This window comes from Lolium perenne, chromosome 2 (assembly GCF_019359855.2).
Source record: "Lolium perenne isolate Kyuss_39 chromosome 2, Kyuss_2.0, whole genome shotgun sequence".
NCBI lineage: Eukaryota > Viridiplantae > Streptophyta > Magnoliopsida > Poales > Poaceae > Lolium > Lolium perenne.
The window spans coordinates 325834133-325951434 of NC_067245.2; the positions used below are offsets into that span (position 1 = coordinate 325834133).

The 117302-nt window shown below is 42.4% G+C and overlaps 1 protein-coding gene across 1 annotated transcript; it reads left to right on the forward strand.

The window, feature by feature from the left end:
- The first annotated feature begins 43962 nt into the window (after positions 1-43962).
- LOC127329720 (aspartyl protease family protein At5g10770) lies at positions 43963-94716 on the forward strand. Its single transcript, XM_071825815.1, has 3 exons — positions 43963-44242; positions 93145-93321; positions 93389-94716. The coding sequence occupies exons 1-3, from the start codon at positions 43963-43965 to the stop codon at positions 94624-94626; spliced, it is 1695 nt and encodes a 564-aa protein (XP_071681916.1). The 3' UTR covers positions 94627-94716.
- Positions 94717-117302: the final 22586 nt, after the last annotated feature.

Consider the following 117302-nt stretch of genomic DNA (forward strand, 5'->3'; position numbering starts at 1 on the left):
TTTACTAAAATATTTCTAAATAGAAGTATAAAACAACATGTCCTTACTTTTTGTCGAATGTGCACAATAAGGTTACGAGATCCCGTACGGCTAGGTAAAAGTAGTTTACCGTGGTTTTTCTGATTCTGTTTAGCCAAATTCTGCAAAAAGGAGACTAGTGAGACACTGCCGTAAATAAGAATCCAAGATGTGATCTGGTCTCAGTCTTACAAATCATACCATATTTTTTGGATCAAACCAGTGCTTCACAAATCTCCTCACTGTTTGTCAGTCATTTGCTTAAGAGGAGATCTAGTTGGAACACTCCCAGTAATCTTTCCAGTGAAGTATTCCTTCTTTAACCTGCTGCGATACTGGCGCAGACAGTCTGAGAATAGACTGTTGAGAACACGCTTTACTTCCTCTTGGTCCTCATCGAACTCGAACCTTAACTGTTCACAACAATAGAAACCGTTGGTGCGATATACATAGAGCCAACAACAATCTAGAAGGAATGGGACGTGCCAATGTGGTATACTAGTATGAGTAACATTACCAAGAGAAAGATGACTTACGTGTAACCTGTGCACTAATTTTTCAAAATGCGTAGAGGTGTCTACGTGCTCTTTCCTGATGAAAATTCCTACATCCGATGCTAATTTATAAGATTCTTCTGGGTCCAGTGGCCTTCTGCCACCTATGATAGATGAAAGGCGAAATCTTGATTCCATCCCAGCAAGCTTAGCTACGAACATTTTCCCTACTGTTGGGCCCCTCATTTTTCTTGATCGTGGTGCAACTACAAAGTTAAGCATTACATCAAGCTATCAAGGTAGATATATGTATATATCTATAAATTATATAACTTTATAACGGAGAATGAAACTATAAGCATTGGAAAATGTACCATCTTCGGTGTAGGGCTCATCCTCAGGGGAGTTGTCTCTGGCAGGACTAATAAGGGTCAGTGGGAAATCATCAACAGTTTGTTGATGTTGTGCTAGCAGTATTTGGCCAGTTGTGTCAGCTGGGACTGGTACAGTGTGTCCTTGGACAGTATTTCCTACCACAGCTACTGCTGGTCCCAATTGTGGCTGAGAAGTTGCTATGGAAATTGGTTCTGCTGCCAATTGTGGTTGAGAAGTTGCTGTGGAAACTGGTTCTGCTGCCAATTGTGACTGAGAAGTTGTTGTGGAAACTGGTTCTGCTGCCAATTGTGGCTGAGAAGTTGCTGTGGAAACTGGTTCTGCTGCCGATTGTCGCTGGTTGACTGGATTGGTAACATGTGGCTGATTCAACCGCTTGGGGTGTTTACCACGTTTTTTTATTAAGTACTCTTAGCATTTTCGTCATTTTCTTGAAGTAGTGCCATGAATCGCTGAGACTGTCTAGTAGCAGAAGCAGATTTCTTTTTTGGTTGCAGCTGTTCTATCACCGATTTAGGTGCCTGTTGAATGGTCTTCCTCTCATTGGTGGTTCCTGCAAAATTCTTACTTGAAGATGCAGATTCCTAGCACACATAAACGATATTTCAGTCTACAGAAGTCCCATATATGATGACATGCAAATGGAATAGAACGAAGAACAGTAAAGGATGACGTGCATGCTGAAACATACATATGATGCGTTAAGGAGACCTGGAGGTGGCATGTGAACATGTTTGGTGGGATTCAGGATACAAGTATACAACACATGGAAGTTGCCACAGATATCTCAAAGTAAAAACACAGAAATCACCTGGTGGGGTTGAGGAGAATGGTCAGGCAAGGCATCTTCCTGAGTCAGCTCTCCAAGAGGCTCAGCAGGATCAAATTGTGAATCATAACATTGTTCTTTATCTTTGCGGAGGGGAAAGGGTTCTTCTCCGATTTTGTTCGGGTTTGCACTAGAGGCAATAGCCTTACACATGTTTGTGCCCATACGGCTTGCAAATCTGCTACATATCACCCGTTTCCGTCCCACGTTTAATTCATTCTGTAGTGCAATAATATCTAGCATGCATTACAAAAAAAATTACTAATGAGATGGCAGTGCAAGTAAGCAAAAAAATACTTTTCGAAATCACATGCATAACGAAAGCGGGCATATAAAAGTGTTTATCAACCTTCTTGGGAGTGGGCGCGTGTACACTTTGGTTTCCTGCCGTGGACCATGGAGGCACTTTATGTACCCATCTCTCCGGTCCGGTGGACGGAGGGAGTCGGGGATTAAGGTACGAGAACCCGGCGATGGTGACTATCGCTGACAAGGCTTAGTGGCGGTGGAAGTCGGCTAAGGAGGAGCTCGTATGGTACAGTTGTCGTCGGTGTGAGGGGTGGGTGGGGGAAGCTACTCTAGCTTGCTAAAAAGCAAGGGAGATGGTGGAACGTCGTCGGTCACTATGGTGGCCGATGAGAAGGCAGTAGTGTTGGGGTTGGACAGTAGGCCACCGCCGCCGGCGTGTGAGATGATGCGGTGGGTCCTGTGAGGTGGAAGCGTGAGAGAGAGAGAGATGTAGGGTTCGGTGCCGCCGGTGATAGGTTTGAATTGAGCGTCCGGGGGGATAAGATCGGCACTGTACTTGTTTCACATCGCTTTGAATATTGGACGCTGGAGGAATTTCGGCGGGAGTTTTGGGGCAGAATTGAAATTATTACTGGTTGGTGGAAAACTGTGGAACCCTAGCCTACGAAATCCCAGGTCTGAAGCTGCGTAGGTTCGGGGTCAAGGGGATATGCTTGTTGGTTCTTGGGTGCATATGATCTCTTTATTTAGAAATTCATCTTCTATACATTTTGAAATGTCAAAAAAGAATAAAACGAAAACTGCATGTGTACTTCTTCGCTTGCTATATACGCATAAAGTATTTCAATGGAAAATCGAATAGTAATTTGGGCTATGTAAAAAAGAGTTAAAAAATTGTGCTAACCATAAGGCTTTTTATGAGACATTTTTTCTCTTTTTTTACATCGACCATGAAAAATACTTGTTTTTCGTGTAATTGTATGAATGCACATAGATTGTCGAGATGTACATGTGAAACATTTTGTAGGATTTTTTTGACAATTGTAAATATATTTTTTTGGGTGGTGGGAGCATAAGCACCCGAGAGCCAAATGAAAAGTTTCACGTTTAATTTGGTGTATAATATATAAGGCGGAATATACTTCAGTGTGAAATGGTGTTCTCATCAATAGCAAAGTTGCATGTGGTGACTTCGTCAAACGAAAGACACGCCTGATCAGTTTCTTAGACTCGGTCTCTCGGAGGTCTCATATATAGAGGGGTGCGGTTTGCATTCATAGGGGGGAGTGTATGTGCGTACTTTTAAGTGTCTTCATATGCATTATGTTTCATACCCAAAAAAAGTTTGACTTGGGGTCACATATTAGTTTCTAGGAATTTGCTAAAGTTATATTTTCCATCTTGTACACAATTAAAAATATCTTTAAAACAAACAAATCTCTAATGTCTGGGTGTACCATCTCTACCAGTAGTATATACTAGTAAATTGCACGTGCCTTGCACGTGAGAGCTCTTTTTTTAGTGAAACAATTTCGATGCAATAAGAATTCAATCTTTTTTTTAACAAAGGAGGGGCCCCGAAGGGCTTGGATACCATTAAGTGCAACAGAGGGGTACACATTACAGATGGGGCTGAGAAATTAAAAAATAATAGATAGGTACCAGATTTTGCAGGAAAGTGCTTACAAAGAAATGTAAAAATGCAATCAGGTCCTCAGGTTCTCCTACAAAGAAGAACCTCAGGCCATGGCCATCTTCACCGGCGCCGGGGACAATACCACTTGGCACCGAGTCGACGTTGAGCTTCACGACGAGCTCCGCACATGACCTCCGCATTGAGGTTGAAGAAACGCCGGAGAGCATAGCCACCACATGGCATTCACAGTCGGCCAGCAATCAGAGGCCGCCATGTGTGTACTCCAGATCGAGGAAATCCCCAGTCCAAGGTAGGTCAGTTCCGGCGACGAATCTGACATACTTCCATCTCCTCGCAACGCCTCCACTACGAGCAGAGAAGAATAGCAGGGCCGCGTCCAGCTCCGATGCCCAGCTGGAGACACGACGGAAACTAATTGAAGGAGTTCACACCGTCACTCCATCCATTAAGCTGCAGCACCTCGCCGCCACATGCCCTGGTACTCTTCTCTTTGCCTTCCCATTGCAAAACCATCAACCCCTCTTGGAAAACCCAAACATTGCAGTCAACAGTCACTTGGGTTGAAAGCCAATGCAAGCCCGCCTACATGATAGCAGGATTTTGAGAAGCTTTTTAACTTAATTGGCCAAACATGCGAAGCATGTGCCATTTACTTGTACAACTTTATCGAAAAAATTTACTTGTACAAGATAGTTCCCCTAAGTACTACCAGCACATAAGTAAACAAAAGAACCAGAGTCATCATCATCTGAAACAACAATCTATTCATATGGCGGCTCTTGCATGACCCTTTGAAAATCATCTACCTGCAAAGATGAGTGCAGAGTTTCTGCTCGTGCTTTCACCTGTTCCAAGATCGTCCAGTTGATCTCATGGACATCTGCATCAGCCAAAGTGGTAACCAAGGGTGTGTTCGGTTCTGGAATTTGGTGGAATGGAACGGGACGGTTCCGCACCCAGCCCTCATTCCAGTGTTCGGTTGGAGCAAAAGAACGGAACCAAGGCATTCCTCAGAACCGAGTGCTTCCACCGAATTGGTCGAATCAGGAGGAATTGCTGCGTATCCGTCACCACACCAAGCGAAAAGAAAAAAAAACTCTCTTCTCACCGAACCAACCCTATCCTCTCTGCCTGAGCTCCTCTCTCCCTCTTCAGGCGTCGTCCTCTCCCTCTCCGCAGCCGCTCCTCTCCCTCTCCGCCGCTCCTCTCGCTCGCAAGCGCAGCTGCTAGCTCTCTCTCTCCCGCCCCGCTCTCTCTCTCTCTCTCTCTCTCTCTCTCTCTCTCTCTCTCTCTCTCGGGTGGCGCGAGCCGACAGTGTAGGTGGGCGCGGCGGTGATAAGCGGATCGGCCGGGGGTGAAGCGGGGCACGGCGGCGGTAGGAGGAGCGGCCGGTGGTGTAGGCGGGTGGATCGGCCAGCGGTGAAGGGGGCGCGGCGGCGGTTGGAGCAGTGGCCAGTAAGGAGCATGTTTTCCCTGTACCCCTGTATACTGTCCAATATGGCAAAAATCGAATTTGTGATATGATTTGCCCCTATTTACAATGTCCAACTTGATTGTAAAATGTTGTTGTCCATGTCCATTGCAAATTATGTCCATGTCCATTGGAAATTGTTTCAGTAGTTTCTTGCTATCCATGTCCATTGCAAATTGTGCATTTTGGTTATTCATGGTAAAATAAATGCATTGTAGATGGGCAAGATGATGGATAAACGGAAAAGGATGATTAGGGGAGCTGCTATTTTTGTTGTTTGTGCTGCAATTGTTGTAGTAGTCCGGGCTATAAAAAGGAAGAGAAGACCACGTATAAGCTATGGGCCAATGCATGAACGGGATTGACAACGAATTGAATATCTCAATAGTAAAATTTGACAATGCGATGTCACATGTAGAAATATGTTAAGATTCGAAAGAGCTCCTTTCCTTAACCTTTGTAACATATTGAGGGATCGCAAGTTGCTAGAAGATAGTGTTCATTTGAACGTGGAGCAACAAGTGGTGATGTTTTTGCACACTGTTGGACATAATGTTCGCAACAGGGTTGTGGCAACCAATTTAGGTAGATCATTCTCCACAATCAGCATATATTTTAAGCGTGTCCTCCATGCCATTGGTGAACTACGTAATGAATATATCAGGCCACCATCATCGGAGACTCCAGAAAAAATAGCAGGAAACCCTCGGTTTGACCCATATTTTCAGGTACTAGCTAAAACTATTTCTTAGCTATTTAGGATACACTTCATATCATTTAACATTTGTCACTATATAGGATTGTATTGGAGCAATTGATGGCACACATGTGAGAGCATCTGTTCCAAAAGATATGGAAGATGCTTTTCGTGGTAGGAAAACATATGCCACTCAAAATGTGATGGCAGCGGTAGATTTTGACCTTCGCTTCACATATATGTTGGCTGGTTGGGAGGGTCAGTACATGATGCATGTGTTTTAGCTGATGCATTAGCACGTGAGAGAGGCCTACAAGTACCAGAAGGTAACAAATTGACTTTAGATATAATTGTCCATATGTTGTCCAAACCATTGTCAACATAATGTGTTTTATTTTTAGGCAAATACTATCTAGTTGATACGCCAAGTCAGGGAATGATCCATTCTCTATTGATGTTGAAGATGAAAGTGAGATGCAAACTTCACCAAATGTAGGTGAGTCTTCTGCCAAAGCACCACCAAAAAAGAAGGCTAAGCTTGTGCACATTGAAGATGATCCACTAGTCACCACTCTCAAAGATGGGTTCAAAATGATGGCTGATGCAATTGCAAAATTTGGTGTAGATGATGATGCCGTACCTGATAACTTGTGGGATGCTTTGGCTGCACTCAAGGGATTTGATGAGGACCATGTTGCTCACTACTATGCTCATCTTGTTGACAATCCGAAGACTGCAAAAGCATTCATGACGCTTAAACTTGAAAACAAGTTGGTTTGGTTGGGTAGGTATGTGCACAAGACCTTTGGAGTGCTCTATAATTTGAAGTGATGATATTCACTTCAAGTGTGTCGATGTAATATGGACTGTAATGAACTCTATTCAGTTGCATGGACCATAATATGTAATATGGACTGTAATGAACTCTATGTAGTTGCTTTTGGATCACTACTATGACATTAAACTTGACATGGTTGATTTGGACTGTTTCGATGCCTATTATGGTCGTTTGAATCTAATTGTGTACTATATTTGCTGCTATATATGTGTTATGCTTATATGAATATAATTTTTATTGCAAACTGCTGAAAATACAAACAAAGTGCTGCCAAATTTTTTATTACAATATTGTTACATGGGGGAGGTATGTTCACCATAAGCATGAAAGAGGTGAGCTGAACCAAAATCCTGCCATTCCGTTCCGCGTTTTTCCCCGAACCGAACACGGGCACAGAACCATTCCGTTCCTCGTTTTTCCCCGAACCGAACACGGGTACGGAACCATTCCGTGACATTGGAATGGAACCATTCCGTTCCATGCATCATCATTCTGGAACCGAACACATCCCAAGTTGCCAGCCACTAGCTTCTGCAGATCAGCAACAGCATGTAGGCCATCTTGAATTGTAGAATTCCATCCTCAGTTCATTTCTTTGTTCCGCCAAGTGGCCACATCCAAGTCCTTTTGAAGATGCCTAATCTTAGCTTCCCCCGTGCCACATCCTTCTGTTTTGTTCCTACAAACGTTTGCATCAGTGGAACTCTGGACATCTGTGCTACAATGCTGCTTGGCAGGGACATGAGCAGTCACTTGCTTCTGCGAGTTGCCATGCATAAAATCAATCAGCAGATTAAAAGGAAACATGTTGGTTGATTCATGTCACCACTTTGAGCGACCCATGAGTTTCTAAACCTTAAATGATGGAGTCTAAAACATTGCAATAAAAGGGTGGGTGCATCATTTGGATGCAGAGGCCGGGTGACCCAAGTTTGAAGAAAAAATTAGGAAATCTGAAATCTATATCTATATCTATATCTATACCATCTATACCATTCCACTCCACTATATAGTGTATGAGTAACTTTGAACATCGGCCGTTGGATATAGATTCGCAAATCCCAAAACTGTTGACAGTTTGATCTCTTTCAGTACATTAGATTATGTCATGTTTAAAACACTAGTATAAAATTACCTCCTTAATGTTGAGCTCAGGGGGAACCAGATGTGCTGATCCTAGGCGGCCCCTCAAATGATTGCTTGCTAGAACAATAGGACCAAATTCAGCCTCCTTTCTACCAATGTCTGCATCATTGGCGCGCTCAATGTCTTTGTTAGGAACATGAGCAGTGGCTAGCTGCTGCAAATCGAAGTTCATCAAATCAATCAGCAAACAACACATATGAAATTTGAGCAGTGCGGCTAAATACCTTCTTCAGCAGCAGCCCCACGGGATCGTCCTTTTGGCGGCACATCACACGGGTGAAAAATCTCGGCAATGACTTGGGGTGCGGTGATTTTGTCCCAATCTTAGTTCGCATACTCCCACACGGTATGCCGATCGAGGCTGCAAATATGTTATTCCGTAAGATATTTTGCCTCCGAGTTTTTTCGTAGGTATTCTCGAGTGGAATATCTAGCAGGCATTACAAAAAAACATAGGCTAATAACAAGCAGTGGAAGCAAGCAATAAACTAGTCTCGGAAATCAAATACATAACAAAAGCTGTCGGACAAAGTGTTCAACCTTGGTCGACTGGGGAGGTGGCGCGTTGGCCGTTCGGTTTGGTTCGGTGGATCATGGTGGCGCTTTGTGTACCGATCTCGCCGGCCGGTGCAATGAACCAGTGAGTCGGGGAAGCAGATCCGACGAAGCGGACGGAGTGTGGTTGACAACATCACTGAGCTGGCTCTGGCGTGGTGGATGTTGGCTACGGATGGAGGACTGAGAGGGAGCGAGACAGGAGCGAGGTAAGGAGAGAGGCCCTTGCTTGTCCGTGGGTGGGGCTGGATATAGGGGAAATGAAAGCCCTAGAAGATAGCATCCTGCTAATATCCTAGTACAAAAGAATTGAACTAGAAAATCCTGCCAATATATGGCACCAAAATATGGTGCTGAATTGCGGGCGGCTCATAGCTTGTGCACAAATAAAATGGGAAAATCCAAAAAATGTAGTTCAACAAAAAAAACTCTAGTAGGCAAAGTCGCTAGCTGGCCATGAGAAGATGCACTCCACCAAATTTTTTTGTCATGACAAGCTAGTCTACTATGGATCTTGCATTAACCCTACTCGATAAAATGGTTGGTACAAAAGACAAGCTAAATCAAAAAAAAAATGGTGGTAGAAAGATGTAAACTCTACTAAACGGGGCCAACTCAAAAACATGCCTGATATTATTAGTACTTCCTCCGGTCCATATTACCTGCCACTAAAATGGATGTATCTACAAATACATCCATTTGAGTGGCATCTATATGGATAGGAGTAGTAGATCGAGGAGTTGCGAGACAGTGGAGGAAATGAGGTGGGGAGGAGGAGGGTGATGACCAGACCCCCACCTCCACGGCACCGCATAAAAAGAATCTAAAATATGTGAAACAGTGGAGGAAATGAGGTGGGGAGGAGGAGGGTGACGAACAGACCCGATAACAGTACTTCCCCCAGTCGAACTGCTCCTCATGTCGCGCAAGGTGAAAAAAGGGGTATTTTTTCCTTTGACTTGATGGAGAAAAAAAGGTCTTCTTTTTAGCCCCAGAGTCACCTCGCTACTGCTCGAGAAATGGAGCCCCTCTCCGTTGGGCTCCATAAAAGCTTCACTGCTCGTGTCAGACTGTTGAATACACTGGCAAGTGCATGTCAGGGGGACAGAGAATAAATTGCATCCACGCGTCGGCGCATGCTGTCGCCGATATATATATATATATAGAGAGAGAGAGAGAGGATTCTTCTCCCAAACATTTGTAAACTATGCTCCATGCGCAAGTTTTGCTTCCTTTTTTTTGAGCCCTCACTTGTTTGTTTTCAAATCTAGGGGTGCCACATTGGCAGGGTATCTCTTGGTATTTTCTTAAAAAAAGAAGTTATGAATTATCATGTACGTACATATACAGCTAAATTTTGAATTCCAAACAGATCTACCTCAATAATAAATCCATATATAGTTGCACATCGACATAAATCCTCACGCCTTGGAAGTGGCCATCATTCGAGGCCTACTACAAGTGAGAATTTAATTGGTGTCAATGTGCAACTTATATCACTCTGCGCACGTGCGCGCACACACTCTCGTTCGTTTAATTTGCCAACATTGTGAATAAGTAAAATGGAAAATCCACTATTATTATTTTGCATAGCAGCAAAAAACTGGAGTATGCAAAGTCGATGGCCGTGAGAAGATTCACATATGTGCCAAAAATAGATCTTCATAAGAAAGTTAGCTACAGATCATGCAGGAACCCTTCCCAAGTGGGTACAAACACAAGCAAAACCATGCATGTAGGGTACCAAAGTTTGTGAATGCTCCCCCCCCCAAAAAAACATTTGTATGTGTGGTTTGATATTTTCCTTGGGATCTACATCACATGTTTTGGCTCAATGCCCACGTTTTGCAAAAAAAAAACTCTTTTGCTTGTTTTAAATACTCTAACATTTGTTATATGTGTGAAAACTGACCTCCAACAAGTATTTTCTCCGATTTTTGAATTATAATTTATGTACATAAAGTTCAATTTTGAATTCAATAGGATAAAGCTCAATTATAAATCCAAATGTAGATGTGGATTGAGATAAAACACTGCAACTTGGATTTGGCCATCCTTCAAGGTCTAGCGTACATGTGAAAATTGAAGTGGTTGTAGATTGGTAGACACTTGACAAAAGACCACTCGTTTTGAGCTCCTTGTGCACAGATGAAATGGGAAATCCATTTTTTATTGCAAACACATGACCCAAAAAATCTACTACACCCCCGTTTGAAAATATATAGGTGTCTCACTTATGTCTAGATATAGATGTATCTATATACATGCATTTTAGTTAGAGATACATATGTATCTATATAAATTTGAGACGCATATTTTTACCCTAGGGAGCATATATATGCATGCATGCAAAAGGCATAGCATATGTGGGTCCCATCATAATTCGATCTAAGGTTCACTCTTCATGCATATCATATCATATACATACATAGTGGGATACTTCACAAGCAGATAAGTGGGACCCAACTTATGGCAACATTTGAAACACTGATTTGGCAAATGTGAAATGAAAATATGTGCATCTCTTTAAACCCTAAACCCTATATAAACTCCTAACCCTAACCCTAAACCCTACACCATAAACATGTATATATATATCACTATAAAAAATGAGTCATGATTCAAAGGTTATTTCCCATTGTTAATTTTCTTGTAGTAATACAATGCTCCCACACTTTTGGGAAGCGAGCAGGCGAACGTACTCAAACACATGGTGCCAAAAACTGTGCAAGGTTCATCTAAAAGAATAGAAGTGTATATATGGCATGCATGTAAAAGCACATTGGATTGGTGGCAGACAAGTAAAAGCACATTTATGTGCGATAACCCAAAATGAACAAGTTTTGCAAAGTTTTCATGCGTGCACGAAAAGTTGAAAATTTCTATATAAAATGGGGCCATAATTCAAAAGTTTGACATGGTTATTGTGTAGTAGTACCAAGCTCACATGTGGGAAGAAATTAAGTTGGACAAAGTCCAACATGTTGCCAAACTATTTGAAGGGCTCTTTTCAACCGGGCATAAAAAATCAAAAATAAAATCAAAAAAATGAAAAACCGAAGCACATAGTCTTTGTAACACCCCAAATTTCAATAAAAAGAAAGTTAGAGAATTCCAGAAAGCAAAATTTCAAACCAACAAAAACTTTTCTTTTGCATATAGTACCATGCATGGGACTTGTGCATTTGAGTGATATGCCATGATGATTGTTATTACTTGTATTTAGATGTGCTCTAAAATCCTAGAGTGATCATGTGAAGATCACCAACCAAATAAAATCAAAGAAGGAGAAAATCCATAAAATGCAAAACCCTAAAAACCCTCACATATGCCCTATGGCCTTTTTATAAATTTTGACCCTAGACCTATTTGGTCTTCACCATTAGTTGAATAATGTTGTTAAACACTTATTACAACTTTTGGAATCAAGGGTTCACAATTCAAATGATTTCCAACACTTTTCCCACTCACATGTGATGATGACCAAATCTGCCAATTTTAGTCTGATCACCACTTGGAGCCCCTGCAATTCAATTTTCCCAAACCATTCTTTGCTAACTCTTTGTACCACTTCAAAGTCAACATCAAGGTGAACAACTTTGATGAAGACCACCCTGCCAAATTCATCCTTGATCACTAGCTATGCTCATCCAAAGTAGCAACTTTATAATAAGTTCAACAATCTCCACTTAGCCATTTTGGCCAAATTTTGAAATCTAATTTTTCCACCACCACCTCAATTCATCTCTGGTCAATTACAACTTATCTCAACCTTCACATATCACAAACATTCACCTTTTGAATTATTTCCATTTTGGATATTTTTGTATTTTCCAATTTTGAACCCTATTCATACACTATAGCAAATAGTGATCTACTAAAACTAACCTACCCCAACTTGCACCAAATGGTTCCCCTGCCCCCTCTAACCCTAAATGCAACATAGTGGAGCTAAGGAGGGAGAGAGAGCAAGCATGGCATGGCCATGCCGGCCACATGCCGGCCATGCCGCACCACCCCCTCTCCCCTTGCTTCCCCAACCCTGGCCCCTGCGCCACAGCATGCCACCGCCTCTCCTACGCCACCCTAGCCCAGCCCTGGTCGAGGAGGAGCTCGACAACGCCGAGACCAGCACGCGTCCATGGCGCCCTGGACGCCGCCCACGTCGCGCGTGTGCACGCCGCGGGCACACACTGGCCACGCGCCGCGCCATCACCACGAGCACGCCCTGGCCTCCCTGACTAGCCGTTGAGCACGCACTCGCCACCAGGACGTCGCCAGACACGCGCCCAGACACGACCCGTGCCCGCCGCCGCCGGAGACGACGACGCGATCCCGCGACCAGCACGGCAGACACGGAAGCAATGCCTCGCCCACAGACGCCGCCCGACCGCGCCATCGCCACCTACAGATTCGCCTGGACGAGGAGAACACCGTAGCACCCTTGCCTAGCCCAACACCTCGCCGGAATCGCCGCACCTCGGTCGACTTCATCACGGCCACGCCGCACCCTTGGCCATCTATAAATACCGCGTTCCCTGGACGAAGTTGAGCACACCATCTCGTTCACCATCCTCCACTGCTTCTCCCCCACCCAACCACTCACTCGATTGTCGCCGGAGCTGCTCCAATTTGAAGATCGGAGCCCGCCAGTACCGCACCTCGCCGCCGTCGATTGGAGCCGATCCAGGAGACGCCGCCGGTGCCAGGAGCTTCGCCGTCGTCCACATCGACATCACGCACACTGCCAGCCACCGCGGGAGCCCTGGTTAGCTCTCCCACCCCCTAGCGCCGCCGTGCCCGCAACCCTTTCTCGCCGGAGAAGACGATGGCTACGAGCCGTCGATCTACCCTCTAATCCTACGCTCCACGTCGCCCGTACCGTTTCGGGTTTTAACGGAGGCCGACGGCGGACCCCACCCTGTCAGCAGGCCCGCGCGCACTGGATGCGCTGCTGGGCCGTTTTTCTCTGTTTAAACAGTTTCGGCCCACGTTGGTTTCCCGCCGGCCTGTTTAATTCAAATTCGTTTTAAACATTTTCCAAACAATCCAATACTGCACCAACTTTGAAATTAAATAGTTTCAAATTGGCTAAACCAAATTTAGTGAATTTGATATGGTTAGAAAGCCACTGAAATTCTCTATCCAATGCCACTGGCCTCATGGTCAATTTCTTTGTAGAATTAATTGGACAAAAATAACAAGACAGGGACTTTTCCCTATTCAAATAATTATTAAAAATCAACCAAAATATATATTAGGTTAATTCCAACTCTAATAGCTCACATTTGACTTACACTAATTGTTTATGCAATAAAATGGTGTGGTCACTTTGCATGATCATGCCATGGTTGAATGAATGGATATTTTGACTAGTTTAACTAGTTGATATTGTCCAAAACTATTAAAGTTAAATTGTGTGAAGTCTTATACTTCATTTAAACTTGTCTCACATGAATTCATGGGATGTTTGGACCCCTGGTTCCAAAATCTCCTATATGAATTTCTTGAGATTTAAATCAAATATAGTGTAAATTAAATGGTATGAGGTGTTTCACCTCATTTAAATCATTTTCCCAAATGATGATGATGATGAACATTTGACTTAGGTCAAGATGAGTTCATCCATGATTGTGGGGAAATTAAATCTTAAGAAGATTTCAATGAGAGGAAATTATTTCTCAAGAACCCTATGGAAACTATCATTTACATGTGGAATACAAATCCTATTTAAATCCCACCACCCATGCACCCTAGTTTATTTATGGGTGTGCATAGGGTAGTTTGTGTGTTTACTTGTGATGTGTGGAATAGCCATTGAATTAGTGAGTAATTATACTCGTATTCACATTTAGACGGTAGCACCGGAGAGTACGCCGAAGAAGAAGGTTGCTACCAGGAGGAGGAGGAGGAACAGTTTGAGAACTACCAAGGCAAGCTAAATTACTATGCAAGCTTTTACCCTTGCAAAGTGCAAAGCCTCTTGGGGCAAGGCACCATGTTCTTACCTTTTCTTATATGAACCTATCCCAAGTTTTTGCGTTACAAGTTTTTACTTGTTTTCTAAAAGATTTACTTTTATAGTTAACTTTGGTCAAAATACAAGTTGGTTATTAGAGTAGTGAGTTAGTCCCTTCCAAGCAAAGCAAGATAGCACCCCTCATGAATTAGAGCTAGTGCTAATGAACTAAACTTGACTACTCTAGATGGGAACTTTGTGATTTTGAAAGGATTTTGAAACCTTGGAATGAAGATGCATTCCATTGAATGATTTCTGAAGGTGAATATGACCAAGAGAAGATGGTGATTTTTGATAAAACATGATGTTGGTTTGAATGCGATACCTTTCCAATTCTCAAGTACCCCCACAATACCTGATTATGGGTAGGGCTTAACTGGAAGTTTATGCGTCTTAGTATGGGTTCCATCTAAACAAGCGTCATCGGGGTTATGCCGAAAGCTGCCTCTACCACAAAAGAAACGATACGATATGATGCGAAATGAGGTGAATGTCCGGCCCAAGCCCTGTGCAGTTCCCAGGCTGACTGACTGTCTTCACTGGGAGGCCAAGCTCATGGGGAGAGGTGCTCATACTAGGGTTCGTAAGTGAAAGGTTATGGTTGATGATCCGCGTACTGTGTTACGATTATTCGGGGAAATCCCGACGGATGAAATCAAATGTTGTGGCACAAGTGTGCAACCTCTGCAGAGTGTAAACCTATTCGAATAGCCGCGTCCACGGTTACGGACGGTTGGAAAGGCCATACAGTTTCCGATGTCATATCTTTGAAAATGATGTTGGAAGGTGATGGTGAAATGAATGGTGGTGGATTGAATTGAAATCACCACTTGAATGGTGGGAATGACACTAATGTTCCCACTTGAGCTAGTTAGCACTTGAGTAAGCTTTTCTCAAAACTTTGTGAACCAAAACTAGCTTTATGCAAATAAACTAGAGCTTAGCAAACCCTACTAGAATGTCTAGCACTTACATTAGTTTGAGTTTGCGAGTACTCAACGTACTCACGGCTTTGTCCCTGGCTATTCAAATGGCCAGAGCATGAAGATGAACAAGGAGATGACCAGCAGGACGCCTACGACAACTAAGCGCCTTCCGACGTCAAGCGTTGGCCTGTGGACTCGAGAGTCCTTGTATCTTACGCTTCCGCTATGTTGAACTATGAATTTGTGTTTGTTCGTTGATCAATAGATCAACTATTCGTGTAATATGGATCATGTGAGTCCAATTTGTAAGACTTATGGTTTGTAATGAATGATGACTGTGATACTTAACTATTATGCCTCGCAACAACAATATTCCTGGGATTGCGATGTATGACATAATAGGCATTCGGACTTAAAAATCCGGGTGTTGACAAGTTGGTATCAGAGCCATTGTTTGACCTTAGAAGACCTTAGTTAGAATGGGCGTTCTGAAAAATTTAACTTTGAAATCAAATGAAAGAAGTTATTTGTGAAAATTTACTACACTCTTGTCTTTGAGACTTTGCCAAAATTTGATGAATCATGTTCTATCTTATTTTGAATCAACTTAAAACCTTGCCACACTTTGCACTCTCTAACTTACTCCTCCAATTCTCTTTCAGATGGAGCCGAATGAACCCCTCAACACCAAGTTTTATCAGCTTGGAAACGGAGGGAGCTTGATCTTCGAGCATGACCTCGACTCCCTGTCGGATCACCTTGGCCGCCCACACCCCGAGTTTCACGGGATTCAGGTGGACGACCAGCCGGGAGGGGACCTGCAGTGGATTATCACTGCCGACTTGAGGGGCAAGCTGGAGCCTCCCACCTCGGAGAGGATCCTTTTCTCTTTCAGGGAAAGCAACTGGCTCGACGGGCTTGCACGTGCTCTTCAGGAAGCACTTGCTCGTCTGTGCGGACAGAATACCGAAGCCCTTCGTGAGGAACGCTTTGCGCATCTCGCACGGCGTAACTCTGACGGAAGACCCATGGATGTGCCACTCCACCCCCAGTTGAGGCACCATGTGGATCACTTGGACTTCATGCTCTACCAGACTCAGAGGGACCTCGACGCCTCTCGCGCTTACGCGAACCAGACCCATGCTCACATCATCGAGCAGGGTGAGGCGATCAAGCTACTCAACAACGACCGCAGGAACCTTCGCCAGCAGCGTGCCAAGAAGGACGCTACGATTCGCCGCCTTCGCGACCGGATCGCGTCACTTGAGGCCACTGTCAAGGCCCAGGAGGATCAGATTCTTCAGATGGAGGATGACGATGAAGGCATCGACATTCAGGGAGGAGACGCCTTTCTGAGCGATGACGATGACTTTGAGGAGGACGAGAACACCGAGGAGGAGGACTACGAGTTCCTGGAGGCCGGACAGGATGACTACGTCCCGATTGATATCGATGATGAGGAGTAGTTGCACTAGTTTCACTTATAGTAGGCGTGAGTTGTATCCCGTCCTTTGTATCGTAGCATGAGAATGGTTCTTAAAACCATTGGAGTATGTGTAGTTTGTACTATGTATTGCATGAATGAATGAATGTTATGTTTGTCATGAAAAGTTTACAAGTTGTCAAAGGTTTTTCAAACTTAACCCAAAATGAACCATAGAATGTTCCCTCTTATCTCATGATCTTCTATATCTTCAGATGGCCCCTCCGAATCGCACCAACGACGCGATGATGCAACTTCTGCAAACCTTGCTTGCAGACCGGGAAACCGAGAGAGCCGAGCGCCAAGCCAACATCATCGCCCTGCAGAACATCGCCAACCAAGGCCATGGAAATCATGACCACCCCGGATCCAAGCTCAAGAACTTCCAGAACACCAACCCTCCGGTGTTTAGCAAGACCGAGGAGCCCCTCGACGCCGACGATTGGCTCCAGACTATGGAGAACAATGCGGAAGTAGCCGGAGTGGAAGCCAACGAGAAGGTGTTGTTCGCCACTCACTATCTCGCTGGACCAGCTCGCGCTTGGTGGACAAGTACCCGTGCCATGAACGGAGGTCAATTCATGACTTGGGAGGATTTCAAACTCAAGTTCAGCAAGTACCATGTACCCCCGGGTCTTATCAAGAAGATGAGGGATGAGTTCCGTGAACTGAAACAAGGTCGCATGACGGTGGTTGAGTACCGCGACAAATTTCTCACCTTGTCAAGGTATGCACCTGATGAGACTGACACCGTTGAGAAGAGGAAGGAGAGATTCCTGAACGGACTGCATGATGAGATGCAGACTGTCCTCGTCAACATCCCCTTCGCCGACCTCGAAGCCCTTGTTGACTCCGCCATCCAGATGGAGGGCAAGTTAAACCAAGCCAATGAGAACCGCAAGCGCCGCATGGCAAGTCAGAGTGGATCAAGCCACCCCCAAAAGTTTCGCCCTAGCTCAAGCGGAGGTTTCACTCCGAGACACAACAAACCCCCGATGCAGAACTCTCGCCCCAGTTATCAGAACCGGAGTGGAGGAAACTCCAAGCCAGGAGGCTACAACAACAACTACAACAACAACAACTACAACCGCGCTCCACCCCGAGCCCCTAACACCAACAACACCAACACCAACACCAACCCCAGAACCGGGAGCAATGCCATCCCCGTTGCGAACAAGCAGGACAAGAGCACTATCACTTGTTATGAGTGTGGTGTAGTGGGGCACTACTCCAACGAGTGTCCCAAGCGTCTTGCCAAGCTCGCCGGCAACACCGCTGCCCCTGCTCAGCAGCAACGCCGTGTCTCCACCGGCAAGAAGTTCGTCCCCAACAACCCCAACAACCGCAACGGCCGCCTCTACCACATGAACGCCGAAGAAGCCCAGGAAGCACCAGATGTTGTGCTGGGTATGTTTTCTGTCAACCACACCCTGCTAGAGTGTTGTTTGATTCCGGAGCATCGCATTCCTTTGTCACCGAAGATTTTGCATCAACAAGTAAAATTCAACCCCTCAGTTTGAAGCATGTTATGATAGTTCAAATCCCGGATCAACCACCAAAGCCATAAAATTTTGCAAAAATGTGCCAATCAAAATCCATGATGTAGATTTCTTTGCAAATCTAATCATACTTGGAACCAAAGGTTTGGAAGTTGTCCTAGGAATGGACTGGATGTCCAAGCACAATGGATTGATAGACTGCGCCAAGAAAGCCATAACCATGACTAGCAAGACCGGTATCGTAGTTGAGCACGTCTCGAAAAACTACCCGAGAAAATTTACCCGCAACCAAAGTGTATCCAAGCCAACTCTGGATCAAATCAGGGTCGTTTGTCGCTACCCTGATGTGTTTCCAGATGATCTACCCGTATGCCCCGGACCGGGATATCGAGTTTATCATCGAGTTAATACCGGAATCGACCCATCGCCCGGAGAGCCTACGGCATGAACGCAGCCGAGCTTGTGGAGCTGAAGAAGCAAATAGATGACATGTTAGCCAAAGGTTTGATTAGACCAAGTGCATCCCCCTGGAGATCCCCCGTCTTGTTTGTTGACAAGAAGGATGGTGCAAATCGTTTATGCACAGACTATCGTAAGCTTAACGATGTCACCATCAAAAACAAATACCCCTTACCCAAGATCGAAGACTTGTTTGACCAACTCACCGGATCCCGAGTTTTCTCGAAGATTGATCTTAGAACTGGATACCATCAACTGAAGATCCGAGCCACCGACATTCCAAAAACTGCCTTTACCACCAGATATGGGTTGTATGAGTACAACGTCATGTCGTTTGGATTGACCAATGCCCCCGCTTATTTCATGAATCTCATGAACAAGATCTTCATGAACTTTTTGGACAAGTTTGTCGTTGTTTTCATCGACGACATTCTGGTCTACTCCAAGTCCGAAGAGGAACATGAACAGCATTTGGAGACTGTCCTCGAAACCCTTAGACAGCACCAGTTGTACGCCAAGTTTAGCAAGTGTGAGTTTTGGCTAGAAGAAGTTGGATTCCTCGGACACATCTTGTCTGCAGGAGGAATTGCCGTAGATCCCGCCAAGATCAAAACTGTTATGGAATGGAAAGCCCCAACCACACAAACTGAGGTCCGTGCTTTTCTTGGATTAGCCGGATATTACCGCAGATTTGTCGAAGGTTTCTCGAGCATCGCTCGACCAATGACCCAACTGCTGAAAAAGGACAGAAAGTTTGAGTGGACCGACAAGTGTGAAGAGAGCTTTCAACAGCTCAAGAGTAGACTGACAACCGCCCCAATCCTGATCATGCCAGATATCGCAAAGCCCTTTGACGTATATTGCGACGCCTCCAAGACTGGACTTGGATGTGTGCTTATGCAAGAAGGAAAGGTTGTATCCTACCTTTCTAGGCAACTCAAGCAACATGAGCAGAACTACCCAACCCACGACCTCGAGCTTGCAGCCGTGGTCTTAGCCTTGAAAGTTTGGCGTCATTACCTCATGGGTAATCGATGCGAGATCTACTCCGACCACAAAAGCCTCAAATACATTTTCACCCAGAAAGAGTTGAACATGAGACAACGCCGATGGATCGAATTGATCAAGGATTACGACATGGAGATTCACTACCACCCCGGCAAGGCCAATGTGGTAGCGGATGCTTTGAGTCGACTGCCGTGCCAGTTGAACTCCATGCTCGCAACCGAACAGCCCAGTTTGCACCAAGAGTTTGAACAGTTCAGACTTGAACTCGTTAGTGAAGGATTCCTAGCTAGCATAGAACTGCAACCCACCTTGGTTGGTCAGATCAAGGAAGCCCAGAAAGACAACGCTAGCATTGACGGAATCAAGAAACAGATAGCCGAAGGAAAAGCCCCCGGATTCACCGTAGACGAAGCCGGAGTGCTGTGGTACAAAGAACGTCTCTGCGTACCCTCGGACTCTGACTTGAAACAAGTCATCTTGCAAGAAGCCCATGACACCCTTTACTCAATCCACCCCGGAGGTACCAAGATGTACCAGGACCTAAAGGAACAATTTTGGTGGCACGGAATGAAGAGAGAGATCGGTAGCTATATCGCTAAGTGTGACATCTGTCAGAGAGTCAAGGCAGAACACCAAAGACCCGCGGGACTGTTGCAACCCCTTCAGATTCCAGAATGGAAATGGGACTCCGTAGGAATGGACTTTATCACCGGACTGCCCAAATCTAGCAAAGGCAATGATTCCATATGGGTAGTGGTCGATAGATTGACCAAAGTCGCCCATTTCATCGCCGTCAAAACCACCTATCAAGGCCCCAAGTTAGCTGAACTCTACATCTCCAGAATAGTCGCCTTGCACGGAACCCCCAAATCGATAGTGTCAGATAGAGGATCACAGTTTACCTCAAGGTTCTGGCAGAAGGTGCATGAAGGACTAGGCACTCGCCTAAATTTCAGCACTGCCTATCACCCTCAGACCGACGGACAGACTGAGAGAGTAAACCAGATACTGGAAGACATGCTTAGAGCATGCGTACTGGAATACGGATCCAAATGGGAAGACTGCCTACCTTACGCAGAATTCTCCTACAACAATAGTTACCAAGCCAGCCTGCAGATGGCCCCCTTTGAAGCCTTGTACGGAAGGAAGTGCCGTACCCCCCTGAACTGGTCAGAAGTCGGAGAGAGTCAAGTTTTCGGCCCAGATGTTCTTCGTGAAGCCGAAGAGAAGGTTCACAAGATCCGAGAGTACCTCAAGACTGCTCAATCCAGACAGAAGAGCTACGCCGACAAGAGACGTCGGGAGATGACCTTTGAGATCGGAGATTTCGTATATCTCAAAGTATCCCCCTTGAAAGGGATGCAAAGGTTTCAGCTGAAAGGAAAGCTTGCACCTCGCTATGTGGGACCTTTCCAAGTCCTCAGCCGCCGAGGTGAAGTATCTTATCAACTGGAGTTGCCTGAAGAAATGTCGGCTGTGCACGACGTTTTTCACATCTCACTTCTCCGGAAATGTCTTGAAGTCCCTGAGAAGACCGAAGTGTTCAAGAACATCGATCACCGATCGGTGGATATCAACCAGGATCTGACTTACCGCGAAGTGCCGATTCGCATCCTAGAAGAAGCTTACAGAACCACCCGCACCCGAAGCATCAAGTTTCTGAAGATCCAATGGAGTAATCATACCGAGGATGAAGCCACCTGGGAACGCGAAGACTTCATGAAGAAGGAGTACCCAGATCTCTTTAGTACCTAACTTTCTTTTTGATCTCGGGACGAGATCTTTTGTAAGGGGGAAGGGTTTGTAACACCCCAAATTTCAATAAAAAGAAAGTTAGAGAATTCCAGAAAGCAAAATTTCAAACCAACAAAAACTTTTCTTTTGCATATAGTACCATGCATGGGACTTGTGCATTTGAGTGATATGCCATGATGATTGTTATTACTTGTATTTAGATGTGCTCTAAAATCCTAGAGTGATCATGTGAAGATCACCAACCAAATAAAATCAAAGAAGGAGAAAATCCATAAAATGCAAAACCCTAAAAACCCTCACATATGCCCTATGGCCTTTTTATAAATTTTGACCCTAGACCTATTTGGTCTTCACCATTAGTTGAATAATGTTGTTAAACACTTATTACAACTTTTGGAATCAAGGGTTCACAATTCAAATGATTTCCAACACTTTTCCCACTCACATGTGATGATGACCAAATCTGCCAATTTTAGTCTGATCACCACTTGGAGCCCCTGCAATTCAATTTTCCCAAACCATTCTTTGCTAACTCTTTGTACCACTTCAAAGTCAACATCAAGGTGAACAACTTTGATGAAGACCACCCTGCCAAATTCATCCTTGATCACTAGCTATGCTCATCCAAAGTAGCAACTTTATAATAAGTTCAACAATCTCCACTTAGCCATTTTGGCCAAATTTTGAAATCTAATTTTTCCACCACCACCTCAATTCATCTCTGGTCAATTACAACTTATCTCAACCTTCACATATCACAAACATTCACCTTTTGAATTATTTCCATTTTGGATATTTTTGTATTTTCCAATTTTGAACCCTATTCATACACTATAGCAAATAGTGATCTACTAAAACTAACCTACCCCAACTTGCACCAAATGGTTCCCCTGCCCCCTCTAACCCTAAATGCAACATAGTGGAGCTAAGGAGGGAGAGAGAGCAAGCATGGCATGGCCATGCCGGCCACATGCCGGCCATGCCGCACCACCCCCTCTCCCCTTGCTTCCCCAACCCTGGCCCCTGCGCCACAGCATGCCACCGCCTCTCCTACGCCACCCTAGCCCAGCCCTGGTCGAGGAGGAGCTCGACAACGCCGAGACCAGCACGCGTCCATGGCGCCCTGGACGCCGCCCACGTCGCGCGTGTGCACGCCGCGGGCACACACTGGCCACGCGCCGCGCCATCACCACGAGCACGCCCTGGCCTCCCTGACTAGCCGTTGAGCACGCACTCGCCACCAGGACGTCGCCAGACACGCGCCCGACACGACCCGTGCCCGCCGCCGCCGGAGACGACGACGCGATCCCGCGACCAGCACGGCGGACACGGAAGCAATGCCTCGCCCACGTACGCCGCCCGACCGCGCCATCGCCACCTACAGATTCGCCTGGACGAGGAGAACACCGTAGCACCCTTGCCTAGCCCAACACCTCGCCGGAATCGCCGCACCTCGGTCGACTTCATCACGGCTACGCCGCACCCTTGGCCATCTATAAATACCGCGTTCCCTGGACGAAGTTGAGCACACCATCTCGTTCACCATCCTCCAACCGCTTCTCCCCCACCCAACCACTCACTCGATTGTCGCCGGAGCTGCTCCAATTTGAAGATCGGAGCCCGCCGATCCGCACCTCGCCGCCGTCGATTGGAGCCGATCCAGGAGACGCCGCCGGTGCCAGGAGCTTCGCCGTCGTCCACATCGACATCACGCACACTGCCAGCCACCGCGGGAGCCCTGGTTAGCTCTCCCACCCCCTAGCGCCGCCGTGCCCGCAACCCTTTCTCGCCGGAGAAGACGATGGCTCTGAGCCGTCGATCTACCCTCTAATCCTACGCTCCACGTCGCCCCGTACCGTTTCGGGTTTTAACGGAGGCTGACAGGCGGACCCCACCCTGTCAGCAGGCCCGCGCGCACTGGATGCGCTGCTGGGCCGTTTTTCTCTGTTTAAACAGTTTCGGCCCACGTTGGTTTCCCGCCGGCCTGTTTAATTCAAATTCGTTTTAAACATTTTCCAAACAATCCAATACTGCACCAACTTTGAAATTAAATAGTTTCAAATTGGCTAAACCAAATTTAGTGAATTTGATATGGTTAGAAAGCCACTGAAATTCTCTATCCAATGCCACTGGCCTCATGGTCAATTTCTTTGTAGAATTAATTGGACAAAAATAACAAGACAGGGACTTTTCCCTATTCAAATAATTATTAAAAATCAACCAAAATATATATTAGGTTAATTCCAACTCTAATAGCTCACATTTGACTTACACTAATTGTTTATGCAATAAAATGGTGTGGTCACTTTGCATGATCATGCCATGGTTGAATGAATGGATATTTTGACTAGTTTAACTAGTTGATATTGTCCAAAACTATTAAAGTTAAATTGTGTGAAGTCTTATACTTCATTTAAACTTGTCTCACATGAATTCATGGGATGTTTGGACCCCTGTTTCCAAAATCTCCTATATGAATTTCTTGAGATTTAAATCAAATATAGTGTAAATTAAATGGTATGAGGTGTTTCACCTCATTTAAATCATTTTCCCAAATGATGATGATGATGAACATTTGACTTAGGTCAAGATGAGTTCATCCATGATTGTGGGGAAATTAAATCTTAAGAAGATTTCAATGAGAGGAAATTAGTTCTCAAGAACCCTATGGAAACTATCATTTACATGTGGAATACAAATCCTATTTAAATCCCACCACCCATGCACCCTAGTTTATTTATGGGTGTGCATAGGGTAGTTTGTGTGTTTACTTGTGATGTGTGGAATAGCCATTGAATTAGTGAGTAATTATACTCGTATTCACATTTAGACGGTAGCACCGGAGAGTACGCCGAAGAAGAAGGTTGCTACCAGGAGGAGGAGGAGGAACAGTTTGAGAACTACCAAGGCAAGCTAAATTACTATGCAAGCTTTTACCCTTGCAAAGTGCAAAGCCTCTTGGGGCAAGGCACCATGTTCTTACCTTTTCTTATATGAACCTATCCCAAGTTTTTGCGTTACAAGTTTTTACTTGTTTTCTAAAAGATTTACTTTTATAGTTAACTTTGGTCAAAATACAAGTTGGTTATTAGAGTAGTGAGTTAGTCCCTTCCAAGCAAAGCAAGATAGCACCCCTCATGAATTAGAGCTAGTGCTAATGAACTAAACTTGACTACTCTAGATGGGAACTTTGTGATTTTGAAAGGATTTTGAAACCTTGGAATGAAGATGCATTCCATTGAATGATTTCTGAAGGTGAATATGACCAAGAGAAGATGGTGATTTTTGATAAAACATGATGTTGGTTTAAATGCGATACCTTTCCAATTCTCAAGTACCCCCACAATACCTGATTATGGGTAGGGCTTAACTGGAAGTTTATGCGTCTTAGTATGGGTTCCATCTAAACAAGCGTCATCGGGGTTATGCCGAAAGCTGCCTCTACCACAAAAGAAACGATACGATATGATGCGAAATGAGGTGAATGTCCGGCCCAAGCCCTGTGCAGTTCCTGTGCCGACCGATCGTCTTCTTTGGGAGGCCAAGCTCATGGGGAGAGGTGCTCATACTAGGGTTCGTAAGTGAAAGGTTATGGTTGATGATCCGCGTACTGTGTTACGATTATTCGGGGAAATCCCGACGGATGAAATCAAATGTTGTGGCACAAGTGTGCAACCTCTGCAGAGTGTAAACCTATTCGAATAGCCGCGTCCACGGTTACGGACGGTTGGAAAGGCCATACAGTTTCCGATGTCATATCTTTGAAAATGATGTTGGAAGGTGATGGTGAAATGAATGGTGGTGGATTGAATTGAAATCACCACTTGAATGGTGGGAATGACACTAATGTTCCCACTTGAGCTAGTTAGCACTTGAGTAAGCTTTTCTCAAAACTTTGTGAACCAAAACTAGCTTTATGCAAATAAACTAGAGCTTAGCAAACCCTACTAGAATGTCTAGCACTTACATTAGTTTGAGTTTGCGAGTACTCAACGTACTCACGGCTTTGTCCCTGGCTATTCAAATGGCCAGAGCATGAAGATGAACAAGGAGATGACCAGCAGGACGCCTACGACAACTAAGCGCCTTCCGACGTCAAGCGTTGGCCTGTGGACTCGAGAGTCCTTGTATCTTACGCTTCCGCTATGTTGAACTATGAATTTGTGTTTGTTCGTTGATCAATAAATCAACTATTCGTGTAATATGGATCATGTGAGTCCAATTTGTAAGACTTATGGTTTGTAATGAATGATGACTGTGATACTTAACTATTATGCCTCGCAACAACAATATTCCTGGGATTGCGATGTATGACATAATAGGCATTCGGACTTAAAAATCCGGGTGTTGACAGTCTTCTTGTGTCATATAGTAAGCATTATTCAAGTTGATAAACAAGGTCTAGACATATTCAAACTAAAAAAATCATGTATCTACCCCCTAACGCTAAACTCTGTCTTATGAAGTCAAGCATGAAGAGAAGTGGTTTTTGGTTTCAAACATGGAAATTTCAAAAACCTCCCAAGAGCTTCATTTTGGAGTGACTAAGAAGGATACAGGCTTACTTTTTCATATTCATGTTTTAAACTTGTTTAAATCTTGGTCAAACCTAGGATTTGACCAAGATTCAAATGGGCATAAAAATTCAAAAAAAATCAAAAAAATGAAAAACCAAAGCACATAGTCTTCTTAGTCATATAGTAAGAGCATTCAAGTTGATAAACAAGGTCTAGACATATTCAAACCAGAAAAATCATGTATCTACCCCCTAACCCTAAACTCTGTCTTATGAAGTCATGCATGAAGAGAAGTGGTTTTGGGTTTCAAACATGGAAATTTCAAAGACCTCCCAAAAGCTTCATTTTGGAGTGACTAAGAAGGATCCAGGCTTACATTTTCATATTCATGCTTTAAACTTGCTTAAATCTTCGTCAAACCTAGGATTTGACCAAGATTCAAATGGGCATAAAAATTCAAAAAAAAATCAAATAAATGAAAAACCAAGGCACATAGTCTTCTTATGTCATATAGTAAGCATTCAATCAAGTTGATAAACAAGGTCTAGACATATTCAAACCAGAAAAATCATGTATCTACCCCTAACCCTAAACTCTGTCTTATGAAGTCAAGCATGAAGAGAAGTGGTTTTGGTTTGATACATGGAAATTTCAAAAACCTCCCAAGAGCTTCATTTTCAAGTGACTAAGAAGGATACCGGCTTACTTTTTCATATTCATGTTTTAGACTTGTTTAAATCTTGGTCAAACCTAGGATTTGACCAAGATTCAAATGGGCATAAAAATCAACAAAAAAAATTAACAAAATGAAAAACCAAAGCACATAGTCTTCTTAGTCATATAGTAAGAGCATTCAAGTTGATAAACAAGGTCTAGACATATTCAAACCAGAAAATCATGTATCTACCCCCTAACACTAAACTCTGTCTTATGAAGTCAAGCATGAAGAGAAGTGGTTTTGGGTTTCAAACATGGAAATTTCAAAGACCTCCGAAAAGCTTCATTTTGGAGTGATTAAGAAGGATCCAGGCTTACTTTTTCATATTCATGTTATAAACTTGTTTAAATCCTGGTAAAACCTTGGATTTGACCAAGATTCAAATTGGCATAAAAATTCGAAAGAATCAAAAAAATGAAAAACCAAAGCACATAGTCTTCTTAGTCATATAGTCAGAGCATTCAAGTTGATAAACAAGCTCTAGACTTATTCAAACCAGAAAAATCATGTATCGCTACCGCCTAACCCTAAACTCTGTCTTATGAAGTCAAGCATGAAGAGAAGTGGTTTTGGGTTTCAAACATGGAAATTTCAAAGTCCTCCCAAAAACTTCATTTTGGAGTGACTAAGAAGGATCCAGGCTTACTTTTTCATATTCATGTTTTAAACTTGCTTAATTCTGGTTAAACCTAGGATTTGACCAAGATTCAAATGGGCATGAAAATTCAAAAAAAACAATAAATGAAAAACCAAGGTACTTAGTCTTCTTATGTCATATAGTAAGCATTCAATTAAGTTGATAAACAAGGTCTAGACATATTCAAACCAGAAAAATCATGTATCTACCCCCTAACCCGAAACTCTGTCTTATGAAGTCAAGCATGAAGAGAAGTGGTTTTTGGTTTCAAACATGGAAATTTCAAAAACCTCCCAAAAGCTTCATTTTGGAGTGACTAAGAAGGATCCATAGGAAACTTTGTACTAATACAGTATAATAATCACCTGAGTTATTAGAGGAACAAGTCTGTCACTTACGTGTGGTTCCCATGCGTGAGGTCCCACACTTCAGTGAGCACAAGTCACGTACGCTTGGTAGGCAAACTCCCAGCCATCTTCTTTGTCAAGAGGGAGGCATCAAGACTCTCTCTCTTCCTCTCCAATTATCCACCTCTGTTGGCTGCCGGTTTTGGCAGGGCGTTTCTAGCTCACCTCGGAGGCCATGGTGTGCAGGCTCTGTAGCCATGGCGATTTGGTCGTGCCAAGTGGTTCGTCCCCGGCTGCGACGAGGATCAATCCGGACGGTGGCTGTTAAGGACCCGATCGCATTTCTTGCTTTCAGCCTGGGTTCTACCATGTAAATCTTAGGGATTTAGATGTAATTTCCTGTTTATTTTGTGTCCTGTTGTAAACTGTGCTCTAATGCGTATTGGAAATCTGGGTCCTTCAGGATCGTTTGGTTGTCCCTCTCACAAAAAAAACATCTCTCTCATTCTCGGCCTCGCTTGCTCGCACCTCCTACGCACTGACAAACCCTGCACAACAGTCAACATCACCCGAAAAAGGGGAGACACCATAAATAAAAGGGGCCCCGTGACTGCTCTCCCTTCGTCTCCTCCCGTGTGATCCCTCTTCCTCCGAGTTTCACTGGACGGGCAAACACATGTGCTGCCTAGTAGTAATAATAACAACGTAAAAAAATCGACCTACGAATCTATGATTAAATAAGTTAAACTATGATTTTGCCCAGTACTACGGATCAATTTCAGAAAATCCAACTACGGGGTTCAATTTTGGCCTGCTAATATAAAATTAAATAATCTGAACTAGTATTCCTCAAAAAAATCATTTTGGTATGCGTTGTTTGGTACTTTTCATAGCAAGAGTGCTTACTCCCTCCGTTAGCAAATAGTCTTCTTATGTCATATAGTAAGCATTCATGGTCATAAACAAGGAGTAGACATATTCAAACCTGTAAAATCATGTATCTACCCACTAACCCTAAACTCTGTCTTATGAAGACAAGCATGAAGAGAAGTGGTTTTGGGTTTCAAACATGGAAATTTCAAAAACCTCCCAAAAGCTTCATTTTGGAGTGACTAAGAAGGATCCAGGCATACTTTTTCATACTCATGTTTTAAACTTGTTTAAATCTTGGTCAAACCTAGGATTTGACCAAGATTCAAATGGCCATAAAAATTCAAAAAAAAATCAAATAAAGGAAAAACCAACGCACATAGTCTTCTTATGTCATATAGTAAGCATTCAAGTTGATAAACAAGGTCTAGACATATTCAAACCAGAAAAATTATGTATCTACCCCTAACTCTAAACTCATATTCAAACTAGAAAAATCATATATCTACCCCTAACCCTAAACTCTGTCTTATGAAGTCAAGCATGAAGAGAAGTGGTTTTTGGTTTCAAACATGGAAATTTCAAAAACCTCCCAAGAGCTTCATTTTGGAGTGACTAAGAAGGATACAGGCTTACTTTTTCATATTCATGTTTTAAACTTGTTTAAATCTTGGTCAAACCTAGGATTTGACCAAGATTCAAATGGGCATAAAAATTCAAAAAAAAATCAAAAAAATGAAAAACCAAAGCACATAGTCTTCTTAGTCATATAGTAAGAACATTCAAGTTGATAAACAAGGTCTAGACATATTCAAACCAGAAAAATAATGTATCACTACTCCCTAACCCTAAACTCTGTCTTATGAAGTCAAGCATGAAGAGAAGTGGTTTTGGGTTTAAAACATGGAAATTTCAAAGACCTCCCAAAAGCTTCATTTTGGAGTGACTAAGAAGAAACCAGGCTTACTTTTTCATATTCATGTTTTAAACTTGTTTAAATCTTGGTCAAACCTAGGATTTGACCAAGATTCAAATGGGCATAAAAATTCAAAAAAATTAAAAACCAAAGCACATAGTCTTCTTAGTCATATAGTAAGAGCATTCAAGTTGATAAACAAGGTCTAGACATATTCAAACCAGAAAAATCATGTATCTACCCCCTAACCCTAAACTCTGTCTTATGAAGTCAAGCATGAAGAGAAGTGGTTTTGGGTTTCAAACATGGAAATTTCAAAGACCTCCCAAAAGCTTCATTTTGGAGTGACTAAGAAGGATCTAGGCTTACTTTTTCATATTCATGTTTTAAACTTGTTTAAATCTTGGTTAAACCTAGGATTTGACCAAGATTCAGATGGGCATAAAAATTTAAAAAAAATTAAAAAATCGAAAAACCAAGGCACATAGTCTTCTTATGTCATATAGTAAGCATTCAATTAAGTTGATAAACAAGGTCTAGACATATTCAAACCAGAAAAATCATGTATCTACCCCATAACCCTAAACTCTGTCTTATGAAGTCAAGCATGAAGAGAAGTGGTTTTTGGTTTGAAACATGGAAATTTCAAAAACCTCCCAAGAGCTTCATTTTGGAGTGATTAAGAAGGATACAGGCTTCCTTTTTCATATTCATGTTTTAGACTTGTTTAAATCTTGGTTAAACCTAGTATTTGACCAAGATTCAAATGGGCATAAAAAATAAAAAAAAACCAAAAAAATGAAAAACCAATGCACATAGTCTTCTTAGTCATATAGTAAGAGCATTCAAGTTGATAAACAAGGTCTAGACATATTCAAACCGGAAAAATCATGTATCTACCCCCTAACCCTAAACTATGTCTTATGAAGTCAAGCATGAAGAGAAGTGGTTTTGGGTTTGAAACATGGAAATTTCAGAGACCTCCCAAAAGCTTCATTTTGGAGTGACTAAGAAGGATCCAGGCTTACTTTTTCATATTCATGTTTTAAACTTGTTTAAATCTTGGTTAAACCTAGGATTGACCAAGATTCAAATGGGCATAAAAATTCAAAAAAAATCAAATAAATGAAAAACCAAGGCACATAGTCTTCTTATGTCATATAGTAAGCATTCAATTAAGTTGATAAACAAGGTCTAGACATATTCAAACCAGAAAAATCATGTATCTACCCCCTAACCCTAAACTCTATCTTATGAAGTCAAGCATGAAGAGAAGTGGTTTTTGGTTTGAAACATGGAAATTTCAAAAACCTCCCAAGAGCTTCATTTTGAAGTGACTAAGAAGGATACAGGCTTACTTTTTCATATTCATGTTTTAGACTTGTTTAAATCTTGGTCAAACCAAGGATTTGACCAAGATTCAAATGGGCATATAAAATAAAAAATAAAAAAATGAAAAACCATAGCACATAGTCTTCTTAGTCATATAGTAAGAGCATTCAAGTTGATAAACAAGGTCTAGACATATTCAAACCAGAAAAATCATGTATCTACCCCCTAACCCTAAACTATGGCTTATGAAGTCAAGCATGAAGGGAAGTGGTTTTGGGTTTCAAACACGGAAATTTCAAAGACCCCCCAGAAGCTTCATTTTGGAGTGACTAAGAAGGATCCAGGCTTACTTTTTCATATTCATGTTTTAAACTTGTTTAAATCTTGGTCAAACCTAGGATTTGACCAAGATTCAAATTGGCATAAAAATTCAAAAAAAGTGCAAAAAAGAAAAACCAAAGCACATAGTCTTCTTAGTCATATAGTAAGAGCATTCAAGTTGATAAACAAGGTCTAGACATATTCAAACCAGAAAAATCATGTATCGCTACCCCCTAACCCTAAACTCCGTCTTATGAAGTCAAGCATGAAGAGAAGTGGTTTTGGGTTTCAAACATGGAAATTTCAAAGTCCTCCCAAAAGCTTCATTTTGGAGTGACTAAGAAGGATCCATGCTTACTTTTTCATATTCATGTTTTAAACTTGTTTAAATCTGGGTCAAACCTAGGATTTGACCAAGATTCAAATGGGCATAAAAATTCAAAAAAATCAAAAAAATGAAAAACCAAAGCACATAGTCTTCTTAGTCATATAGTAAGAGCATTCAAGTTGATAAACAAGGTCTAGACATATTCAAACCAGAAAAATCATGTATCTACCCCCTAACCCTAAACTATGTCTTATGAAGTCAAGCATGAAGAGAAGTGGTTTTGGGTTTCAAACATGGAAATTTCAAAGACCTCCCAAAAGCTTCATTTTGGAGTGACTAAGAAGGATCCAGGCTTACTTTTTCATATTCATGTTTTAAACTTGTTTTAATCTTGGTTAAACCTAGGATTTGACCAAGATTCAGATGGGCATAAAAATAAAATAAAAATCAAAAAATCAAAAAACCAAGGCACATAGTCTTCTTATGTCATATAGTAAGCATTCAATTAAGTTGATAAACAAGGTCTAGACATATTCAAACCAGAAAAATCATGTATCTACCCCATAACCCTAAACTCTGTCTTATGAAGTCAAGCATGAAGAGAAGTGGTTTTTGGTTTGAAACATGGAAATTTCAAAAACCTCCCAAGAGCTTCATTTTGGAGTGATTAAGAAGGATACAGGCTTACTTTTTCATATTCATGTTTTAGAATTGTTTAAATCTTGGTTAAACCTAGGATTTGACCAAGATTCAAATGGGCATAAAAAATAAAAAAAAACCAAAAAAATGAAAAACCAAAGCACATAGTCTTCTTAGTCATATAGTAAGAGCATTCAAGTTGATAAACAAGGTCTAGACATATTCAAACCGGAAAAATCATGTATCTACCCCCTAACCCTAAACTATGTCTTATGAAGTCAAGCATGAAGAGAAGTGGTTTTAGGTTTCAAACATGGAAATTTCAAAGACCTCCCAAAAGCTTCATTTTGGAGTGACTAAGAAGGATCCAGGTTTACTTTTTCATATTCATGTTTTAAACTTGTTTAAATCTTGGTCAGACCTAGGATTTGACCAAGATTCAAATTGGCATAAAAATTCAAAAAAGGTGAAAAAATGAAAAACCAAAGCACATAGTCTTCTTAGTCATATATTAAGAGCATTCAAGTTGATAAACAAGGTCTAGACATATTCAAACCAGAAAAATCATGTATCGCTACCCCCTAACCCTAAACTCTATCTTATGAAGTCAAGCATGAAGAGAAGTGGTTTTGGGTTTCAAACATGAAAATTTCAAAGTCCTCCCAAAAGCTTCATTTTGGAGTGACTAAGAAGGCTCCAGGCTTACTTTTTCGTATTCATGTTTTAAACTTGTTTAAATCTGGGTCAAACCTAGGATTTGACCAAGATTCAAATGGGCATGAAAATTCAAAAAAATCAAATAAATGAAAAACCAAGGCACATAGTCTTCTTATGTCATATAGTAAGCATTCAATCAAGTTGATAAACAAGGTCTAGACATATTCAAACCAGAAAAATCATGTATCTACCCCCTAACCCTAAACTCTGTCTTATGAAGTCAAGCATGAAGAGAAGTGGTTTTTGGTTTGAAACATGGGAATTTCAAAAACCTCCCAAGAGCTTCATTTTGGAGTGACTAAGAAGGATACAGGCTTACTTTTTCATATTCATGTTTTAGACTTGTTTAAATCTTGGTCAAACCAAGGATTTGACCAAGATTCAAATGGGCATAAAAAATAAAAAATAAAAAAAATGAAAAACCATAGCACATAGTCTTCTTAGTCATATAGTAAGAGCATTCAAGTTGATAAACAAGGTCTAGACATATTCAAATCAGAAAAATCATGTATCTACCCCCTAACCCTAAACTATGGCTTATGAAGTCAAGCATGAAGAGAAGTGGTTTTGGGTTTCAAACATGGAAATTTCAAAGACCCCCAAGAAGCTTCATTTTGGAGTGACTAAGAAGGATCCAGGCTTACTTTTTCATATTCATGTTTTAAACTTGTTTAAATCTTGGTCAAACCTAGGATTTGACCAAGATTCAAATTGGCATAAAAATTCAAAAAAAGTGCAAAAAAGAAAAACCAAAGCACATAGTTTTCTTAGTCATATAGTATGAGCATTCAAGTTGATAAAAAAGGTCTAGACATATTCAAACCAGAAAAATCATGTATCGCTACCCCCTAACCCTAAACTCTGTCTTATGAAGTCAAGCATGAAGAGAAGTGGTTTTGGGTTTCAAACCTGGCAATTTCAAAGTCCTCCCAAAAGCTTCATTTTGGAGTGACTAAGAAGGATCCAGGCTTACTTTGTCATATTCAGGTTTTAAACTTGTTTAAATCTGGGTCAAACCTAGGATTTGACCAAGATTCAAATGGGCATAAAAATTCAAAAAAATCAAAAAAATGAAAAACCAAAGCACATAGTCTTCTTAGTCATATAGTAAGAGCATTCAAGTTGATAAACAAGGTCTAGACATATTCAAACCAGAAAAATCATGTATCTACCCCCTAACCCTAAACTCTGTCTTATGAAGTCAAGCATGAAGAGAAGTGGTTTTGGGTTTCAAACATGGAAATTTCAAAGACCTCCCAAAAGCTTCATTTTGGAGTGACTAAGAAGGATCCAGGCATACTTTTTCATATTCATGTTTTAAACTTGTTTCAATCTTGGTTAAACCTAGGATTTGACCAAGCACATAGTCTTCTTAGTCATATATTAAGAGCATTCAAGTTGATAAACAAGGTCTAGACATATTCAAACCAGAAAAATCATGTATCGCTACCCCCTAACCCTAAACTCTGTCTTATGAAGTCAAGCATGAAGAGAAGTGGTTTTGGGTTTCAAACATGGAAATTTCAAAGTCCTCCCAAAAGATTCATTTTGGAGTGACTAAGAAGGCTCCAGGCTTACTTTTTCATATTCATGTTTTAAACTTGTTCAAATCTGGGTCAAACCTAGGATTTGACCAAGATTCAACTGGGCATGAAAATTCAAAAAAATCAAATAAATGAAAAACCAAGGTACATAGTCTTCTTATGTCATATAGTAAGCATTCAATTAAGTTGATAAACAAGGTCTAGACATATTCAAACCAAAAAAATCATGTATCTACCCCCTAACCATAAACTCTGTCTTACGAAGTCAAGCACGAAGAGAAGTGGTTTTTTGTTTGAAACATGGAAATTTCAAAAACCTCCCAAGAGCTTCATTTTGGAGTGACTAAGAAGGATACAGGCTTACTTTTTAATATTCATCTTTTAGACTTATTTAAATCTTGGTCAAAACTAGGATTTGACCAAGATTCAAATGGGCATAAAAATCAAAAAAAATCAAAAAATAAAAAACCAAAGCACATAGTCTTCTTAGTCATATAGTAAGAGAATTCAAGTTGATAAACAAGGTCTAGACATATTAAAACCACAAAAATGATGTATCTACCCCCTAACCATAAACTATGTCTTATGAAGTCAAGCATGAAGAGAAGTGGTTTTGGGTTTCAAACATGGAAATTTCAAAGACCTCCCAAAAGTTCATTTTGGAGTGACTAAGAAGGATCCAGGCTTACTTTTTCATATTCATGTTTTAAACTTGTTTAAATCTTGGTTAAACCTAGGATTTGACCAAGATTCAGATGGGCATAAAAATTCAAAAAAATAAAATAAATGAAAAACCAAGGCACATAGTTTTCTTATGTCATATAGTAAGCATTCAATTAAGTTGATAAACAAGGTCTAGACTTATTCAAACCAGAAAAATCATGTATCTACCCCCTAACCCTAAACTCTATCTTATGAAGTCAAGCATGAAGAGAAGTGGTTTTTGGTTTGAAACATGGAAATTTCAAAAACCTCCCAAGAGCTTCATTTTGGAGTGACTAAGAAGGATACAGGCTTACTTTTTCATATTCATGTTTTAGACTTGTTTAAATCTTGGTCAAACCTAGGATTTGACCAAGATTCAAATGGGCATAAAAAATAAAAAATGAAAGACCATAGCACATAGTCTTCTTAGTCATATAGTAAGAGCATTCAAGTTGATAAACAAGGTCTAGACATATTCAAACCAGAAAAATCATGTATCTACCCCCTAACCCTAAACTATGGCTTATGAAGTCAAGCATGAAGAGAAGTGGTTTTGGGTTTCTAACATGGAAATTTCAAAGACCCCCCAAAAGCTTCATTTTGGAGTGACTAAGAAGGATCCAGGCTTACTTTTTCATATTCATGTTTTAAACTTGTTTAAATCTTGGTCAAACCTAGGATTTGACCAAGATTCAAATTGGCATAAAAATTCAAAAAAAGTGCAAAAAAGAAAAACCAAAGCACATAGTCTTCTTAGTCATATAGTAAGAGCATTCAAGTTGATAAACAAGGTCTAGACATATTCAAACCAGAAAAATCATGTATCGCTACCCCCTAACCCTAAACTCTGTCTTATGAAGTCAAGCATGAAGAGAAGTGGTTTTGGGTTTCAAACATGGAAATTTCAAAGTCCTCCCAAAAGCTTCATTTTGGAGTGACTAAGAAGGATCCAGGCTTACTTTTTCATATTCATGTTTTAAACTTGCTTAAATCTGGGTCAAACCTAGGATTTGACCAAGATTCAAATGGGCATAAAAATTCAAAAAAATCAAAAAAATGAAAAACCAAAGCACGTAGTCTTCTTAGTCATATAGTAAGAGCATTCAAGTTGATAAACAAGGTCTAGACATATTCAAACTAGAACAATCATGTATCTACCCCCTAACCCTAAACTCTGTCTTATGAAGTCAAGCATGAAGAGAAGTGGTTTTGGGTTTCAAACATGGAAATTTCAAAGACCTCCCAAAAGCTTCATTTTGGAGTGACTAGGAAGGATCCAGGCATACTTTTTCATATTCATGTTTTAAACTTGTTTCAATCTTTGTTAAACCTAGGATTTGACCAAGCACATAGTCTTCTTAGTCATATATTAAGAGCATTCAAGTTGATAAACAAGGTCTAGACATATTCAAACTAGAAAAATCATGTATCGCTACCCCCTAACCCTAAACTCTGTCTTATGAAGTCAAGAATGAAGAGAAGTGGTTTTGGGTTTCAAACATGGAAATTTCAAAGTCCTCCCAAAAGATTCATTTTGGAGTGACTAAGAAGGCTCCAGGCTTACTTTTTCATATTCATGTTTTAAACTTGTTTAAATCTGGGTCAAACCTAGGATTTGACCAAGATTCAACTGGGGATGAAAATTCAAAAAAATCAAATAAATGAAAAACCAAGGTACATAGTCTTCTTATGTCATATAGTAAGCATTCAATTAAGTTGATAAACAAGGTCTAGACATATTCATACCAAAAAATCATGTATCTACCCCCTAACCATAAACTCTGTCTTATGAAGTCAAGCATGAAGAGAAGTGGTTTTTTGTTTGAAACATGGAAATTTCAAAAACCTCCCAAGAGCTTCATTTTGGAGTGACTAAGAAGGATACAGGCTTACTTTTTAATATTCATCTTTTAGACTTATTTAAATCTTGGTCAAAACTAGGAATTGACCAAGATTCAAATGGGCATAAAAATCAAAAAAAATCAAAAAATGAAAAACCAAAGCACATAGTCTTCTTAGTCATATAGTAAGAGCATTCAAGTTGATAAACAAGGTCTAGACATATTCAAACCAGAAAAATGATGTATCTACCCCCTAACCATAAACTATGTCTTATGAAGTCAAGCATGAAGAGAAGTGGTTTTGGGTTTCAAACATGGAAATTTCAAAGACCTCCCAAAAGCTTCATTTTGGAGTGACTAAGAAGGATCCAGGCTTACTTTTTCATATTCATGTTTTAAACTTGTTTAAATCTTGGTTAAACCTAGGATTTGACCAAGATTCAGATGGGCATAAAAATTCAAAAAAATATAATAAATGAAAAACCAAGGCACATAGTTTTCTTATGTCATATAGTAAGCATTCAATTAAGTTGATAAACAAGGTCTAGACATATTCAAACCAGAAAAATCATGTATCTACCCCCTAGCCCTAAACTCTGTCTTATGAAGTCAAGCATGAAGAGAAGTGGTTTTTGGTTTGAAACATGAAAATTTCAAAAACCTCCAAAGAGCTTCATTTTGGAGTGACTAAGAAGGATACAGGCTTACGTTTTCATATTCATGTTTTAGACTTGTTTAAATCTTGGTCAAACCTAGGATTTGACCAAGTTTCAAATGGGCATAAAAATAAAATAAAAATAAAAATGAAAAACCAAAGCGCATAGTCTTCTTAGTCATATAGTAAGAGCATTCAAGTTGATAAACAAGGTCTAGACATATACAAACTAGAAAAATTATGTATCTACCCCCTAACCCTAAACTATGTCTTATGAAGTCAAGCATGAAGAGAAGTGGTTTTGGGTTTCAAACATGGAAATTTCAAAGACCCCCCAAAAGCTTCATTTTGGAGTGACTAAGAAGGATCCAGGCTTACTTTTTCATATTCATGTTTTAAACTTGTTTAAATCTTGGTCAAACCTAGGATTTGACCAAGATTCAAATTGGCATAAAAATTCAAAAAAAAAGTGAAAAAATGAAAAACCAGAGCACATAGTCTTCTTAGTCATATAGTAAGAGCATTCAAGTTGATAAACAAGGTCTAGACATATTCAAACCAGAAAAATCATGTATCGCTACCCCCTAACCCTAAACTCTGTCTTATGAAGTCAAGCATGAAGAGAAGTGGTTTTGGGTTTCAAACATGGAAATTTCAAAGTCCTCCCAAAAGCTTCATTTTGGAGTGACTAAGAAGGATCCATGCTTACTTTTTCATATTCATGTTTTAAACTTGCTTAAATCTGGGTCAAACCTAGAATTTGACCAAGATTCAAATGGGCATGAAAATGCCAAAAAATCAAATAAATGAAAAACCAAGGTACATAGTCTTCTTATGTCATATAGTAAGCATTCAATTAAGTTGATAAACATGGTCTAGACATATTCAAACCAGAAAAATCATGTATCTACCCCTAACCCTAAACTCTGTCTTATGAAGTCAATCATGAAGAGAAGTGGTTTTGGGTTTCAAACATGGAAATTTCAAAAACCTCCCAAAAGCTTCATTTTGGAGTGACTAAGAAGTATCCAGGCTTACTTTTTCATTTTTATGATTTAAACTTGTTTAAATCTTGGTCAAACCTAGGATTTGACCAAGATTCAAATGGGCATAAAAGTTCAAAAAAATCAAAAAAATGAAAAACCAAGGCACACAGTCTTCTTATGTCAGATAGTAAGGATTCAAGTTGATAAACAAGGTCTAGACATATTCAAACCAGAAAAATCATGTATCTACCCCCTAACCCTAAGCTCTGTCTTACGAAGTCAAGCATGAAGAGAAGTGGTTTTGGGTTTCAAACATCTAAATTTCAAAGACCTCCCAAAATCTTCATTTTGGAGTGACTAAGAAGGATCCATGCTTACTTTTTCATTTTCATGTTTTAAACTTGTTTAAATTTGACCAAGATTCAAATGGGCATAAAAATTCAAAAAAAATCAAAAAATTGAAAAACCAAGGCACATAGTCTTCTTATGTCATATAGTAAGCATTCAAGTTGATAAACAAGGTCTAGACATATTGAAACCAAAGAAATCATGTATCTACCCCCTAACCCTAAACTCTGTCTTATGAAGTTAAGCATGAAGAGAACTAGTTTTGGGTTTCAAACATGGAAATTTCAAAGACCTCCCAAAATCTTCATTTTGGAGTGACTAAGAAGGATCCAGGCTTACTTTTTCATTTTCATGTTTTAAATTTGTTTAAATCTTGCTCAAACCTAGGATTTGACCAAGATTCAAATGGGCATAAAAATTCAAAAAAAATCAAAAAGGTGAGAAACCAAGGCACATAGTCTTCTTATGTCATATAGTAAGCATTCAAGTTGATAAACAAGGTCTAGACATATTCAAAACAGAAAAATCATGTATCTACGCCCTAACCCTGAACTTTGTCTTATGAAATCAAGCATGAAGAGAAGTGGTTTTGGGTTTCAAACATGGAAATTTCAAAAACCTCCCAAGAGCTTCATTTTAGAGTGACTAAGAAGGATCCAGGCTTACCTTTTCTATTCATGTTTTAAACTTGTTTAAATCTTGGTCAAACCTAGGATTTGACCATGATTCAAATGGGCAAAACAATTTTAAAAAATCAAAAAAATGAAAAACCAAAGTCTTCTTATGTCATATAGTAAGCATTGAAGTTGATAAACAAGGTCTAGACATATTCAAACCAGAAAAATCATGTATCTACCCCCTAACCCGAAACTCTGTCTTATGAAGTCAAGAATGAAGAGAAGTGGTTTTGGGTTTCAAACATGGAAATTTCAAAAACCTCCCAAAAGCTTCATTTTGGAGTGACTAAGAAGGATCCATAGGAAACTCTGTACTAATACTGTATAATAATCACCCGAGTTATTAGAGCAACAAGTCTGTCACTTACATGTGGTTCCCATGCGTGAGGTCCCACACTTCAGTGAGCACAAGTCACGTACGCTAGGTAGGCAAACTCTCAGCCATCTTCTTTGTCAAGAGAGAGGCATCAAGACTCTCTCTCTCCCTCTCTCCAATTATCCACCTCCGTTGGCTGCCGGTTTTGGCAGGGCGTTTCTAGCTCAGCTCGGAGGCCATGGTGTGCAGGCTCTGTAGCCATGGCGATTTGGTCGCGCCAAGTGGTTTGTCCCCAGCTGCGACAAGGATCAATCCGGACGGTGGCTATTAAGGACCCGTTCGCATTTCTTGCTTTCAGCCTGGGGTCTACCATGTAAATCTTAGGGATTTAGATGTAATTTCCTGTTTATTTTGTGTCCTGTTGTGAACTGTGCGCTGATGCGTATTGGAAATCTGGGTCCTTCAGGATCGTTCGGTTGTCCCTCTCACAAAAAAAACATCTCTCTCATTCTCGGCCTCGCTCGCTCGCTCGCACCTCCTGCGCACTGACAAATCCTGCACAACAGTCAACATCACCCGAAAAAGGGGAGACACCATAAATAAGAGAGGCCCCGTGACTGCTCTCCCTTCGTCTCCTCCTGTGTGATCCCTCTTCCTCCGTTAGGGATTATAATACCAGCAGGCATCCCTAGATCACCAATTTAATTACGACATAATTTGAATTTGATGGCACAAAAACTATATCCTTACATACTAGACCATTTTAACTTTTTAATCATATCTTTTCTGTAATATATATCGTGTATTATGTTGGTCAATTTTACACAATAGGTATACTTGCCTGCCTTGTAATATCCCTAATGGATCTATAGTACATCACAAATTTATGACTTCATGCTTTGCTTTGCCATTTTATGATTTTTTTCGAACGACCTTTGGCTTGATTTCAAATTTAGGTCAGACTATCGGTGTTTGCTATGTGTTCTACTTGGATGCAGCACATGCACATGTTTGGCCATTAATTGTTTTAGGCTTCCACACATCTTTGGGGCATGTCCATGTATTTACCTTTTTTGAATTGTAATTCATGCACCCTTCCTCCTAATTAAATTTTAAATAAAACTGATTTAGCCCAAAAATAATTCAGTTTATGGTTGCACACAAAGATAACTCATGGATCATTGGAAATTACCATCGTAGCTACCATGTTTCATATGCAGACATGTGAAAATTGGATTGGTGGTAGTGTGCACACTTCACGGCGGCCACTTGATTGAAAACACCCATTTAATTTAATTTTGCTCCTTTGAGCAATAATCAAGAGAACAAAAAAATCTGATTTAGCCCAAAAATAATTCAGTTTATGGTTGCACACAAAGATAATTCATGGATCGTTGGAAATTGCATCGTAGCTACCATGTCTCATATGCAGACCTGTGAAAATTGGATTGGTGGTAGTGTGCACACTTCATAGTGGCCACTTGATTGAAAACACCAATTTAATTTAATTTTGCTCCTTTGAGCAATAACCAAAAGAAAAAAACATATTTATCAGTGGTAAACCCCAAAAAAACTAGTTTGCAAACTTGATGGCAATCAAAATTTGTGTATATGTGCGAAAAACAGGGTCACGATTCAAAAGTTCACCTTGGTTGTTCTTGCGGTAACCAGGTGCATATATGCACGTGGGAAATTGAAGAAGCAAGGCAAATTCTCCAACATATGATCGAATGGTGAGAGAAATCCCATTAAAGGTTCTTCTAACAAAGGTCATGGTTGATATTATTTTATCTATATATCTAGTATATATATTGCAAATATCACAAATGTGAAATGAAAAGATGTGCATCTCTATAAACCCTAAACCCTATATAAACCCATAACCCTAACCCCTAAACCCCCTACACCATAAACCTATATATATCACTACAAAAAATGAGTCATGATTCAAAGGTCGTTTGTCATTGTTTTCTTGCAGCAATACATTGCTCCCAAACTTTTGGGAAGCGAGGCGAACGTACTCAAACACATGGTGCCAATAACTGTGCAGGGTTCTTAAAAGAATAGAAGTACGTGTATATATACCATGTTTATTTGGTATTGTTCATAGAGGTAGTATGTAAACCACAAATGATATATGACTCTCCATGCTTTGAGTATGTGCCACCACACCGTAAATGAAGATGCACATTTTTTGAACTAAAATAATAGGGCCATGGCAAACCAAGTTTGTTAAAGATATTGCATAAATCTTAATAATATAATTACTATGGGTACAAATGACATGGAAACTAACTCATACATAAATATATGGTACGAAAGTTTTTGAATTGTTCTTCTCTGAAAACTTAGTATGTCTATTTTGCCATTTTCCATAGGAATACATGACATGTGTTAGCTACAATTGCAAAAGTTCTTCATTTCTTTGATATTTTTACCTCATTTGATTAGTTGCAAATTTGGCTCAAACTTAAAGTCTCTCACATTTGTACTAGATGGATGCATAACACATGTTTGGTCATGGTGGTATGGGTATACCACACTTGAGGGTACCTCCAAACTATTGTATCCAAGATTTAATTATACAAAACGGCAACCCTATCTACCAGGGACTGGGATTCAGTAAGTGGCCTGCAGCCAGTCACGCCGTAACTGGATCTCCTATCCACCCACCACTCTCCATCCAACGGCTCAAATCAAGTGATTCCAAAAAATTTCCAAATTTATCTTTTTTGCTACGCTCAAAATACAAAGTATTTTTGATTGAAACTTTTTCGTACTTACAACAAGATTCATTGGCAATATGTACATTTTTTATTGACCCTCTACCAGAGTCCCATATCCGATGCTCTATTCCCAGATCCCCTTTCCGAGCATACATGAGTGAGTGGCCAGTGGAAGGAGAAGGCACAATGGAGGGGTGGATTCAAGTTTATCACGAAAGGGCCTTAATCAGGAAGATCTTCAGCTGCAGTGTATGCTCTCAACTCTTACAACGACCTATATACGAGGTTACAAATTTCTTCAGTATTTTTTTCTAGGGCGTGACTATTTCTCAGTCGACTGAGAACTAACTTCGTTCTCAGTCAGATGATGTCATTAAATCTCAGTTGCAGCTCATGTTGCAACTCGTGACTAGCACAAATCATGATACAAATCAAATGGTGCAGGACTTAACTCAGCATGAAGTTAGTTCTCATCTAGCTGAGAACTAGCAAATCCCTTTGTTATATCCGTGTCGCACAATGTGCATGCAAACTATATTATTTTCCGGACAACTCCCGTTTCCTTGTACAAGTAGTGCGTCGTCAAGAACATGGAATCCGGACTCGGCCACCTTGCGTGCGCAGGCTGCATCGCAAAACTCTGCAGTGGACGATGCATGGGATGCGAGTACAGAGGGGGATGAGGTTTATGTGCCACAACAATGGTTGTGGCGCCATGAGAAGCTGCTTCCTCGAGCTCATCGAACACGTAGCGGCATGCCCGCATGGGCCGAACGGACCATAGGTTTTTGCTGGGCGTGGCAGAGAAGAATTCTTATTATTGCATCCAATATTATGTTTGATATGCATTTTTCTTCTGCTGTTGATATTGTACTAGTACTAGTATGTCTAGTACAGTGTGCGTTCTAGCACCGCGTCTAGCGTCGCTGGAGGGAGATTGGAGGTTTTTCTCTGGCGGATCTTGATGGATTTGGTCGGTGTTCCTTGTGATCTACATTTATCTTCATCTGTGGTGGTTGTAGCTCTCGTGCTCAGGCTCTTTGGGGCCTAATTAACCAAATCTTCTAGTAGTACAACAAGCATTACAATGATAAGCTTTGCCCGGCTCAAGTGAGGGAGGGCCGAGGACGGGTGTGCCCCGTTGGCTCGCCATAGCTGTCCCTATGTGGTCCAAGGAGCTGGTTGCAATTTATTGCTTTTCATTTTTCTTGTACTTCTATGGAGTATTATGAATACTCCATCGGAGGACTTTCCAAAAACAAAGTACCACTCGCCATACTGCTGCACGGACGCATCCACCTGAGCGTCCACTTGCACGTCCTTGCCATGGCCGAGCTCCACCTGCGCGCCCTCACCATGGCCGAGCTCCACCTGCGTGTCCTCGTCATGGCGGAGCTCCACCTGCTCTGCCCAGACGACGACCACCGCCTCCTCGCCTTCACACACGAGGCCCTTAGCCGCTTCTTCTTCTTCGCGCTTGACGGCGGGCGTGAGCACTTGGTCCTCCCTGACCGCCGCGGGCACCATCTCGTCGACAGCGGCAACCGCCATGTCCATCGTGGGCGGCACCACAACCTCTACCGCGACATGGCCGTCATCACCCAAGGTTTGGATCCAGGACTCCATGTCTGGATCGAGATCTTTTACCCATGCCCATGAAGCAACTTGATCTTGGAACCCCAAATCGTCATCTCTCTCCCTCCATTCGTTTTGAGTGTTTCTCCGGTGATGGTCCGATGGAACTCTAGTTTGATGCTCCTTTTTATCTCCAGAGTCTAACAGTATTTGGGAAGAATACGAGGATAGAAATTAATCCGGCAAGTTTGTCTTTGCGACGAGGGAAGGAGACGATGGGGTAGAGAAGACTAGCCATAGTGCTATGGTAGTTACTCATGCACGGGAATAAAGGAGAGCTAATACTCGGGACTTGTATTTCTGAAAGGGATAGTACTTTCGTTCATACATAGACAATATCACAATACACATCCTTGTATTGGAGAAAATGGCATATGTGTGGAGGTATTAGAAAGTTAGAGTGGCATGCATATTGCCAAGCCCAGATTTTGTAATGGCATATATGCAACAGGTGGAATTGAGAGTGGCATGAAACCATCTAGTGAACCGCACATGTTTGGCACATAAGTATTTTTATTGTACGCATGACAACATCTTAATTACCTCATTAAGCCATAGTAGTATTATTATTAATATTAATAATACTCGCGCATTTCAGAAGTTGAGTGCTAAACTTCGCCCAGCTTAGAATAAGTATTTCTTTGGTACTATTTAGAAATATCAACATATCTAGTTAGAATAGACATTTGCAATTTTGTTTCTTTTATTTCAAAATTGTAGTGTAGATAGTCGATATACATGTATCTCTCCATGAACAAGTACATGATTTCCCTTCTAAGAATAGTGTATACAATCATATCTCCCTTTCTCTCACTCTTTCTAAAAGATTTCTCTAGTTGGTGTCAATCTAAAGAATCATTTTTCAGGTAGGAGGAATTTAAATGCTTGAAAATGGTTCATGCCAGCGTCTTAGCTCCTAAAAAAATTATACACCAATTGATTTGATGAATTGATGATTTACTCTAGTCTAGTAATCAACTCGATAGGCATAGTGCTGATATGAATGGTAGCAGTAGTCTGCTTCTAGACCATGAAGCTAGTGAGTATTCATATCTACTGCATGGAGCCCCCAACTTTTGACTTTCCATGTCGGAAAAGGCATGTTTAATAATCTGGAGCAGTGAGGTATCCCGAAGTATCTAGAGGGTTCCAGTGTTTCAGGCTTTCAGCATCGCCAGTCCAAGGGAAGGATGGGTGACGAATCCGTGCATTCACAGCCGTTAGATCTGAAGAGTCCTTGTTTGATGAGTGGTAGATAGAACCTCTAAGCTGCAAATCAACGGCTTCAATTACTTCAAATGAGCATTGGCGGGAAGGCTGACAGAGTGAAAAAATTCAAATTCAAAAACTCATGTATAGAATAGAAAAAAAATAAAAAACATATAAATAGACAGAGGTATAGATAGAGGTATAGATAGAGGTATAGATATAGATATAGATAGATATTATAGATAAATAGATTAGCCCAAAAAAGAAGAGGACGGGGAAATTTTCACCAGCAGACACCTCTCTCGCGCGCCTAAACTTTCAAACGCGCGTCCAATATTTCGAACGCTCGCCTTTAACCCAGCACCCAGCCCACCTTGTTCTTCTCTAGACACCTCCTTCGGCGCCCTGTTCTTCTCTAGACACACCCTCGGTGAACCAGGCCGTGCACCAAAACTTCCCCACACTATCTATCAGCCGCGTCAGCCAGCCACTATTGGTGGCGCCGTTCTTCTCCAGCCGGACCGGCAGGCGCGGTCAGCTGGTAGATCCTCATGGTATGCATGCTATCTTCAGGCCTGGGCAAGTAGGACTCACTATAGCTCAATCGAAGTCAGTCGCCCTCGCCTAGCCCTTATAAGTTCGTTAGTTCGCTCGAATCGATCAGTTGATATTGTTTTCCTCTCGATATGTTTGTTTGACATTGTTTTCCGCTTTACCTATTTGCTCGAATTCGTTCGTACTGTACAATGTACTGCTCACCATTGCCCAATGTCTGTAGTCGTCGTTGGTGCCAGTGGTCTATGGACCTGTTTGTAATCTTATTACTTCTGGGTTCTTTGTACAACTAATACATCGGTGGAATTATGGCCAAAAAGAAGAAAGAATTTTTTGGTATTATATTGCTTTTGATTGATCTGTTCGCCCCCAAGCATTTACAGAAGCCGCAAGAGATTCAAGGATGAAATGGCTCTCCTTGTTCATAAGGCAAAGAGGAAATCATATCATGGCTTATCATCATGGGTAGAACTTTTTTGACTAGATTTTGCTGTTTGGGATCTATGATCCTTTTAGTTGCTGCTCTCCAGTAACCTTTTCCCTCTTTTTTATTACATTGAAAAAAATACACAGCGAGGAAACCACTGTTCAGCCTAAAAAAAATAGACCTCAGTTGGTTTGCTAAAATCGGCTCAAATAACATGGCATTTATTTATATAGTTTTATATTTGACATGTTTGCTCAGATATGTTGGTTTACATTCGTACGCAACCTGTTGGGGCAAGTATGGATGCAACTTCAGTGACTTTCAGGTCAAAATTCCAGCGGTTGAGTGATTTTTGGTTGGATCCATTCCAGTGCGTCCGATCGGCTTTTGACGGCTGTTATTGAAACAAAGTCACGACTGGACTTTTGACCTGAACGTCAGTGAAGTTGCATCGCAGCTCCAGTGACATTCAGGTCAAAAGTCCAGCGTTGACTTTGGTTGAATATTAGCCATCCAAAGCCAATCGAACGCACATGAATGGATCCAACCAAAAATCACTCAACACTTAGTCGTTTCCAGACTAAAACAATGTTTATTCACAAACTATTTTTTCGAATCCGACCAATCTTTCCCAGAATGCAGAAGAAATATATAAGATTTACTGGAATTTTGTTCTTTTTTCTAGACAGTTTGAATTTTAAGTTTAAAGTTGGTTGTAAAATTTAAAATGAGGTTTATTGATAAACAATATGGCTGAATCCGACGAAACTCCCCCAGAATGCATAACCCAACATATAAAATTTACTGGATTTTTGTTTCAAAAACTTCTAGGCATTACAAATTTTAAGTTTAAAATTTTCTCGTGAAACTTAAAATGGGTAAATTTTGGATCCATTCTCGTGCGTTCGATCGGCTTTTGATGGCTATTATTGAAACAAAGTCACCGCTTGACTTTTGACCTAAACGTCAGTGAAACTGCGTCCAAGTAGGACTCATTATCGCTCAATCGAAGTCAGTCGCCTAGCCCTTATAATTTCGTTAGTTCACTCAAATCGATCAGTTGATATTGTTTCCTCTCGATGTGTTTGCTTGACATTGTTTTCCGATTCACGTATTTTTTCGAATTCGCTGGTACTGTACACTGTACTGCTTCCCATTGCCAATGTATGTAGTCGTCGCTTGGTGCTTGTGGTCTACAGGGCCGTACCGCAGGCATGTGCAGCCTGTTCGACCGCACAGGGCCTCCCGATTTAGAGGGCCTCCAAATTAATATGTTAAACTAGTACTCTAATGACCGATTTTGTTTAATTGGACCTCAATAAATTCGATGAGAGATGCTACGGAGTACTATACTCCATTAAGGCAGTACTAGTGCTTAGGAAATTTGCAATCACATTAACTCCAAAGGCCCCCAAGCCACCCATGCCTCTTTACCCGTATCTTTTCTTTCTCTTCCATCGCGAGTGCAGCTAATTCAGTTAGTCTTCCAATGAATATTAAGATTTTGTCTCAAGGATTTTTATGAAGAACTAATTGAAGATTCATTTTAGAAAGATGGCACGTTTCGACTAAAAATTGGCACTTTTGAATTCTTAGATTGCTTTTTTCACATGATGCACTTCTTTTAATTTATTTTACCACATACTACCTCCATTCCTATAAATAAGACGCACACACATTTCAATGTGAACCTTGACCAAATAAATAGGACAACAATATCACGATCATATAATACATAAGCAACATTGTTAGAATCGTGTTGGAAAATACTTTCTAATGATACCAGTTTTATATCAAATATTTTTCATATACTTCATCCTGAAAAATATGTTTCAACTTCATCAAAACTTGCATGTATCTACAAACTAAACTCATCTAAATACATGTATGTCTAGATAAAATTAAAACTTCCTTTTTAAATAGAGAGATATAGATTAATATTTTGTCAAAGATAAAATACGAAAAACAAGGGCGCATTGTTTATTGAAATGGAGAGAGTAGTATATATAAAATCATCTTAGTTGCCAATGATCATGTTGAGGGCCTCTATTTCTTGTTTTGCTCAGGGCCTCCGTATTCTCAGGTACGGCCTTGGTGGTCTATGGACCTGTTTGTAATCTTATTACTTTTGGGTTCTTTGCACTTCTAATAGATCGGCGGAATTACGGCAAAAAAGTAGAAAGAATGTGTTGGTATTGTATTGCTTTCGATAGATCTGTTCGCCCCCAAGCATTTACAGATGCCACAAGAGATTCAAGGATGAAATTGCTCTCCTTGTTCATAGGGCAAAGAGGAAATCATATCATGGGTAGAACATTTTATATATTTTTTGTTGTTTGGGATCTATGATCCTTTTAGTTGCTGCTCTCCAGCAACTTTTGTACATATTTTCCCTCTTTTTATAAATAAAAAGAAAAAAATACAAAATGGGGAAACCCACTGGTTAGCCTAAAAAAAGATATGTTCGCTCAAGTAGGTAGCCGTAGTTTTGCTCTTAGTTCGTTTGCTGAAATCGGCTCAAATAATGTAGCATTTATAGTTTTATATTCGACCTGTTTGCTCAGGTATGTTGGCTTACATTCATACGTGAAATGTTTGTTGAAATAGCTTATCGCTTCTCTGACCATCTATCTCCTCAACAGATGGACAGAACTTGGATATTATTTCACTCATTAAACACACCAACATATTGGAGTGGTATTGAAGACTTCATGAAGCACGTTAGTGATTTTACTGACGGTGACATGACAAAGGAAGTGATTTGTCTGTGCCGCGTATGTTTGAATATTGGGTCCAAGCCTCAACATGTAGTCTCAGATCATTTATTCGTTCATGGGATGGACCAGACATATATCACGTGGATTAACCATGGTGAAAACTATGATCAGCTTGACATTATTGATCCTCTTTATTCTGATGGTTATCAGCCTGAAGATCTCGTCCAGGATGAGGCTACTGCTAATTTGTTACGGGATCTGTATCCATATGCAAGCCAATAGCCCCATGGTTATCACAAAAAGCCTCTTTTCCATGACCTGATAGAAGATGCTAAGCGCTTAGTGGCCCCTGATTCTGTTGTGTCAAGATTCGAATTAATTGTGAAATTACTTCATGACAAGTCATACCTGGGGATTACCAATAAAGCCTTCAATGTAGTTGCGAAGACATACAGCGATGCACTCCCTGGGGCTGGACTGCCAAAATCCTTTTATGAGGTGAAGCTGTACATCAAGGTAGTGAGACTTGGATATGAGAAGATTCATTTTTACAAAAATAACTGTGCACTGTTTTGGATGGAGTATAAAGACCTCGATGAATGTCCAGTATGTAAGGAATCAAGATGGAAACATGATGGAGCTGGTGGTAAGAAAAAGATTCCTTGGAAGGTTCTGAGATACTTTCCACTTGTACAAAGATTGCAGAGGTTGTTTGCTTCAGAACAAAAATCTCGGGAATCAAGATGGCACAAAGAGATTCTCATGCCCGACCCTGATTTACTGAGGCATCCTGCTGATGGCGATGAATGGAAGCAATTCGACCTGGATCATCCAGATTTTGCTACAGATCCATGGAACCTGAGACTTGGCCTTGCTACAGATGGATTCAACCCATTTGGCAACATGAGCAACTCGTATAGCATGTGTCCAGTACTAGTTACACCTTACAACCAGGCTCCCTGGACATGCACCGATGAGTCGAACTGTATTCTTACTCATCCCAGGTCCCAAATCTCCTGGGAAGGATTTTGATGTGTTCATGCAGCCTCTTATTAGAGACTTGCAAACATTATGGAAGGGTGTCCCTACACGGGATGTGTGTCAACCTAAAGAACAAAGTTTTCTATTACGTGATGCTGTACTGTATTGCACCCATGATTATCCAGCTTTGGGCACTATGTCAGGCAGAGTAACATCAGGTTATAATGCATGTGTTCACTGTGATACAGATCAGCTAGCAGTGAGGATAATAAACAAGATATGTTATATGGGCCATCGCCGTTTCCTTCCATTAGATCACAGTTTCCCAAAAAATAAAAACAATTTGCAATTTATCTGGGATAAGACTGATATTAAGACTAAACCGCAGCACTTTAAGAGTCACGAGTTGGAGGCGCACCTAGAAGCGGACAGAAATGTTAAACCAGGAAAACCACCAGCTACCACAGCAGGTACAGCAGAGAAGAATACAGAAGATGCAGCAACAGTAGTAGCAGGTAGCAAAAGGAAGAAGAGAGGAGATGAACCGAGTCTAGCAGCTACCAAAAGGAAGAAGGGAGGCGAAATAGCAGCATGTACCAAGAGGAAGGAAATGGAAAATGATAGAGCGAGAATATTTTATAAGCGCAGGGCCACTCTTTGGGACTTGCCGTATTGGGCTGGTAAGAAGCTTCGGCATAATATTGATATCATGCACATGGAGAAAAATATATGTGATAGCATTGTCGGCACATTACTCAACATTCCATCCAAGACAAAAGATAGCTCAAATGCTAGGATTGATTGTGCAACATTGAATGTTAATAGGCACTTGCAACTAGATCGTAATGACAAAGTGAACAAAGGCAAGGAAAAACATTATAAATTTCGAGGCGCGGAATTCACATTGCCGATGCCTAAAAGGAGATTATTTTGTGAGTACCTCCGAGGTGTGATGTTCCCGTTCGGATTTGCTTCCAACATTGCAAATTGTCTCAATGCTGAAGGAAACAAGCTCCAAGGGTTGAAAATTCACGATTGTCACATCCTGCTGCAAAGGCTTTTAGCTATTGGCATTAAAGATTTAGTGAAGCCAAATATGTACAACGTGATTGCAGAGTTGGGAAGGTTCTTTAGGGAAATATGTAGTAAAACTCTAAGCAGAGCTGTTGTAAAACGTCTTAAGGTGGACATAGCAGTAATCCTGTGCAAGCTGGAGCTGATATATCCTCCAGCCTTCTTTGATGTGATGGTGCATTTGGCTGTTCATCTACCTGATGAGGCACTTTTAAGAGGTCCGGTACAGTATGGATGGATGTACCCTATAGAACATCGACTGTGCACTTTCAAGAATACAGTTAGGAACAAAGCTAGACCAGAAGCTTGCATTGCAGTGGCGTATATTGCTGCTGAAGCATATACATTTGCCTCAAGATATATTCCTGATATTGAGACCAGATTCAACCGGGGTCACAGAATTTTGAAAGTTGGAGGATCTATTTTTAATCATGGTGTTGAGCTAATAGGAAAGAGGACCGAAAAAACATTAGAGCAGTCTGGATTTAAACAGTGTTCTTGGTATGTGCTGAATAATGCTACAGAGGCTGATGAATATGTTAAGTGAGTACTATGCACATGAAATCCTCAGTTCCTCGCATATACTATGAACTTGTATCAAAATTAAATATATTTAGCTAACTTGGCTATGTTTTGGAGGTTGTACACGGAAACGAATGGAAAGCCATCGGCATGTGGGAGTGGGTTTCAGAACTGGTTTGAGAAACATGTAAGATGTTCAATTGCACTCTGACTTGTCTATGGGTTTTCACATGAGATGACCTCTTGTCTATTTTGTAATCGTAGATCTCGAAACTCCATGAGGAGAATCCAGGCGCTGTTAATGCTGATCTCCTTGTCCTATCACGTGGTCCAGATAAGAGGGTGTTGGTAGCTACAGCTTGCGATACCAATGGTGTCCATTACAGCTCCTATGAGCGTGAACAACATCTGAAGACACGAAATAGTGGCATCACAACCAGTGGAGATCACTTGACAACCAGAAAGAAGAGATCAGAGTCATTTCACCATTATGGTCACATAGAAGAGGTTATTTAGTTGTTCTATAGTGATAAGGTTACTGTCCGATATGTGGTTCTATTTAAGTGTTATTGGTACAACCAAGATCCAAACAAGGGCAAAGGTGCCAGAAATAATGGGTATTTCATATCAGTCAATACTACTGCTCAGTGGTACAAGGATGATCCTTATATTTTGGTACCTCAAGCGGCCAAGGTACTTTTCTTGGAAGACAGATCTAGAAAAGGATGGCAGTGCAAAATTTTGTGGCAAGGAACATATATGATTTGGATGAGAATGCGGATCCAACAATTGGTGCCCAGCAAGATGATTTTGCTAGTTGTATGCAAACTAAAGTTGCTGACATTGATGAAACCTCGTTGGATACAGGTATCCCTGCACATGATGGAGAAGTAGATTTCACTCTTGAGGTTAGTATAGTTGACAACGAGATGGATAAACTGAAGCTACCTGGTGAATCTCAGGAGGAGAATGGACACGACGAGCAGGATGAGACCATGCACGAATATCAGAATGAAGACGGAGGTGATGATGATGATGATTAGACTCTTGTCTCTGTATCATGCTGTGAGATGAAGAACCATGATTGTTTTTGATTTTTCTATTTGGAAAATGTATGATAGTCCTGAAGACAATTATCTGTTGGATTGTAATCCCATGATGACTAATTATTTATGTTTGATGTTCTACTAAAAGTTGGTCAAACTTAATTGTGTGGAAGTAATCCCAGGCTGTTTGATTCATAGGGTCATATCCCATAGGAAAATAGAATGATAATAGATCAAACTAATGCAAAATATCTTATAACCACAATCAAATAGAATTTCTCTTGACATAGGATTCAAGTTGGCATGGCATCCCTATCATACATGGTTTTTATTCATACTATGCTACAAATCCAAAATAAGATGGGTCAGCACTTTGTCGCGGCAGATAGGGCAGCTGGCGTTCGTTACAAACCAGGAGAAGATGCACTTCCTATGGAACAGGTGTTTGCATCTCCGGAGACGCACCGTTGTGCGCTGCGACAGCCCCAGCATGCATATGCTGCAGTGGCTGTCCTCCGGTGCAACTAGGACCCAACTGTCTTGCAGCGCTGGCAAGTTGACGATGAGCCGGTGGTCCACCCTAAGGGTGAGGTCGAAGTGGAGGACACCGACCCGACGACACGTCTGCTGCCACATCAGGTGCATAACATCGTAAGGCATGATGATGTCCCACTCCTCCTCCGTGAGGTTCGGGTTCTTGAGCAGCCATACACGGCCAAGAATCTCGCGCATAGTTCGCACGACATTGCCCCCACTATGCAGCTCCCTCGGAGGCAAGCCGAGATCCAGCACCACCTCTTCGTAGGGTGTAGTAGTGACATTGTCCTCATCCAGTTGGGCAGGGAGGGGGGCGGCCATCCTCTTGAGCTCGTACATCCTCGAGAAGAAGATCTACACTGTCATAGTGTACGGGGACGCCTCGCCCACGGCCGGCGGCTCGCCGACGGAGAAGTCGGCCGTGCTTGCCGACACACGGCAGGCACGGAAGACATGGGGACGAGACTCGATGATGCGCTCGCGTGAGGAGCGCTCTAGTAGGGGCGTCGCCACCCTTGGGGATTCTTCGGAGGGGTGTAAACTGGCGGCTAGTCGACGGTGAGGTGGTTGGTGTGAGATCTCTGGGATGAGGCCAGGGGAAGTGGGCGATGTGCTCGGGACTAGGGACTGCCCTCAACTTTCCGCAGTAGTAATAATAATTGGTGGATGAGGGAGACTAGTCCAGAGACTACCCAAAGTTGAGTAGTAGTAGTAGATCATGTTCGAGGGAAAATGCCCAAGGTTTATTATCAAAATTCAAGATAATTTCGACTATTTTGTTCTGCCGTTTTTTTTAACACAGTTCTGCCGTTCATATGACATCATCCAACGGCCTGGGTCGCTTGGATTCGCTGTTATAGTGTCATCTACTATTTTCTACCCAATTCCAGAAACATCCATAAAGCTATAGATGGCTTTCCTGCTTGTTGGCCCCACCCCATTTTTTAATCTTTTCTTCCTTATCCCCTTCGCTCATGCTAGCAGCTACTAGCAGCCATTGCTACACCAGCGAGGTGATCTCTATGATAGGCACGGTTTTAGTAAGACAACAAGTTGTAGATAGCTAACCATGAGACACAGGCCTCTCTGGTTGAGATTGAGCTCGCTCTCGTGATTGGGCTGCAATGGTTGAGGTGAGTCACAGCTGCAATGACAGAGGTTTGTGCTGGATGTAGGCACTGGGATAGAATTAATTAGCACAGAGGCGTAACTAGAACTAGATGGAGAAGGCATAGTACAGATATCGGACACGAAGTCGCGTCTGGCGAGCAGCTCGCATTCACTTGTATCAGTGCGGTACAACAAAGATGATGAAGAAGGATTGGAGCTTTGAAGGTAGTCAGAAAAGGTACAAAAAATAATACGTGCAAAACTTAGCCTGTATAAACGCACATGCATGGATAATTTTACATTTCTGCATGAGAAAGACATGTCAATTTTTAGTAAGACATGGTTTGATTTGTCAAATTTGATGCTCATTAATGCATTTTTAAGTGAAAATTACGGGTTTATTCATTATAATTGCCGATTTTTAACGTGCAAAGCACGTGCAGCTGACTAGTAAACTATAAGTGTGTGATTGCTTGCTTCCAAAATAAGGATATGTAATCATTTTATATAAGGTAGTACCAATTAGTCATTATATTGCAGAACTTAAGAGTTTTGAGAGATTCAACTCGTTGCTACTCCATAAGAATGGTCATGTCGACAAATTTGATCCCGTGTTGAACAGAGCCAGAAACATTTCTAAAACTTGAGCATGGAAGAGGCTAGGGGTAATTGCCTCAAGGCCAGCCGAGCCGATCGTAGGTGCCATGCCGAGGCTGATGTGCTCGTCGCCGGTACGTATCTCCGAGTAATAGGTACCTTTATTTGGGGCGCGTCGGTACCCCGAGCTCGAGACGCCACCGTACCGCTAGCTCGACCCGCGACGAGGCATGGTGGCGGCGGAAGCGGAGCGGCGGCGGCGAAAGGTAAAGCTCCTGCTGACAAACATATTAGGCACAAATGGGCAACCTTCAGTAACCCATGTTCCATTTTTTTTTGTCAGGATAACCCCATGTACCACCTTCCCAATAGAAAAAGTATTGTTCAACCGTCCCCTGTTGGGCCCAATATTTCACTTTTGGGTTGCCAACGACCATCTACATGGTAATTGCTAATGGCCTACTTGCTCCGGCTGTCGAAGCCCAATAACTACAAATGGGCCTTTCTGCTCATGCAATTTTGGCCCTTTTCTAATGAAACATAGATCCTATGATTGGCAAACAAAAACACGGAGATTATACATAAAAGTTGTTTTTATTTATTTTGAATTATTGGTTTCCAATTTTTTAAACTGCTCATGCCCAATATGAAAATCCTTGATCGCTCCATACCCACATGGATCACGGTATTTTTAAAAATTCGTAAAGTGGATTTGAAATTTAAAACATATCCTAATAATTCCATGATTTAATCTATCAACTTGCAAGATCTTGGAGCGAAAGAGCTTGTATTAGTCTGCAAAAATAATACAGATAAACCTGTCGTTAACAAGAAATGAAGGTTTATCGTTCAGAGAGGATGCCATGTGGGACCCATGAGCCAGCAGCGTCCTCAACGTTTCAAAGAAAAAGGCAAGTAGCCCAAAAATAGGGGTCAAAAATAAATCCTAGAAAGGAAACATTTATAGTTCAGAGAGGCTAACATGTGGGACCGATCTGCCAGCAGCATCCTCATCATTTCAAAGTCGGCAGGGGATCAAAAGGAAAAGGCAAATAGCTAAAAATTAGGGGTCAAAAATAAATCCAACAAAGGAAACTTTTATTCTTCATAGAGGATGACATGTGGGACCGACCTGCCAGCAGCGTCCTCATCGTTTCAAAGGCCGCAGGGGATCAAAAGAAAAAGGCAAATAGCCAGAAATTAGGGGTAAAAAATAATTCCAACAAAGGAAAGGTTTATAATTCATAGAGGCTGACATGTGGGACCCATGAGCCAGCAGCGTCCTCAATTTAGAAACTTTATTGTACATAGAGGATGACATGCGGGTCCCATGAGCTAGCACCTTACTCAATGTTTCAGAGGCGGCATGAGATCGAAAGAAAAAGGAAAGTGACCAAATATCAGGAGCAAAAAATAATCCAAGAAAAGAAACTTTTATTGTACATAGAGGATGACATATGAGTCCCATTTTGCAGCAGCGGTCTCAACGTTTCAAAGGCGGTATGAGATCAAAAGAAAAAGGCAAGTGACCAAATATCAGGAGCCAAAAATAATCCAAGAAAGAAACTTTATTGTACATAGAGTATGACATGCGGGTCCCATTTTGCAGCAACGGTCTCAACGTTTCCAAGGCGGCACGGGATCAAAAGAAAAGGGAAGTAGCCAGAAATTAGGGGTCAAAAATAACTCCAAGAAAGGAAACTTTTATTCTACATAGAGGATGACTTGCGGGACCCACGAGCCAGCAGCTTCCTCAATGTTTCAGAGGCGGCATGAGATCAAAAGAAAAAGGCATGTGACTAATTATCAGGTGCCAAAAATAATCCAAGAAAAGAAACTTTTATTGTACATAGAGGATGACATGCGGGTCCCATTTTGCAGCAGCGGTCTCAACATTTCAAAGTCGGCATGAGATCGAAAGAAAAAGGCAAGTGACTAATATCATGAGCCAAAAATAATCCAAGAAAAGAAATTTTTATTGTACATAGAGGATGACATGCGGGTCCCATTTTGCAGCAGCGGTCTCAATGTTTCCAAGGCGGCACAGGACCAAAAGAAAAAGGAAGTAGCCAGAAATCAGGGGGTCAAAAAAATCCAAGAAAAGAAAGATTTCAACTGGGGCTGCATCTGGCCATCTGGGCCTTCGAACTATCCTGCTGGACGCCTTTTGACTCGTACAATTTCAGCCCACTCCAAAACAGGAAAGTCCTATGCTTCTCAAAAACAAAAAATAAGGAGATTCAACATATAAGTTTGTTTATGTAAAAATAAAGATTTAATTAATGGGTGTGTCTATGTCTCAGTTGACTAAGATTTTCTTAAGTCTCAGTCAACTCAGAAAAGTGCAACAACAGTTTAAAGAAAAGTGCAACTCGGTCCAGTTGCACATTTCTGGCAGAAAAGTGCAATTGCACTTTTTTAACAGAAAAGTGCAACTCAAGTAATTTTTTGTAAGTGACTTAGACTTAAGAAAAAACTCAGTTGACTGAGACATAGCAAAACCGTTAATTTATCCGTTTGCAATAGCTCAGAGCGAAATACACTGTTTATTGTCTGCAAAATAATCAAGATGTCACATGTTTCTTGTACGGGGAGGCTGACATCGGGGACCCATGAGCTAGCAGCCTCGTCAACGTTTTAAAGGCGGCAGGGGATCGAAAGAAAAAATAAACCAAAAATCAGTTGGTAAAAAATTGTGGGTTATCCCGGAGGTCGGGGCTAGATAAACCCAGATCTCCATCTGGCATAAGCCTAACCTAGATCTCTAGGGCCTACAGGGTGGGAATCGGTAACACAACAGTGACTCTACGACCCAAAGAGTAATACAAGCTCATAACTGAGCAAAAGAACCAAAATATTACAAGCAGAGGTCACTGACCTGACATTTCATCAATCAACGGAAGCAAAGTTATGCTATTCTAAATAGCAAGATAGCAAAAGGCCTAAGAGGCCAGGAGCATAACGGCGATGTCCCAGCCCATAGATTCCAGGCTGCCACCTGGGAATCCCAAGCTACTCATCGATGTCGACCTAGAAACCTTCATTTGTTGGAGCGACTTCGTCTGAAACAAAGCATGCAAAGCTGAGTACAGGGACTCAGCAAGATGATACGTCTCCAACGTATCTATAATTTCTGATGTTCCATGCTAGTTTTATGACAATACCTACATGTTTTGTTCACACTTTATATCGTTTTGATGCATTTTCCGGAACTAACCTATTGACAAGATGCCGAAGTGCCAGTTCCTGTTTTCTGCTGTTTTTGGTTTCAGAAATCCTAGTAAGGAAATATTCTCGGAATTGGACGAAATCAACGCCCAGTATCTTATTTTTCCACGAAGCTTCCAGAACACCGGAGAGAGACCAGAGAGGAGCCAGGGGGGCCCACACGCCAGGGCGGCGTGGCCAAGGCCCTGGGCGCGCCCCCCTATGGTGTGGCCCCACCAGGGCCCCTCCGAGGCTGCCCTTCCGCCTACTTAAGGACTCCGTCGCGAAAACCCTAAAGGAAGAAGCCACGGGACGAGAAAAGTTACGCAGCCGCCGCCATCGCGAAGCTAAGATTCGGGGGACAGAAGTCTCTGTTCCGGCGCGCCGCCGGGACAGGGAAGTGCCCCCGGAAGGCATCTCCATCGACATCACCGCCATCTTCATCGACGCTGCTATCTCCTATGATGAGGAGGGAGTAGTTCTCCATCGAGGCTAAGGGCTGTACCGGTAGCTATGTGGTTCATCTCTCTCTCCCATGTACTTCAATACAATGATCTTATGATTTGCCTAGCACGATTGAGATCCATATGATGAGCTTTGTAATCTAGATGTCGTTATGCTATTCAAGTGGGTTTTACTTATGTGATCTCCGGAGACTCCTTGTCCCACGTGTGTAAAGGTGACAGTGTGTGCACCGTGTGGGTCTCTTAGGCTATATTTCACAGAATACTTATTCACTGAGTTATGATTTGAGTTGGATGTCTCTATGAAATTGTGGTGTGTTAGTACCTCCTATGAATGCTCACAGTGACAGCGTGGGGTGTTTATTAGTACTTGGGAATACATCTTTAAGGTTTGCTTTTGCAACCCTACACGGTGAATTAGTGTTCGTTATCCCGCCAGAGAGTAGTTCAGAATAGCATAGTGAAGTGCTTATTTATATTCAATTATGATTGCAATGTTGAGAGTGTCCACTAGTGAAAGTATGATCCCTAGGCCTTGTTTCCAAATACTGCAAACACCGTTTATTTACTGTTCTACTGCATCTTTACTTCCTGCAATATTACCACCATCTATACCACAAAGATTTCTAACTCCCACGTCAACTGCATGCCAGCAAGCTATTTTCTGGCGCCGTTATTACCACTCATATTCATCCATATCACTTGCATTTTACTATCTCTTCGCCGAACTAGTGCACCTATACATCTGACAAATGTATTAGGTGTGTTGGGGACACAAGAGACTTCTTGTATCTTAATTGCAGGGTTGCTTGAGAGGGATATCGTTGACCTCTACCTCCCTGAGTTCGATAAACCTTGGGTGATTCACTTAAGGGAAACTTGCTGCTGTTCTACAAACCTCTGCTCTTGGAGGCCCAACACTGTCTACAGGAATAGAAGCGTGCGTAGACATCAAGCTATTTTCTGGCGTCGTTGCCGGGGAGGTAAGGTAAACGGCACTCACACTCCGGTCCCCGGCAACCAAGCTATTTTCTGGCGTCGTTGGCGGGGAGGTAAGGTAAAAGGTATTCACATCCTCCAACTACTAAGCTATTTCCTAGCACTGTTGCCGGTGTGTGAGTGCTCGAAGCTATTTCCTTTAGATCCTGCAATTGCATCTTTTTGTTTCTTGTTTACACTAGTTAGGCATAATGGAAAACAACTGTGAGCTTTTTAATCTATTTCCTGAGTTAAGACATGGATTGTTTGATGCGAAAATTAAAAAACCTATGGAACCTTATTTGCATGCTAGTAGCAATGATATTAGTATGAACGCTTTGAACACCATTGTTGCTAATACTATGGAAAATTCTAAGCTTGGGGAAGCTAGTTTTGATGAGCATGATATTTTTAGTCCCCCAAGCATGGAGGAGAAAATTTACTTTGATGATACTTTGCCTCCCATTTATGATGATTATAATGATAGTGGTATTTTGGTGCCACCTACTATGGAGGATAAAGTTTATTATGATTATACTATGCCTCCTATATTTGATGATGAGAATAATAATGATAGCTACTTTGTTGAATTTGCTCCCACTATTACTAATAAAATTGATTATGCTTATGTGGAGAGTAATAATAATTTTATGCATATGAATAAGAATGCTTTATGTGATAGTTATATTGTTGAGTTTGTTCATGATGCCACTGAAAGTTATTATGAGAAAGGGAAACATGGTTATATGCATCTTAATAATATTAAGTTTCCTTTCTTTATGTTGAGAATCTTGAAGTTGCACTTGTGTTGCCTTCCTATGCTTGCCACTTTGTTCTTCATGAATTTGTTTATTTACAAGATTCCTATGCATAGGAAGCGGGTTAGACTTAAAAGTGTTCCTTATTTGCTTTTGATGCTCTCTTTTTGCTTCAACTCTTATTTCTTACGAGTGCATCATTAAAATTACTGAGCCCATCTTAATGGCCATAAAGAAAGCACTTCTTGGGAGATAACCCATGTTTTTATTTTACTACAGCAATTTTGTTTTATATTTGAGTCTTGAAAGTTGTTATTACTGTAGCAACCTCTCCTTATCTTTATTTTATTGCATTGTTGTGCCAAGTAAAGTCATTGATAGTAAGGTTGATACTATATTTGGATTACTGCGCAGAAACAGATTTCTTGCTGTCACGAAATTGAGCAGCTCCGTCTGTAGGTAACTCAGAAAAATCTGCCAATTTACGTGAGTGATCCTCAGATATGTACGCAACTTTCATTCAATTTGAGCTTTTTCATCTGAGCAAGTTAAGTGCCCCTGAAAAATTCGTCTTTACGGACTGTTCTGTTTTGACAGATTCTGCCTTTTATTTCGCATTGCTTCTTTTGCTATATTGGATGGATTTCTTTGTTCCATTAACTTTCAGTAGCTTTGTGCAATGTCCAGAAGTGTTAGGAATGATTATGTCACCTCTGAACATGTGAATTTTTGATTATGCACTAACCCTCTAATGAGATTGTTTTGAGTTTGGTGTGGAGGAAGTTTTCAAGGATCAAGAGAGGAGGATGATACATTATGATCAAGGAGAGTGAAAACTCTAAGCTTGGGGATGCCCCCGTGGTTCATCCCTGCATATTTCAAGAAGACTCAAGCATCTAAGCTTGGGGATGCCCAAGGCATCCCCTTCTTCATCGGCAACTTATCAGGTCACCTCTAGTGAAACTATATTTTTATTCCGTCACATCTTATGTGCTTTACTTAGAGCGTCTGTGTGCTTTTATTTTCGTTTTGTTATTTTCATTCTCTGAATAAATTCATGCTTGTGTGGGAGAGAGACACGCTCCACTTGTTCATATGAACACTGGTGTTCTTAGCTTTACTTTTAATGTTCATGGCGAAGGTTGAAACTGCTTCGTTCATTGTTATATGATTGGAAACAGAAAATGCTTCATGTGGTAATTGGTATAATGTCTTGAATAATTTGATACTTGGCAATTGTTGTGCTCAAATAGATCATGTTTAAGCTCTTGCATCATGTACTTTGTACCCATTAATGAAGAACTAACATAGAGCTTGTTGAAATTTGGTTTGCATGATTGGTCTCTCTAAAGTCTAGATATTTTCTGGTGAGGTGTTTGAACAACAAGGAAGACAGTGTAGAGTCTTATAATGCTTGCAATATGTTCTTATGTAAGTTTTGCTGTACCGGTTCATACTTGTGTTTGCTTCAAACAACCTTGCTAGCCCAAGCCTTGTACTGAGAGGGAATGCTTCTCGTGCATCCAAAACCTTGAGCCAAAAACTATGCCACTTGTGTCCACCATAACTACCTACTATGTGGTATTTCTCTGCCATTCCAAAGTAAATTGCTTGAGTGCTACCTTTAAAATTCCATTCTATGTCTTTGCAATATATAGCTCATGGGAAAGTAGCTTAAAAACTATTGTGGTAAAGAATATGTTTGCTATGTATCTTATTTCTTATAAGTTGCTTGTTGAGCGGTAACCATGTTTCTGGGGACGCCATCCACTTTTGTTGAATATCATGTGAGTTGCTATGCATGTTCGTCTTGTCTGAAGTAAGGGTGATTTGCCATGAGTTGTATGGTTTGAGTATGCATATTGTTAGAGAAGAACATTGGGCCGCCAACCAAAGCCATGTATCATGGTGGAAGTTTCAGTTTGGACATTAATCCTCAATCTCATATGAGAATATTATCTGTTGTTGAATGCTTAAGCATTAAAGAGGCGTCCATTATCTGTTGTCTATGTTGTCCCGGTATGGATGTCTAAGTTGAGAATAATCAAAAGTGAGAAATCCAATGCGAACTTTCTCCTTAGACCTTTGTACAGGCGGCATAGAGGTACCCCTTTGTGACACTTGGTTGAAACATATGTTATGCAATGAGAATCCATGGAAATCCATGCTAATTAGGACAAGGTGCGAGCACTATTGGTGTACTATGCAAGAGGCTTGCAACTTATAAGATGTCTTATGCATAACACATATGATTTATTACTACCGTTGACAAAATTGTTTCTATGTTTTCAAAATGAAAAGCTCTAGCACAAAAATAGTAATCCATGCTTCCCTCTGCGAAGGGCCATTCTTTTACCTTTATGTTGAGTCAGTTTACCTACTTCCTTCCATCTTAGAAGCAAACACTTGTGTTAACTGTGCATTGATTCTTACATACTTGCTTATTTGCATTCATCATATTACTTTGTGTTGACAATTATCCATGAGATAAACATGTTGAAGTTGAAAGCAACTGCTGAAACTTATATCTTTCTTTGTATTGCTTCAAAACTTTCTACTAAGAATCTATTGCTTTATGAGTTAACTTCTATGCAAGACTTATTGATACCTGTCTTGAAAGTACTATTCATGAAAAGTCTTTGCTATATGATTCAGTTGTTTAATCATTGCCTTTACCATTGCTTTGAATCGCTGCATTCATCCCATATGCTTTACAATAGTATGATCAAGATTATGTAAGTAGCATGTCACTTCAGAAATTATTCTTGTTATCGTTTACCTACTCGAGGGCGAGTAGGAACTAAGCTTGGGGATGCTGATACGTCTCCAACGTATCTATAATTTCCGATCTTCCATGCTAGTTTTATGACAATACCTACATGTTTTGTTCACACTTTATATCGTTTTGATGCATTTTCCGGAACTAACCTATTGACAAGATGCCGAAGTGCCAGTTCCTGTTTTCTGCTGTTTTTGGTTTCAGAAATCCTAGTAAGGAAATATTCTCGGAATTGGACGAAATCAACGCCCAGTATCTTATTTTTCCACGAAGCTTCCAAGTGGGTTTTACTTATGTGATCTCCGGAGACTCCTTGTCCCACGTGTGTAAAGGTGACAGTGTGTGCACCGTGTGGGTCTCTTAGGCTATATTTCACAGAATACTTATTCACTGAGTTATGATTTGAGTTGGATGTCTCTATGAAATTGTGGTGTGTTAGTACCTCCTATGAATGCTCACAGTGACAGCGTGGGGTGTTTATTAGTACTTGGGAATACATCTTTAAGGTTTGCTTTTGCAACCCTACACGGTGAATTAGTGTTCGTTATCCCGCCAGAGAGTAGTTCAGAATAGCATAGTGAAGTGCTTATTTATATTCAATTATGATTGCAATGTTGAGAGTGTCCACTAGTGAAAGTATGATCCCTAGGCCTTGTTTCCAAATACTGCAAACACCGTTTATTTACTGTTCTACTGCATCTTTACTTCCTACAATATTACCACCATCTATACCACAAAGATTTCTAACTCCCACGTCAACTGCACGCCAGCAAGCTATTTTCTGGCGCCGTTATTACCACTCATATTCATCCATATCACTTGCATTTTACTATCTCTTCACCGAACTAGTGCACCTATACATCTGACAAGTGTATTAGGTGTGTTGGGGACACAAGAGACTTCTTGTATCTTAATTGCAGGGTTGCTTGAGAGGGATATCTTTGACCTCTACCTCCCTGAGTTCGATAAACCTTGGGTGATTCACTTAAGGGAAACTTGCTGCTGTTCTACAAACCTCCGCTCTTGGAGGCCCAACACTGTCTACAGGAATAGAAGCGTGCGTAGACATCACAAGACTTAGTACAACCTTTTAGCAAAGCGGGTATGCGAGGCTTTATGTGGAGCTTATTTTGCGGAAAGCCAGTTTTCCTTTGTAAAACAAGAGGGGGCAGAAGCTCGTCTACTCAAATCATTTTAAAAGGGGATAAGAGAGTGATATTTCTAGCTCTATTGATAATCATATTGAATCCACCGAGATCTTCATCATATGCTGAACCTAAAAACTAGGATCACCCCCTCGATACCCTGAGAAGGGATCCTTATCACACACTGATTCCAAGTTTTATGATTAGGTTCATGTTGTCTATGATCACAGAATCCATCACCACGTCGTCCGTAACCGTGGACACGGCTTTTCGAAAAGATTTACCCTGCAGGGGTGTAAAACTTTACCCACACGCGCCGACCGACTCTTAGCGCCGCCATGTACACGCTTCCTTGGCGTGCCGGTAGAGGGTGGTCGACCAAAACCTTTCCCTTACTTTGCCTATTCCATGAGTCAAACTAATTGGGGAACTCCGTCATCGTAGGTAGCCATTCTCCGAGGCGGTCCCGGTCATTGTGTGCAGGGGATCCAGTTCAATGCCTGCATCATCCTTCACCCCGGCCACGCCCTGTATGATGCACTTTGAAAACCTTTTCCACCTTTTCCCCATGCGTATGGCAAATGGAACTCGCAAACTAATTGACTCATGGGTAAGCTAGGCAAGTTCGGGCCAAGGGGTTCCCATGGGCCCCGTGTGGCTGTACGCTCAGTCTTGGTTCCGAAGGCGAGAACTCAGGTCCTAGTATCGGCGATAACGAGTCAAATCACCACATCCCCATGTGGCAGCCCATCCAAGCCTTTAAACATGTTTAATTATCATCACTGACCTTAGCACGTCAACCTGCCATACTATGTTCAATCGCAGATTTGATTCATCAACCGGATGGACCAGAATTCGTCAACTAACATGGCTAACCATATTCGATATAACGGCTCTAACGATGCACACATAGCTCAAACCTATTCTTGCTGGGAGCAGTGGATCAGAGTATTTAGGCTACAAGGATGGTAAATGCAACACACATAGGATAACTATACCTGCCGATAAAACAAATTGGAATCGTATGCAATATGTAGGAACCAGAAGTAAAAGCATTTTGAAACCATAATATGAACCAGGTTAGGGCTTGCCTTTGTCCCTGACAAACCAATATGGATCTTCGGAGATCCCATGCTTGACTTGTTCGTCAATGGACAAGTATTGAGTTGCATCGTTGTCGATCTTCATCGTCTCGGCACTTGCTCTATCGATCGCGAAGAAGCAAACACCGGAAAGGTAAAGGAACAATCAACACATGGCATTGATGCAATGCGCATACAAGAATGATGATATGACATGTTAATTAGGTACTGAAATAACCCTAAGACATCATCAATTTAACTGGGGTTCGACGGGACTAGGGTTAGTAGTTCCGGAGCCTTAGAGGGGTTGATTAAGTTCTTCTAAAACAACTAGGGTTCAAAGTTGTTTAACAATGCATGATTTTGTAACCAAATTGTAGATCTCATTTTTCTGAAAATTTTGATATAATATACATATTTTTCTGATTTAAAATGAATAAGTTATGAATTTTACAAGTTTTATTCATTTTAAATCATTTCTAGAAAATCCTGGAAAATAATAAAAACCTGACAGACTAGACCCACATGTCAGGGTTTTAATCATTTAGGAAAATATTAAATATCTGACAAGGGGACCCACCTGTCCATATATTTATTAAACTAGAAAATCATTTACAGAAATAGAAAAGGGGAATAATGACGTCATGTTGACGTCATGCTGACGTCAGCGCGGCCATTGCCCACAGGTCGAGCTCGGGCTCGACGCTAGGGACCGCGAGAGGGCGCGTGCGGGGGAGGAAATGGCACGGCGTGACGCGGGCGACCGATTGGTAGCGGCGCCGCCCGCTATTGGTCGCCGGAGCGCGGCCACCGGCGAGATGCGGCGGCGGCCGGGGGCAGTAGCCCGTGGCGGCACCGCTAGAGGGGGTTAGGAAGGGAGCTGAGGGCACAGGGAGAGAGATAAGCTCACCGTGGTCGCGATGGTGAGGTCAGCGACGCCGGAGAGGGTTCGCCGGCGGCGAATCGACGGGTCCAGCCCGCATTAGGTTAGGCTAGGGTTAGGTTCCTGGGGGCACCGGAGACCGTGGGAAAGGGGAGCAAGCGGGGCTAGGGTTCGGGGCTGCGGTGGAGCTCTATTTAAGGCCGCCGGGGGCGGCGGCGGGGATCTTTGCGCGATGGCGCATCGGGCGGCCGGGCTGCTGCCACCGAGCAGCATCGGGGGAAGGAAGACGATGGCAATTTTGCCAATACCCCCCTGGGGATTTTCTGGGCTGAGGTGGGTTGAGGGTTGGGCTGCTGCTGGGCTGTGTTGGGCCACTTTGGGCTGCGCAGAGAGAGGAGGGAAGAGAGGGGAGTTGGGCTGCAGCCTAAACAGAGAAGATGCTTTCTTCTCTCTTTTTTCCAAAAATCTGTTTATTTTGTTTCCAAATTCTTTTGTCTATTTCAAAACTCATTTGAAGTTTCAACTTCCTGATATTTTGCAAATACCACATGGACTTCTTAAAAGAGAAGTGTCATGTAGGTTGACTTTGGAATTTTGAAATATTTTGAGCATTTAAAAGAGAGGGAGATTTGCATAACATTAGGGTTTTCCAAAATTATTTCCTTATGCAATTTTCTTAGGAAAATAATGCTCATGCCATGATGCACAAACAAACCCTAATCTAGGTTTAGCAAAACAGGGATGTTACAAATCTATCCCCCTTAAAAGAATCTTGTCCCGAGATTCCAAGGTAGGAATAGAGAAGGTAACAAGGATTACACCGGTCTTCAACGATATTGTCGATCCCACGACAATCTTCTCTTGAAGAGGTTGATCCAAGAAGTTGATCCACAACACCATGAAGAAGTTGATCCACCACACCATGGAGAGCTCTTCATTTTGCTTCCTTCGAGGTTGTTGCTCAGCTGCACCTAAAGGAAAGAGGGAATAACACTGGATGGTGGATCTTCACAAAGATCGAGTATCTCATGGTCAACTCATGGAAGGAGTGCTTTGAAAAAACTCTTGAGCTGACAAACATGAGACACATCAAGGTAACGGAGGAGACTGAAGAAGTTTCAAATTTTTGGTAGACAATTTTTCCACGCTTGACAAGAATATGAAGGACAAGGTAGCGAGGAGTTGAACTTTCTTTGATACTATAACGAGGCACTCTTAGAGAGGGTGACTAGTAGAAGCACAAATGATTATCCAACGAGAACAACTTTGGATTTCAAAATCATAGTCACTCTTCGGGCAAGGATACCTGAAACAATTGAAGTGTATTCAAAAAGCTGGGGCCTTGGATGGCCGACGAATTCACACAACGTATGCGTTGATTAGAATTTCATGTACAAACCAAAGGAAGGGAAGAGCACTGGCTACTGAAGGGTCAAGGTTTATGATATTACTTCATGCTACTTGAACGAATAGACAACGGATATTTGGCACCCTAAGAAAAGATACTTCTTTGAGGCTTTGAACTTTGAATATGACAAGAGGATTGCCATTCGGTTAAAGCTTACCCAAAAGTACTGAGATCACATATGACTGACGAATTCACACAACGTGTGAATTAAACAGAAATTCAAGTAAAACCCAAAGGAAGGGGAAAAGCACTATCGAACGACGTAGTAGTATCACCGGGGAGTGAATTTTCTCCTAACGGAGTTGTTGTCACCGGATAAATGGTTTCAAGGTGTTGACCGAGAGACATTTAGCAACTCTGCTTCTAATGTTCTCCTTGATGTTTGTAACACCCGGGCCACCCCCCGGTCGGGCCTGTTACCCCTGGCAGCTCACTAGGATCTCTAGACTAGCCCCACAGACCAACACATGTCTTTCCTGCGCACTTTGTCCTCACTCGTGCGCACCCGGGAACTACTTCCCGATCGGTCACCCATCCTCAAATTACTCCGGGCCAAGCACACTTAACCTCGGAGTTCTTTGCTGATGAGCTTCCAGAAAAGAAGTTGCAACTTGTTGGTATGAGTATCCTATCAATCCTATTAAGCCCTAGGCCAGGATGTCACAATGTTCTAGACACTAATATCAGGCGATTGAAAAGCCTTCAATAAGTCATCAAGTGAAGGTTGGACTTCGGAATTGAAAAGACATCATAAGTGCAACTCCTAGAATAAGTCGCGCATGATCCTTATGGAGAGTGGTTATTCTTGATGAGTCAAGAGATTGTGGCATTGGCCTTCCGACTAATTGTGTTAACCACGACATCAATCTTGCCGGATTTACAAATAGACCTATGTCATTAATCCTTGAGAAACACCAACCATTTTTGTTGCTTGAGATTCAGCTTAGGTTGGGTGTAACAATATTTCAGACTCAGAATGTTCGAATAGAAAATTGCAACAGTTACCGCTGAGGTAAAGTCGCTAGATTCTCAAGATATAGACTACAATGTCAAGCTCCAAAAGATTGAGCTAGATTGCGTAAAACCATGTGGTTACGACTGACAAAGGAAATTGCGTGCACATGAATTTCTTGCAATGTAACACAATTAAGTCCTGGTGGGGGCATCGTGGAAGATATTGAAGCTCTTAAGCTTCTTCTCTTTCTTGAACAACCCAGTCAGTGGCTTAGTGTGCATAGAGGAACGTTCCATGAAATGGAGGTAACAACCTACCATCTCAAGAATATTCCGCACATGCATGACCGACTTGCGACGATTCCCGAGGAAAGAAAAGGGAACTCTACTCGGATCCACGGCGACATCTTTCAGCAATGCACGTGAAACAAAGAAGGTCACTTCCAGCATCCAGAACACATACTTTGTGATAACACAAAGATGGTTCATAAAAGTTTCCAACATTAGTGCCAATTGTTCAATATGAACCTCTTTAGACATGGAGAAAATAAGAATGTCATCGATGGGCTCAACAACAAACTTATCAAGATACTCCAATAAGATGGTCTCATATGTTGTCTGAACGAGGCAATAGTATTGGTCAGACCAAAGGAAATGAAGATGTACTCAGGTGAAACACCATTAGTAAAAACACCATCAAGCTAGTCCTTAGAACTGCGTTTGATTTGACGATAGCCCAAGCTGAAATCAAAGATTTGGGAAGATAGCATATCCATAACGGATATACTTCCTGACTTCAACACGAACAAAACTAGACATCCCTTTAAGAAGACCAAGTCGGTTAGAGCTCTTGTCTTTCAACTCTCCAAGTTATTGTTTAAGCTCAACCAACTAGTCCTGGGAATCCAGTATGATTTCTTGGAGAAGTAGCGATTCAGAGAACCAACTTACTCACAAACTTGACAACACGGTCATGTGGAAACATGGCGATACTTCTAGAAAGACATCCAGAATATCACGTACCACCGATATATCACTGAGTTCGAGAGCGGAATTTGCTTTACAAGGAAAATGATGTGGTCTTGAGAGCTTCGGCACGGACCTAACTCTTTGACCAAAGAAGATGCACATGAACAATGGACTTGGGAGCACAATCAAACTTTGCTTAGTGATTGGTTAACAATCATGCTAAGAATGACACAAATGTCCTTGGATTTCAAAGCAATGAGAATTGCTAAGAATCTCGGAGGGCCACATCAATACAAACACCCCAACATTCCCAAGCACGGACAGCTCGGAGGAAGGGCGAGTAAAAGATATGTAAGAGCATCACTTCATCAATAAGGCCATGAGACTTAGCATGACCTATAGATATAAAAGAGTGTGATACTCTAAGGTAGAACAGAACATAAAGTGCATAAACCTCACATTTTGCGGATTACAACACTTTGACCAAGTCCTAGAAATTGACGAGGTACTGGAGTTTGTTTCTCCTGACATCTCGAAGTGAAAGGTCTTGGAAGACCACAGGTGTAACATGCACTAGAAGATTCCAATGCACAATTACCACTTGGCTGCTAACTAGCAGACAAAGGTCAGAAAGTAATAAAGAGAAGGAACATGTTCAGGATCAGAAATCCTGAGATGTAGATGTACAAGATAGAACTCTTGTAAAACTCATGCTGAAAAGGGAGATGTGGCAGAGTCACAACCATAGATATGAGACTCACAAAGAGCACTCTTGTCGTGATCCATTTGGGTCCATGAAAGAACCTCTGCCATAGCTAATGGTAGGAAAGATCTTTTGTTGCCGCGATTCAATCACGACTACAACCAAAGACTTGAGGGCTAGGTGGATTTGAAGTTAGCCATCCTGATGTATGGTTTGACCATGGACAACAGGGGTCAACGGAATGGATCTTGGGTTAAAGGTTAGCATCGTGTACTAAGTTCACACTAAGAGAACCCAGCACAATCCGGGACCTTCAGTTCAAGTCCAAGGGTTAAAATATGGAGAAAGGAGTAACTACTATCTGAGTGACACAAAGGACACTAAGAGATAGTAATCATGGTGTAACTTTCAAGAAGCCATTGCTAGCTTCAGAAGTATCCAAGAAAAAGGAAAGGAGGAGTCCAAGGTGAAAGAAAACCTTGAAGCCTAGAACAGAATGATGTGGAACCCACAAAAATAGAGAGATCATGATGGAAGGAAATCTCTCGATTGAAACAAAATAAAGGAGATAACAAAGAACACATAAGACTTTAAAGAACTCGACACAAGGTCAACTGGTAAAGAAACGACCTGCCTTTGAGGCACCTAAGTTTTGAAAGACCATAAGAGCTGGTAAAACTTTTTCAAATCAACACAAGGTAAGGTGTGACTCTGAATTAGAGCGATACTAGATAAGGAGTAAAAAGAATCCTAATCAGATTTTCGCAAATATTTTTAGCTTTCAAATAGTTTTCACAAACACTAGATTCAACAACGACCAATAGAAAGGTTTTGCTATAGGCAGCCCTGCTCTGATACCAAAACCTGTCGCGACCCCCGGAGGTCGGGGCTAGACAAACCCAGATCTCCATCTGGCATAAGCCTAACCTAGACCTCGAGGGCCTTGCAGGGTGGGAATCGGTAACACAACAGTGACTCTATGACCCAAAGAGTAATACAAGCTCATAACTGAGCAAAAGAACCAAAATATTACAAGCAGAGGTCACTGACCTGACATTTCATCAATCAATGGAAGCAAAGTTATGCTATTCTGAATAGCAAGATAGCAAAAGGCCTAAGAGGCCAGGAGCATAACGGCGACGTCCCAGCCCATAGATTCCAGGCTGCCACCTGGGAATCCCAAGCTACTCGTCGATGTCGACCCAGAAACCTTCATTTGTTGGAGCAACTTCGTCTGAAACAAAGCATGCAAAGCTAAGTACAGGGACTCAGCAAGACTTAGTACAACCTTTTAGCAAAGCGGGTATGCGAGGCTTTATGTGGAGCTTATTTTGCGGAAAGCCAGTTTTCCTTTGTAAAACAAGAGGGGGCAGAAGCTCGTCTACTCAGATCATTTTAAAAGGGGATAAGAGAGTGATATTTCTAGCTCTACTAATCATCATATTGAATCCACCGAGATCTTCATCATATGCTGAACCTATCAACTAGGATCACCCCCTCGATACCCTGAGAAGGGATCCTTATCACACATTGATTCCAAGTTTTACGATTAGGTTCATGTTGTCTATGATCACAGAATCCATCACCAAGTCGTCCGTAACCGTGGACACGGCTTTTCGAAAAGATTTACCCTGCAGGGGTGTACAAATTTACCCACACGTGCCGACCGACTCTTAGCGCCATCATGTACACGCTTCCTTGGCGTGCCGGCAGAGGGTGGTCGACCAAAACCTTTCCCTTACTTCGCCTATTCCATGAGTCAAACTAACTGGGGAACTCCGTCATCGTAGGTAGCCATTCTCCGAGGCGGTCCCGGTCATTGTGTGCAGGGGATCCAGTTCAATGCCTGCAGCATCCTTCACCCCGGCCACGCCCTGTATGATGCACTTTGAAAACCTTTTCCACCTTTTCCCCATGTGTATGGCAAATGGAACTCGCAAACTAATTGACTCATGGGAAAGCTAGGCAAGTTCGGGCCAAGGGGTTCCCATGGGCCCCGTGTGGCTGTACGCTCAATCTTGGTTCCGAAGGCGAGAACTCAGGTCCTAGTATCGGCGAGAACGAGTCAAATCACCACATCCCCATGTGGCGGCCCATCCAAGCCTTAAAACATGTTTAATTATCATCACTGATCTTACCACGTCAACCTGCCATACTAGGTTCAATCGCAGCTCTGATTCATCAACCGGATGGATCAGAATTCGTCAACTAAGCATGGCTAAGCATATTCGATATAACGGCTCTATCGATGCACACATAGCTCAAACCTATTCTTGCTGGGAGCAGTGAATCAGAGTATTTAGGCTACAAGGATGGTAAATGCAACACACATAGGATAACTATACCTGCCGATAAAACAAATTGGAATCGTATGCAATATGTAGGAACCAGAAGTAAAAGCATTTCGAAACCATAATATGAACCAGGTTAGGGCTTGCCTTTGTCCCTGACAAACCAATATGGATCTTCGGAGATCCCATGCTTGACTTGTTCGTCAATGGACAAGTATTGAGTTGCATCGTTGTCGATCTTCATCGTCTCGGCACTTGCTCTATCGATCGCGAAGAAGCAAACACCGGAAAGGTAAAGGAACAATCAACACATGGCATTGATGCAATGCGCATACAAGAATGATGATATGACATGTTAATTAGGTACTGAAATAACCCTAAGACATCATCAATTTAACTGGGGTTCGACGGGATTAGGGTTAGTAGTTCCGGAGCCTCAGAGGGGTTGATTAAGTTCTTCTAAAACAACTAGGGTTCAAAGTTGTTTAACAATGCATGATTTTGTAACCAAATTGTAGATCTCATTTTTCTGAAAATTTTGATATAATATACATATTTTTCTGATTTAAAATGAATAAGTTATGAATTTTACAAGTTTTATTCATTTTAAATCATTTCTAGAAAATCCTGCAAAATAATAAAAACCTGACAGACTGGACCCACATGTCAGGGTTTTAATCATTTAGGAAAATATTAAATATCTGACAAGGGGACCCACCTGTCCATATATTTATTAAACTAGAAAATCATTTACAGAAATAGAAAAGGGGAATAATGACATCATGTTGACGTCATGCTGACATCAGCGCGGCCATTGCCCATAGGTCGAGCTCGGGCTCGACGCTAGGGACCGCGAGAGGGCGCATGCGAGGGGGGAAACGGCACGGCGTGACGCGGGCGACCGATTGGTAGCGGCGCCGCCCGCTATTGGTCGCCGGAGCGCGGCCACCGGCGAGATGCGGCGGCGGCCGGGGCCAGTAGCCCGTGGCGGCACCGCTAGAGGGGGTTAGGAAGGGAGCTGAGGGCACAGGGAGAGAGATAAGCTCACTGTGGTCGCGATGGTGAGGTCGGCGAGGCCGGAGAGGGTTTGCCGGCGACGAATCGACGGGTCCAGCCCGCATTAGGTTAGGCTAGGGTTAGGTTCCTGGGGGCGCCGGAGACCGTGGGAAAGGGGAGCAAGCGGGGCTAGGGTTCGGGGCTGCGGTGGAGCTCTATTTAAGGCCGCCGGGGTGGCGGCGGGGATCTTTGCGCGATGGCGCATCGGGCGGCCGGGCTGCTGCCACCGAGCAGCATCGGGGGAAGGAAGACGATGGCAATTTTGCCAATACCCCCTGGGGATTTCCTGGGCTGAGGTGGGTTGAGGGTTGGGCTGCTGCTGGGCTGTGTTGGGCCACTTTGGGCTGCGCAGAGAGAGGAGGGAAGAGAGGGGAGTTGGGCTGCAGCCTAAACAGAGAAGATGCTTTCTTCTCTCTTTTTTCCAAAAATCTGTTTATTTTGTTTCCAAATTCTTTTGTCTATTTCAAAACTCATTTGAAGTTTCAACTTCCTGATATTTTGCAAATACCACATGGACTTCTTAAAAGAGAAGTGTCATGTAGGTTGACTTTGGAATTTTGAAATATTTTGAGCATTTAAAAGAGAGGGAGATTTGCATAACATTAGGGTTTTCCAAAATTATTTCCTTATGCAATTTTCTTAGGAAAATAATGCTCATGCCATGATGCACAAACAAACCCTAATCTAGGTTTAGCAAAACAGGGATGTTACAAATCTATCCCCCTTAAAAGAATCTCGTCCCGAGATTCCAAGGTAGGAATAGAGAAGGTAACAAGGACTACACCGGTCTTCAACGATATTGTCGATCCCACGACAATCTTCTCTTGAAGAGGTTGATCCAAGAAGTTGATCCACAACACCATGAAGAAGTTGATCCACCACACCATGGAGAGCTCTTCATTTTGCTTCCTTCGAGGTTGTTGCTCAGCTGCACCTAAAGGAAAGAGGGAATAACACTGGACGGTGGATCTTCACAAAGATCGAGTATCTCATGGTCAACTCATGGAAGGAGTGCTTAGAAAAAACTCTTGAGCTGACAAACATGAGACACATCAAGGTAACGGAGGAGACTGAAGAAGTTTCAAATTTTTGGTAGACATTTTTTCCACGCTTGACAAGAATATGAAGGACAAGGTAGCGAGGAGTTGAACTTTCTTTGATACTATAACGAGGCACTCTTAGAGAGGGTGACTAGTAGAAGCACAAATGATTATCCAACGAGAACAACTTTGGATTTCAAAATCATAGTCACTCTTCGGGCAAGGATACCTGAAACGATTGAAGTGTATTCAAAAGGCTGGGGCCTTGGATGGCCGACGAATTCACACAACGTATGCGTTGATTAGAATTTCATGTACAAACCAAAGGAAGGGAAGAGCACTGGCTACTGAAGGGTCCAGGTTTATGATATTACTTCATGCTACTTGAACGAATAGACAACGGATATTTGGCACCCTAAGAAAAGATACTTCTTTGAGGCTTTGAACTTTGAATATGACAAGAGGATTGCCATTCGGTTAAAGCTTACCCAAAAGTACTGAGATCACATATGACTGACGAATTCACACAACGTGTGAATTAAAGAGAAATTCAAGTAAAACCCAAAGGAAGGGGAAAAGCACTGTCGAACGACGTAGTAGTATCACCGGGGAGTGAATTTTCTCCTAACGGAGTTGTTGTCACCGGATAAATGGGTTCAAGGTGTTCACCGAGAGACATTTAGCAACTCTGCTTCTAATGTTCCCCTTGATGTTTGTAACACCCGGGCCACCCCCCGGTCGGGCCTGTTACCCCTGGCAGCTCACTAGGATCTCTAGACTAGCCCCACAGACCAACACATGTCTTTCCTGCGCACTTTGTCCTCACTCGTGCGCACCCGGGAACTACTTCCCGGCCGGTCACCCATCCTCAAATTACTCCGAGCCAAGCACACTTAACCTTGGAGTTCTTTGCTGATGAGCTTCCGGAAAAAAAGTTGCAACTTGTTGGTATGAGTATCCTATCAATCCTATTAAGCCCTAGGCCAGGATGTCACAATGTTCTAGACACTAATATCAGGCGATTGAAAAGCCTTCAATAAGTCATCAAGTGAAGGTTGGACTTCGGAATTGAAAAGACATCATAAGTGCAACTCCTAGAATAAGTCGCGCATGATCCTTATGGAGAGTGGTTATTCTTGATGAGTCAAGAGATTGTGGCATTGGCCTTCTGACTAACTGTGTTAACCACGACATCAATCTTGCCGGATTTACAAATAGACCTATGTCATTAATCCTTGAGAAACACCAACCATTTTTGTTGCTTGAGATTCAGCTTAGGTTGGGTGTAACAATATTTCAGACTCAGAATGTTCGAATAGAAAATTGCAACAGTTACCGCTGAGGTAAAGTCGCTAGATTCTCAAGATATAGACTACAATGTCAAGCTCCAAAAGATTGAGCTAGATTGCGTAAAACCATGTGGTTACGACTGACAAAGGAAATTGCGTGCACATGAATTTCTTGCAATGTAACACAATTAAGTCATGGTGGGGGCATCGTGGAAGATATTGAAGCTCTTAAGCTTCTTCTCTTTCTTGAACAACCCAGTCAGTGGCTTAGTGTGCATAGAGGAATGTTCCAAGAAATGGAGGTAACAACCTACCATCTCAAGAATATTCCGCACATGCATGACCGACTTGCGACGATTCCCGAGGAAAGAAAAGGGAACTCTACTCGGATCCACGGCGACATCTTTCAGCAATGCACGTGAAACAAAGAAGGTCACTTCCAGCATCTAGAACACATACTTTGTGATAACACAAAGATGGTTCATAAAAGTTTCCAACATTAGTGCCAATTGTTCAATATGAACCTCTTTAGACATGGAGAAAATAAGAATGTCATCGATGGGCTCAACAACAAACTTATCAAGATACTCCAATAAGATGGTCTCATATGTTGTCTGAACGAGGCAATAGTATTGGTCAGACCAAAGGAAATGAAGATGTACTCAGGTGAAACACCATTAGTAAAAACACCATCAAGCTAGTCCTTAGAACTGCGTTTGATTTGACGATAGCCCAAGCTGAAATCAAAGATTTGGGAAGATAGCATATCCATAACGGATATACTTCCTGACTTCAACACGAACAAAACTAGACATCCCTTTAAGAAGACCAAGTCGGTTAGAGCTCTTGTCTTTCAACTCTCCAAGTTATTGTTTAAGCTCAACCAACTAGTCCAGGGAATCCAGTATGATTTCTTGGAGAAGTAGCGATTCAGAGAACCAACTTACTCACAAACTTGACAACACGGTCATGTGGAAACATGGCGATACTTCTAGAAAGACATCCAGAATATCACGTACCACCGATATATCACTGAGTTCGAGAGCGGAATTTGCTTTACAAGGAAAACAATGTGGTCTTGAGAGCTTCGGCATGGACCTAACTCTTTGACCAAAGAAGATGCACATGAACAATGGACTTGGGAGCACAATCAAACTTTGCTTAGTGATTGGTTAACAATCATGCTAAGAATGACACAAATGTCCTTGGATTTCAAAGCAATGAGAATTGCTAAGAATCTCGGAGGGCCACATCAATACAAACACCCCAACATTCCCAAGCAAGGACAGCTCGGAGGAAGGGCGAGTAAAAGATATGTAAGAGCATCACTTCATCAATAAGGCCATGAGACTTAGCATGACCTATAGATATAAAAGAGTGTGATACTCTAAGGTAGAACAGAACATAAAGTGCATAAACCTCACATTTTGCGGATTACAACACTTTGACCAAGTCCTAGAAATTGACGAGGTACTGGAGTTTGTTTCTCCTGACATCTCGAAGTGAAAGGTCTTGGAAGACCACAGGTGTAACATGCACTAGAAGATTCCAATGCACAATTACCACTTGGCTGCTAACTAGCAGACAAAGGTCAGAAAGTAACAAAGAGAAGGAACATGTTCAGGATCAGAAATCCTGAGATGTAGATGTACAAGATAGAACTCTTGTAAAACTCATGCTGAAAAGGGAGATGTGGCAGAGTCACAACCATAGATATGAGACTCACAAAGAGCACTCTTGTCGTGATCCATTTGGGTCCATGAAAGAACCTCTGCCATAGCTAATGGTAGGAAAGATCTTTTGTTGCCGCGATTCAATCACGACTACAACCAAAGACTTGAGGGCTAGGTGGATTTGAAGTTAGCCATCCTGATGTATGGTTTGACCATGGACAACAGGGGGTCAACGGAATGGATCTTGGGTTAAAGGTCAGCATCGTGTACTAAGTGTTGGAGATATGCCCGAGAGGCAATAATAAAATAGTTATTGTTATATCTTAATGTTCATGATAAATGTTTACACTCCATGCTATAATTGTATTAACCGGAAACTTTAATACATGTGTGTTGTGTAAACAACCAGAGTCCCTAGTAAGCCTCTCATTTAACTAAGCTTGTTGATTAATAGATGATCATGGTTTCCTGATCATGAACATCGGATGTTATTAATAACAAGATCATATCATTAGGTGAATGATGTGATGGACACACCCATAGTAAGCATAGCATAAGATCAAGTCATTAAGTTCAATTTGCTATAAGCTTTCGATACATAGTTACCTAGTCCTTCGACCATGAGATCATGTAAATCACTTATACCGGAAGGGTACTTTGATTACATCAAACACCACTGCGTAAATGGGTGGTTATAAAGGTGGGATTAAGTATTCGGAAAGTATGAGTTGAGGCATATGGATCAAGAGTGGGATATTGTCCATCCCGATGACAGATAGATATACTCTGGGCCCTCTCGGTGGAATGTCATCTGATTAGCTTGCAAGCATGTGAATAGTTCACAAGAGATGATATACCACGGTACGAGAAAAGAGTACTTGTCGGTGACGAGGTTGAACAAGGTATGGAGATACCGATGATCAAACCTCGGACAAGTAAAATATCGCATGACAAAGGGAATCGGTATCGTATGTAAATGGTTCAATCGATCACTAAGTTATCGTTGAATGTGTGGGAGCCATTATGGATCTCCAGATCCCGCTATTGGTTATTGGTCGGAGAAGAGTCTCGACCATGTCTGCATAGTTCACGAACCGTAGGGTGACACACTTAAGGTTTGATGTCGTTTAAGTAGATATGGAATATGGAATGGAGTTCGAATGTTTGTTCGGAGTCTCGGATGGGATCCAGGACATCACGAGGAGGTCCGGAATAGTCCGGAGAATAAGATTCATATATAGGAAGTCATTTTCTAGGTTTGAAAATGATCCGGTATTTTTCTGGAAGGTTCTAGAAGGTTCTAGAAGAGTCCGGAAGAAATCACCATGGAAGGTGGAGTCCCAGGGACTCCACCCACCTTGGCCGGCCAGCCTAAGGGAGGAGGAGTCCTAGGTGGACTCCTCCCCAAGGTGGCCAGCCAGCCCCACCAAAGGAAGGGGGGAGTCCCACTCCCCCTAGGTTTGGCAATATGGAAGGTTTTGTGTTGGGGTCTTATTCGGAGACTTTTGACCTAACCCTTGGGGATCCACCTTTATAATGAGGGAGAGAGGGAGGGGGGCAGTACATGATTGGCCGCACCACCCCTGCCCCCTTTGAGGCCGGCCCCACAAGCTCCCCCTCTCCCAAACCCTAGCCGCCCCCTCTTCCACCGGCAACTCCAGCAGCGCTTAAGCGAAGCCCAGCCGGAGATCTCCACCACCACCGCCACCACGCCGTCGTGCTGCCGGGATTCCGAGGAGGATCTACTACTTCCGCTGCCCGCTGGAACGGGGAGGAGGACGTCATCATCAACACCGAACGTGTGACCGAGTACGGAGGTGCTGCCTGTTCGTGGCACCGTCAGGATCTTCTACGCGCTTTTGCAAGCGGCAAGCGATCGTCTACATCCACCACGAGATCAGAGCCATGTCTATGCATAGATTGGTTGCACGAGTAGAACACAATGGTTTTGTGGGCATTGATGCTTTTGTTGTCTTTAGTTCGTGTACTTTGCATCTTGCGGGATGGTGGGATGAAGCGGCTCGGGCTAACTTTACATGACCGCGTTCATGAGATTTGCTCCACGCTCGACATGCAACTTGTATTGCATAAGTGGCTTTGCGGGTGTCTGTCTCTCTCACCATAGTGAAGATTCAATCTACTCTTTCTATTGACAACATTAGTATCACCGTTGTGGTTCATGTTCGTAGGTAGATTGGATCTTACTCGAAATCCCTAAACCACGTAAAATATGCAAACCAAATTAGAGGCGTCTAACTTGTTTTTGCAGGGTTTGGTGATGTGATATGGCCATGATGTGATGATGAATATGTATGAGATGGTCATTATTGTATTGTGGCAACCGGCAGGAGCCTTATGGTTGTCTTTAAATTTCATGTTGAAGTATTATTTCAAAGTAGTTGTAATAGTTACTACATGGGAGCACAACCATGAAGACGGCGCCATGGACCTTGACGCTGCGCCGAAGATGATGGAGATCATGCCCGTTGATGATGGAGATCATGTCTGTGCTTTGGAGATGAAGATCAAATGCGCAAAGACAAAAGGGCCATATCATATCACATTATGAATTGCATGTGATGTTAATCCTTTATGCATCTTATCTTGCTTAGATCGCGGCGGTAGCATTATAAGATGATCCCTCACATTAATATCAAGATAATAAAGTGTTCTCCTCTCGTATGCACCGTTGCTACAGTTCGTCGTTTTGAAGCATCTCGTGATGATCGGATGTGATAGATTCTACGTTCACATACAACGGGGTGTAAGCCATGTTGCACACGCGGAAATACTTGGGTTTGCTTGACGAGCCTAGCATGTACAGACATGGCCTCGGAACACAGGAAACCGAAAGGTTGAACACGAGTCATATGGATGATATGATCAACATGTTGATGTTCACCATTGAAGCTACATCATCTCGCGTGGTGATCGGTTTTGGTGTAGTGGATATGGATCGTGTGCCACTAAACAACTATGAGGGATGTTGTATTAAGTGGGAGTTCATTAGTAATTAGATTAAAACATGAACTAATTATCATGAACATAGTCTGAATAGTATTTTGAATTGAATTTGTAGAATTGGCATCCGTTATCTACCATGCGCTAGTCTTGTAATTGAGATAGAAATACTGTTAAGTATGACAAGAAACTTTACGGACTGGTACCGTATTGTTAAAGAATCAAGAAATGATTAAGTCTTATTGCAAACTTTTAGTAAACCTCACATTGTTGATTCAAAGAGCAATGATTTCAATTAGTACCTAAATTCATCTTGTCTCCATGAAACTTGAAGTTCAAATCCGTTTGAAAAGTAAGGAGCTGGAAATTTTGTTTTCAGAAATAAGCAAGGTATGAGATATATGTGATATCTAAGACCTTATTGCAAGATGATAGAATATAATCTAGTGAGACTACATAAACTCATAAGTTTTATGGGAATGTACGAAGGTTAAAGACGCCAGGCGTCCCAATCCTCCAACTAAGTTGGGCACTAACAATATTCGCATATCCATGAAGTGATCGTCCTTAGTATGCACCGTTGCTAAGACTCGTCGTTTCGAAGCATCACGTGATGATCGGGTGTTATAGATTCTACGTGTGCATACAACGGGTGCAAGTCAGATTTGCACATGCGAATACTGAGGTTAAACTTTACGAGCCTAGCATGTACAGACATGGTCTCGGAAAGTCGTCATGACTTGATGTATAAAATTATGAGTGAAATTGTTCATCACATTACAAAGTTACTAATAGTGAAATTTAGAACACTTGTCATATGATGATCAACTTCAAAGTCAGAACCTCAAGGTTATTGGTATTTGACCAATGGGCCTAGAAGTTATTGAAGGTGAAGTGTTTTCTGAGAATGAGGAAAGCTAAAAGAGAAACTACAAAAGATTTTTGGCAGAAAGAAAGTAAAGACTAGAAAGTCTAGCTCAGGTGTATATAGATGATATACATGTTATGAATGTATTCTTTGGTTGGTCACACAATGAAGTTCTTGGGTATTTGTACCAGATTGGTTGGTATGAGATGTCATACAACACAACTACAAGAATACAATGGCCTAAGTGACTGATAAGGAATGTGGTAGAAATGCACGTCTGGAACAAAATAAAGTGTTATTGTGTTCGTCGTTGGCATTCTACCTAGCTCTTGAGATTTATAATAAAGAACTTCATAATTGTTATTTAGCTCTGGTCAAATAAAAACAATGAGTTGTTCAAATTATGACTTTACTCCATGTACGATGGATAAGTTATTATAAATCTTAATGGTGAAACACACATTCATAACACTGACGCTAAAATGCCGTAAGGCAAATGATTTGAATTCCACTTATTTGTGGAACCGCCATTTAGGTCATGTTAGAAAGGATCGCATGAAGGAAGTCCATGCAAATGGATTTTTGGAGTCATTTGATTTTTTGAATCATTTGGCGCTTGCAAATCTCTTCTAAATAGAATGACTGAAATACCGTTCATAGGCCAAGAGTTGAACGGGCAACTAACTTAGTGGAAACATACATGATGATGTATATGGTTCACTGGGCATAGTTGTGTGCGGGAGATTCTTCTACTTCATGAAAACTTCCAACAATGAATTGAGTATATGTGGATATATTCGATAAGGAAGAAGTTTGAAACATTTGAATGGATTCAAATAAATTTCAGCATGAAGTGGAAATCATCGTAATAGAAAAGTCAAATATCTATGATTGGATCATGGTGGAAATATTTGAATTACGAGTTTTAGCGAACATCTAAGAGAGTTATGAAATTGTTCTACAACTCACGTTTCTTGGAGTATCATAATGATGATAAAGTATCCGAGAGACGTATCCAAACCTTGTTGGATTAATGATGAGATAATATAAATTGATGCCATTATATTTTGTAGATTATGCTTTAGAGACTACCGCTTTTACACTAAATAGAGCATCATCATAATCCGTTGAAATGACACCATATGAGTTATGGCATGGGTATAAACCCTAATAGTCCTTTCTTAAATTTTGGTATGCATAGCATAAGTAAATAAGTTTACAACCAAAATCGGATGAATGTCTTTGTTGGTTATCCCAGAGAATTGATTGGGAATTCTTTCCACTGTGAAGACAAAGACAAAAGTTTTTGTCAATGTTTCTTATTTCCAAGAAATTGTTTCTAGCGAAGTTTTTGAGTGGAAGGACAATAGAACTTGATAAGGTTGATGAACCTGAGCATGATGATCAGAGTAGCGCAACATCAGAAATGGTTCTGGAAGCGGCCACGATGATTATAGCTCCCATGTCTACAAAGTGTTATAGTCATGGAGATCGAAGCACCTATTGAACCTTGTAGGTATGGTTTACTTTGTGATCAAATAAATGATTTGTGAACAAAGGATTGATTTTGAACAATGATAAACCAACTACATACAAAGAAGTTATGATGGGCCCTGACTCCGTTAAAATGGCTAAGCGCCATGGAATCCAAGATAGATGAACACTTTTTGAAAGTAAATAGATCTATAAAATTGATGGACTTGGATAGGAATATCCTTGAAGAAGCTCGACTTGTCAAAAAAATTGTTTACGACAAAGTTCAAAGAGTTGATTACGATAAGATTAGATCTTCCGTAGCGATGCTTATAGTCTATACGGATTGTTCTAGTAATCGCTACATATTTCTTTTATGAGATGTGATAGTAGGATGGCAAAATACATTACTTAACAGAAGTGTGTATTAAAGGTGTATACAAGATACAACCAAGAGTTTTGCTGGTCCGTGGAATACTAGATAGGTATACAAACTTCAATTGGATGAAGTGAGTATCACGGAGTTGGAATCTTCACCGGATGAAATGATCAAAGAGTTATGATTTCATCAGAGACGATGAAGAGACTTGCATTTGCAAGAAATTAAGTGGGAGCGCTGAGACATATTTGTAATACTTTATGTAGATGACATATCGTTGATTATAAATAATGTAATTATGTAATTGATTAAAAAGGTTTCATTGAGAATTAACTTCAATGAAAGGATATGAACTGAAACACATTTAGTGTCAAGATCTATGAAGATAGATTGAAACACATAATAAGTTTAAGTTAAAAGTACATAAAATGAATATTGAAGTAGTTCAATATAATAAATTAAGAAGGTGTACTTTTCATGTGAAGGTTTAACAAGACTTGAGTGTATCTGACACTCAATGAGTAAAAACATATGAGTGATTTTAGATCACGAATAATATGTACACAATCAGATGTTCTGTGCTCTAAAGAGTTAGGAGCATATACCAGAATGATTCATGTGATGATCATTGGACAACAGTAAGAATATCCCTGAGTGCTTTAGAAGAACCAAGGATATTTATATAGTTTTGTATGGGTAATGACAAATAAATCGCTGTAAGGTGTTGCACCGATATTAGTTTGGTCACATTTAAAAATAAAATTTCAATCTCAATTAGGCTAAGTGTGGTTTAAAAGGTAGCACAATGAGCTAGAAGAAGTCTATGCTAGATTTAGATGAGTTCTAAATATTGTGACGGATTCTAAAAACGAAGGCAGAGTATGTCATTGTTTTGACAATGACTGAGGATGTTAAAGTCGAGAAGTTCTTTGAGAACTTGGTGTAGTTCCGATAGTGTCAGAAATTTGAAGCTATATTGTGTGTGACAATATTAGTGACATATTTCAGACCGCAGAATTAAGGTTCCACCAGAAGACTGAACATATATGATAAATGCCGACTCATTTGGAAAATGAGTGATGCGTTGAGACGCAAATGAATTGCAAAATACATACGTTTTCTGAGAGTGTCAGATCCGTTGACTGAAACCTCTCCCGTGAGCAAAACATGATAAGCACCAGAAGGCCAAGGTGTTATATCTTTACATATGTAAACTAGATTATTGACTCTAGTGCAAGTGGGAGACTGTTGGAGATATGCCCGAGAGGCAATAATAAAATAGTTATTACTATATCTTAATGTTCATGATAAATGTTTACACTCCATGCTATAATTGTATTAACCGGAAACTTTAATACATGTGTGTTGTGTAAACAACCAGAGTCCCTAGTAAGCCTCTCATTTAACTAAGCTTGTTGATTAATAGATGATCATGGTTTCCTGATCATGAACATCGGATGTTATTAATAACAAGATCATATCATTAGGTGAATGATGTGATGGACACACCCATAGTAAGCATAGCATAAGATCAAGTCATTAAGTTCAATTTGCTATAAGCTTTCGATACATAGTTACCTAGTCCTTCGACCATGAGATCATGTAAATCACTTATACCGGAAGGGTACTTTGATTACATCAAACACCACTGCGTAAATGGGTGGTTATAAAGGTGGGATTAAGTATTCGGAAAGTATGAGTTGAGGCATATGGATCAAGAGTGGGATATTGTCCATCCCGATGACAGATAGATATACTCTGGGCCCTCTCGGTGGAATGTCGTCTGATTAGCTTGCAAGCATGTGAATAGTTCACAAGAGATGATATACCACGGTACGAGAAAAGAGTACTTGTCGGTGACGAGGTTGAACAAGGTATGGAGATACCGATGATCAAACCTCGGACAAGTAAAATATCGCGTGACAAAGGGAATCGGTATCGTATGTAAATGGTTCAATCGATCACTAAGTTATCGTTGAATGTGTGGGAGCCATTATGGATCTCCAGATCCCGCTATTGGTTATTGGTCGGAGAAGAGTCTCGACCATGTCTGCATAGTTCACGAACCGTAGGGTGACACACTTAAGGTTTGATGTCGTTTAAGTAGATATGGAATATGGAATGGAGTTCGAATGTTTGTTCGGAGTCTCGGATGGGATCCAGGACATCACGAGGAGGTCCGGAATAGTCCGGAGAATAAGATTCATATATAGGAAGTCATTTTCTAGGTTTGAAAATGATCCGGTATTTTTCTGGAAGGTTCTAGAAGGTTCTAGAAGAGTCCGGAAGAAATCACCATGGAAGGTGGAGTCCCAGGGACTCCACCCACCTTGGCCGGCCAGCCTAAGGGAGGAGGAGTCCCAGGTGGACTCCTCCCCAAGGTGGCCGGCCAGCCCCACCAAAGGAAGGGGGGAGTCCCACTCCCCCTAGGTTTGGCAATATGGAAGGTTTTGTGTTGGGGTCTTATTCGGAGACTTTTGACCTAACCCTTGGGGATCCACCTATATAATGAGGGAGAGAGGGAGGGGGGCAGTACATGATTGGCCGCACCACCCCTGCCCCTTTTGAGGCCGGCGCCACAAGCTCCCCCTCTCCCAAACCCTAGCCGCCCCCTCTTCCACCGGCAACTCCAGCAGCGCTTAAGCGAAGCCCTGCCGGGGATCTCCACCACCACCGCCACCACGCCGTCGTGCTGCCGGGATTCCGAGGAGGATCTACTACTTCCGCTGCCCGCTGGAACGGGGAGGAGGACGTCGTCATCAACACCAAACATGTGACCGAGTACGGAGGTGCTGCCCGTTCGTGGCACCGTCAGGATCTTCTACGCGCTTTTGCAAGCGGCAAGCGATCGTCTACACCCACCACGAGATCTGATCTCGTTAACGCTTTGTGATCTTCAAGGGTATGTTGATCTTCACCTCGTTGCTACCATCTTCTTGATTGGATCTTGGCTTGTTCTTCGTTCTTGCGATAGGAAATTTTTTGTTTTCAATGCTACGAATCCCAACACTAAGTTCACACTAAGAGAACCCAGCACAATCCGGGACCTTCAGTTCAAGTCCAAGGGTTAAAATATGGAGAAAGGAGTAACTACTATCTGAGTGACACAAAGGACACTAAGAGATAGTAATCATGGTGTAACTTTCAAGAAGCCATTGCTAGCTTCAGAAGTATCCAAGAAAAAGGAAAGGAGGAGTCCAAGGTGAAAGAAAACCTTGAAGCCTAGAACAGAATGATGTGGAACCCACAAAAATAGAGAGATCATGATGGAAGGAAATCTCTCGATTGAAACAAAATAAAGGAGATAACAAAGAACACATAAGACTTTAGAGAACTCGACACTAGGTCAACTGGTAAAGAAACGACCTGCCTTTGAGGCACCTAAGTTTTGAAAGACCATAAGAGGTGGTAAAACTTTTTCAAATCAACACAAGGTAAGGTGTGACTCTGAATTAGAGCGATACTAGATAAGGAGTAAAAAGAATCCTAATCAGATTTTCGCAAATATTTTTAGCTTTCAAATAGTTTTCACAAACACTAGACTCAACAACGACCAATAGAAAGGTTTTGCTATAGGCAGCCCTGCTCTGATACCAAAACCTGTCGCGACCCCCGGAGGTCGGGGCTAGACAAACCCAGATCTCCATCTGGCATAAGCCTAACCTAGACCTCGAGGGCCTTGCAGGGTGGGAATCGGTAACACAACAGTGACTCTATGACCCAAAGAGTAATACAAGCTCATAACTGAGCAAAAGAACCAAAATATTACAAGCAGAGGTCACTGACCTGACATTTCATCAATCAACGGAAGCAAAGTTATGCTATTCTGAATAGCAAGATAGCAAAAGGCCTAAGAGGCCAGGAGCATAACGGCGACGTCCCAGCCCATAGATTCCAGGCTGCCACCTGGGAATCCCAAGCTACTCGTCGATGTCGACCTAGAAACCTTCATTTGTTGGAGCAACTTCGTCTGAAACAAAGCATGCAAAGCTGAGTACAGGGACTCAGCAAGACTTAGTACAACCTTTTAGCAAAGCGGGTATGCGAGGCTTTATGTGGAGCTTATTTTGCGGAAAGCCAGTTCTCCTTTGTAAAACAAGAGGGGGCAAAAGCTCGTCTACTCAGATCATTTTAAAAGGGGATAAGAGAGTGATATTTCTAGCTCTACTGATCATCATATTGAATCCACCGAGATCTTCATCATATGCTGAACCTATCAACTAGGATCACCCCCTCGATACCCTGAGAAGGGATCCTTATCACACATTGATTCCAAGTTTTACGATTAGGTTCATGTTGTCTATGATCACAGAATCCATCACCAAGTCGTCCGTAACTGTGGACACGGCTTTTCGAAAAGATTTACCCTGCAGGGGTGTACAAATTTACCCACACGTGCCGACCGACTCTTAGCGCCGTCATGTACACGCTTCCTTAGCGTGCCGGCAGAGGGTGGTCAACCAAAACCTTTCCCTTACTTCGCCTATTCCATGAGTCAAACTAACTGGGGAACTCCGTCATCGTAGGTAGCCATTCTCCGAGGCGGTCCCGGTCATTGTGTGCAGGGGATCCAGTTCAATGCCTGCAGCATCCTTCACCCCGGCCACGCCCTGTATGATGCACTTTGAAAACATTTTCCACCTTTTCCCCATGTGTATGGCAAATGGAACTCGCAAACTAATTGACTCATGGGAAAGCAAGGCAAGTTCGGGCCAAGGGGTTCCCATGGGCCCCGTGTGGCTGTACGCTCAATCTTGGTTCCGAAGGCGAGAACTCAGGTCCTAGTATCGGCGAGAACGAGTCAAATCACCACATCCCCATGTGGCGGCCCATCCAAGCCTTAAAACATGTTTAATTATCATCACTGATCTTACCACGTCAACCTGCCATACTAGGTTCAATCGCAGCTCTGATTCATCAACCGGATGGATCAGAATTCGTCAACTAAGCATGGCTAAGCATATTCGATATAACGGCTCTATCGATGCACACATAGCTCAAACCTAGTCTTGCTGGGAGCAGTGAATCAGAGTATTTAGGCTACAAGGATGGTAAATGCAACACAAATAGGATAACTATACCTGCCGATAAAACATATTGGAATCGTATGCAATATGTAGGAACCAGAAGTAAAAGCATTTTGAAACCATAATATGAACCAGGTTAGGGCTTGCCTTTGTCCCTGACAAACCAATATGGATCTTCGGAGATCCCATGCTTGACTTGTTCATCAATGGACAAGTATTGAGTTGCGTCGTTGTCGATCTTCATCGTCTCGGCACTTGCTCTATCGATCACGAAGAAGCAAACACCGGAAAGGTAAAGGAACAATCAACACATGGCATCGATGCAATGCGCATACAAGAATGATGATATGACATGTTAATTAGGTACTAAAATAACCCTAAGACATCATCAATTTAACTGGGGTTCGACAGGACTAGGGTTAGTAGTTCCGGAGCCTCAGAGGGGTTGATTAAGTTCTTCTAAAACAACTAGGGTTCAAAGTTGTTTAACAATCCATGATTTTGTAACCAAATTGTAGATCTCATTTTTCTGAAAATTTTGATATAATATACATATTTTCCTGATTTACAATGAATAAGTTATGAATTTTACAAGTTTTATTCATTTTAAATCATTTCTAGAAAATCCTGGAAAATAATAAAAACCTGACAGACTGGACCCACATGTCAAGGTTTTAATCATTTAGGAAAATAATAAATATCTGACAAGGGGACCCACCTGTCAATATATTTATTAAACTAGAAAATCATTTACAGAAATAGAAAAGGGGAATAATGATGTCATGCTGACGTCATGCTGACATCAGCGTGGCCATTGCCCACAGGTCGAGCTCGGGCTCGACGCTAGGGACCGCGAGAGGGCGCGTGCGAGGGGGCAAACGGCGCGGCGTGACGCGGGCAACCGATTGGTAGCGGCGCCGCCCGCTATTGGTCGCCGGAGCGCGGCCACCGGCGAGATGCGGCGGCGGCCGGGGGCAGTTGCCCATGGCGGCGGCGCTAGAGGGGGTTAGGAAGGGAGCTGAGGGCACAGGGAGAGAGATAAGCTCACCGTGGTCGCGATGGTGAGGTCAGCGACGCCGGAGAGGGTTCACCGGTGGCGAATCGATGGGTCCGGCCCGCAGTAGGTTAGGCTAGGGTTAGGTTCCCGGGGGCGCCGGAGACCGTGGGGAAGGGGAGAAAGCGGGGCTAGGGTTCGGGGCGGCGGCGGAGCTCTATTTAAGGCTGCCGGGAGCGGCGGCGGGGATCTTGGCGCGGAGGCGCATCGGGCGGCCGGGCTGCTGCCACCGAGCAGCATCGGGGGGAAGGAAGACGATGGCAATTTTGCCAATACCCCCCTGGGGATTTTCTGGGCTGAGGTGGGTTGAGGGTTGGGCTGCTGCTGGGCTGTGTTGGGCCACTTTGGGCTGCGCAGAGAGAGGAGGGAAGAGAGGGGAGTTGAGTTGCGGCCTAAACAGAGAAGATGCTTTCTTCTCTCTTTTTTTCCAAAAATCTGTTTATTTTGTTTCCAAATTCTTTTTTCTATTTCAAAACTCATTTGAAGTTTCAACTTCCTGACATTTTGCAAATACCACATGGACTTCTTAAAAGAGAAGTGTCATGTAGGTTGACTTTGGAATTTTGAAATATTTTGAGCATTTAAAAGAGAGGGGGATTTGCATAACATTAGGGTTTTCCAAAATTATTTCCTTATGCAATTTTCTTAGGAAAATAATGCTCATGCCATGATGCACAAACAAACCCTAATCTAGGTTTAGCAAAACAGGGATGTTACAAAAATCCAAGAAAAGAAACATTTATCGTTCTGAGAGGATGACATGCGGGACCCATGAGGCAGCAGCATCCTCAACGTTTCCAAGGCGGCACGGGATCCAAAAAAGGAAAAATAGCCAGAAATTAGGGGTCAAAATAACTCCAAGAAAGGAAATGTTTATTGTTCATAGAGGCTAACATGTGGGACCCATGAGCTAGCAGAGTCCTCAACATTTCAAAGACGGCAGGGGATCAAAAGAAAAAGGAAGTAGCCGGAAATTAGGGGTCAAAAATAACTCCAAGAAAAAAACTTTTATTGTTAATAGAGGATGACATGCGGGACCCATGAGTCAGCAGCTTACTCAACGTTTCAAAGGCGGCATGAGATCGAAAGAAAAAGGCAAGTGACCAAATATCAGGAGTCAAAAATAATCCAAGAAAAGAAACTTTATTGTACATAGAGGATGGCATGCGGGTCCCATTTTGCAGCAGCGGTCTCAACGTTTCAAATGCGGCTTGAGATCAAAAGAAAAAGAAAGTAGCCAGAAATTAGGGGGTCAAAAAAAACTCCAAGAAAAGAAAGTTGATTGTACATAGAGGAGGACATGCGGGTCCCATGAGTTAGCAGCTTACTCAACGTTTCCAAGGCGGCAGGGGATCAAAAGAAAAAGTAAATAGCCAAAAATCAGAGCGTGAAAAAAAATCCAAGAAAAAAAAATTTTATAGTACATAGAGGATGACATGCGGGTCCCATGAGCCAGCAGGTTCCTCAACGTTTCAAAGGAGGCATGAGATCGAAAGAAAAAAGACAAGTGACCAAATATCAGGAACCAAAAATAATCCAAGAAAAAAAACTTTTATTGTTCATAGAGGATGACATGCGGGACCCATGAGGCACCAGCATCCTCAACGTTTCCAAGGCAGCAGGGGATCGAAAGAAAAAAGGAAATAGCCAAAAATCAGAGGGTGAAAAATAATCCAAGAAAATAAACTTTTACTGTACATAGAGGATGACATGCGGGTCCCATGAGCCAGCAACTTCCTCAATGTTTCAGAGGCGGCATGCGATCGAAAGAAAAAGGCAAGTGATCAAATATCAGGTGCCAAAAATAATCCAAGAAAAGAAACTTTTATTGTACATAGAAGATGATATGCGGGTCCCATTTTGCAGCAGCTTACTCAACGTTTGAGAGGCGGCATGAAATCGAAAGAAAAAGGCAACTGACCAAATATCAGGAGTCAAAAATAATCAGAGAAAAGAAACTTTTATTGTACATAGAGGATGACATGCGGGTCCCATTTTGCAGCAGCGGTCTCAACGTTTCAGAGGCGGCACGGGATCAAAAGAAAAGGGCAAGTGACCAAATATCAGGTGCCAAAAATAACTCGAAGAAAAGAAACTTGATTGTACATAGAGGATGACATGCGGGTCCCATTTAGCAGCAGCGGTATCAACGTTTCAGAGACGGCATGGGATCGAAAGAAAAGGCAAGTGACCAAATATCAGGTGCCAAAAATAACTCCAAGAAAAGAAATTTGATTGCACATAGAGGATGACATGCGGGTCCCATTTTGCAGCAGCGGTCTCAACGTTTCCAAGGCGGCACGGGATCAAAAGAAAAAGGAAGTAGCCAGAAATCAGGGGGTCAAAAAAATCCAAGAAAAGAAAGAATTTTTGTTCATAGAGGATGACATGCGGGACCCATGATCCTGCATCGTAAACGGCTCGATCGGAGAGCGTTGAACGAGATAGCGCGATCGAGAAGAAAACAATGCTAGAGAGGCTGCCATCTGGGCCCTACATCCCTGGGCGGTGCGGATTTGCGTTGACTCGGCCGGCGCACCCAAGAATTCATCATGCACCACGTCCCGGGCCACCATACGTGACGTTTTCCACGTTTTCGTCGGGCTAGGTGGCCTAAAAAACGAGAAAAAAAAGTTTTGACATGCACCACGGAGAGAGAGCAAAAATTGTCGGCCATGGTGCATCAGCAACCACGGCGCGACTTTAACTTCATCGGCTATGGAAACTTTTCTTGTAGTGTATCATAGGAGATGGCCCACAAGAGAAGTTGTAGTACCCTAGTATTTCCCTCCTTCCAGGTTTCACAACACACAAGAATAACAGCCCTTGTTAGCATTTTAGACAACACGCTCGGATGTTTATTCATTTGTCATACTGAGTGGCCACGGTGTCAGAAGTGTCGGTCGCAGTAGTTCCTACATGCCCGAGACATATGTGGCTGCCGGTTATAGTATACCTGTTGAAATGATCATGCAGGCAAACAAGGACATATATGCAAAGAAGGATGCGAGACATCTAATTTTAAAAAGTAGGAAGATTGGTATTGATCCAAAGGTGATGGAAAAGCTGCCCCATACATTTTTTGTAAGCCCCAAGTTTATTTGTGGGGCAAAAAAAAAGCCAGCCATCAAAGCAACAAAAGCAACGAGATCCAAGGCGTAGTGGTCCTTCTGTCATATGTGACCAAAGTATCCCATAACAAAAGGAGGAAATGGAAAATAAGAAAATAGAAGATGGTGACTATAAGGATATGTTTGCGGGTTTCCATTCAGCATGTTGTATGCTTTCAGTACTGACTTCTTTTTGACGTGACGATTTCTTTGAGATGCGATATTTTTTTTGGTCCCACCAAATCAACAGCTCAGATTTCAAGATTTTCTCCGACTAACAAGATTTCTTCTGGAGATTAGTATGCGTAATTATATACATTTAGGTAGATCGACAGATTTGTCTCTCTCGCGAAAACCTATTGAAGTGCTTTCAGTGTGTTATACTATATGAATTAACTTGGTAATAATTAAAGTGACGTCAAATCTTGTTCTTGTGCTAACTGCTAACATAATACTACTATCATGAGCTTGCCCAAGTGGTACGTAACACATCCGGTGCCGGCCAATGGCCAGCGACATATAAATTCCTGTGTGAGTTGTAATTAAGCACGAAACACCTACTCAAGTGACCATGTTTTTGCGGGTTTTACTTCTCTTCTTCTCGGCCTACAGGCCGCTAGCGCTAGTTTCTCTCCAACTGCTCATGCAAAAGGAAATGGTCACGGCTATCGGGTAGTAGCAGCTACCAAGTTTGAGGCAAAAGCAATCTGCTTCGCGCTCCGGGGTAAGCTAGCGTACATACTGCATTTGCATGCATGCATGCCTAGTAGTCTAACTCCACAGCTTCGCAGTGATTCCGGCCTCCAACCGCACCTGGCTGCCGTTGTACCACCGCCATGGCCCGTGCTCGCCGCCCCCCTCCGGCCAGAGGGCACCTTATTCCACGGCTTCCATTCTCCGCCGGGACCAAGTCCGTGCCGACGCCATCCAACGGAGGCTCTCCAGGAAGGGTCCATCCGGCGTCTCAACCGCACTAGGCACTGCTTTGGGGTTGGGGACGTTGGAGTACGTGATCGCCGTGGGGCTAGGCACGCCGTCGGTCAGGCAGACAGTCCTCATCGACACCGGGAGCGACCTCTCGTGGGTGCAGTGCCGTCCATGCTCGCAGCCGCCGTGCCACCGCCAGAAGGACGCCGTGTTCGACCCCAGCAAGTCGTCTACCTACTCCCCGTTCCGCTGTGGTTCTCCTGCCTGCGCGCGGCTCGCTGCTGACAACACCACCAATGGCTGCTCTGGCTCCAACACCAACAGGTGCGGCTACGTTGTCAAGTACGGCGATGGCTCCAACACTACGGGGACGTACAGCTCCGACACGCTCATGCTCACCCCCTCCGACCTTGTAGTCAACTTCCGGTTTGGCTGCAGCCACGATATAACGGGCTTCGCCGACACCGATCTAACTGACGGCCTACTCGGGCTCGGCGGCGATGCTCAGTCGCTCGTGTCGCAGGCCGGCAAAAGGGCCTTCTCCTACTGCCTCCCGCCGACGGCAAGCCACACCGGGTTCTTCACGCTCGGCGTGCCGCGCGTCTCCGCCTCCAGGTTCGCGGTCACACCCCTGTACAGGGCCGCCCAGTCCGCCACATTCTACCTCGTGAAGCTCCAGGCCATCACCGTGGCCGGGAGGCGCCTCGACGTGCCCCCCTCGGTCTTCTCCGCGGGCGCGATCATGGACTCCGGCACGATCATCACCCGGCTACCGCCTGCGGCCTACCGCGAGCTGCGGGCGGCGTTCAGGGCCGAGATGATCAATATGTACCCACCCGCACCCCCAGAAGGTATCCTGGACACATGCTTCAACCTCACAGGTGTCCGCGATCTCAGGGTGCCCCGCGTTGCTCTCGTCTTCGACCGAGGCGTTGCCGTCGAGCTCCACCCCACGGGGATTATTCAGGATGGCTGCCTTGCGTTCGCCTCCAACCATGCGCGCCGCTCCCCTGGGATCATTGGCAACGTGCAGCAGAGGACACTCGAGGTGCTCTACGATGTAGCCGGCGGGGCAGTCGGATTCCGGCGTGGCGCCTGCTAATCCAAAAACTACTACACTGCCGCGCTTGTCTTTTGCTTCTTTTGCAGCTCACTCATTTGCGTGTGGTTTGCTCAATAATTTCGGATGTAAGAGTATCTCCACCGGCAGCCTCAGGGGCTACCACGAGCGTATGGGAGACCACTCGCCCGTCCTCCCGAACTATAGGGACGGACATCCCACATCGGCATCTTCCATACCCGCGTCCTCTAATTTTTTCTTTCTTTTTACACCATTTATATAATATTTTCAAACAATAGTTTAAACAGTTTTGAAACATATAAATTTATTCATACAATAATTCAACATAGTTTAACACAAATACAAATGGAATTATTCATATAATAATTTAAATTTTAAATCATGCGTTGGCGGCTTCTCTTCTCCCCTATAAATGCGCAACCAGATCCGCTTGAAGTTGAGCATGAACACCTGCATCTTGAATTTTTTGATGCATATGAAGGAAAGATGCGAACTCTTGGGATACATGTTCAATTTCAGCAAGAGGCACATGATAATCAAATGGGTGATCATCATCCACAGGTGTGTCACGCTCGCTCTCAATGATCATGTGCATGATCACACAAGCGTTCATCACCTCCCACATCTCAGACTCCGACCAAGTGAGAGCATGGTACCTGACAACGACGAAACACTGTTGGACCACACCAAAAGCCCGCTCAACATCCTTGCAAGCTGCTTCCTGGCATGTCACAAAATAAGTGTCCATCTCCGAACCTGGAGCAGGGATTGTCTTCACAAATGTAGCATACGCTGGATAGATATCATCGGCTAGACAGTACCCCCTATTCTATGCATCGCCATTAACCTCAAAGTTCACGGTAGGAGTTTGTCCCTCAGCTAGCCTGGCAAACACCGGAGAGCGCTGCAGCACGTTGATATCATTGTTGGTTCCTACCATGCTAAATAAAGCATACCAAATCCAGAGGTCATACTCTGCCACCGCCTCAAGAATGACACTGCACTCACCGGTATGCCCCTTGTAGATCCCTTACCAGGCAAAAGGGCAATTGTTCCAACTCTAATGCATGCAGTCGATGCTTCCGAGCATCCAGGAAACCCTCAGGCGGCATTTTGTGTCAGGATCCGAGTTGTATCATCTGCCGTCGGTGCTCTCAAATAATCTCCACCAAACACCGCTATGACGGCTCGGCAAAACATGTAGATAGTCTTGGAGCATGTCGACTCCGCCATGCGTAGGTAGTCATCGGCTGCACCTGAGGGGGGAGGCTCCGTATGCAAGACAGCGCATTGTAGCAGTGCACTTTTGGTTTCAGGAGAAGGCCCACAAACCGGTACAATCTTGCTTGCACATGAAGTAATAGTCGTACTCACTGACACCAAAGACAATCTTCATGAACAGATCATTTTTCATCCGAAACCGGCGTCGAAAATCCTTCGTCATGTGTGTTGTGTCGTCAGCGAAGCAGTCGGAGTCAAGAAGCAAGGCGCCGGCTTGGTGATGCCGCTCCTTGTTCCTACTCTTGCCAACCCTTGAACTGCCTCGTCGAGGCACGGCCAAGGCCAGAATGGGCTGGCGGAGGTGGAGGAGGCTCACCAGCATCAGCCGCTGCTGCCGCCATTGGATGGCTACAGTGTTCTCCTCCTCCATGAACATCTGTACCAACATCTCATTGTCGCTGTCCATCGCGGCAATCCGCCGAACACCTTGTGGGCGGGATGGACGGACGACCGTGGTGGCAGCCTCCTACTGCCGTCGAGTCGGCCAGTCGTTGAGATCAGACGCTAGCGGTTTCGATGGCCGGTGGCTTCTGGACAGGCAGCGTGGAAGGCGAGGACGTGGGAAGCGACGGCGGCGATGGCGATCCAGAAGGGTTTGGAGTCGGATCGGGCGGGGGGTGGGAGGTGCGGGAAACATGCGCGTGTGGCTAGCAGAAGGGTCCCGCATGCGTTTTGCTACATGGACGAGGCTGCCGGCACCCTGATTCGCACCCTTCACGTAGGGGGCGGCACAGGGTTATGGGCGACTCTATTGGACTCGAAACCGCGTCGGCACTTTATTGGACGCGCCGGTGTAAACCCCCAAATGGTTGTGGGGCCTTCTATTGGACTCGCCGTGGAGATTCTCTAACAGTTTTTTAAATGATAATGTGCGGGCTTACCATTTAGGCGCAAATGTAGAAATGTTGCAGTTACACTGGATGGGCAAAAATAAGGTTGTAATTCTTGCATTCCGCTAGCAAGACAAGCTCACAGTACTGGGCCATGGGGTGCCAGTTTGAATGCTGCATTTCCGCCATGCACAGCACACTATACTTACCTTGTTTGTTTAGATGTTTATTTGGTGCTCCAAGATTCATTCTAAAATATTTTACTCCATCCGATTCATATTACTTGATGCTAAAATGGATGTATAGTATCAAACTTCGTCGCGTTTAAATATTGTGCAGGAAAGTTTCACCAAATAGCCGCGTAATGAAACATGGTGAAACCTTGTGCGGTACATTTCTCGGGGTAGGTCCCTAAAAAGGGGCTAGTATTTCTTGGCACAAACTCACATTTTTTTCGATAAAGAGTGTTTTTATTATTTAAAAGGTTTCAATATTATATCCGGCATCTACATAGCTAAGATACACACAATCTCAGTCCAATCGACATAAGTAAAATCAATACAAAGAGATAAACAGGATGCAACCTGGACAACTAAGGATGCGGAGATCCAATCCTAAGATTATGCTACCACCCATGTTGGATAATAAAATCCTTCGCCGTATCCTTCAACCGTGTAGAGACCTATGTAAAGAGGTTGCGATTCGCTAAAGCGACGACCATGACCAGAGCAAACTGGTGCACCGGTAGACAACCTACATGAGAGAAGCATTTTTGTTATTAACAACCTTGTTGTTTCTACATAGCTAGAGCGACCAAATTGAAGGAGATATGCCCTAGAGGCAATAATAAAGTGGTTATTATTTATATCTTTATGTTTATGATAAATGTTTATATATCATGCTATAATTGTATTAACCGAAACATTAGTACATGTGTGATATGTAGACAACAAGAAGTCCCTAGTATGCCTCTTAAACTAGCTTGTTGATTAATGGATGATTAGTTTCATAATCATGAACATTGGATGTTATTAATAACAAGGTTATATCATTATATGAATGATGTAATGGACACACCCAATTAAGCGTAGCATAAGATCTCGTCATTAAGTTATTTGCTATAAGCTTTCGATACGTAGTTACCTAGTCCTTATGACCATGAGATCATGTAAATCACTTATACCGGAAAGGTACTTTGATTACACCAAACACCACTGCGTAAATGGGTGGCTATAAAGGTGGGATTAAGTATCCGGAAAGTATGAGTTGAGGCATATGGATCAACAGTGGGATTTGTCCATCCTGATGACGGATAGATATACTCTAGGCCCTCTCGGTGGAATGTCGTCTAATGTCTTGCAAGCATATGAATGAGTTCATAAGAGACCACATACCACGGTACGAGTAAAGAGTACTTGTCAGGAGACGAGGTTGAACAAGGTATAGAGTGATACCGAAGATCAAACCTCGGACAAGTAAAATATCGCGTGACCAAGGGAATTGGTATTGTATGTGAATGGTTCATTCGATCACTAAAGTCATCGTTGAATATGTGGGAGCCATTATGGATCTCCAGATCCCGCTATTGGTTATTGGTCGGAGTGAGTACTCAACCATGTCCGCATAGTTCACGAACCGTAGGGTGACACACTTAAAGTTGGATGTTGAAATGGTAGTACTTGAATATGGAATGGAGTTCGAATATTTGTTCGGAGTCCCGGATGAGATCCCGGACATCACGAGGAGTTCCGGAATGGTCCGGATAATCAGATTCATATATAGGATGTCATTTTATGTGAATTAAAATGTCGCGGAAGGTTCTATGGAAGGTTCTAGAAGGTTCTAGAAAAGTCCGGAAGAAACCACCAAGGAAGGTGGAGTCCACATGGGACTCCACCTCCATGGCCGGCCAACCCTAGTGGGGGAGGAGTCCCAAGTGGACTCCCCCTTAGGGGCCGGCCACCCCCCACATGGGAGGTGGAACTCCCACCTCTAGTGGGAGTCCTAGCTTGGCTAGGTTTCCCCTCCATATGGAAGGTTTTTGGTTCGGGTCTTATTCGAAGACTTGGGGACTAACTCTTGGGGTTCCACCTATATAATGAGGGGCATAGGGGAGGGGGCCGGCCACTACAAAGCCACAAGTTGGCCACCCCCTCCCAAACCCTAGCCGCCCCCCTCTCCTCCATAACTCCCGCGTAGCTTTAGCGAAGCTCCGCCGGACTTCTCCACCACCACCGACACCACGCCGTCGTGCTGTCGGATTCAAGAGGAGCTACTACTTCCGCTGCCCGCTGGAACGGGGAGGTGGACGTCGTCTTCATCAACAACCGAACGTGTGACCGAGTACGGAGGTGCTGCCCGTTCGTGGCGCCGGAACCGATCGTGATCAAGATCTTCTACGCGCTTTTGCAAACGGCAAGTGAACGTCTACCGCAGCAACAAGAGCCTCCTCTTGTAGGCTTTGGAATCTCTTCAAGGGTGAGACTCGATACCCCCTCGTTGCTACCGTCTTCTAGATTGCATCTTGGCTTGGATTGCGTGTTCGCGGTAGGAAATTTTTTGTTTTCTATGCAACGTTATCCTACAGTGGTATCAGAGCCGTGTCTATGCATAGATGGTTGCACGAGTAGTACACAATGGTTTTGTGGGCGTTGATGCTCTTGTTATCTTTAGTTTGAGTACTTTGCATCTTTGTGGCATAGTGGGATGAAGCGGCTCGGACTAACTTTACATGACCGCGTTCATGAGACTTGTTCCTCGTTCGACATGCAACTTGTATTGCATAAGAGGCGTTGCGGGTGTCTGTCTCTCCTACTATAGTGAAGATTCAATTTACTCTTCTATTGAAAACATTAGTATCAACGTTGTGGTTCATGTTCGTAGGTAGATTAGATCTCTCTCGAAAACCCTAAACCACGTAAAATATGCAAACCAAATTAGAGACGTCTAACTTGTTTTTGCAGGGTTTGGTGATGTGATATGGCCATAATGTGATGATGAATATGTATGAGATGATCATTATTGTATTGTGGCAACCGGCAGGAGCCTTATGGTTGTCTTTAAAATTCATGTTGAGTAGTTTTTCAAAGTAGTTGTAATAGTTACTACATGAAGGACAATCATGAAGACGGCGCCATTGACCTTGACGCTACGCCGACGATGATGGAGATCATGCCCGAAGAAGATGGAGATCATGTCCGTGCTTTGGAGATGAAGATCAAAGGCGCAAAGACAAAAGTGCCATATCATATCACATATGAACTGCATGTGATGTTAATCCTTTTATGCATCTTATTTTGCTTAGATCGCGACGGTAGCATTATAAGATGATCCCTCACTAAAATCTCAAGATAATAAAGTGTTCATCCTTAGTAGCACCGTTACCAAGTCTTGTCGTTTCGAAGCATCTCGTGATGATCGGGTGTGATAGATTCAATAAGTACATACAACGGGTGCAAGACAGTTTTGCACATGCGGATACTAAGGTGGCCTTGACGAGCCTAGCATGTACAGACATGGTCTCGGAACACGTGATACCGAAAGGTAGAGCATGAATCATATGGTTGATATGATGAACACTTTGAGTGTTCGCCATTGAAATCACACCTTTTCTCGTGATGATCGGGTTTAGGTGCGGTTGATTTGGTTCGTGTGATCACTAAGACAATGCGAGGGATATTGTTTTGAGTGGGAGTTCACTTAGATTTTTTAATTATATTGAATTAAAATTTGAACTCAATTTGTCATAAACTTAGTCTAAACTTTTGCAAATATATGTTGTAGAGATGGCGTCCCCAATCAATTTTAATCAGTTCCTAGAGAAAGAGAAACTTAAGAGCAACGGTAGCAACTTCACCGACTGGTTCCGTCATGTGAGGATCTTCCTCTCTCGGCGGAAATCGCAATATGTGCTTGATGCACCGCTAGGTGACCCTCCCGCAGAAACAGAAACCGATGAAGTAAAAGCTGTTTACGAGACTCGGAAAATACGGTACTCTCAAGTTCGGTGTGCCATCCTATGCGATCCGGAATCCGATCTTCAAAAACGTTTTGAGCACCACGATCCTCATGAGTTGATGAAAGAGCTGAAAGCTATTTTTGAGACTCATGCGGCCGTGGAATGCTATGAAGCATCGAAACATTTCTTCAGCTGCATGATGGAAGAAGGCAGCTCCGTTAGTGAGCACATGCTCGCCATGACCGGGCATGCGAAGAAACTCAGTGACTTGGGAATAGTGATTCCTAACAGATCGGGGATTAATCGTGTCCTTCAATCATCGCCACCAAGTTACAAGAACTTCGTGATGAACTACAATATGCAGAACATGAACAAGGAGTTACCTGAACTCTTTGGCATGCTAAAAGCTGCTGAGATTGAGATCAAGAAAGAGCACCAAGTGTTGATGGTCAACAAGACCACCAGTTTCAAGAAACAGGGCAAGTCTAAGGGAAAATTCAAGAAGGGTGGCAAGAAAGCTGCCACGCCTCTGTGAAACCTAAGAACGGCCCTAAGCCCGATGCTGAGTGCTATTATCGCAAGGAGAAGGGACACCGGAAGCGTAATTGCTCCAAGTATCCGGCTGATCCGAAGAGCGGCCTTGTCAAGAAGAAGAAAGAAGGTATATCTGATATACATGTTATAGATGTTCATTTCATCGGTTCTCGTTCTAGTACACGGGTATTTGATCTTGGTTCGGTTGCTCATATTTGTAACTCGAAACAGAACTAAAGAATAAACGACAACCGTTGAAAGATGAAGTGACGATGCGCGTTGGAAACGGATCCAAGGTCAATGTGATCGCAGTCGGCACACTTCCTCTACATCTACCTTCGGGATTAGTTTTAAGCCTAAATAATTGCTATTATGTACCTGCGTTGAGCATGAACATTATATCTAGATCTTGTTTAATGCAAGACGGTTATTCATTCAAGTCTGAGAATAATGGTTGTTCTATTTTTATGAATAATATCTTTTATGGTCGAGCACCACAAAAGAATGGCTTATTTCGTTAGATCTCGATAGTAGTGATACGCATATACATAACATTGATGCTAAGCGAATTAAATTGAATGATAATTCTACTTATATGTGGCACTTGTCGTCTTGGTCATATTGGAGTGAAACGCATGAAGAAACTCCATGCGATGGATTACTTGAATCACTTGACTTTGAGTCACTTGATAGATGCGAAGCATGTCTAATGGGAAAAATGACAAAGACTCCATTTTCGGGTATGATGGAGCGAGCTACTGACTTATTGGAAATCATACATACCGATGTATGTGGACCAATGAGCGTAGCATCGCGCGGTGGTTATCGTTATGTTCTAACCTTCACAGATGATCTGAGTAGATATGGGTATATCTATTTCATGAAACATAAATCCGAAACTTTCGAGAAGTTTAAGGAATTCCAAAGTGAAGTAGAAAATCAACGTAACAAGAAGATCAAATTTCTACGATCTGATCGTGGAGGTGAATATCTGAGTTATGAGTTTGGCATGCATTTAAATAAATGCGGAATACTTTCACAATTGACACCGCCGGGAACACCTCAACGAAACGGTGTGTCAGAACGTCGTAATCGAACTCTCTTAGATATGGTTCGTTCTATGATGTCTCTATCGATTTGCCGTTATCTTTTTGGAGTTATGCATTAGAGACAGCCGCATTCACTTTAAATAGAGCACCATCAAAATCCGTAGAAACGACACCGTATGAATTATGGTTTAATAAGAAACCTAAGTCGTCGTTCTGAAAGTTTGGGGTTGCGAAGCCTATGTAAAGAAGTTACAACCGGACAAGCTAGAACCCAAAGCGGAGAAATGCGTCTTCATAGGATACCCTAAGGAAACTATAGGGTATACTTTCTATCACAAATCCGAAGGCAAAATCTTTGTTGCTAAGAACGGAACCTTTCTTGAGAAAGAATTTCTCACTAAAGAAGTGACTGGAAGAAAAGTAGAACTTCGATGAGATTGATGAATCTATACTCGTTGATCGAGTAGCGCAGCACGGAAGTTGTACCGCATCGCCTACACCGGCAACAGAGGAAGCTAATGATAATGATCATGAAACTTCGAACGAGGAAACTGCGAACCTCGCAGATCGACAAGGGAACGTACCACTCCTGATTGGTATGATCCTTGTCTAAATGTCATGATTGTGGATAACAATGATGAGGACCCTGCGACGTATGAAGAAGCGATGATGAGCCCAGATTCCAACAAATGGCAAGAAGCCATGAAATCCGAAATGGGATCCATGTATGATAACAAAGTATGGACTTTGGTAGACTTACCTGATAGCCGAAAGGCTGTCGAGAATAAATTGATCTTCAAGAGAAAAACAGATGCTGATGGTAATATTACTGTCTATAAAGCTCGACTTGTCGCAAAGGGTTTCCGACAAATTCAAGGAGTTGACTACGATGAGACTTTCTCACCTGTAGCGAAGCTAAAATCTGTGAGGATTTTGTTAGCAATAGCTGCATTTTTCGATTATGAGATTTGGCATATGGATGTCAAAACGGCGTTCCTTAATGGAGACATTGAGGAAGAGTTGTATATGGTACAACCCAAAGGTTTTGTCGATCCTAAAAATGCTGACAAAGCATGCAAACTTCAGCGTTCAATCTATGGACTGAAGCAAGCATCAAGAAGTTGGAACCGACGCTTTGATAAGGTGATCAAAGACTTCGGGTTTATACTGTCATGGAGAGGCCTGTATTTACAAGAAAGTGAGTGGGAGCTTCAGAGCATTCCTGATATTATATGTAGATGACATATTATTGATCGGGAATGATATAGAACTATTAAGCAGTGTTAAAGGTTATTTGAATAATAGTTTTTCAATAAAAGACCTTGGTGAAACATCATATATATTAGGTATCAAGATCTATAGAGATAGATCAAGACGCCTAATAGGGCTATCACAGAGTACATATCTGGACAAGATTCTAAAGAAGTTTAGAATGGACGAAAGTAAGAAAGGGTTCTTACCTATGTTACCAGGCAAAGTCTTGAGTAAGACTCAAGGACCGGCTACGGCAGAAGAAAGAGAAAGGATGAGTAAAATCCCCTATGCCTCGGCAGTAGGATCTATCATGTATGCCATGCTATGTACTAGACCGGATATAGCACATGTTGTTAGTTTGACTAGCAGATATCAAAGTGATCCAGGAATGGAACACTGGACAGCGGTCAAGAATATCCTGAAGTACTTGAAAAGAACTAAGGATATGTTTCTTTGTTATGGAGGTGACCAAGAGCTCGTTGTAAATGGTTACACCGATGCAAGTTGGAACACTGATCCTGATGACTCTAAGTCACAATCTGGGTACGTGTTTATATTGAATGGTGCTGCAAGAGCTGGGCAAGCTCGAAGCTGCACGGTGGCGAAGTCTTCAATAGAATCGAGTACATAGCGGCTCGTGAGGCTTCATCAGAAGCGGTATGGATGAAGAGGTTCATTGTAGAGCTCGGTGTGGTTCCTAGTGCATTGGACCCATTAATCATTTACTGTGATAACATGGGTGCCATCGCCAATGCACAAGAGCCAAGGTCACACAAGAGGCTGAAGCATATCAAGCTGCGTTACCACTCGATTCGCGAGTACATCGAAGATGGAGAAGTAAAGATTTGCAAAGTACACACTGATCTGAATGTAGCAGATCCGTTGACTAAAGCTCTCCCTAGGGCAAAGCATGACTAACACCAGAATGCCATGGGTGTTAGGTATATTACAATGTAATCTAGATTATTGACTCTAGTGCAAGTGGGAGACTGAAGGAGATATGCCCTAGAGGCAATAATAAAGTGGTTATTATTTATATCTTTATGTTTATGATAAATGTTTATATATCATGCTATAATTGTATTAACCGAAACATTAGTACATGTGTGATATGTAGACAACAAGAAGTCCCTAGTATGCCTCTTAAACTAGCTTGTTGATTAATGGATGATTAGTTTCATAATCATGAACATTGGATGTTATTAATAACAAGGTTATATCATTATATGAATGATGTAATGGACACACCCAATTAAGCGTAGCATAAGATCTCGTCATTAAGTTATTTGCTATAAGCTTTCGATACATAGTTACCTAGTCCTTATGACCATGAGATCATGTAAATCACTTATACCGGAAAGGTACTTTGATTACACCAAACACCACTGCGTAAATGGGTGGCTATAAAGGTGGGATTAAGTATCCGGACAGTATGAGTTGAGGCATATGGATCAACGGTGGGATTTGTCCATCCCGATGACGGATAGATATACTCACGGGGGCCCTCTCGGTGGAATGTCGTCTAATGTCTTGCAAGCATATGAATGAGTTCATAAGAGACCACATACCACGGTACGAGTAAAGAGTACTTGTCAGAGACGAGGTTGAACAAGGTATAGAGTGATACCGAAGATCAAACCTCGGACAAGTAAAATATCGCGTGACAAAGGGAATTGGTATTGTATGTGAATGGTTCATTCGATCACTAAAGTCATCGTTGAATATGTGGGAGCCATTATGGATCTCGAGATCCCGCTATTGGTTATTGGTCGGAGTGAGTACTCAACCATGTCCGCATAGTTCACGAACCGTAGGGTGACACACTTAAAGTTGGATGTTGAAATGGTAGTACTTGAATATGGAATGGAGTTCGAATATTTGTTCGGAGTCCCGGATGAGATCCCGGACATCACGAGGAGTTCCGGAATGGTCCGGATAATCAGATTCATATATAGGATGTCATTTTATGTGAATTAAAATGTCGCGGAAGGTTCTATGGAAGGTTCTAGAAGGTTCTAGAAAAGTTCGGAAGAAACCACCAAGGAAGGTGGAGTCCACATGGGACTCCACCTCCATGGCCGGCCAACCCTAGTGGGGGAGGAGTCCCAAGTGGACTCCCCCTTAGGGGGCCGGCCACCCCCCCATATGGGAGGTGGAACTCCCACCTCTAGTGGGAGTCCTAGCTTGGCTAGGTTTCCCCTCCATATGGAAGGTTTTTGGTTCGGGTCTTATTCGAAGACTTGGGGACTAACTCTTGGGGTTCCACCTATATAATGAGGGGCATAGGGGAGGGGGCCGGCCACTACAAAGCCACAAGTTGGCCACCCCCTCCCAAACCCTAGCCGCCCCCCTCTCCTCCATAACTCCCGCGTAGCTTTAGCGAAGCTCCGCCGGACTTCTCCACCACCACCGACACCACGCCGTCGTGCTGTCGGATTCAAGAGGAGCTACTACTTCCGCTGCCCGCTGGAACGGGGAGGTGGACGTCGTCTTCATCAACAACCGAACGTGTGACCGAGTACGGAGGTGCTGCCCGTTCGTGGCGCCGGAACCGATCGTGATCAAGATCTTCTACGCGCTTTTGCAAGCGGCAAGTGAACGTCTACCGCAGCAACAAGAGCCTCCTCTTGTAGGCTTTGGAATCTCTTCAAGGGTGAGACTCGATACCCCCTCGTTGCTACCGTCTTCTAGATTGCATCTTGGCTTGGATTGCGTGTTCGCGGTAGGAAAATTTTTGTTTTCTATGCAACGTTATCCTACACAAATAACTGCAATCGCTCCCACCCTAATAAGTATTTTAAACCTATGATCCACCCGATTTAGCCGGTTATCAAAAATATTGGCGACGTAACATGGCGGATATAAGGTAGAACCTATTTGTGTGATTGACCATATAGATTCGCGAACCAGCATTGGAAGAATACGTGTTTAATTGTCTCCTCCTGATGAAAAAAGTGTAGGGATTCGTAGCATAGAAAACAAAAAATTTCGTACCGCAAGAACAAATAACAAGCCAAGATCTAATCTAGTAGATGGTAGCAACGAGGTGAAGATCATACTACTCTTGAAGATCGCTAAGCGTTAACGAGATTAGATCTCGTGGTTGATGTAGTCGATCACTTGCCGCTTGCAAAAGCGCGCAGAAGATCTTGACGGTGCCACAATCGGGCAGCACCTCCGCACTCGGTCACACGTTCGGTGTTGATGACGACGTCCTTCTCCCTGTTCCAGCGGGCAGCGGATCTAGTAGATCCTCCTCGGAATCTCGCCAGCACGACGGCATGGTGACGATGGTGGTGGAGATCTCCGGCAGCGCTTCGCCTAAGCACCACGGGAGAATAGGGAGGAGGGGAGTGGCTAGGGTTTGGGGAGAGGGGGCACTTGGGGCGCCGGCCTTGGGTGCCCTTGGGTGGTGCGGCTAGTGTGGTGGCCGGCCCCCTCCCTCTCCCCGTCTTTATATAGGTGGAACCCCCTAGGGTTTGCCCAAAATCCGAATAAGAGTCCAACTCAAAACCTTCCATATGGGTGAAACCTAGGGGAAGTGGGATTGCTCCCTTTCCTTTCCCTATGGCCGGCCAAGGTGGTGGAGTCCACCATGGACTCAACCTTCCCCTTTGGTCAGCCGGCTAGGGTTGGTGGAGTCCATCTGGGACTCCACCTTCCATGGTGATTTCTTCCGGAAGGTTCTAGAACATTCTAGCGCCTTCCATAAATGCACCGGATCATTTCCAAACTTGGAAAGTGACTTCCTATATATGAATCTTATTCTCCGGACCATTCCGGAACTCCTTGTGATGTCCTGGATCCCATCCGAGACTCCGAAGAACATTCGAACTGCATTCCATATTCCATATCTACTTATAACGACATCAAACCTTAAGTGTGTCACCCTACGGTTCGAGAACTATGCGGATATGATCGAGACTCCTCTCCGATCAATAACTAATAGCGGGACCTGGAGATCCATAATAGCTTCCACATATTCAATGATGACTTCGTGATCGAAAGAACCATTCACATAAAATAACAATTCCCTTTATCTCGCAATATTTTACATATCCGAAGTTTGATCATCGGTATCTCCATACCTAGTTCAACCTCGTTACCGATAAGTACTCTTTACTCATACCGTGATATGATATCCCTTGTGAACCAGTCACATGCTTGCAAGCTAATTGGATATCATTCCACCGAGAGGGTCCAGATTATATCTATCCGTTATTAGGATGGAAAAATCCCACTACTGATACAAGTTCCTCAACCCTATACTTTCTGAACACTTAATACCACCTTTATAACAACCCATTTACGCAGTAGTGTTTGGTGTCATCAAAGCATCCATCCGGTGTAGTTGATTAACATGATCTCATGATCGAAGGATTAAGTTACTATGCATATTAAAGCTTGAAGCACAAAGAACTAAATGACTTGATCGTATGCTACGCTTACTATGGGTGTATGTCCATCACATCATTCACCTAATGATATGACCTTGTTATTAATAACATCCAATGTTCATGATCATGAAACTATGATCATCTATTAATCAACAAGCTAGTTTAACAAGAGGCTTACTAGGGACTCTTTTATGTTTACATAACACACATGTATTAATGTTTCCGGTTAATACAATTATAGCATGAGATGCAAACTATTATTATAAACACAAAGATATAATAATAACCACATTATTATTGCCTCTTGGGCATATCTCCAACAGTCTCCCACTTGCACTAGAGTCAATAATCTAAATTACATTGTAAGGTACCTAACACCCATGGCGTTCTGGTGTAGGTCAAGTTTCGCTCTAGGGAGAGCTTTAGTCAACGGATCTGCCACATTCAGATCAGTGTGTACTTTGCAAATCTTTAAGTCTCCGTCTTCGATATACTCGCGAATTGAATGAAAATGTAGCTTTATATGCTTCAGCTTCTTGTGTGACCTTGGCTCCTGTGCATTGGCTATGGCACCCATGTTGTCACAACAGATGGTCATCGGGTCCAACGCACTAGGAACCACACCAAGCTCAGTAATGAAACACACTTCATCCATATCGCCTTTAATGAAGCCTCCGAAGCAGCTATGTATTCCGATTCAGTTGAGGATTTCGCCACAACGCTTTGCTTAGCACTCCTCCAGCTTACTGATGCACCATTCAAAATAAATACGTATCCAGATTGAGACTTAGAGTCATCCGGATCAGTGTTCCAACTAGCATCGGTGTAACTGGTTACAGCAAGCTCTTGGTCACCTCCATAACAAAGAAACATATCCTTAGTTCTTTTCAAGTACTTCAGGATATTCTTGACCGCTGTCCAGTGTTTCATTCCTGGATCACTTTGATATCTGCTGGTCAAACTAACATCATGTGCGATATCCGGTCTTGTACACAGCATGGCATACATGATAGAGCCTATGGCCGAGGCATAGGGGATTTTGTTCATCTTTTCTCTTTCTTCTGCCGTAGCTGGACTTTGAGTTTTACTCAAGGTCTTACCTGGTAACATGGGCAAGAACCTTTCTTGCTCTCATCCATTCTAAACTTCTTTAGAATCTTATCCATGTATGTACTCTGTGAAAGCCCTATTAGCCGTCTTGATCTATCTTTATAAATCTTGATGCCTAAAATGTATGCTGTTTCTCCAAGGTCCTTCATTGAAAAACACTTATTCAAATAGCTTTTGACACTACTTAGAAGTTCTACATCATTTCCAATCAATAATATGTCATCTACATATAATATCAGGAATGCTATAGAGCTCCCACTCACTTTCTTGTAAATACAAGCCTCTCCATGGGTTTGTATAAATCCAAAGTCTTTGATCACCTTATCAAAGCGTCGGTTCCAACTCCGGGATGCTTGATTCGGTCCATAAATTGAACGCTGAAGTTTGCAAACCTTGTCAGCATTTTTATGATAGACAAAACCTTTGGGTTGTACCATATACAACTCTTCCTCAATGTCACCATAAGGAACGCCGTTTTGGTATCCATCTGCCAAATTTCATAATCAAAAAATGCAGCTATTGCTAACAATATCCTCACTGACTTTAGCTTCGCTACAGGTGAGAAAGTCTCATCGTAGTCAACTCCTTGAATTTGTCGGAACCCTTTCACGACAAGTCGAGCTTTATAGAGAGTAGTATTACCATCAGCATCTGTTTTTCTTTTGAAGATCCATTTATTCTCGATAGCCTTGCGGCTATCAGGTAATTCTACCAAAGTTCATACTTGGTTATCATACATGGATCCCATTTCGGATTTCATGGCCTCTTGCTATTTGTTGGAATCTGGGCTCATCATTGCTTCCTCATACGTCGCAGGGTCTTCATCATTGTTGTCCACAATCATGACATTTAACGCGTGATCGTACCAATCAGGAGTGGCACGTACCCTCGTCGACCTGCGAGGTTCAGTAGTAACTTCGTCCGAAGTTTCATGATCATTATCATTAGCTTCCTCACTAATCGGTGTAGGCCGCACAAGAACATCTTCCGGTGTTGCGCTACTCTGATTTTCAAGAGAAGGTTCAGTAACCTCATCGATTTCTACTTTTCTTCCAGTCACTTCTTTCGAGAGAAACTCCTTCTCAAGAAAGGATCCGTTCTTGGCAACAAAGATTTTACCTTCGGATCTGTGGTAGAAGGTATACCCAATTGTTTCTTTAGGGTATCCTATGAAGACGCATTTCTCCGCTTTGGGTTCGAGCTTGTCAGATTGTAACTTCTTTACATAAACTTCGCAGTCCCAAACTTTAAGGAATGACAACTTAGGTTTGTTTCCAAACCACAATTCATACGGTGTCGTTTCAACGGATTTAGTTGGTGCCCTATTTAAAGTGAATGTTGCTGTCTCTAATGCATAACTCCAAAAAGATAATGGTAAATCTGTAAGAGATATCATAGATCGAACCATATCCAATAGAGTTCGATTACGACGTTCGGACACACCATTGCGTTGTGGTGTTCCCGGCGGTGTCAACTGTGAAAGTATTCCATATTTTTTTAAATGCATGCCAAACTCATAAATCAGATATTCACCTCCACAATCAGAACGTAGAAATTTAATCTTCTTGTTACGTTGATTTTCTACTTCACTTTGGAATTCCTTAAACTTCTCGAAAGTTTCGGATTTATGTTTCATTAAGTAGATATACTCATATCTACTCAAATCATCTGTGAAAGTAAGAACATAACGATAACCACCGCGCGATGCTACACTCATTGGTCCACATACATCAGTATGTATGATTTCCAACAAGTCTGTAGCTCGCTCCATAATACCAGAGAATGGAGTCTTAGTCATTTTTTCCATCAGACATGCTTTGCATCTATCAAGTGATTCAAAATCAAGTGATTCAAGTAATCCATCTGAATGGAGTTTCTTCATGCGCTTCACTCCAATATGACCAAGACGACAGTGCCACATATATGTAGAATTATCATTTAATTTCTTTCGTTTAGCATCAATGTTATGTATATGTGTATCACTACTATCGAGATTTAACAAGAATAAACCATTCATCTCAGGTGCATGACCATAAAAGATATTATTCATATAAATCGAACAATCATTATTCTCAGACTTGAATGAATAACCGTTTTGCAATAAACAAGATCCAGATATAATGTCCAAGCTTAACGCAGGCACCAAATAACAATTATTCATACTTAAAACTAATCCCAGTGGTAGATGTAGAGGGAGCGTGCCGACGGCGATCACATCGACCTTGTATCCATTTCCAACGCGCATCGTCACCTCGTCCCTCGCTAGTCTTCGTTTATTCTGTAGCTCCTGTTTCGAGTTACAAATATGAGCAACCGAACCAGTATCAAATACCCAGGCACTACTACGATTACTAGTAAGATAGACATCAATGACATGTATACCAGATATACCTTTCTTTTTTATGTTGCCGCTCTTCAGATCTGCCAGGTACTTTGAGCAGTTGCGCTTCCAGTGTCCCTCTTCTTTGCAGTAATAGCACACAGTATCAGATTTGGGGCCAGCCTTGGGTTTCTTAGGAGGCGCGTCAGCTTTCTTGCCGCCCTTCTTGAAATTATCCTTTTCCTTAGGCTTGTCCTGCTTCTTGAACTTGGTGGTATTATTGACCATCAACACTTGGTGCTCTTTCTTTATCTCCACTTCAGCAGTTTTCAGCATTGAGAAGAGTTCAGGTAACGTCTTGTCCATGCACTGCATGTTGTAGTTCATCACGAAGTTCTTGTAACTAGATGGCAGTGATTGAAGAACACGATGAATCCCCAAGGCGTTAGAAACCGTTATTCCCAAGTCTTGGAGTTTCTTCGCGTGCCTAGACATCTTGAGCACGTGCTCGCTAACGGAGCTGCCCTCCTCCATCTTACAGTTAAAGAACTTTTCAGAAGCATCATAGCTTTCCACGGCCGCATGAGTTTCAAATATCATTTTGAGCTCACCGATTAATTATATCATGAGGGTCGTGGTTCTCAAAGCGTTTCTGAAGCTCCGATTTTAAACCGTAGAGGATGGCACACTGAACTGTGGAGTAATGTGTCTTCCGAGTGAGGTAAACATTTTTAGCCTCATCGGTAGCTATTTCTGCAGGTGGGTCACCCAGCGGTGCATCGAGCACATAGAGCAGTTGTCCAGCAGTGAGGACAATTCTCAAGTTACGGAACCAATCCGTAAAGTTGCTTCCATTGTTTTTCAGCTTTTCTTTTTCTAGAAACGAATTAAAGTTGATGGTAGGGGTCGTCATAATCTACAACATATCTGCAAAGAGTTTAGACTAAGTTTATGATAAATTGAGTTTACTATTAATTTAAAATTAACTAGGTGAACTCCCACTCAAAACAATATCCCTCGAATTGTCTTAGTGATTACACGAACCAAATCAACTAAACCAAGTCCGATCATCACGTGAAATGATGTAGTTTCAATGGCGAACATCAACATGTTCATCATATCATCTATATGATTCATGCTTAACCTTTCGGTCTTTCGTGTTTCGAGGCCATGTCTGTACATGCTAGGCTCGTCAAGTCAAACCCTAGTTTCCGCATGTGCAAATCTGGCTTGCACCCGTTGTATGCACACGTTGAGTCTATCACACCCGATCATCACGTGATGTTCGAAACAACGAGTCTTATCAACGGTTCTAACTAAGGACGAACACTTTATTATCTTGATTTTTAGTGAGAGGGATCATCTGATAATGCTACCGTCGCGATCTAAGCAATATAAGATGCATAAAAGGATTAACATCACTTGCAATTCATAATGTGATATGATATGGCCCTTTTGTCTTTGCGCCTTTGATCTTCATCTCCAAAGTACGGACATGATATCCATCATCAACGGGCATGATCTCCATCATCGTCGGCGTAGCATCAAGGTCAATGGCGCCGTCTTCATGGTTGTTCACCACGTGTAGCAACTATTACAACTACTTTGAAATAATACTACAACATGAAATATAAAGACAACCATAAGGCTCCTGCCAGTTGCCACAATACAATAATGATCATCTCATATATATTCATCATCACATCATGGCCATATCACATCACCAAACCCTGCAAAAACAAGTTAGACGCCTCTAATTTGGTTTGCATATTTTACGTGGTTTAGGGTTTTCGAGTAAGATCCAATCTACCTACGAACATGAACCACAGTGCTGATACTAGCGTTGTCAATTGAAATAGTAAATTCAATCTTAACTATGGTGAGAGAGACAAACACCCGCAAAGCCACTTATGCAATACAAGTTGCATGTCGAGCGTGGAGCAGGTCTCATGAACGCGGTCATGTAAAGTTAGCCCGGGCCGCTTCATCCCACCATCCCGCAAGATGCAAAGTACACATAGCAAAAGACAACAAAAGCATCAACACCCACAAAACCATTGTGTTCTACTCGTGCAACCAATCTATGCATAGACCTGGCTCTGATACCACTTTAGGGATTCATAGCATAGAAAACAAAAAAATTCCTACCGCAAGAACGAATAACAAGACAAGATCTAATCTAGTAGATGGTAGCAACGAGGTGAAGATCATCATACCCTTGAAGATCGCTAAGCGTTAACGAGATTAGATCTCTTGGTTGATGTAGTTGATCACTTGCCGCTTGCAAAAGCGCGTAGAAGATCTTGACGGTGCCACAATCGGGCAGCACCTCCGCCCTCGGTCACACGTTCGGTGTTGATGACGACGTCCTTCTCCCTGTTCCAGTGGGCAGCTGATGTAGTAGATCCTCCTCGGAATCCCGCCAGCATGACGGCGTGGTGACGGTGGTGGTGGTGGAGATCTTCGGCAGCTCTTCGCCTAAGCACCGCGGGAGAATAGGGAGGAGGGGAGTGGATAGGGTTTGGGGAGAGGGGGCACTTGGGGCATCGGCCTTGGGTGCCCTTGGGTGGTGCGGCTGGTGTGGTGGCCGGCCCCCTCCCTCTCCCCCTCTTTATATAGGTGGAACCCCCTAGGGTTTGCCCAAAATCCAAATAAGATTCCAACTCAAAACCTTCCATATGGATGAAACCTAGGGGAAGTGGGATTGCTCCCTTTCCTTCCCCTATGGCCGGCCAAGGTGGTGGAGTCCACCACCTTCCCCTTTGGTCGGCCAGCTAGGGTTGGTGGAGTCCATTCGGGACTCCACCTTCCATGGTGATTTCTTTCGGAAGGTTCTAGAACATTCTAGCGCCTTCCATAAATGCACCGGATCATTTCCAAACTTGGAAAGTGACTTCCTATATATGAATCTTATTCTCCGGACCATTCCGGAACTCCTCGTGATGTCTTGGATCCCATACGAGACTCCGAACAACATTCGAACTCTATTACATATTTCATATCTACTTATAACGATATCAAACCTTAAGTGTGTCACCCTACGGTTCGAGAACTATGCAGACATGATTGAGACTCCTCTCCGATCAATAACTAATAGCAGGACCTGGAGATCCATAATAGCTCCCACATATTCAACGATGACTTCGTGATCGAAAGAACCATTCACATAAAATAACAATTACCTTTGTCTCGCGATATTTTACTTATCCGAAGTTTGATCGTCGGTATCTCCATACCTAATTCAACCTCGGTACCGATAAGTACTCTTTACTCGTACCGTGATATGATATCCCTTGTGAACCAGTCACATGCTTGCAAGCTAATTGGATATCATTCCACCGAGAGGGTCCAGAGTATATCTATCCGTCATTAGGATGGACAAATCCCACTATTGATAGAATTGCCTCAACCCTATGCTTTCTCAACACTTAATGCCACCTTTATAACAACTCATTTACGCAGTAGTTTTTGGTGTCATCAAAGCATCCATCCGGTGTAGGTGATTAACATGATCTCATGGTCGAAGGATTAAGTTACTATGCATATTAAAGCTTGAAGCACAAAGAACTAAATGACTTGATCATATGCTACGCTTACTATGGGTGTATGTCCATCACATCATTCACCTAATGATATGACCTTGTTATTAATAACATCCAATGTTCATGATCATGAAACTATGATCATCTATTAATCAACAAGCTAGTTTAACAAGAGGCTTACTAGGGACTCTTTTATGTTTACATAACACACATGTATTAATGTTTCTGGTTAATACAATTATAGCATGAGATGCAAACTATTATCATAAACACAAAGATATAATAATAACCACTTTATCATTGCCTCTTGGGCATATCTCCAACAAAAAGACACACGTTTTGCTTCCTTACCAATTGCGTTTAGCAAGGTTGTCCTTAGTAAGGATGACCCCTCGATGAATACCATGCAAAAACTTTTGTCATTAGAGATATTTTCATCTTCCAAATAAGCTTATTATTAATTACCATCTCAACGGGTTGGATCAAAGCCTTATACATTGAGTCGACTGAGAATTTACTATTCTCATGTAGATTCGAACAAAACTCATCTGGCCCTTGCATTAGATGGACAGAAGCCGAACGTAGTAGCAAAGCATTCCAAGATGCAAGCCTTGGCCCAACAAAATCCCTTCTAAAGGTCATAGAGGGTGGAGAAGACTCCATTACCTTGGATAAAGTGTCACCTTTATGACGCAAAATATTGTATAAAGCCGAATATTGCTCCCAGAGAGTGGAATCCCCGAGCCACTTATCCTCCCAAAATCTTATCTGAGACACATCCTTGATAGAGAAAGAACCAAATAGGGAGAAGTGTCCCTTTGTCACCAAAAGGCCAGCCCAAAAGTGTGAATCCCCTGGTTTCCAAAAGACCTGGGATATTGCTTTTGAGCCGACATACTTTCTCTTCAGAATAGTTTGCCACACTCCATCTTCAGTGAGTAGCTTAGCCAGCCATTTATCAAGCAAAGCCATGTTCTTAAGCTCGAGGTCATGAACATTGAGCCCTCGTTGATCCTTAGGCCGACACATACCTCCCCACTTAGTTAACCGGTATTTCTTCTTCTCACTATCCCCTTGCCAAAAGAATCTTGATCGTAATACAAGACATTTGAAAGTTACATGGCCCATAGTTCCTTACATGGCCCATAGTTGCTCGTAATACATGACATTTAAAATTTAGCTAGGCATTTTTTATGGGGCATTTTTGTAATCAAATTGCAAACTTTGTTTTGTTATGGGCCATTGTGACTTTTGCGCAACTAATTGACTACCCCAAGCTGGCCCCATGTGCATGTAGCCGAGCTGGAGCAAGCCCACATTCTCTTCCTCCCAGTGGTGTCGTTGGCAAGAAGATCGTGCCTAGCGAGGTTCTGCGAGAAGATCGAGCTGGACTAAGCGCCATGGTTGGACCCTAATTTCCAGCCGATGTTGCCCTAGCAACCAATCCCTAAGAACCGCAATTGTTGGATCTCGAAGCTCTGGGCGATGCGACCTTCTGTCTACCTAGCTTGATGGCAACCTGTCGCGAAAGTACTCGGATATGGCGACCGGTCTTAGCCGCACTGGAGATGGTGGCGTACGTTGTCGTACGAGTCCTGCACAAGACCGAGCAATAAGACGCTATGGAAAACAAGGTGCCACACTAAAGTTTAAATTTTATGGTAACCAGTTATTTAAAGAACTTGATGCTAGGTCAGTTGGCCTCTTCCGAAGGGATCCGATCCCTCTTGAGGTCCCAAGCAAGAATCCTACCGGCCCCATGTGTCAGCTGCTCAAGCTATCCTACACGGATGTAACAAACGTTTATGTCTATTTTTATTAGTGCCCAAATTAGGTGTTTTTTTAAGTGGCTGCCAAGGGCTAGAATGGTTGTTTTTTCCTAATGCAACTTAGAAATTGTGTTTAATAATCTTGTAAAAAGTATATCTTTTAATCGGTAGCTCCAAATTTGAAGTGTTATATATGAAAGTTTATCGGGAAAATGTGAAGAAACATTTTTGTTTATGCACGCATGGATGACAGGAGGTTGATTTAAGTTTCAATATGCATAGTGCATGAAATCCTTCGGTGATATCTCAAAAGTAAAACCAAACGTAGTTGTGACTGGAGTCAAATTGTCATCTCTTTGCGATGACGTTTATGGTATCTTTGGCGAACACAAAACTTTTCATAATGATAGCTGAGATACCAGAGTGGTATTTTCTAAGATACTAATCTTGCCCTCATATTCAGTGGATGTAGACATAGTGATCTTATTGGATGTGAGAGGTATCTCATGGTGTCTTTCAAGGAGTGAAACAAACCGATAGATACCATCCAAACTGAGCGTCCTTGCATTGGTACAAAATTGAACTGATCTTGCAAGCTTACCCGCATGGGTTCTATTCTACAAGAACCCCGTTGTGGCATCTTATCCCACTAG

Excerpts from the sequence above, each read along its gene's own strand:
- LOC127329720 (XM_071825815.1), top strand. The coding sequence starts at position 43,963 with ATGGCCGAGCTCCACCTGCGCGCCCTCACCATGGCCGAGCTCCACCTG. Across the intron at positions 44,243-93,144 it reads CATGGCCGTCATCACCCAAG|CACGAAACACCTACTCAAGT; the intron begins GTTTGGATCCAG and ends GTTGTAATTAAG. Across the intron at positions 93,322-93,388 it reads AATCTGCTTCGCGCTCCGGG|TGATTCCGGCCTCCAACCGC; the intron begins GTAAGCTAGCGT and ends ACAGCTTCGCAG.